The sequence below is a fragment of the Panthera leo genome, chromosome A1 (genome assembly GCF_018350215.1).
Source record: "Panthera leo isolate Ple1 chromosome A1, P.leo_Ple1_pat1.1, whole genome shotgun sequence".
Classification (NCBI taxonomy): domain Eukaryota; kingdom Metazoa; phylum Chordata; class Mammalia; order Carnivora; family Felidae; genus Panthera; species Panthera leo.
In genome coordinates, this window is record NC_056679.1 from 20303726 (window position 1) to 20447904 (window position 144179).

The window sequence follows — 144179 nt, forward strand, 5'->3', positions numbered from 1 at the left end:
GAAGCCTGCCAACACTTCGATCTCACGGTTCCACCCTCCAGAACTGGGAGAAAATAAATTCCTGTTGTTGAAGCCACTCAGTCTGTGGGTGTACAGAATGGGAAAAATACTTGAAATATATGTGTATCCCATAACCAAGCATATAGTAGAGAACTCCTCTATATTAACGATGAAAGATAATCCCGGTTTTTATATGAGCAAACTCTTGAACAGACTTTTCAAGAAAAAAGATACAAGAACGGACACAAGCTGCATGAAAATGTGCTTAACATCGTTAGCCGTCAGCAACATGCAAATTAAGACCACAACGAGGTAGCATTTCACACCCACCAGAAGACCAAATGATGGTGAGACTGTGGAGCAACTGGAGTGTCACATTGCTGATGAGAATGTAAAATGGTGCAAACACTCCGGAAAATTGCTAGCAAACGGTCTGTTTTTTGTTTTTTTGTAACATTAAATACGCATCTACCTTGTGATCCAGGAATTCTGCTTGTAGGCACTTATCTAAGAAAAATGGAAATGTGTGTCTACAAACAGATCTGTATAAGAGTGTTCCTAATGGCCCCAAACTGGAAATAACCCAAATGTTCGTGAAGTTAGAAGCCTGGATAAAGAAACTGCGGTATGTTTTTACGATAGAACAGTTGCAGTAATAGAAGAATGAATGACTGAAACATACAACAACATGGATGAATCTCAGAAACATTCAACTGGATAAATGAAGGCAGGCACAGAACAATATACTCTACGATTCCATTTGTGCATAGTCCTAGAACAGGCAAATAATTCTTTGTAAAAGAAATGAGGAAGCCGTTACCCCTGCAGAGAGGGAGGGAACTTAACTGGAAAGGGCAACAAGGGGACGTCGCGAAGTAATGAAAGTAGTCTGTATGTTATTCTGGATGGTGGATTATAGGGTATATGCTCCTGTCAAAACTCACGGAGCTAAATGCTGAAGATCTGTCTTTCCGTTTTAGGTATATTATACCTTAATTTAAAAATAAAAGCGAGAGTATTCGACGGTCCCTTTTCAGTGAGATTCTCTTTGTACAGATCAGAGTGGGGATCCACACAGGACCAGTCTTAGCAGGTGTGGTGGGAGACAAGATGCCGCGGTACTGTTTGTTCGGTGACACTGTGAACACGGCTTCTAGGATGGAGAGTCACGGGCTTCCCAATAAAGTGCACCTCAGCCCCACGGCCTACAGGTAGCCATTCATTTATTCATTCCTTCCTTTGTCTTTTCCTACCTCCAGAATGCTCACGGTGCCTGGCAGCCGTGGGATCGGGGGTAGTGAAGGAAACCCGTGGTTCTTCTCCCGTGCCACGCTGGCTTATAGAAGACATTGTACCAGACAACAAATACTGTCGAGCCTCTTCCATAAGATAGTTTTGCTCCCAAGGAGCATATGGTCTAACGCGGGGATTGGCAAAGCATAGTCATAGGCCAAATCCAGTCTGCTGCTTGTTTTTTGTAAATAAAGTTTTATTGGAACACAGCCATGCTTGTTGATTTACACATTGTCTATGGCTGCTCTCATGGGACAACAGCAGAGTCGAGGAGCTGTGGCAGAGGCCGTATGGCCTGCAAAGCTGAAAATATTTACTCTCTGGTCTTTTGCAAAAAAAAGTGTGCTGACCCTTGGTCTCGCAGAAAAAGAAAGAAGTGTTCACTAATAATTATTTTGAAAGTGTGATAAGTACAATGGTAAAGATAAGCATAAAATAATACTTATGGTTTCTTGAGACCTTACAGGAGGTGAACCAAATTCTGTTCTGAGTTATTTTATATATGTATATGTTCATTTACTCTCACAACGGCTCTATGAAAATGTACTATTATTCTTATCTACAGAGGAGAAAAAAAAAAAATCAGGCACAAAAAAGTTAATGACTCGCTTCGGGTCCCAAGTTGGCTAGGAAGGAAAAGAGCCCAGATCAAATGTGGGGCGAGGCTCTGAGTCCCTGCTTTATCCACTGTACTCTTGTGCTTGAGGTAATTCAAGCGTGTGTGTCTTGGGAGACTAAGCGGGGTGCCTCATCCAGGAAAGAAATCCTTTGTGGAGGAAGAGATTCCTGAGCTGAATCCTGAACAAGGAGTTCCGAGTAGGATTTAGCCAAAGCTGAGGCTTTGGGGGAGAAAACCCAGCAGTACCAGCACAGATGTAGAGGAGGAGCTAAGAACTACAATTTAGCTCGCTAGAGTAGACAATATGGAGCCGAAAGTAGTGTGAGCTGTGTGTGCCCTGTCGAAGAGCAAGGGTGTGCCCTGTAGGTGGAGAAGAGCCCCCGGGGAGTGTGAGATTGGAGACAATGGGGGGCCCAGGGTTTTATTTGATGCTGATACTCAAGACCATGCAAGGACAGGGGTGCCTGGGTGGCTTAGTTGGTTAAGCATCGGGCTTTGGCTTAGGTCATGATCTCATGGTTTGTGAGTTCGAGCCCCGCATCAGGTTCTACGCTGATGGTGTGGGGCCTGTTCGGGATTCTCTCTCTCTCTCCCTCTCCCTCTCCGCCCCTCTCCCACTTACTCTCTCTCTCTCTCTCTCTCAAAATAAATAAACTTAAAAAAAAAAAAGGCTGTGCAAGGACAGATTTGAGGATCAGGAAACAAGACAGAGAGGACCTGTTAGGAGCTGGGTTTGAACCAGATCATTGGTGGTGGGAATTTGGGGGAAAGTAAAATCAGCTGAACCTGGTAACTGCTAGAAATGGAGAATGAGAAAGAGGGAGAAGCCTTGAATGTCTCCCAGGCCTCCATCCTGGGTGACAGTGACCTGAATCTCACCACTGGAGACAGGACAGGTAAGAGGGCTTCCAGTCTACAGGGGCAGACGATGAGTTCAGGTTCGGAAGTGTTGAATTCAAAGGAACCGCAGAGCATCCTAGGTACAGGTGCCATTACATGGATGGATGAAATATGGAGTTGAGGTGTTGGCTGGGGCTCCCAACTTGGCGAAAGCAGCATATGGTCGGTAATTCAGCCAGGGGATTGATGAGATCACCTGGGAAAGGTGCAGTGGGAAAAGAGCAGCGCAAAGAACCAACATTTAAGTGGCAGGTGGATGAAGAGGGGCCCGTGTGAGAGGCAAAAGAAATAAGAAAGGAACGGCAGAGTTCAGGGTGAGAGGCACCCTTGGAGATATTTTTAGGGAGGAGGAACTGAACAAAAATGTCAAAATAGTGACAGGGACTGAAACACGTGCACCAGAGGTTTTGGGGACACGATCAGAAGTAGTTGTGGTAGAATGGTGGGGATAGACACTGGGATATGGGTTGAAGGATAAATGGGAGAGAGTGTATAGGATTAAAGGAGGCGATGATAACGTGGGAAGGTTTTCGCTTCTGTTTGGGAAGGAAGGGACCTTAGCAGGCTAGCAGGCTGAGGGAGGATGCAGACGGTGGGAGCCGGAGAGAAAGTGAGAAGTGGCTGGTTGGGCCAGGCCTTGAGCAAGCGGGAAGGGACATCGATCGGGTGCCCCTGCACAAGACACGGCATCCTCTGAGACACCTCATCCTCAAAGACTGGGGCAAAGGGGGCGTGTAGCCGGTGGGGTGAGAGGCTGGGGGGGGGGTCTTACCTATAAATGGTTAAAACTTTATACAAGAATCAGATCACCAGGTAGGAAGCACAGTCAGTGACTTGAGGGTGAGGAAAGCAGGTGCCAAGTGGGGGGACTTGAGGAGAACAGCGAAGGTCTGAAATCTCCACAAAACTGGGAAAGGACAAGGGAAGGTCAGTGAGTGCTAAGACCTGGCTGAGGCAGCTGACCACGAATTAGAAAATCTCTGGTCTGCACCGTTCTGTGGTTTCTCTCCATTAGCTGGCGACAGCCAGTAAATAAATAAGCAAGAAAACGTTCCGTAGCTATCCCATAGCTCTGTCTCTTTTCACGGCCCCCTCCCTACACCCTTCTCTTCTGTTCCTTGGCAGCCAGAAGTCAGGGAGCAAGCTTGGGTGGTTAGGATGAGCAAGCTGGGGTAACGGGGTGCCTGGGGAAGATGGAAAGAAGAGCGCTGATCTCCAAGGAGCCTCCTGCTTCACAACCACGTGGGGCTGGAGCACACTTCCGCGTCACCCTCTCCATTGTCGCCAAAGCTTAAGTTATACATCCGTGATCGTTGATACCTGGTGCGATTTGTTCTCTCTGTGCAGAGCTCTGGAGAATGAGGGGTTTGAAATAGTTGAGAGGGGCGAAATCGAAGTGAAAGGGAAAGGGAAAATGACCACCTACTTTCTGATCCGGAACCTGCATGCCTCGGAGGACGAGATCATGGGCAGACCTCACAGCCGGCTTGATCGCAAGGGTGAGCAGAAAAGAGAAGCCGCATCTCAGTGTCGGATATTTTTTCCACTAACAACTTCAGATGTGTTTAGTGGGGCCCTTGGGCATGCGGGGTCGGCGTGGGTCATCCCTTTGCACGACTTTCTTTGGGTCGAGGCTCCCAAGGATCAGAGCAACCAGGATGAACACTTGCATCCGGGGTAGTCTGATGCCCCTGGAGCTGGGCTGATGGGCCCAGCCTAAAGGGTCCCTCATGCATTCATTTTCAAGGTTCTTGCCTGTCCCACAAGGGGGCTTTCACATCTGTCTACCCTGCAGCTGGGGGACGCCTTTAGAAGCTGTTTCTCAGCCTCAGAGGAGACTCCAGGACTGGCTTTCCTCACACCCTGAAACCATCCACCTTTCTCATTTTCTGCTGGCTTCTAAAACTGGGAAGAAGGACAAAATCTGTGACTCACACGGCTCCAGGAATGACGGGAGAGTGAGTTTAGGTTAAAACAACCCAGTGCTAAGCCAGCCCAGGGATCACCATTTGGCTCACGGTGCTGCAGCAGATGGAATCCAATGAGGAGGTTTCTATCGGCTGCCAGGCAGGCCCCTCCGCCCCACGCGGTCAGGGCCCCTTAACATCTGCCCTGGTTAACGCTGGGAGGTGCTGACCCGACGGGGAAACCCAGGAGCAGGAGGAAAACCTCCCTGAACCTCTGAAGCAAAGTGGAGGAGGAAGTGGATTCCTTCTGACAGGAGCTAATCTCTAGCTGCTCCGGGGGCTTGCCAAGGAAAATCTCGAAACCCAGGGGTTTCTGGTTGCTAACACGTGCGGGGAGGTCTCTTTGGGACACACGGGTTAACGTTACTATTTTTTAAAGTGGGGCTATCCCGACAAAGAGATGGGTATTTGAAGAGCTTGAAATATTGTTTTCATAGCACGTTCACCTCGCATTGGTCTCCCTGTGAGCGGGGACGGGTTGGGGCCACATTTGACTGATGCAGACACTGAGACAGAGAGATGTAAGTTAAAAACTAGGAATAACTTTGGCTGGTATAGACCAGAGGGCACCCTTAACAGAGTTTTTGGCCTGAATTTCTAGGCTCAAGGTGCCTCGCCCATGACATCACCTTCTCCCTCCCACCAGCATGCCCTCCCCACAGGGAGGATTGCCAGAAAGGGAGAAGGAAGGTTTTTCCCCCTTTTTTTTTTTGCTTTGTTGTCAGAACTAGACAAAGTAAATGGGGAGAGGCGTTGTGCCACCTGATTGTGCGAGAGGAGAGACAGAGCTGGAGGCTTTACACCAGGACGAAACACAATCCAGCCCAGATGCACCCAGCTGAAACTCGATACCGCCTTCTCCCTTGTTGCCCCTGCAGGGGTTCTCAGATGGGAAAGTTTGAGAAGCAGGATTCTAGAACATGGCGTGGGTCAGTAGACTCTAAACCGCTTTCAGTTCTGAGCTGGAAAAACAATACTAACCAACAGTAGAATATGAGTAAGGTGCCTCAGTTAAAGATTTCACTGTGGAGCCTGAGAAAGAGAAAGGGTGTGAAAGAGAGGGAGGGCTAGCCCCTTCTGGACCCTAAACAGCATCTCTGTGCAATTTGGGGAAAAGCACACTTTGGGGGGGGTAGATATCTCCCCAGGTATGGTTGATGGCAAAGGAAAGTCACCTGTTCCTCTGGGCTGACTTCAGCCCCACTCCTGACCTCCTTGGCCAGGTATCTCCATGCAGAGAAATGGCAGAAAGATCTCAGCCTTTTTTCTTTCCATGCTTCTCTCCATTTCCCCCTCCCCATCAGCCTAGGATCTCCTGCCAGGAGCGGAGGTTCGAGCCCTGGGGAAGGGAGTGCCTGCCCCTCCCATCCCCACTGCAGCGCAGTGCTGGAGACGGCCCCCAAACATGATCCTATTAGCCTGCAGGGGCCAAGGGACTTTGCCCCACACAGCAAGACCCAGCCTCTCAAAGCCAGTGATGGAGGAGGGGGATACGGAAACACTAATATGCACGCTAATGTTCTTCCCGAATTGGCCTCTTTCCTCAGATTATCTCCCATAGGACACACACACTGGTGTTTTGGGTGATTTGGGGGAGGCGCGGAAAGAAGTCCAAGGAGATGAAAGTGAGCAGAGTGGCACTGAGGCCCATGCTAAGAACTATGGGTAACTGCAGTGGGGCAGGGTGAGGGGGCCTCAGCAGTGACCTTCCGGTGCCCTTGTGGGTCTGAGCTCCTCCCCAACCTGGCAGGAGGGGACACCCGGGAGGTAACAGGAGCAAGAAAGGATGGGACCCCGGAGTGCTCTTGCTCAAACCATTCTCCTTTCTCCCTTTTGTTCTCCAAAGCAAGTGCGTTTACTGATTCATCTTCTAGCTGGTGAATGCGTTAAACATATTAAATGTCACATAATCTCCCCAGCAGTGACATTTAACAGGTGGAACCACTGTCCAGCAAGTCCTTCACATGACGGGCACCTGAGGAAATACCCACGGGGCTGCTGATGTTCAGAGGCACCAAAGAAAGGCCCCCACTTCTGCAGCTCATGAGGTTGGCTTGCCACGCTCACTTTCCCTTCCCCACCTGCTTGTTTGCAGAAGCAAGTACTCAAGGACGTCAAGACAGAGCAGCTGTTACCATCATGCAGTACAAGGACAGTAGGCAGCTGCCCCTGAAGAGTGACACAGCAGATGGTGAGTTCACTGACCACTACAGACACCCCCAGCACCGCGCGGCAGGAGAATCGGTGGGTTCAGAGGTGTGGCTCGTGGGGGGGTGGGGCAGCTCAGGTGGAGTCCCTGCCTTCATACAGCCTGCGTTTTAGTTGTGGAAGACACACAACATAGAGCAAATAAATAAGATCACTTTAGGTAGCGACCGATGTTAGGAAGAAAATGAAAAACTGGGCAATGGAGAAGAGGGCAATGGAGGCTTCTTTGGGGCAGCAGCATTTAAGCTGAAATGTGCAGGGTAAGAGCCAGCCATGCGGCTGTCATGGGGACTTTCAGACAGAGCCATGGTCTAAGCAAACATGAGCAGATCAATTCAAAGAAGAAGAAGAAGAAGAAGGCCAGTGTAGACGTCTAAAGAGGAGTAGAAGAGGAAGGGGGCAGTAGGGAATGAGAGGTAAGCAGATGCCCTGGCCAGTGTGGTCTCGAGCTTTCCTATCCACACACAGAAAGTCTGAGTGTAAGTAAGGGGCAAGGCAGGGAGCGATGGGAGCTCCATGGAAATGTTCCATGGGCGAAGGTCTCTACCACTTGAGTTCCTAAGTGACTGCTCCATAAACAGCTCGGAATAGGAAGTCTAAGAACGCTTCGTGCTCTAGGAAGGGGAACAAATTCATTGTTCAAACTTGCGCTACATGGGGATCCCTCCACAGGAGAGATGAACAGGACTTGGCAGGGGCTGGGCTTCTTGCTTAACATGAGACAGAAGTTTCTCAGCTGGGCCCCTGATTCGGTATCTCCTCCAACTGCTGCTTTCCTGGACATACACCAATACCAACAACTAAAGAAAGAGAAACTGAGGTCACTTCAGTTTGGGGGTGAAAACTGGATGGGTAGAGAACTGGCATTTGTTGGGCAACAAGTTCGTCCTGGGCATTTTGCCCTCTTTATCTCATTTGACACAAGAGTCCTGTGACTGTTCCCGTAACAGAGGTAAGAAAGTTGAAGTTCATAAAGGTGATGTAATTTCGATGAGGTCCCACAGCTAGTAATTGGAAGAAATAGGACTTGATCTTTATGCTTGTTTGTCTCAGCAGCCTGTATTCACGTGAGCAATGGACCCAAACGATTTCGGTTTCCGCAGGTGGTAGGCCCGGGGGCCTCCAGGCTTCACGGTGCCCCGCCATGTTTCTCTCAGATCCTCTGGGCCCCGACCGAACAGCGTTTTGGTTGTTTCTGAGTGTGATTAGCAGGCGTATTAGTGAGGACCAGCTCACACAGTGTGGGTGAATGATAACACGTGTGGTATGAGCCAGAGGCTTGGAAATGAGGACAGAGGGCAGCTGAGCCGCCGGGCCTCACTCTGGCTGTCCAGACTCAGACCTACCAGATCAGAAATCGCTTTGCACAACTTCCCCAGGGAATCGGAGTTTGAGTTTAGCACGACACACAGGCTTCTTCCTCATCTCTGATGGTAGGCAGCGGACGGAGAATTTCCCCTTGAAGGATTCACGTCACCTGCTCCCAGGGCCTGCCTTGTCATTGTGATTTAGGTCTCAGTTCTGGTGGGTTTGGGGCTACATGTGATAATGTCACGCTTAGCACTGAGGGTGCCAGAAGGTCACTGCAGGAGCCCCCACTCTCACCTCCAGCCTCGGGGCCATTCCGGTTGGCCCCTACGTGGGCGTCATTACAGGAAAGTGCTTCTATTAGCAGCCAAAACCTGTCAGGACCCTGAAGATTAGGCTGTTGGCTCTTGTTACCTCAGAGTTCTGCCTGCCTCCCGACCTCGAGGCAGTTGGAAGGCCACTGAAGACTCAGCTCATCGATCACGTCCGCCATCAACCTCACCAGGTCGTCACCTGGTTGCCACACTTCCGATCACTTTCCAGGGGCATCCATTCCCATCTGACTTGGCTCCCAGATGTGGGAAGCAGGCGCTTCCCTGCCTCCCTCTCCCCCTCTGGGCACAGAGCTGCAGAGGCGGGGAGAAAACCACACAGACCCCTCTCTGAGGGCCAGCTGAGATGTGATGCTCACCCCTTCCCTTGGCCCTCTTTCAAAGGGGGGGCCTCCCTGAATCTCTGTGAGGCCCAGCCCAAGTGTCTGCCTGCCCTGGCAATAGGAAACACTCCAGCAGGACCCAGGCCTGCAGGCTGCACCCAGGACCTGATTTGCACTTGAATAACACTCTTTTCTTCTACTCCACTATGGTTTTGGGTGTTAGATGTGTCGGTGGAGAGACTCCCCAGTGCAATTAAACGGGAGTATTGAGCCGGAGAGAAATCAGTGTGTGTTGACTCAGATATTTAAGCAACCACCTTTCAGTATTGACTAAAAAATTGGCCTTCCAGCTGTCCCTGCTGGCAGGCTCTTCTGGCATCTCGTCAGACTGCTGTTGCTGTGTTTTTCAAATTTCGACTTGCTTCGACTTGTCTCCTAACTGATTCTCCCAGCAATTATAATAATGGGTTCCAGGCTGACCTGTATACAGCACTTAGGCATGCAGCCCAGGCTCCTCTCTGGAGGTGACCCCTTCTTATAAATCAGCCCAAGGTCTTATAAACCAGACCACTTGCTGGGTTCATGGCAGGTTAAGTCAGTTTGAAGGACTTCTTACACAACTCCTACCTGCTCCGCTGGAGGGTGGTGGCGACAGGGGTCCCTCTCTGAGTTGAGCCGTCTACCTGCTGGGGGCTCCGCCGATTCCCCCCAAGTCTGACTCAGTCTTCCTGACAGGAGGAACTTCCCCACCCTGGGCCATCCTCCTCGTGGGTGATTCTTGGAGGCAGGAGTCTGTGGTCACTTAATTGGCAGGTCCTCGCCCCTCACTTTGCAGAGTCTTGACGATACAAGTCAAGTGCCTTTCCCAGACGTGTCCAGTGAGCTGGGTCCCCGCTGGTTGGGAGCCAGGCGAAGGAGCCTGGGCCTGTATTCCTGGCCCTCAGACCTTTCAGCGGCCCATCTGAGGCCTTTCTAAGCATGGCTGTCAGATCTTCCTGACCTCCTCTCTTTGGGGCTGATGAATGGCATAGCTGGGTGTTTTTTGTTGTTGTTGTTGTTGTTGTTTGTTTTTGTTTTGCTTTGTTTTTTGCTAGAGGACTGGTCATCATATGTATTTATTTATTAATATTGAAGTATTGTTGACACACGATGTCACATTAGTTTCAGGTGTGTGACACAGTGATTCAACGAGAATGTGTACATTACGCCGTGCTCACCACGGTGTCACCACCGTCTGTCACCATGCAGTGCTGTTACAATACCATTGACTATATTCCCCGTGTTGTGTCTTATATCCCTGAGGCATAGCCGTGTTTAACCTCAGGCTTTCTAGAAGTTGCGCTGTCAACCCAACAATGTTCTGTAGAAGGAAGATCCTGGGAAGTATAAATGAACTTTTTATAAGCGGGGAGTTTCCTAATGGAAGAACACTGTCAGTGTTAGGACTGGCCTCGAGAGTCATTTGTCAGCCTTGACATCATCGGCTGGGATGTGGCATCAGGCGCTGATCGGCATGGGAAGGCATCAGACTCGGATGGCTGGGCCTCACCCCAAGAGCCTACCTCAGTGGGCTCAGAGGGGGCCTTTCAACTCTGGTTTGTTAACCATCTTCACAGGGCATTCTGACAAGCTGCCAGGCTAGGGAACCACCATCATGGTAGAATGAGCACTAGCTTGAAATCAGAACTCATGGGCCCGTGTCCACATCCTGGTGCCCAGTAACCAGCTGTATCAGTTTGGGCAAGTCTGCTTTGTTTCATCTTTCTCAGCCTGAAAGCAGAGTGCCTGCTTTATCTGGTCGTTTTGAGGGACAGGTGAGAGGCTATGTATGATCTGGAAACTGTAAAGTGCTGAAGACATGTCACATATGCCAGCTGCTTAGTCAATTAGGGACCCTATTGTTGGGAATTCACTCACGTGACAAATATGTGATGGCAGGGACAGGCAGATCAAGGATGCGGCCTCTGCTCTGATCTCTGGAGAATGCAGGGGCTTCTGGAAGCTGGAGATCTCATTCCTTCAGGTCATGACCTCTTTTGCCCGTGGACAGAAATAGGAGACAAGGGGGAGAGGAATTCTAGAATGGAAACCACCCCCATGAAACCTGGTGACCCCACTGCACCATTTTTATCACTAGAATAAAATTCTATCACTGGTGGAGTTTCCCCCCAAAGAATATCACTTCTAGAATTCATGGCTCCTTTTTCTGTTCACACTTATGAACGGCATGGTGTGATCACTGACCGTCCCCCAGATCAGGTGGATTCGTTGGAAAATGAACTCAGATGGAACCAAGTAGGAGGAGATAAATTGTTCTGCACACATGGAGACCATTCAGGGTAAAAGCCAGGATGGGTGCAGGGTGAGACGTACAGGTGGGAGGGGATGCCTAACTGCAGGCTCCATGTGGGGAGCACTCCAATGGGGTGAAGTCATGGGGACAACTGAGAAGATTCAACTGAGAGTCAGACTTCAGGCTCAGGCCAAAGCCCCCACCCCAGTCATGGAAACTCAGTACTGAAACCAAGATATGGTTTCCCACATCTTATTCTATCTAGGAGGTTAAATACAGATGCAGAATGCAGACAAGGAATTATTTCAATCGCAAATGTAAGAATTCCTTCTTATAACCCCGTGTCATATCCTTTATGACTCATGGAGTCCTGTCTGTAATGATCAGCCACGGACCCAAATTCCACGTATATATCCCAAGGCAACAATATTTCCCAGAACTCGCCTTTGCTGCCACTACTGAACTGCAGCATCCCCTACGTTCACATTTGACAATGATACACAGCGATGGTTGTTCCCCAAGCCAGGGAAGGTTCTTTCTACAACCATTCTTTTTTACTTAATTCATGTTTAATAGATATCGAAGTGGGTTTTGGTGTTGCTTTTAATTCTTTCCTGGGTTGTGTTGGTTTGTTCAACTGAAGATTATTTGCTTATTCATTTATATTATAGAAGTAATATTTAATTATTACCATTACGTTAAAACCAGAAAGTGCAGATAAACCAAAAGAAGAAAGCAAAAGCACCTGTAATTCCACCACCCAGAGAGGCTACTACTAATGTTTGGTGCCCGTCTTCCACACTTGTGCGTGTTAGGGTACTCGTGCGTGTGTGTGCATGGATGCTTCTCCGCACAGAATGGGGACTGTCACACATACATTGCTCTGTAACTTGGGAGGTGATGGATTTCTTTCCTTTGAATATTTAAACACAGTTCAAAACAGAAGAGGGATATTTGGAAAAGACATAACGAGCTTGACATGTTATGGTATAGTTGTTTCCCATGCGACTTGTGCTGTGGTACACCAAAAGCCAATTTACATCACATCAAGTGGAAACTCCAATTATTGTGTACTTCTGCACATTCGGAATACATCTGTGAGGTAGCTGATATTCTGTGAGTCCTCAAGTTGCCTTTGAAGTTTCCAAGAAAGTCTAACCTAGTTCAACTTAGTTTTGATGTCTAGAATATTTCAGGTACCTAGATATCAGTCATCCATGGGAGACGCACATTGTAATACTCAATCAGGACACAACCACAGCACTACCTTTCCCAATGATGCGCAATAATGAACTTAACTTGTAGCAAAATGACAGTACCAGTAGGCAGTCCTCAGGGATTGTGAGCAATAGTATTGTAAGAGCGAAAGATGATGAATGAGAATTCATCCCAAATAAACAAGGAAAGTCTTTCACCATCTGGAGTGTGGAATGGGATTGGGGTAAAATGTCAAATACATATGTGTAGAAATTCCAGGAAAGTCTTACAATTCCATGCCAATCAAGGCTTGTTTGAATTGTCAGGTGGCATTGACTCAAATGAAGCTGTGTTTGGCCCGGTAGCTTTCAATATGCTGTCTCAGTTCTCCCAACACAATGCTACTTGGTCATTTTTCTCCCCTTGTCCATCAGGGACTTTTTCTCCAGGGGCAGAAAAGGGAAAGAGGAAGATGAGTGAGTTTAATAAGAGCGCAAGGGAAACATGGGTAGGAATGGAGGAGAAAGAGGACCACAGTTGCACACAAGAGAGAAAGTAAAAAAAAAAAAAAAAAAAAAAACAAAACAAACAAAAACCGACCCAGTTAGAAGAGAGAAAAATGTGCCGTGGGAGCAAGAGAAATGAAACTGTGAGGAAAGGTAGGCTGAAAACTTTCTAAGAAGAGAAATTAGAAGGAAGAAAAAACATGAGAAAGGGTCAAAGAATGGGGAGACTAAAGGGTCTGTGAAATATTATTTCCTGGTGTTGAGTTTACTTCCAAAATTCTTTGTGAGAGGTAAGCCAGAAAATAGATTATTCACCTTGGCTACCAAGAAACGATGGTGCTGCCAGGATGCAGGGGCACATCATAAATAGAGCCTCCCTGTGGATAGGTAAACAAAAAGGTTTCCTTTGCTGGATTCTCCTATTTTAGCAACTCCAGCCCCGTATTGTTCGGTTTGTGTCTTCGTCAGGGTGACCCCCACGTTTGGTACCAATTCCGAAGGCACAAAACAAATTTCTGCACTCACAATGTTATCTTGTGGAGATTTTCTCTTACAGGTCTCATAACATTTCCTATGAGTTGAGTGGGAGGCAGATGTGTTGTGTAGTGATCCTTTTACAGCTGGAGAAACTGAGGCACGGGGAGACATTAGCTGGGGAGTTCAGTTGCCCCTTTTAGTGCTGATGGTTAGAGACAGACCTGGCTGCCGTCATGTCCTCTCAATAGTAATCAACTACTTTCCTCTCTGTTTGCCATAATACCACAGCAAAACTGATCTCAAACTTTTCTTTTTCATTTTTTAAAGTTTTTAAATGGATATTTATTTTTGACAGAGAGAGAGAGAGAGAGAGAGAGAGAGAAAGAGCACGAATGGGGGAGGAGCAGAGAGAGAGGGAGACACAGAATCTGAAACAGGCTCCAGGCTCTGAGCAGTCAGCACAGAGCCCGACGCGGGGCTCGAACTCACGGACCGTGAGATCGTGACCTGAGCCGAAGTCGGCCGCTCAACCAACTGAGCCACCCAGGCGCCCCTAAATGTTTATTTATTTTTGAGAGAAAGAGACAGCGCGAGTGGGGGAGGGGCAGAGAGAGAGGGAGACACAGAATCTGAAACAGGCTCCAGGCTCTGAGCAGTCAGCACAGAGCCTGACGCGGGGCTCGAACTCACGAACCGTGAGATCATGACCTGAGCTGAAGTCAGACGCTTAACCGACTGAGCCACCCAGGCGCCCCTCAAACTTTTCAAACACATTATGCTTATAATTAATCTTGCATATTCCGTTTTTGAGAAATTTGCTTTCTTTTAAAAATTATAATAGTGCTGGGGTATTTTTGACCCAGCGTCAGGCTCTGTGTTAACAGCTCAGAGCCTGGAGCCTGCTTCGGATTCTGTGTCTCCCTCTCTCTCTGCCCTTCCCCTGCTCACACTCCGTCTCTCCCTCTCTCTCAAAAATAAACATTATTTTTTAAAAAAAAAATATAATAGTGCTTATATTTCAAAGAAAAGCTCTACTGCCATAAATTCTGTGATTCAAAGTGAAAGGGATAATAAAAACTTGTATAGAATTAGCAAAACACAAAAACAAAACAAAAAAAAACCCCATATCTGAATAATTAACAGTTTCCAAAGAGCATAAAATATTGCTGAGGGTGATTCAGTATTTTGCAAGGCAGGGTGGGAGGGGAAGGGCGTACTATGGAGCTCAATGAACGTATAGCTAATGACATCTCCACTTAAGTAACTCCTGTTTGGCCATACCCTATAAAAATGTCACATCTGAGGGTGTTACAAACCTTGATTCCTTGTCAGATTAGCCCCACCTTAGGCATGAGCCGAATACTCCAATATGAGCCATCACCAGGAGTTGCCCCAGTGACATGGTTCTAGAATCATGGAACTCCCACCTTGTTTGCTCCAGGGTCCTTTCCCAAGTTCTCACCTCATCCGGGGCTAGAGACAGGGGAGAAACTGGGGACAGACCCAGTAAGTCCAAATTTTTTTTGGACTAATGTTCTTTAATGAACTAATGTTCTTTAATGACCAGTACATTAGCAAATTGTTTGTGCTGAAAACTACCCATCGCTTTTAAGATCTTAAAGCAAGGTTAATCACTGAACCGGGTTCAGGAAGAGGTCTGAAATGCTAACAGTCCCTAATGGGAAAAGAAGTCATTCATTAATTTGGGAGCAGAAGGCTGAAGATAGAAACCCATCCTGCATTTCCTAATTTCTAGAACACTAGAGCTGCAAATCTAATATGTGAACCTCTCTGAACTCGGCTGTCTCTGGAGCAATGATTAGTGTAAAAAAAAAAAAAAAAAAAAAGAAGAAGAAGAAAGGGAAAGAAAGAGAGAAGCAGGAATGATATATGACTTTAAAATCTTAGATGCTAACTTTTCCAAATGAAACCACAGGGAAAGCAGGAAGAGATCGAGACAAGGCTTTCCATCTGCCTTCTTGCTTCCATTCCTTCTCTGAGTCCTGCTCCCCACCCTCCCTCCTTGCGTGCCTCATTCCCCGAGGTAGTTCTTTTCCAGTGCCTTCTCTCCCTGGGCTCTTTTCCATACTTAGAGTAAGAACTGGCATTTTGAGTTCACACTCTGCGTTATCATTGTGTTAATCACCTTATATCAATCATCTGAGTTAGTTAATACCACAATCTTGGGAGATAGGTGTAACCATTATTTCCCCGCTCTTCGGATGAGGACAAACGAGGCCCAGGGAGGTTAACAATGAACTGTGGCCATACCGGGTGTGACCCTCGGCCTGTGTCCTGCTGATGCTCAGACCTCATAGACAGTCCCAAGGCCAGCAAGTCTGGAGGTGCGATTATGTGAGCTACGCACAAGTAAAGATTCGGTATGTGACCAACAAGATGACACAATGTGGGACGAAAGAAATACAACAGCAACAAGGCCGCGGTCTGCCTGGGCTTCCTCAGCCTCGGCTACAAAGGTGTTCTCCGGCTGGGGAGGTGGGAAAGGGAGCCCAGAGCCTGGCTCAGACAGAAGCCCCCTGACCACTGAGGCCAGTCTGAAGCTTGACTGATTTGCTCACCTCATTGTCTTGTTTCAGCTTCTGATGAAATGACACCTGAAGGGAGTTCAGAGGCAGGACAGGACTCCGTGGAGGCAGCTGACAGACAGCGGTCTTCAGATCAGACAGAGACACCTCACTTTCCTAATGACGTTCTGCCGTCTGGTTTCTGTGCTCTGTTGTAACAGAGGGGAAACGAACGCCTGGGCTTAATTTTTCCCCAACTTAGTTTTATGGAGACAAAGGAAAGTAACTTCTTTTCATTTCTCAGTTCAGAACGTCTTAAGCTGCGTCTCTTCCTCATTGTCCCTTTGAGAATAGAAGTCTAGAAACGAAACCCAATCCTGACAGGTTTGGAAAGTGTCTTTTACATTCTCAGTTTGAAGCCAACCCCCCCCCCCTCCCCCGGCAACTTTGAGGCTGCGTCTTGTTTGCTCCCACAGATGAGAAGTTCGGCTGAGGGGCCCCTTTCTGTTTTCTTCTAACAGGGGTGAATGGCTTCCATGTTCTCATTGCTAGGGTTCCACTGAATCTTCGCCTCTGAGCAAAAGCCCCAGTGGCCAGCTTCAGAGGACACCCTGACCTCTGAGCGCGTTGTGTGCAATGTCTTGCTTTAAATGATGGTGGGAGGGAAGGGGGAGGAAGAGGCGGAGGAAAGAGACCCAGACCCCGCAGTTTATAAATCACCCCATAACACAGCCGGGACGTGAAAGGCACTCGGCCAGGGGTTGTGAAAGGAAATAATTTTCATTCCCAGCCCTGGGAATTATGTGAAGCAATAGAACGAAAGCTGCATTCCCCAGAGACTTTCTGAAAGTAGGATGGAGGGGAAAATGTGAAAATCACAGGAAGGGCAGACTTAGGAAAGATAGGGAAGCAGAGCAGAATGAAGCCAGACACCCAGGCCCCTTGGCCAGCCACCTTCACGACACAGAAGGCCCCTCTACTACTCGTCGCTGTGGGCATGGAAACACCTTCTGCCGCAGAGAGCGCCGGAGATGTTCTCAGAGGCATGGGCCCGGGCAGGGGGGGAGGCAGAGATGTGGTCTTCGGACTATGCATCTGCGTTTGGGGATGGCCAGAAACTTAGCACGTATGTTTTACCTAGATAATAAAGAAAATCTGAGGGCATGCATGGTTCTGTGAGTCATCCTTGGTAGGACCTGACTTGTCCCAAGAGGCATTAACTGTCTCCGACGATTCCCAGGAGGGCACGGGCAGGACCCGACTCCGTCCCCCAGCCAATCCCAGGGGCAGAAGGGAAGGGGAAGGCAACAAGAGCTGAATTCCTTGCTCTATCCTTCCGGGAGGCAACCGTGTCTTGTGTCTAGAAACGGGCAGGTGCAGGGCTACAGCAAGCCAGGATTCGAATGAGCACAAAGTGCTCAGTCAAAAGATGTGCGTTCTTGGGGCGCCTGGGTGGCTCAGTCGGTTGGGCGTCCGACTTCGGCTCAGGTCACGATCTCACAGTCTGTGAGTTCGAGCTTCACATCGGGCTCTGGGCTGATGGCTCAGAGCCTGGAGCATGCTTCCGGTTCTGTGTCTCCCTCTCTCTCTGCCCCTCCCCCGTTCATGCTCTGTCTCTCTCTGTCTCAAAAATAAATAAACGTTAAAAAAAAAATTAAAAAAAAAAAAAAAAAGATGTGCGTTCTTGTCCTGACTCTACCGCTTGACCTCTTGGTACCTCAATCTCTCCAGCTATAAAATAGGGTTAGTGACAGCTGCCCCACCTACCTCACAGGGTTTTTGTTTTGTTTTCTGGTGAGTATTTGGGGAAATACAAGAGCACAAATATGCCCGTGATGCTCCCAATAATAGTAGCTACTGACGTTTGTTGACCACCAAACACACGCTAGGCACTGGCCGCACATGTACGTTACACGTTACTTCCGTTCCTGGCAACAATCCTATAATAAGTCAGGTCTTGCTCTCCCCACTCAACCGACGAGGAACCAGCTCACACAGATTCAGCAGCCGGAGATCACACTGACGGTGCTGGCAAATAGCCCAGGCCAGACACACCCTGCTCAACGTTCTTAGGTCAAATAAAGGCAGGACAGCCTGGAGGTATGGACCCTGGAGCCAGGGGAGGGGGGGTGGGGCAGGTCTGAATCCTGCTTCAGGAGTCAACGTTCCCGGCTGTGTGAGTTTGGGAAAGTTGCTTAACATCTCCGTGCCTCAGTGTCCCTTGTGTAAAACGGGGATAATTAGAGGACCTGCCTCATAGGAATGTCACGAACTACACGCAAAGCATTCAGAAGAGGTAGCCACGCTTTGCAAGCCCTCTTCAGAGGCGAGGAATTTTTACGTTCTTGAAACGCGCCTCTGAAACGAGCAAAAGTGATCCGGCTCACAATTCTTGTTACTTTCCGCACACACTTTCCTTCGAAGTCCTTTAGCTCAGCTTTGAGCCACAAGAACCCAGCCCAAGACTATGAACACGGTTAGGTGGCAGCATGGCTGGAGACAGGAGAGCAAACAGCTGTTTGGGAGAGTGGCGGCTTTTTGTTTTGGTTTTGGAGGGCGCAGAGCGGGAGCCTGCAGCCAGGGCTCCCCGCCCGCAGCTCGCTTTGCTTCCTTGGCCCCAGCAGAATGTGCCCCTTGAACGCTCAGTTATACCTAAGACCGCCAGAGACTGGGAAGCAGGTGCCCTCGCCTTGCGTGAAAATGGAGAGGATTTTGTTCAGTGTTTATTATGATTGAAATAATTATTTCCAGCTGTAAATGAATGACTACATCGTGCATTTGGTATCCCTCAGGAGCCTGCTGTTTACTCGGGAGTAAACACTGGTGGAGACGAACTTCGGCGCCCAGAGAAACCCGGCCGGGCTGCCAACATGCTCTGTGAGCCCCTGGCACTCTCAAGGGAGCGTTCTTTCTTGGATGCCCTCCTCGCCGCTGGAGCCCTCAGGGGCCCCCTTGCCAAACTGGGGCGTGTGCCTGTCCACTAAGAGGGCAGGTCGGCTTGGGGGATGCCTGTACCTCTGCACACCTCTGCAAGTGCTATGCTCTCCCGACAACATCTGGTGGTCCGCCTGATGCCCATCCGCTGAACATCTGGCTGTCACTCCAGAAACAGACTTTTGTTTATGAGCCGCGAATGCTTTGCTCAGCAGGGAAGGCGCAACGAGTCCACACGGAGCCCCCTCCAGGCCTTAGGACCTTGGTGGGGAGAGGGACCCTCCCACACCTACCACCTGTTAGGTTCATTTCATCCTGTCACCCTGTCTGGCACCAGCCCCTCGGCTCCCTGCACCGCAGGCCACAGTCCTGGGCACGGCCGACTTAGATCCAAGCAGATGGCTTCTAGCTAGCCAAGGGCTATTACGGACTCGCTGGCCTCCAGCCCATGGACAGAGGTGGACGTTTTCATTAGTAAGAACTTGAAAACACCATCTACCGTCCTTCCCCACGGGAGCCCAGAGCTTAATCCTGTGGCTTCTACAGCCAGCCCGACCTCCCAACCCTTACACACCAGCCTCTGGAAGTGGGGTTCATGGGCGCGGGTGGAGGGGCCGACAATATGCCGGGATGCCCCTCCTGCCACCCTTTTGCCCGTCCACCTGGCTTTCTCCAGGGCCATCTGAGCCTGGTTTTCGAACGCCGGGGCCTGGCAGGGGCTGGGGTCTCACCCCTCCTCTAGGTACCAGCGCTCATTCTTTACAACAGCCCGAACTCCCCCACCTTTTCTTTCTCACCCTGTCTTCTTTTCCAGCTTTCCCTCAGCCCGAGAAAGAAGGCGAATCACGCGCCTGGCTGAGGAATGAGATCATTTCTCTCCCCTCTTAGCAGGCTTGCCGTCTGCTAGTCGGGGTTACTGGAAGAAAGCGGGAAAGCTCGATTTCCACAGAGAGCCATCTGGCTGCACCAGACCCACGCTGATGCTAATCCGTTGGTTTCTTTTTCTTTAGTCTTTTTTTTTATTTTGTTATTATTATTTTTTCATTTTTTTGTTCCCGCGAACACTTCGTCTGCAGCTGTAAACTGAGACCTGGTCCCTCCGAAGGCGAGCCCGCGTTTGGTGCGCATGTTTGTTACAGCATTATGCACTCCCCGCCCCCTTGTAGGTGTCAGGGCATCATTGTTATCACTGGTGGGTCTATGTACTTGTAACGTCAGGGCCGTACTTTCAAATGGAAATCAGGCAATTATGCTCCACATGGAGACATCTGACAGATGCAGAAGTTTTACACCACTGGCTGTGTCACGGGGACAAAGGCGACCAGCGCTCCCAGGAGATGGTGAAATAAATAGAATATGTTGCAGGGGGGCAGAAAAATCGAGGAATAATGAGCCGTGTGATGCGAGTTCATAGCTCCTGTGGCTGTTTAACTTCAAAAGGTGATAATGATATGTCAACGAACTGCTTAACTCATCCCTGTGAAGGCAGCATTAGAAAACCGACCACAATGTGCATTCAAACACGGGCAGACGCCCTTCTCTGCATGTTTCTCAGTTTCCCAATGCACGGCTTCAGAGTGTTTCCCCTTGTTTTGCCTCCCTCTCGCGGGGGGCTCCAGTCGGCCTAAAGACAAGAGGGGCTGGTTGTAGCCTGAGGTCTACGTGACCAGTAGCTTCCTGTCGACATGCAGCGTTAGACATGGAGTGCTCATGCTGGCTGGGAACCGTGGTGGCAATAGTCTCGCGGCCACCAGGGGTTGCGTCCGTGTTAGGCACCAAGCCCCAGCCGGGTGCCCCGGTCCTGTGAGTGTGAGGTGAGTACCGTTACCACCCGACGTTACAGCTGGGGAAAGAGGCATAGAGCTGAGTGCGAGAACGGGGCTTCGGCTCTGGCCCCCGACTCCCACCCCAACTCTGGTTTTGGCTCAGGCCCCTCGCAGCCTCTCTGATGCTTCCACAGACGTAGGGGGAAAGGTGCATGCTCGCGCCTGCTCCCTCGACAAAGCCCCCGAGGTCAGACACATATAGTTGGAGTTAACTAAATAGGAGAGACCTACATGAAAGTTAAAACTGAATTTTTTCCCCATAGAATATCCAGCAGTTTAAACGAATGGTTAGTTGGAGCCTGAAGCATGCCGTAAGATTCATCGCTCGATGTGTCTAAAACTGAGTTCAAAGTCATTTATATTACCAAGAAGTAAAGTGTCCCCCAATCCTGCTCATTGCTCTCTCCTGTCGGGGAAGAAACAACTCAGAGCAGGCTTTGGCCCATCGCTTTGGACTTGAGCAGTCCCTGAAGATCCCCCGTTACTCGGCTGCCTTGGATTAACAGGAAATTAACATGAAAGCGGATGCCAAATGACACTGAGAAAAAAGGGAAGACGTTTTATCTTCCAGAAACCGTATTTTTAAACTAAGCATATGATGAAAGAAATAAAACAGCTTTACATAGGAATCGCTGACGCGTTCTCAGATCAGCAAACGCCACTTTGAAAGTGCCTGAAGCACCGTGACAGGGAGAAAACATTAATCCAACAAAACCAGAGGCGGCGGGCGGGAGGCAAAAGGTTTACTAATTTGCTAGTGATCAGTAAACACCAGTCACACGCACGTCGCCCTCTGATCGTGACTTGTTCTACCCTGTCCGAGGGTGGAAGAACATTTAAGGAGACTGACAACTCTTTGCACTGTTAGCTTTGTCGTAGGCTAGGAAATAAATTACATTTCTGCTTATGGAAAATTAGTCTTCCTTTTTTCATTTCTGCTGAACACATTTGTTTGAAGATATTAGATTAGAATGGTAAGCTTGCATTGCAGAAGTGAAAAAATACCATTAAAGTATTCTGTTACATAAAGACCTCAATTAAAAAGGATTGAAAACACCAGTGACAAGCACAAGAGACTGAAGTTACAAATCACTCGCGAATGGGCCACTCAGGAGCTCAGCAAAGCAGCAGGAACCTCATCCCTTGGGTGGGGCCTGCCGTCCTGAGGAACCCATGAGCCCAGCAAGGACTTGTGTCATAGAGACCAAGCACTAAGGACCGAAGGGAGGAAAAATAGGAGCAAAGAAAATGGGAATACTAATTAAAAATCAGGAACTACGGGGCGCCTGGGTGGCGCAGTCGGTTAAGCGTCCGACTTCAGCCAGGTCACGATCTCATGGCCCGTGAGTTCCAGCCCCGCGTCAGGCTCTGGGCTGATGGCTCGGAGCCTGGAGCCTGTTTCCGATTCTGTGTCTCCCTCTCTCTCTGCCCCTCCCCCGTTCATGCTCTGTCTCTCTCTGTCCCAAAAATAAATAAAAAACGTTGAAAAAAAATTTAAAAAAAAAATCAGGAACTAAAAAATCTAAAAAATCGGGGCACCTGGGTGGCTCAGTCGGTTAAGCGTCCGACTTTGGCTCAGGTCAGGATCTCACGGCTCGTGGGTTCCAGCCCCACGTCGGGCTCTGTGCGGACAGCTTGGAGCCTGGAGCCTGCTTCAGATGCTGTGTCTCTCTCTCTCAACCCCTCCTGGGCTCTCGCTCTGTCTCTCTGTCTCTGTCTCTCGAAAATAAATAAACATTAAAATTTTTTAAATTAAAAATCAAGAAAAGCTGGGGCACTGGGGTAGCTGTTGGTTAAGCATCTGACTCTTAATATTGGCTCAGGTCATGATCTCATGGTTCATGAGACCGAGTTCCATGTCAGGCTCTGCACTGGTAGCACAGAGCTTGCTTGGGATTCTCTCTCTCCCTCTCCCTCTGCCCACCCCCCCCAAAATAAATGAATAAACATTAATTTTCTTTTAAATCAAAAAGAGCTAAAACAGAGGTTAAGAGCCTCAAAATATATGCCACAGCTAACCAGCTGGACACTGGCTAGTGTCCATGATTAGTTAGCCTATAATATCTTTCCACAAAGAACTTTAACATCTTCATTATATGTTCTTTACCTATCAAAAGTATTTTTTAATGTTTATTTTTGAGAGAGAGAGAAAGCTTGAACAGGGGAGGGGTAGAGAGAGAGGGAGACACAGAATCCGAAGCAGGCTCCAGGCTCTGAGCTGTTAGCACAGAGCCCAATGCGAGGCTCGAACTCACAAGCCATGAGATCATAATCTGAGGCAAAGTTGGACGCTGAATCGACTGAGCCACCCAGGCACCCCCATATCAAAAGTATTTTTAATTAAACCTTTGACAAAAAATAAATCAGTTCACAGAGAAATCTCTAAAAATTTTTCAGGTTCAACCATTTACCATTTTGAAAGTTTTTTTTTAAAAAACCACCTCTGACTAAAAAAGTTGTTTTATGTTTTGGTTTTGCTTTTTTCTTGTCTCTAACACATTTGTTTGTAAATATTATGGTCATCTTGTGATTGTGAGTTTTTTCAAAGTGAGTATGATTGGCAAAATCAAAATTGATTTTGACCCATCTCTTCCAAAAAATTGTGTGTGTGTGTGTGTGTGTGTGTGTGTGTGTGTGTGTGTGTGTGTTTGAATATGAACCTGGCTCTCAGGTCATCTAGGTATCGTAACTCTGTATGTGACTGTGTGCATATCACCACAGTACTTAGCATCTTAAGAAAAGTAAAGCAGATTGCTGTATAATGAGGGTACAGTGGGAATGCAACAGTGCAGGAAAGCTTTCCATTAATCATTCTAGTAAAAACATATCAACTTTCTTTATACGTGATTATGGACAATGTGAACTTTGAAAAACCGTGCCGTTTATTGGAAGAAGAAATAAAATGAGACAGCAAGCAGACCATATAAAAAAACACATGTGGGATTTTTCAGATTACACCCTTCACACCCTTGAGAAAATCTTTTCAAAGGGAGCCACAGTCACTCACAGAAGTGAGTCACAGTTCTCAGATGGATCGAATTGAAGGAACAGTTGAAAGCCACTGATTTAGATCAACATGTTAATAGCAGTCATCTTTAGAAGCTAGAATTATGGCTGACTTTCTTTTTCTTCATCATGAGTTTCTGAGTTTTCCAAGGAATAATGTAAAGGGCTTATAGCACGTTGCTTAAATGAATGGGCACTGGAGCCAAGCCTCCCAGGTTTGGAGTCTGGTTTTGTGGCTCATTGGCTTATGCAAATCACTTTCCACCTTTGGGCTCTCCATGTCATCTGTAGCATGGCAACCATCACAGTCCCTATGTCAGAAAGTTGTTAGGATGGCTAGTGGGATAACGCTTGCAAAGCACATAGCGTCTTGGGCACGGAACTGTGCAATAAATGTTAACCATTTAAGAAAAATCCTTTAACGGCCCATGTCTGTACGGTTTCTTACAGAAATAGAAAAAGCAGAAACCCCAAGTCTCACTGATGAAGCCAAATATAATTTCCATTTGCCACATTGCCTGATCCCTGGTGTAAGTGAGCATTCCTCCGGTTCCTGTTCTTCCACACTCCCCTGTGTTTTTCATTCATACGCCCACTGCAGCCTGACCCTAGCTGATTTGTTTATATGTGCTGGAAGTAGTCACCGTGGTTGATTTTAAGCTACCAGTGGTTTCGCAAACGGCTTGGGAAACTCCTGAATGTTTAAGAATTCGCTCTCATGAACCAGCATGCCACTGGCGAACTTCTCTTTTGACGATTCCTACATTTGAAAATTGCATGTTATGTATGCATGGATGGATTTATTTTCAAAGTCGATTTATTTATTTATTTATTTATTTAGAAAGAGCACAAGTGGGGAAGGGACAGAAAGAGAGGGAGAGAGAGAATCCCAAGCAGGCTCTGTGTTGTCAGCACTGGGGCCTACGCAGGGTTTGATCTCACCAACCGTGAGATCAGGATCTGAGCCCAAATCAAGAGTCAGACGCTTACCCAAATGAGCCACCTAGGCACCTCTAACATTGCATTTTAAATGGCAGGTTGGGATTGACAGGGAAGAAAAAATAACTCCCCTCTCCATACCTCCGGGCCAGCACAAATATGGCACTGAATTTGGGGACAATATTACTAGTAGGGGCCATTAGCCATAACTAAACATGTGGCCAAATGGACTATTTTCTGGGTTGATCTTTATTATTGCAATGGTGAGATGAAGATTTCTTGGAAACCAATGGGATTGTCAAAGCAGAGTCCATTCCACGGGTCCCCAGATAGCTCTGGCACCCTGAGGAAAGGAGCAAGGTGGAGCATCTTCGGATTTCTTTAAGTATTTTTTTTCCAGTTTATTTCAAAAGTCAAGATAAGTAATACCATAAAATAATAATAATAATACCATAAAGTGGCATACTTTTTCCGATGTCTTTTTCCGATCTCTGAACCTATCCACCCACTGCTGTCATTATAGATCAGCATTTGAAATTAACTTCTCACTAATATTTTCTTTATGAAACTACAGGCACACGCACATAGGTGTTTTCATTCCCCACACCTACCTACCTTCCCCAAGAGATATTATCTACATGGTTCTACACTTACTTTTTTCACTTCACACTAGAACCTGACATTTTTTCACGTCAGTATCTAGAGAACATCCTCATTCTTCTTCTTGCAACTGTGTAGGTTTTCATGAGGTGACACACTGAAGACAGCGCCACATTCTTCGCTCCTCTTCCCACCGAGAGGTAGATTCTATTTCCTTCCCCTCGAAGACGTGCCGGTCGTAGTGATTTGCTCCGTTAACAGAACACAGTGCGAGTGAGGCCGTGCATGTAGGTCAGGAGCGAAGAGGTTGGCTGCTTCCCCCTCCTGCCTCTTGGGACACTCCCCTGGGGGGGAAAGACGCTTGGGGAGAAATCTGACTACCCTGCGGCCATCATGCTGTGTGGCAGCCAAGCCGGCCATGTGGAGAGACCGTGTGCAGAGAGATCTCAGCCAGTCCCAGCTATTTTAGCCATGTTGGCCTGTGCACCGGACATGGCAATGAAGACCGTGGAGGCTTCAGATGATTTCAGCCCAGCCAACATCTGACTGCAACCCCACGAGAATTCCGAAGTGAGACCCGCCCAGCTGAGTCCGGTCAACCCACAGAACACTGAGAGATGATAATGTGTTTTTGTTCTAACTATTGTATTTTGGGGTCATTTGGCTATAGCAACTGATAACCGGAACACATTGTGCAGATACACATAATTTATTTAGTTAGCCCCTTATAAACACACATTAGGGTTGTTTCCAATCTTCTGTTGTGTCAACCTATGAGGTCATGAATAATCTTACCTATATATGTTTTGCACAGTCACAGGTTTATAAATTCTCAGAACCGGATAGTGAGTCAAAGGACAGATGCATTTGCAATTTGGTGAATTTCCATTCATTTAACGTGCCAATTCCTTGTGCATTTTTCTATTGGCTTGTTCTTTTACTTCTCAGTTTCTAGAAACTTGGGTCTTTGTGAAATGAGATACAAATAGTTTTTCCCATTTATTTTGTATTTGGACTTTGCTTATATTGATTTTTGCCAGGAAGAATTCTATTTTTAAGTCTCCCGTATTTCTTTCATTTCTTTGATCTTTTATCACTTAAGCTTTGATCCATTTAGAATTCATCCTGATGCACACATCTAACTTTGTTTTTTCTAAATTGCTACTTGTCTTAAAATCATGTATGAAATAGATCCATATTTTTGCTACTGATTTGAAATTTTACCTTTAGCATATACTAAGTTTTAGTACGCATTAAGTCTACCCGTAGTATGTTTATTCTGATTCTTTATCATCTATTCATTTCCTACTGCACTCTTAATTTTTGTAACATAGAACTATAGTTTAATACGTGAGACAGCTAGTGTATGTCTTGTTCTTTTTTTATTAAAAACATTTTTTTTAATGTTTATTATTTTTGAGAGAGACAGAGCGCAAACAGGAGAGGGGCAGAGAGAGAGGGAGACACAGAATCCGAAGCAGGCTCCAGGCTCTGAGCTGTCGGCACAGAGCCCGACACAGGGCTCGAACCCATGAGATCTCAGAAGATCGTGACCTGAGCCGAAGTCAGACAGACGTTCAACCGACTGAGCCACCCAGGCGCCCCGTGTCTTGTTATTCTTATTTCAAAGGATTGTCCTGAATGTTCTTCTTAACTTATTTTCTTACGTGAGCTTTCGAGTCAACTTGTTAAGTTACACACATAATCTGGCAGTATATGGGTTGGAATTACAACACAGGGAGATTTCATTGAGGGAGATTTGCCATCTTGAAGATAGTCACTCCTTTTATCCAAGCATATGGTATGCCTGCATTTGTTTAAAACTGCTTTTGTGTCTTTCGGGATCAGTTTAAAGTTTTTGTTTCATAAAGATGTGGAACATTTCTTAGGCTTATTCTTGGTTATTTTAGCTTTTTTGTTGTTATGCTAAGTGTAAAAAGGCCTTCCATTACGTCTCCTAATCGGCTGCATAAATGAAGGAAAGCTTTTGAAAGTTATATATTGATTTTATATTAAGCCACCTTACTCAAGTTTTATCTTCAGAATCTTTTTCACATAATCCTCTTGGGACATCCAAAAATACAAATATATGATTTGCAAATAATGATAATTTTATATCTTTTCAATTTTTCTGTGTCTAATTTCTCTTTCCTGTTTGTAACATTTTTAGCTTATTCTTGACATTAGTAGGGATGATATTGGTATTTCCACTTTATTTATTTTTTAGAGAGAGAGAGAAAGCATGAGTGTGAAGGGGGCAGAGGGGGAAAGAGAGAGAGAGAGAGAGAGAGAGAGAGAATTCCCAAGCAGGCTCTATGTTCAGCATGGACCCCAAAGTGGGGCTCAATCCTAAGACCCTGGGATCATAACCTGGGCTGAAATCAAGAAATGCTCAACTGACTGAGCCCCGGTATTTCTCCTTTAAACATATGTTGACTTTCAAGTTGGCTTATCCTAGCAGGTGCACATCTATTCTTATTTCACTGAATTTTTTAGATCAAGAATGGAAATTTAATTTTACTACATATCTTCAAAGCACCTAAAGAGATAAATACATAGTTCTTTTCTTTGATCATTTATATGGTGAATTCATATAAGTAGATTTCCTGAAATTGAACCATCTTTGCATGGAATAAATGCCACTTTTTCATGCTATACTATTCTCTTAAGGAGTTGCTTGAGTCTACTTGGTAGAACTTTGCTTTGTGTTTTTGCATCGGTATTTTAAAATTATTTCATTTAAAAAAATTACAGTTATTATCAGGTTTTTAAATTCAATATTATGCTCACTTTTGTGTCCTTCTTAATACGTCTTTTCTACACCCATATCCATTTCATTTTGTTTGCTTTTCTCATTTTGACCCTCTAAGCTCCTTGCTATGTTTTATTATTATCCATTTTCTCTCCCAATTCATCCTTCTTTCTTTGATGGTTCATTTTTTCTTCCATTTCTACCCTGGATGTCGCCAGCTCACTCTCGGTCTCTTGTCTTGCTGTCACTGCTAACGGAGGGCTGTGCCTCTGCGTTGTGCCCCAACTTTGTAGAGGTGACTTCATCACTAAATATTTCACATCTGTAGTACAATACTTTATACTATTTTCATCTGCTCTTTGGCAACATTTTATCTGCCATTTGCTTTTCCTGATCTTGTTTTATGTCTTGAGTCTCTGGAATAATTTGGGTGGGTCCTTTTTGATGTCTCACTTTTGGAGCCAGTGAGTTTTTCTTGTACCAAATATTTGCAGGGTCCCATCCAAGCCTAGTAGGAATTTTTTTTTTTTTTTATGAATTAAGAGTTTGTGCATGAGTTTAAAATTTTTTTTTTAATGTTTATTTATTCTTGAGACAGAGACAGAGAGTGAAAAGGGGAGGGGCAGAGAGAGGGAGATACAGCATTGGAAACAGTTTCCAGGCTCTGAGCTGTCAGCACAGAGCCCAACACGGGGCTCGAACCTACGAACTGTGAGATCATGACCTGAGCCGAAGTCGGACACTTAACCGACGGAGCCACCCAAGTGCCCCTGTGCATGAGTTTTAGATCTAGTCTCCCCATTCAAGAAAGACAGGCAGCAGTAGGGTTTTCAAAAAGCTCCTCTCTTTCCTGCTGCTGGCAGATAGGGCTTTCCCTGCAAGTGTGTGTGTGTGTGTGTGTGTGTGTGTGTGTGTGTGTTAACCCCATCATTTCTACTTATCACAACCAAATTGGGTCCAGAAAGTTCTTGCCACCCTTATTTGTACATTGTTCCCTCTGTAGGAAAACACGAGCCCCAGATTCTGTTCCTCACCTCATTGTGCCCTTTTAACAAACGTATTTTACTGATTCATCCTGGTATTTGAAGCCACGTGCTCTTCTCTCCCCTTCCCTGCTCTCCAGTATTTGCAGGCCTTCCCTCTATTTTGCTGTTCTTAGTCTTAACTCCCTCCTCCTTTTGCTGAAAATGGGTATTTTATTTTCATTTCTTATTTTACTTTTGCGTTCCACAACTTCAGAGAAGGGAGAGAGACAGATAGACCTTTCATCTTTACACTCCTATAAGAAAAGTTCATGGACATTCATATTTCAGATTCAATGCCAACAGTCTGAAGGATTAAAGCAGCTAATTTCGAAAATCTTTTAAGGAAAAACAATACGGGATTCACTTTCCAGAGCATGTGATGTTTTGAAGTCTCAAGATGGGTTTAAAGTATTCAGGACATTTCCTTAGCTTATCATTTGGGCAAGTTATCTCTCTGGACCTCATTTCTCTAATGAAGGGAAAGGATCTCTAAAGCCTTAAGACAGAGTGGACAACCCAAGGCTTAACTCCGAGAAATTAATGACTAGCGGTGAAACTTGGGCATGAGGAAACTTGGATGGGGGAGAAGTTTGGGGCGCTGAAGTGGAGGAGAATTAAGTTGTACAGGGAAGTTAACATCTGCCTGGCTCTGTGCTAGGAACCTAACATACATTAGTGTTCACGGGGGCAGGTATTATTATCGGCTCCATTTTAGAGTCATGGAAAATGAGGTTCTAAGAGGTTGGATAACTTATTCAAGATGACAGAACCAAGACAGAAATCCTGACCTTCTTGGTTTTGGAGCTCAGTGCTCTTTCTAGAGCAATTCTCTTTGGTGTGCAGGCCTGTCCTGCCTGAAATGCATGGGCCGTGGTAACATTCCCAGTCACTAAGGCCTTCTGCTTCCCTGCCTTCCGTCCCGTCTCCATGGTAATTATTTAAAAGACCAGATGTTTTAATACACATCATATTGATATAATCATGGATGCAACCAAGCTAATTGGACCCACTCTGCTATTAATCCCCCAATGGCCACATCTAGGCTGTGTTAAGGTAACTACATTATGCCTGTTCAGGCTAATGCTCTGGAAACTATATTCTAAACAACACGGTATTCATTTACTAAAACTTTAATTAATTTTAAGCCAAATCAGCCATTTTTAAACGAGACAAACTACATATATTAGAAGACCCAAGGCACCTTTCACGGAGCTCATCTCTTAAAACAAGACAAAGCAAACAAAAAACCCATCGGTACTTTGGTTCACATTTAAAAACTATTACATACCTCATTTTGACCGTTTTTGATTGTTCACTAATGAAATCAATGCAAATAACCTTCATGTTTATTACAAGAATAAAAAGGCGAAAAATTCATTTCCTCAAAATACATTTGCTTAGAAATTCTTTTTACCTTATGAACTTCCTTGGCCTTATAAACCTGTCAGCAGAGGAAACTGGGAGCCAGTTTCCTGCAGCCATAACCTCCACTACCCTTTTTACAAGTCTTTATTCTTTGGAAATATAAACACTTGTGTTGAAAAACATTGCCTGGGAAGATAAATGAGCAGTAAAATGATGAGTGCCCATTTAGTGATTACTTACCTCTGGGCTTAACAACGGAGAGCTGACTTGAGGGGCTTTGAAAGCAGACTCCTCCTCCGCACCTGGGTAGATGGGGTCTCCTGGGGCCCTGCCTGGGCCTGCCCGACTCCAGGGCCCCTGGACAGGTCTCCTCACAGACCTGTTAGCCTTTGTGGTGTCTCCTTGGAGCACGGGTTCGAACCACCACTCAACTTGGAATTATTGCTGCCACCTTTAGGCCATGGCACCAGGCAGAGAAAAGTGAAATCAGATCCCAAAGAGGTTCTCCAAACCCTTAGGTGCTGAGACTGTTTCCTCCTGAGTTCTCATCTGCTTCTCAATCTTCAGGAAGGGCTGGGGCGCATGCAGTCTCTGTGCACGCACGGACAGTTCACTCTCCCTGGGGCCTCGTCTCAGGCCGCACCTGCCTAGATCCCAATCATCCCAGCTCAGGTGCACCTTCGCCATGGAACCTTCCAGTCTGTATCCCACAGTCCGTATCTCTTTTTGTGGCTCTTCTGTTCTGTTTGAGAACCTACGTTTCCATCCATTTCCAAGCCAAACTCCTCTGCCTGGCTTTCAAGAGCTGGATAACCTGACCTCACCCAATTTACTACACGTTGCTCCCGGATTCCCTGAGCAGCCATGCTGGGTCCTGCAAGGAGAGCTCACAGCTTTGCCAATCAACAGCTGCTGCGCCTCGTAGTCTGCGGTCTTCCCTAGAGAAAAGTTTAAAAATAGCAAATGCATGGGTTTACATTTACTGGAGGAGAGAGCTTCCCCAAGACAGTATGTAACATACGCATCCTTATTACTGATATTGAGCTCTTGCCAAATACTCACAACCAATATTAAAATTAATTGGCCTCAGCTTATACGTAAAGTGAGGTAGTATGATGGGCATGGCACTAAGTGGTGGTGTAGACCGCTCACTGTTGAACACAACGTTCTCACGAAGGATGTTCAGCCCTACAGGGATGTTCTTAGGAGTGACCCACTCTGAAATCGTCCTGATTTTTATGGTTTTGAGTTCTTCCAACTGCGTGTCCTAACTGTTGCCCTCTTCTTGCCCTGCTGAGATTACGAGGTGTGATTTCTTCTTCTTATCAGTGTGCCTGCCTATTGGTTGTGAGCGAAGACACCAGAAAACAGAAGTTTTAAGAAGTCTTTCAAAAATAAGGATAAATTGGCCTTGACTGGAAGCCTGGGCCTTGTGAAATATGATTGTCAAAAAAACATGGCCTGGGGCAGTGCGGGTGTCAGGAGGGGCTGCACATTGAAATCCTGGTGCCCAGACTACACTTCAGACCAATTCTATCAGAATTCCTAGAGCAGAGGCCCCAGCGTCATTGTGTTTTAAAACTTCCAGATGATTCCCAATGCGCAGTCGAAGTTGGGACGCACTCACTGCTCCCCACGCTGTGTGTCACTCTATGTGATAGCCAATGGGTGGTGGGGCAGCAGGGAGACAGGAAAGCCAGGGAAGACGCATCTGGGCCAGAGTGAAGGTTCTAGCCCATTGCTCCCCGTGCCTCCCCCGACTTTAGACACAGAAAATTCATTGTCTTGAGAAAACATTCTGACTGGCTTTGACTGTATTAAATTTCCGGAATCATTTCTTCTTCCGCTTTTTTGGGAGGTTTGTGCATTCTTTATTTGGGTCATGGGGATATAGTTAATAAATTACAATATTTCTTAGTTCTTTTGAGAATTTCCACAGGATAGATTAAGCCCCAGCCCTCTGAAGTCATGTTCACTTTCATTTAAAAAATAGATAATAAAGCACTTAATAAATGTCAAATACTGTGCAAGTTTCTGGGGACACAATGGTGCTGGGAGAGTCCTCAAGACCACTCCCGTGTTTGAAGATCTGCTATAAGAACTCACGGGAGTTGGCAAATAGCCGTATTCCCAGCTAAGATTCATTACAGCGGCATATGAAGGGAATACAGCCAGATCATAAGGGACAAAGACACAGGTGGTCGGGAGAAATCCTGTGCAGGCTTCTCATGCTCCTCTCTCTCTGTCTCTCTCTCTCTCTCTCTCTCTCTCTCTCTCTCCAGTGAGGGGGTCACACAGTGTGGCTGAATCTTTGTACCCATTCGTGATTATTTCTTCTGTGGCTCACGGTGGGCACAGCTGAGGCAAAGGGAATGCAGCATTTGAAGGCCTTTGATATTATTTTCCCACTCGGCCTCCCGAAGTTGTCCTTTTTTATATTCTTCCCAGCAGTGTTCACTTCCAGCACCCTCTCTGGCTCTACGCGGGACTGTTTTTTAAAAGTCCTTGACAATTTGACGAAGAAGGAGCATCTCCTTGTATTTGTGCATCGGTGACTCCTGTACTGAGCAGGGAACACGTGAGACACGCTCAGCTCTGTGGGGACTAGAGACACGGGCCACATGGTCTCTACCCTCAAGACTGCCGACAATCCAGGTGGGCAACAGCCTTAAACCTGGGGGCAGCGGGCGTGTGGAGGAATGGGCTTTTTTTTTTTTTTTTGAAAGTGCTGGGGTTTTAGTGCCATTGATCTACTTTAGTTTTAGTTTTCCTGTGAACTATTTCTGAAGAAGGAACCAATAAGACAACATAGTAACATACAATATATACGGCATTGATGAGTATATGACATGAAAACCACGTAGATGAAACAATGAAAGAGACTGCATGAAAAGTGAGTGTGGGGTTGCCAGCTGGAAAAGGCTAGAAACTCGATATTGGAAATTGAACAGCTAAGAAAAGGAGCTGGTTCACGGCCAATGAAAACAGTCACCTAGAGGAGCCTGAGCAGTGGTGAGGGTGGGGATTGTTTTCACCTTCTCTTGTCTTTTAAACTTTTTGGGAATGTCTCATGAATTGCTGCGTAAAGATTAAAAAGGTGACGAATGTTTAGAATTTTAGGTGTGTTGAATTTAAAGTGATGGTAGTTCTTCACAGTTCCAAGGTCAATGAAATATGAGGTCGGGACACAGGTAAGAGAGTGGGGCTTCCGGTGACAAGTTAGGTGTCACCCGTGTTCATGACTTTGGCCACCAAGGAGTGGGTTATATTTGAGGTAGTGTGTGTGTGTGTGTGTGTGTGTGTGTGTATTTGTATGTGTACATATGTGTGTGTGTATATTTGTGTGTGTATGTATTTGTATGTGTACGTGTGTGTGTGTGTGTGTGTGTGTGTGTGTGTAGCGAGAGACAGAGAGGGCGAGGGAGAGGAGAAGAGGAGAAAAGAAAGCAGAGGAGCAAGGACACAATTGATAAGTGGATCCAGTGGAAGACTCAGAACTGTTCCAACAAGACTTTCTCAAGCTGGGGAAGCCTTGTCCATGTGGGAGCCTGGTGCCCACCCAAGGTTTCCCAGCAGTGTCTTTCTGGAGGAGAAAGAGAGAAGGGACAGCTGTCACATCCGCTGGCTCTCCTGCCCTGGTACGAGGTCCTGAGAGGCTAACCGAGTTGCTCCCGGATACATAGCACACTTTGCAATAAAACTCCAGGGCTGGCAGTTGCTCTGGGCCAAAATATACACTGGCCTCCAAGGACAGTGCTTGAGATTATGCAAGGAGAGGACGGCAAAGGCCAGGTTTTAATTCTACAACCGTATGTTGAACTAGGTGTCAGGCTCTTGGTTCTTACCCAAATGGCCTGGATTCCAAACAGGTGATTTCTGCCAAGTGCTCCCTCTTGGAAGCCCGTAGTACACCCTCGTTCCACAGCTGACTCTCTAGAGTTGGGTTTCTGAAGAGGACGGTTCACGTACCAACTACAGAGCACAGGAGTATTAAAAGTCCTTCAAGGGTAATGCAAATTTCTCTGTGTGGAAGGAGATGTGTAAAAAAATTACGAAGTACTTTCCAGAACCAGGCTCTACTTACCTGCTGGAGTTAGAGAATCAGAAACAAAGCTATTTCAAGAAGAAGAGGTTCGGGGTCCTGTCTGAATGCAGGAAGATCACCGAGTGGCTTCTACTCTGCTCCCCTTGTGTGTCCGGTGGACGAGCCCGCTCAAATCCCTGGATGTCTTTGCACAAATCCCTCCACTGCCCCCTACAACATACTCACTGTGCATCGATTTCCCCATGAAATTTTCTGGCAGGTACTTGCCACTTTCCCCCACGTCTTAGGTCCTCACTTTTAAAAATAGTCATAACACGCATACTAGGCTTGTTTTAAAAATGTCAATGTTTATAACTCCAGCAGGTCGTAAGATACCCATGTTCAGCTACCACGTTGAATTAGAAGAAGCTGACAAATTAATAAAGAGTAAAGAAAAGTCAGGCTTTCCCTCCCCTCCCCTCCCCTTCTTTCTTTTTTAAGTAAGGGTAGAAACTTGGTTCAACAGAGCTTTTAGTGCGTGGAAATCAAGTACTTATGGTCGGCACACACATCCCTAAAACACATTCACCCGGCCCCAGGGAGGCATTACTTCTAGGCCAGCATGGTCAGGTTTTCGAAAGGACCCCAATCTCACAAAGAGCCTTCTCCTCCCAGTGCTTTGAAATCAGAAGCACGAGGCTGTGGAAGAGAAGACAGGCTGTGGGCAGAGGGGCGGAGCTCCTCAGACCCCAGGCGGATTCACACCCAGAGGCTGCTCTCAAGTTCCAGGGACGGAATTGCCTCCAGGGTGGCATGCCATTAACCAATGGACAGGCGGTAGCAGTCAAAGAAGAAATGAATCATCAGTGGGTAGTTCTTTAAAATATACCTTTTGGCATTTGGAGAATTTCCAGGAGGCGCAGAAGAAACAGTCTTAGCCCTTTGAGAGTATCTGAAGTTCTAGAAGAAGCAGCCAAGCTTTGAGTGGAACGGCTGTCACTTGTCCCTTCTCTGTCTTTGTGCTGCCACCTAGAGAGAAAAGGAAAACATATGTTGTATTCCGCCGAGGAGAAGCAGTCACCTGACACCCCCAGCACTATCTGCACCTTCTAGAACAGAAAAGCAAGGCGGGCTGTTCTAGTTCTGAGAAACAGCAGCGGTTAAACTTCTGCTTCTGAGGGAAGACCTCAGGTAAGGGCCAGGGCTCCCATCGTGGCCAGCCTCCATCCCCAAGCTCCTTCTGGAGCTAGTATTAGTCTCCTCCAGGAGCAGGGGTGGGGAGGAAGCATATTTTCTTTCCACTGTTCAAATGGAGTGAAAGACGAGATCTTCAGTTCACCCGAATTTATGGAATGGACACCATCATTTTAGCAAAAAAAAATATAAGAAACCTATGTAAACAAGGTTCTACGATGAATGATTCTTAAATCCTTTCTACTCTTTGCCTTTTCCTTTCTTTTTTGTTAAACGCAGATCCTTTTATGAGACAGTGGGAGGCCTTATGTGGACTCCAGTGTATAAAAAATAGGTACCTACAGACTTGTTGGCGGAAGTTGTCGTCCCTAAAGAAGACTTGACTCTGAACATGTGTAATTACGATCTGCTGTTTTCCGTGTCCAAGTTCAAACATCATTTATTCTGGAGCTGTGTTCTCAAAGATTTTTTTTAAGTTAATGGAAATCAGATTTCCGTGCCATAATGGGGGATGACCTTCCCTAAGCACCTGCCTCCCCAGGACTATCACCCTCCCTTCCCCTTCTGCCATAGCCCTGGCACCACACGACATGCCCACCTCTCTGCTCACAGACAAGAAACTTCTTGAAGGCAGGTGTTTTTTGTTGGCCACGTTGACAACAGCATTTCCAGCGCCCAGGACATTTGGCGTGTAGCAGGTGCTCGGTAGATGTTTTTAAAGGAATAAATGGATCTGCGCTTGTCCCTTGGCTTTTTTCTCTTTTCAAAGAGCAAATACCATGACTAACTTTAACTTTACACATCTTCTGATTCAAACACACGTGTAAGGTAACACCTCTTTTAACATGTGTGAAGAAGTCGATTCCTCTATAAATCACATATGGTGTTTTTCCTCCCTCTCACACGGGCTTGACTAACGTGAGGCCATCAAAATAACATTTATTAACCAAAGTACAGTAAAGGCTAAAATGCTGAGGCTGAATTGAAGATCTGACGTGCAGAGGCACCAGCTAAGTAGAGGCTTTCCTTAAATTCTGGCTCACCACTGCTGAGGATGCACAGACATGCAGAACCCGTTTTGAATACGGCAAGAAGATGAAGCCCAGGAAATCTGAGTGTCCCTTCCTTAAGATAAAACTCACGATTAAAACAGACTAGCGAAGGAGAAACGGCCATAAAGCTACACACACAATGGTATGAATAAGGTACCTTTGAGGTAGGCTGAAAGGAAAGAGGCCTGGGCCGGAGGGTAAAAGGGCAGCGGTGGGCTCAGCCACTTTCAGTCTGTGCCACCCACCGTGACCGACATGGAACAGGGACACCCTCCCTTTCTGGTCTACGTCAGAGGGTTGTTGTAAGGATCAGTGCAGCTACTGATAAGTGGTGGCTGCGGAAACCATAAAGGGCTATTCAAACACAAGGCAGGAAACCGCTCTGTCAGTCTAATGAGCCTGAGCAGTGTATAAACACCAGTGTATGAAAGGTGTATAAGCCTGATCGCTTCTTCCCATCATTCAGACGAGTCAAAGCCTGTGGCCATCCTCTAAGGACACTAAGAAAATACCAGTACACCTCCCTTCCTGGACCAGGAGCTCTTTGTCTTCTACAGAGAGGTTTGACTCTTCAATGCAGCTGACTCTGGAGCTCTCCAAAGCTTGCATTAGTCCTGGAGAGAGGGCTTGTGGGAGGACGTATGTGATACACGGCATCTAGCAAGTTCCATCACCTTTAATAACGGAGGAAGTCCGTCCTAACCATGTGAGGAGACTATCTTTCAAATCTAGTGATGGCTTGACTTCCTAGAGTGTGACGGAAGTCCGTTCCTCTGGAGAGAGGGAGTTTGGTCTGGGAGTCAGGGTCCTGAGGTGAGCTTCTGGCTCAGCTCTTTATCAGCCGAGTGACCTCAGGCACATAAGGTGACCTTCGCTTTTCCAACTGTAAAATGGGGGAAATAATACCAATTGTGCCCTACGGTTTCTGGAAGGATCAATCACATAAATCCACGTGAAAAGTGCTTAACATCTGCTGAGCACTTGGTGAGCCTTTGTTATTACTTCCCCCAAACGGTGTTCTTCACGGTTTTTTTTCGCTGCAAGGTAATGTAATCTAAGGAAAATGAAGAAAAGAGACAAGTCTATACCAGGCACACCGCACGAGCCAGAACGAGCATGTTGGCAGGTTTCCTTCAGACTTTCTTCCAGTCAAACAGGTAAGATAATCCACTTAAAGAACTCAGAGGAGTGCCTGATGCATGCTAAGTACTGGATGGATACTAACTCTGAAGCGTTTTTCTCCTGGGTATAAAGGAGCTGAGGCTCCCCACACAGCAGCAACTGCAGGGAAGGACATAAAAGGACTCACTGATTGAGACTCATTTCGCAGGGAAGACACGGCTGTGGGCCAGCAAAGCTAGTGATTTGCTCCCGGGCCCACAGAGTTAAGGCAGGTTCCAGGGACAGTATAATCCAGCTACTGTAAATTAACCGGTCTTTTTAGACCAATTATTCTTACTTTTTAAAACTTTTTAGTTCAGCTGGAAACACGGTGGTTGTCGGTCACTTTTCACTTTATTACATTTTTACAGATTCAGATATCTGTTTCCTGTTAGCGTCATAAGTTCGCATATAACAAAAGCAACACTGTACCTTGGGTAAGTAAATGGATGCTTTTTAGTTTCTCACTTCCAAATTGCCTTCGTGTCTTGCTAAGTCTCCTCACGAGAGAAACATGATCCTGGGCATGGGCACAGCACACGAGCAACACACCCGAACTAACACAACACAATCCACTTGACATCCACGTTAAAGCGGATGGAGGAGAATCTCCTCGGGAACGCAGGACCAGAGAAGTATAAGCCTCGAAAGACGAGAGAGCCTGAGAGCCGGGGTACAGGGAACATTTAAACGGAAGATAAACCAGACGTAAAAAAGAAAAGAACGCTGGTAATCTGAGCCCCGCTTCAGAATTATGTATGGTTTGGTGAAAACGGGGGCTCTTGTGTAAGTACCTAAGTGGTTTTATAGTTTGCAGAAGTTTTTGAAGCTTACCTGAACTCAGCACATGAATCAAAAAAGATAAATAACGTTAAGTAACAGAAGCAAAGGACCAAGAGATTTAAGTAAGCTCTTTCGGTTAGACGTCACTATCCTGGCTCCTATGTCACCCTGCCCCTACGACTGTAGCTGTCGTGGGGATTCAAGGAGTTATTATATGTAAAGTGCTCAGAACAGCAGAAATACGTAAATGCTATACAGCGTGCGTGGTTATTAGAATCATCAGGTCTTAGTATTATGACATGATCACATGAAAAACAGGATATTAGCATAGTTTCAACAACCTGAGGGGCATTTTTACAAAATAACTGACCAGTATTCTCAGAATTGTCCAAGTCATTGAAAGACAAAGGAAGATCGAGAGACTCGCATGTTAGAAAAATCAGAGGAGACAGGGCAACTAAATGCAATGCGTGATGGCGGATTGGATTCTGGGGTAGAGGGGCGCCTAGGGAGCCGTGGAGTGTCAGTCGGTTAAGCGTCTGACTCTTGGTTTTGGCTCAGGTCGTGGTCTTGCAGCTCATGAGTTCAAGCCCTGCGTCAGGCTCTATGCTGAAAGCACAGAGCCTGCTGGGGATTCTCTTTCTCCCTCTCTCTCTGCCCCTCCCCTGCTCACTCTGTCTCTCTCTCAAAATTAATAAACTTAAAAATTTTTTTCAACAGATTCTGGAATAGAAAAACGTTAATGTAAAAATAGGTGAAACTCAAATAAGGTGGTAAATCAGTTAATACTACTGCATTATTGTAAATTTCCTGGGGTTGATCATTATACTATGTTTACATAAGGTGTTGACATTAGAGGAAACTGGGTGACAAGTATATGTAAACTCTATTGTTTTTGCAACTTTTCTATATATTTAAAATCATTCCAAAATTAAAAAGTAAAGAAAAGAAGAAAGAGAAAGAGACCCTGAAGTGACAGAGATGATGCAACCCGTAGACAGGGACATTTAAGCAACTACTGTAACTATAATGAAGGATTTGAGAAGAGAAATGGAAAGACATAAAAAAGAACCAAATGGAGAATCCAGAACTGAAAATTACCATATTTGAAATAAAAATTTACTAGCTGAGGTTAATGGAAGATGGCACAGAATAAGATAAAGTAAACTTGAAAACACAGTGGGAGAACTGTCTAAAATGGAACATAAAACAAAATCCAGAAACTCAGTGAGAGGACTGGTGGGCTAACATACGTGTAGATAGAAGTCCTAGAAGCTGAGGGGGTGAGAAGAAAAAAAAAAAAAAGCAGAAAAATATTTAAAGAAACACCGACCAGAAATTTTCCAAATTTGATAAAAAATTACAAATTCAAAGATTCAAGAAGCTCGATAGGCCCACAAACAAGTTATCACAAAGAAACCCACATCAACACATCATAATCAACTTGCTGAAAACTAACAATAAAGAAAAATCTTAAAAGAGGCCAGGGAGGAAAGGGAACACACTTTATATAAGCTAGAGGAAATACAAAAATTATCACAGATGTCTCGTCAGAAATCACACAAGCCACGAGACAACGATTCTTTGAAGGGATCAAAGAAGTTAAAAAGTTTTTAGTTGGATCAACCAAAAACAAAACAAAACAAAACAAAACAAAAACAGAAACAAAAAAAGACACGACCAATCAGGCATGAAAAGAGAAAATCACTACAGATCCACAGATATAAAAGAGATAATAAAAATATGAGAAACAACTTATGTCAATAAACTTGACAATACAGATGAAACACATATTTCTTTGAAAGACAGGAATTACTTAAACTGGTGCACACACACAGAAGAAAATTAGGATAGCTCTCTATCTATTACAGAAATTGAATTAGTAATTAAAAATTTCCCCAGAAAGAAAATTCCAGGCCCAAATGGCTTCATTTGGTGAATTCTGTCCAACATAAAAGGAAGCAACAATTACTAATCTCATATAAACTCTTTCAGAAAATAGGTGATGAGAGGATATTTCTCAATTTATTTTCTTAGGTCAGTTTTACTCTGACACTAAAACTAGACAGAATTATTACAAGTAAGGAAAACCACAGACCAACATCCTTCATGAACAGAGATACAAAAATCCTTGACAAAATACTAGGAAGTAAAACACAATACTGTATGTGAAAAGAATAATACACAATAAACCAAGTAGGGTTTTTCCCAGGAATTTAACGATATTTTAATTTTCCAAAATCAATCATTATACTTCACATATAAGAGATACTCCTCTATTAAAGGAAAACTACATGATCATCTCAATAAATTAGGAAAAAAATATGTGGCAAAATTCAATACCCATTCCTGATCAAAACTCTTGGTGAACTGGGGGTAGGAGAGAAATCCACAAAAACCATGCATATCGACTGATAGAAGCAATGAGCACATTTTGTGCCTAGATTTTGGTTTCTAAATACCATTCTCCATGATAAGGAACCCTGGATTTTTAGGAAAAAGGCCGATTCACGGCTTGGGCAGAAGGAGTACCAGAGCCTGGAATACACTGTCACAGAAGAAGAAAGGAAGTATTAAAGAATAATAGAAACACACCAAGAAGATACAGAGGCCAGCTAGAAGGGGCTCCCACTGGCCCTTCTGGGACAATATGAACAACAAAATAATTTAATATAACAGTGGGCAAAGTAAAAAATCTACAAGTCCATACTGATATAAATTCATAGATGAAAAATAAGTAGAGAAGGGAAAGCTATTCCTTATTTTAAAAATGCCAGCTAAATAAAAAAAATAAATATAGAAGAAATGAAGGAGTTAGAAACATCACCAGTCAATTCTAAACCTTGTGGGCGAATGTTTGATGAGGAATAGTATAGTTAAAAATCCCAGAGTATTTATCTGTAAATTATCTATTAATTATAAAGAAAAAAACAGTAACTCTACAGTGGATAAACCTGTATCAAAGGTTACCACCACCTTAATCTAGGTGAACATCATTGGTATTGGGTCACACTGTGACTCCTGATATGGTGCAATGAGAACGACACATCATCACCTCCGTGGGTGCCCATTAGGTATCATTCAAATCTAATCAAGAGGAAACATTAGGCAAACATTCTACCTAAAGTACAGAACATTCTACCAAGTAATGGCCTGTATTCAATAATGTCAAGATCAAGTAAGACAAAGAAAAGGTGGGAAGTTCTTCCAGATTAAAGACTGTAACAACAATGAAAAAGAAGTCTCAGTGCTAGGTGGTTTTATCAAACGTTTTCTTTAATATGTTTCAATACTAGAATATTCCTATGCAAAATTATTCCTTCCAGAACATTGGTCAATATGGAAAGGTGGCATAATTCTAACGCTAAACATAACAGCAATATTACTTTTGAATACAGATGCAAAAATTCTAAGTAAAAGCCCAGAAAAACAAACTGACATGGCTAAACCACATAGAAAGCATACACTATGGTATTCTTTATCTAATGTCAGGTGGAATTTATGGTAGGAACTCAAGTACAGTTCAATAGTGATAAAAACTCTCTTGTCATCTCAAGAGATGCCAGAAAGATATGATAACAGCCAACACCAATTACTAATTAAAACTTTAAGGAAACTAAGTATGAAAGGAAATTTCAAAAATAGACATTCCTTATATTAACTACAGCTAGTGTCAGAATTAATGGAAACGTACATTAATCAAATCACAAATTAGAATGACTACCATTATTATACTTTAACTGTTCTAGGTATTAACCCATGTAAAAGGACATAAAAGATATAAGAGATATAATAATTAGAGTTACACACAATTTTTTGAAGATATGTATCTTATGCATCAAAACCCCAATATGAATATAATAAAAATATTTAAATTAATAGTTTAGTAAATTGGTCATTTAAAAGATAAATATGTAAAAATGTAAAACTTTGCCACAAAATAGCCAGTTAGAAGATCTAACTAAAGGAAAAAAAAAAAGATTTCATTAATAGCAACAAAAATACCTTAGAGATATGCCTTAAGAGAAATATCTAGAACCTATATGGAGATGGAGAACCAAATGTTAGTGAAAGGTATGATTAGGATTTTAGGAAATATGCAAAACTACTACATGCCTGAATAACAACAATGAATTTTATAAACACATCTGTTTGTCTCCAAATATTACTGATTTAACAACATCTCAATAGAAATCTCATTGGAGCTTATTCTTAGAACCTGACAAAATAATCCAACAGATCCAATGGAAAAATAAACAGGTGAGAAAACAATTAAATTAGAACTTTATCTCACAGCACATTTAAACACAAATTCTGTAGATGATTTAAGTAATTAAATATAAAACAAAAAATTAATTATTGAAAAATTAGAGGAAAATAAGTGGTTAACCTTCCTGCAAAGGGAAACATCCTTCTAAGTATAACATCAATATAAAGGAAAAGTTGATACACACACACACACACACACACACACACGCACGTCTACTTAAAAACCAAAACCATCTGCATGACAAAAAAGTCACACACAAAATTAAAGACAATTTACAGGCCAAGAAAAAAATTAACAATGAATATAGTGGACAAACAAGAATGCCTTTAAGTTATAGAATATCTTTAGGGTCCATAAGAAAAATACTGACACTCCAACAATTTTTTTTAATTTTTTTTTTTTAACGTTTATTTATTTTTGAGACAGGGAGAGACAGAGCATGAACAGGGGAGGGTCAGAGAGAGGGAGACACAGAATCCGAAACAGGCTCCAGGCTCTGAGCCGTCAGCACAGAGCCCGACGCGGGGCTCGAACTCACGGACCGCGAGATCATGACCTGAGCCGAAGTCGGCCGCTTAACCGACGGAGCCACCCAGGCGCCCCTAAAATGACCATCATTTAAAAAGCATATTTATGAAAAATACTTTGGCAGCCTGGGAAAATGCTCACGAAATGATGTTGTCAAGAAAAAAGATTATAAAATTACTACTATGATTCCTTAAAAAATTATTCTTATAGAAACACATGCCATATTATCTCCAGCCAGTGTCAAGGTGGGAGATTCGAATTTTAATTTTCTACTTTTCTCTATTTTCTGCAAAGAACAGGTACTCATAAAACAGACAGTGTTAAACAAAAGATTTACCAAAAACTAAAGGCTTTTAGCAAACTAGTAGTTTCTGACAGCTGTTATCTGAATTCTCTTGCTACCCTGAAAACCAGATTGCTACAGCTACCATGTGGGAAAGTTGTGCAAAATTATAGGCATACACTCAAATATGGTCACATGTTCGTTTATTGAGGAAACTGTGAGGCTAGCTACAGATCAGCTCTGTTCACTTGATGACTTTTCATGATGTCAGACAAGACTCTGAAGGCCACAGGCCATGAAGTTACCCAATTACTTTCCCATATTTTGTTCAGAAACACAAAAATCAAATGCCAAGAAATGTTCGACTCTGAAAATTGCCCTCATTTTAAAAAAGCTTTTTTTTTTTTTATTTTTTCAAAAGGTGGTAATTACGGGTCAGGAGGTAGAGTGGCATGGAGGAAGGACAAAAACGGAACGTGGAAAAGGCGAATATTTTTTGCCAGATTTCATTTTGAAAGTTTCAAGTCTTTTCAAGTTTTTTTTTTATTTTTTGCAGCGAAAAAGGAATCAATACTTTTCATTCCACTCTTGTCAACTTTAGCCAAAGCCTTCTGAGCTGCGGTCATTTTGTTATTTTTCTGTGAAGGAAAATAAGAGAACAATTGTTACAAATGTAACGTTTATGAATCATACATGCAAATCAAACAAGACCACGCATGTCTCAAGGTTCATTAAGAGAAGTATTTGCTGGTAACGTGCTTCATAAGGGAATGATTATTTTTTTTTTTTAAAGTTCTGATTTCTATTCAGAATTCAGACCTAAGACACAAAATACGTTAAAAGAAGCAGGACGCAAAACGGCTGCCTTCTAAGGAGGGGAATGTTGCAACCAATGGTTTACTTTAGGGGAATAATTCTGGAGGGTGTTTTAAGTGCAATAACACCAACAAAGGAACTGACATAGGCTGCGGTTGTCAGAGGAGGAATTACAGCCTGGTATTACAGCACGATGAATAATTCACAACAATTTACCGTTGGAGTTTATTCATAGGCTCTCCGGGAAACCAAGGCCAACACTGTAATATTCAAAAGATAACCTGTACTGCAGAGCATCCCGGACCAGCAGGACCACTGCCCTGGGATTCCTCCAACTAAGAACTTTTCAAAAAGCTGACTTCAAGTGACTCTGCCTTTTAAATTTCTATCTCTTTATGGTCACTGTTTGTTTTGTTTTGGTTTGTTGCCACATCCTGGAACGAGCACTAGCAGGAGGTAAATAGTAGCCGAGTTTCCTTCGGTGCATCATAACTTCTCAGCAGAAGCATACGCGATGGGAAGCAGCGAAGGAAAAAAATTCCTGTGTCTCCCTGTGAACTGTGAGATAGTCATTGACAGAGAAACTTTTAAGGGCACGGCGTCTGATCCCTGAAACCTTGCTTTTCACATTCTGTACTTATATTTTAGAAGGCTTATTTCCTCACGGGATGGTGAAAAGTGGCAGTCTCTTCGAGACAAGTTATCCCCTGTCTTTAACAGACAGCAGGGTCCAGCCCCTCATTTCCCTGGGGCGGTGCCCAAATAGATACAACAGAAAGCAGCAGTTGCAAGGGTGGGGCAGAAGCAGTTCTCACAGAGAATGCCAAAGCCTGCCCTGCTTACAGAAGCCATTGAGGTGACCAGCTATCTTGCCAGATCTCAACCTGGATTTTCCCCTGACGTCACATGCCCAGATGAATTACGTATAGATCAAAGAAAAAAATTATAAAAAAAACATTAAGTGCTAAGGTGGGGGGGGGGTTAAATGTTAAAGTCCAATTGGAAGTTAATTTATCTTGGATTGGGCAAGGTCTTTTTAAGCATAAAAATAATGAGAAAATCACAAGAAGAAACAATTCCTATTATTTAATCCTCAGAAAAACTTAAAGCTGTTAAAAAAATCAAATGAAAAGGATAAACACAGATTAGAAAATTATTTGTACCCTATTTAATATTAGTAATTATGGTCCTCGTCATAAGTTCCGGGAAGCTTCCAGGCAGTAGAGTTGACAAAAAATGACCTGTGGAGGCCCCCTCTCTTTGTGCCCCCCTACTCTTAATATAGAGCAAAGGGTAGGCACACTCTTGCTAAGCATATTGCCTTCGTGCCTCACAAGTCTTCTTGACTTGACATATCCATTGCCATTCACAATTTTGAATTACTGAGTCGCAGAAATGCAAGTTAACAATTCTTCATGGTTAAAACTGTAAAATCACAATCAAGCATGTAATTGTTCCTACGTGTCCTCATGCAGGATCACCTACGGGATCCAAGAATATGCCACTACAGCTGGACACACATACCTTTTCAGTCTTCCAATCTTTCCTGTTAAACTTAGTGTAATCTTCTTTTGCTTCTACAGGCTCATCAGATAACTTTACTTTCTGCAATGTTAGAGCAGTAAAGTGGTATAAAATGTCACCTCGACACATCACTCCATTTTTAAGAAAACAACAGGGCCAATCTGGACCCACATCAAGGCCAAATGGAACAACAGACCCGGCAAAGGGCTTTACTTTGCATTTTGCCAATTGTCTGGGGAATGAAGCCACATGTCCCTTCTGAAAAGCAGCCTTGGTGATGGGGGGGGATATGATCAGGTGAGCCCACGACCCAGCCCCTTGGGCAGTCTAGTGGTACTGATCACATATTTTGTATGTACCAGGACCAGGAGGCATCTAGGTGACTGCTGACTTTCAGGACAGTCTAATGGGGTGAAGGCAGGCACAGGGGTCAAAGACAAGAATTTCCTTTAAGGGGGCCAGGTGTCCAGCCAGAACCCCCACTGCATTCACCATCTGGGCTGGTGTAACGTCCACTGAGGAAGAAGGCACACCATGATTCTGTTGTTACCATTTTTGTATAGCTTCATGTTCTTACCTCCTTTCAACTGAACTATCTCAGTTTGTCCACACAAGGACAACCTTGCAAAGCATGATGCCAGCAGAAGGAAGCACAGAGAGACTAAACAAATGATCAAGGCCACCTAGCAGAGGACAAGGGCTAGGATCCCCATTTCTTAACAAGTGCTCTTTCCATGAGGCCCGGTGCAACCAAGCCCACCTCTACCTCATATTTTCACCATCCACATGAGCCTCGTGCACCAAGGAATGGGAGAATCTTGTCAAGAGCTAGACTGTGGCCTTAATGGTCCCATTATAGAAGGAATCGTGACACATTTACTATGTAAAAGGCACACAACAGGGCAGGGAAGTCTTGATGATTAACACAGAGAACTAACTGCACAGTGACCACAACCTGGTCTTCTATAGATCTTTGGGTTCTTTGTGGAGACACTGGGTTGACAAGATCTAACGTGACTCTTCCCTGGGAAATGCAGATTTGTTCCCGGCTTCCCTCTTCATATCCCAGCTTTTGCTAAACAAAGAACTGCAGGGCTAGGGCTAAAAGATACCCTGGCACATGAATGAAACCCAAGGGGATAAAACAACAGGTCTTGAAATACTTCATTCTAAACAAGGGCGGGGAGGGGGGGGCGCGCTCCTGGGAATCTATAACATTATGTGACACTCAAAAAAAAAAAAAAAAAACAGGGGCATCCTGGAAATCTATAAGGCAAAACCTTCTCTTGGGCACACCACAATCTAAGAAGGGAACCTTCAAAAGAAAAAGACTAGCTTATCACGAATGAACTACCTACCAGCAAAGTATGTATACAAGGAACTTAAGAATACATGTTTCTACTTAAATTAAGATCAGGGGTATTTAGGTGATGCATATTTTTACTAGAAAAGTCTCTTCAGCCAGGAGAGTGGAACTCGCAGGTAATAACGATGAAGGCTCTGATGCAAACTGCAAAAAGCTTAACGTTATAAGGTGGTTTGCTTTCCTTCTCTGTGGCAAAATGTTCTACAGATGTCATTATAAACCCTTGGGCGTATTTACTTTTCACGGAAAAGGAAGTCAAATGAAAAATGTTCAAGGTAAAGGTTAAGATGAAAAGTGCTTCTTTACAAATATAAAATGTTTCATAAGATGACTGACTTGTCCAGGTGTTTTAATGGCTCACTGCTAAGCAAGACACCAGTTATCAGTGCTTACAATAACAGAAATTGATTGTGGAAGGCTCTGCCTGGAATTTTCTTGAGTGTTATTCACAGCTCACGTTGAATATGCTTGAAAGAGTCATAGTTGTTACACTCACTTGAATTTTTGTTATTTAAAAAACCAAATCACTATAGGTTTGGAGGGATGTTTCAGAAGAAATAGAAAAAGGCTCAGAAAGACAGTAACAAAGGGTATGACTAAGCGGGTACAGTTCTGGAAAGAGAGGGGGGCAAACAGAAGAGTACCACAGGGATTCATGCTAGCTAGGATGGTCTGATTCTTACAAATGAGCTGCAAGAAGGAGCTCAGGAGCGTCTCCAACCTACTGACTGCATTCGGCTCTGCCAGCTGCCAGCGATAAATTCAAAGCATGGAAAGGGGCGACGGGTGGAAGCAGGGCTTCAATACAGGCAACCATGTGATAGTAAGAAAATAATGTGAAACATATTAAGGATGACAGGCTTCGTGCCATCATTACAAACAGATACAAAGATACCTAGTAGCCACTGGAACGTATTTCCTGAAAACGGTCAACTCTATTACTGTAAAAATCAATCAAATCCTGGACGCAGACAAGAAAGCTAGCAGAAGACATTACCCTAAGCCTGTTTAAGCCGTGGTACATCATCCAGTGCAGTTCGCACTTTGCACGCCGGAGCCCCAGGAAGACACAATAGACCGGGAGACCTCAAAAAGCAACTAAACAATCCAGGAGATGAGGGTGAGATTTAGGGGAAACAGGACTGGGAGATCTAAATCAGGGCTTGGCAAACCGCCCGCAGGCCAAGCCCTGCCGGCCGCCTGTTTTTATAAATGAAGTTTGGCTGGAACACGGCCGCCTGCCTTCGTTTATGAATCGTCTGTGGCTGTCTCTGTGCTACCACAGCAGGGCTGAGCCGTTGTGACAGAAACCAGCTGCTTCGCGAAGCCTCAAGTATTCACTCTCTGGCCTTTGCAGAGTAAGTCTGCTGACCTCCGATCTAAATCATAAATGATGAATGACATCACAAATGATTTACATTTTGGAAATTAAAATAGGAAAACAGAAAACCGGGTTAAAAGCAAACGTATGAAATGCATTACCCCGGATGCTATCAGAGGCCAAAAGCTTCAAGAACAGGCTTCGATCTGTTCACGAATGATCTCTAAGTTACTATGGAAGACGGATATTTGGGAGAAAGAAAGATGCTTAGGTTTTGGAAGGAGAAATATGAGAGAGAAACGGATATGCCCATCTCCTTACTTACAGCAAGACAATCATGTCTCTGTCCCCTAGAGCTACTTACTGTCAGAGATTAACTACCAGACTGGAAGAAGTGTGGGTCTGACCTAGAATGACCTTAGCAACTGACCTCTGCCCAGTGCTATTCCTCCAGAGAAAAGGATGCCCCTCCTCGGACGATCTGCTGAAAATGGCCCATAGCTACTACTGATGCACTTTAACAGGACATGATACAAAACAAACAAACAAAAACAAACAAACAAAAACGACCCCGAGTATGTTGGCCATCGTGAAGGCCGGGAAGACAGAAAGTGCTTTAACATCCATGACGTGTCCACTGTACATTCTCAGGGCATCCATTATTCTGTTGGCAGGAGAATGGCCTCACTGACAAGCTGATGCATGTGTTTATTTCCCTGTCTCTGAGCAGCGCTCGCTTGTCTGAGATCAGGCCTGGACTGAGGGACGTCACAGTGTGCCATCAGGTGTGGTTCATGGCTGCCTTCTCTACTCTCTGTATCTGGGAGACAAAAACAAGCTGCGGCCCACGGAGCAGGGGAGCGGTGGGTGGCGGTCGGAGAACAGCTGGAAGAGGAAGGGTTTTGTGCAACACAAAAGTTGCGTTGATCATTTCAAGCGGAGGAAAAAAAAAAGTTTGGCTATCTTTGTTCAAAGGATTCTCTGTGTTATAAAAATCATGCTCTGCTCACCTTTGTGCCAGTAATAATTAGATCTGGCAAAGTGAGTTTAAGTTATACATGGAGTCTTCCTGATGATTAATAAAGTTAATTGCAGGATCTGGCTGACTCAAGAAGAGTTCGTCACGTATCTATAAGACTTTTACGTAGGTATCTGGCTAAAACCAACTCTTATCTGGTTTTCACAGCACTTTATCATTCAGGTAAACTCTACAAAAATAAAAAATACCGATGGACAGCTCATTACAGTCTTTAATCCATACGACATCAGTCCGTGCAAGGTGGATTTAGAAAGCTTTAAAATGGGCGTGCCTGGGTGGCTTAGTCGGTTAAGCGTCCGACTCTTATCTCGGCTCAGGTCACCATCTCACAGTTTGTGAGTTTGAGCCCCATGTCGGGCTCTGCACTGATGGCTCAGAGCCTGCTTAGGATTCTCTCTCTCCCTCTCTCTCTCTGCCCCTCCCTGCTTGTGCTCTCTCCCTCTCAAAATAAATAAACTTAAAAAAAAAAAAAAGCTTTCAAATGTACTAGAACAAATTAACTTATGTGGCAAAAATGAAATATTTTTCCAAGTGCCCCAAAGATAGCTTAGTCACAGCTCCTTACCTTTGATGGAGGGTTTGGCAATGAAGCTGAAGGTTCTGGAAGCCTAAGGAGTGAAAAATAAGAATCATAGTCATTGTTTTTCATAGACAAGCAAACAGAGAGTCTGGGCCAGCTTAGGACTTACAAGTCCCACTTTTAGGGAATAGCTTCACCTCCATGTATCTGACAGTACAACTGCCTCAGTGAAAGGAATGAAATTTCTCTAAATGAAGAAATCTTCATTTTCCTTGTGGTGAAACTGTCTGAACTAAAAAAACAAAATTAGAACTCATTGTTGAAATGGAATTGCTTTACTTTAGCCTCTAGAAATTTGCATTCTGGCATTGTAGGATTTTTTTCCTTCAAAAACGACGAATGCAGCACATATATGAAATTGAAAATTATTTTAATTGTTGACAAAAAGTCACACAAACTTTACTTTTCTTCAATTAAAGAGAAGTTGAATTGACCTATCTTTCTCCCCAAATCTTCAAACACTTCAGAGTAAAGAAAAGAATCTAAAAAATAATGGGAGTACAGAGACATAGGTCTCTAATGAGACAAACAGGCACTGAGAAACACAGGGAAATATTAAACAGAAAGATAGGGTTATTGATTGAAAGCAGGCTTTGCAAGCACTTTAACTACACTAGAAACCAGTTCCCACTGTTGTTTTTTTTTTTTTAAGTTTATTTTTGAGAGAGATGGCGACAGCATGAGTTGGGGAGGGGCAGAGAGCGAGGCAGAGAGAGAGAGAATCCCAAGCAGACTCTGTGCCACAGCACAGAGCCCGATGCATGAGATCATGACCAGAGCTGAAACCAAGAGTTGGGTGGATGCCTAACCGACTGAGCCACCCAGGTGCCCCACTGATTGTTTTTTAAAGTAGGACCTAAGTCATTTGCTAAAAACAGCAACTATGCATCTGTTAAGAAGTCGCTTTATGTTTATGCATCAGAGGAGAAAGCTACTAGAAGAATCAGGGAGAGCTATTATCACACCCATAAAATCTTAACAATAGTTGCTAAAATCTAGAAAATAAACACATTCTTTTCAGCCTAAGGTGAAGTCTTTATAGTATATTAAATATCTTTATGAAGGACATAACACAAATCAGGTCCTTCTTAAACCCGTTTTCTGCCCTCTGACACAGATTGTGTTTCATTCTTTCCGCTTCAAGTGCTGGACAAAATGAAGGTATTTGGTGAGTATCCAATGACGGTAAATATGGTATAAAGCCCTTACATGTAGCTTTCAAGAATATTCCACATGCCATCTCTTCTTTCCTTCTAACCTTTATTTCTCTTAAAATCATCACAAAGAACCAAATTAGTTAAGTGTAACTGGGGATCAATTTTAATACTGTTTACCCTCTAAAATCATACCAATCCAAAAATCCAGTCCTAACATTCACAAGTTTCCGCAATCAGTATCCACCAAATCAATTTGTTCCAATCCACCAGTGTCCACTAAAAATTACCTTCAAACCACACGGTCCAGGAGGTAAGTCGAGAATACTCTCTTATCAAAAATAGTGATGTGATGGGGCACCTGGGTGGCTTGGTCGGTTAAGTGTCCAACTTCGGCTCAGGTCACGATCTCGCGGTCCGTGAGTTCAAGCCCCGCATCAGGCTCTGGGATGATGGCTCAGAGCCTGGAGCCTGCTTCTGATTCTGTGTCTCCCTCTCTCTCTGCCCCTCCCCCGTTCATGCTCTGTCTCTCTCTGTCTCAAAAATAAAAACGTTAAAAAAAAAAAAAAATAGTGATGTGATGTGATGAGCCATAAAGGACCTATTGCTGGGAGACCAGGAAGCGCCGAGGTACTTCCTAATTACGACTGAAGAGGAATGATACTTACTTTAAATATTTACACAGGTCGTCACTGAGTTCTCTAGGGATGTAATCAGATACCAGACCATGGGCATAACAAATATAATCCTCTGAAAGAAACAGAATGGAGAGTGAAAGAAAAAAAATTAGTAACAATTATGATAGTTTTACAACCAAATTGACCAGAGTTAAAATTCTGGCTCTAGCTGGCCTTAGAGACTCATTTAAGCTCACAGCCTCAGTTTCGTCATTTGTTCTTTTTTTATTTAAAAAACAAAAATTTTTTTTTCTTAACGTTTATATATTTTTGAGACAGAAAGAGACAGAGCACGAGCGGGGAAGGGTCAGAGAGAGAGACATGCAGAATCCGAAGCAGGCTCCAGGCTCCGAGCTGTCAGCACAGAGCCTGGCACAGGGCTCGAACTCACAGACCGCGAGATCATGACCTGAGCCGAAGTCGGACACTCAACCGACTGAGCCACCCAGGCGCCCCTGTTTTTATATATTTTAATAGTTGCTATGGTATGTGGTATGTGAATGCTGTGACTTCAAGGTAGAAAAATTAGGCATAACAAAGAGGGGCCGATCTTTTTCATCATCTTTTTCTTTTTATTACTTTTTAAATGTTTATTTTACTTTTGAAAGAGAGACAGAGATAGAGCACAAGTGGGGAGGAACAGAGAGAGAGAGAGAGAGGGAGACACAGAATTCGAAACAGGCTCCAGGTTCCGAGCTGTCAGCACAGAGCCCGACGCGGGGCTCGAACTCACGGACCGCGAGATTGTGACCCGAGCCGAAGTCGGACGCCCAACCGACTGAGCCACCCAGGTGCCCCGTCAGTTTCGTCATTTGTAAACTGGGGATGCTAACATCCAGCTGTTAGGGTAGTGAGGGACTTCATGGATGAGGTGTGACAGGATGATAGCAAAGATATGAGGAGATCAAGTAACACAGCAGTTGCCCAATGAGAGTTGAAACAAATTCAGGGTTGTTGTCTTAGTTGGGGCCTTTGAAAGCAAATAAAGCTCCAAGTCAGGGGTAATACGACGACATATTCACGTCTTTTAAAGAGTAATCTTTTCTAGGTCTGCTTCAATATTGGGTAAATCTAATTAATGAACAGTAACAAATATGTTCATGTAAGAGATGTAAGACATGACGTGTCTCTCTCTGTCAAGCACTTGCTTTGTAAGAGTCCTGAACATTATACGTACTCTCAAACTTAGAAAAATGCCTTCAAAAATGTAAAAAACTAACCTCGGTAGAATGTATAATCGTGAATTCTAAAGCACCTGGACAGTCAGTACTAAAATGAAGCTATGGTATCAATGAAATACATGAGACAAAATCTTTTTTAAAACCCTGTTTTTCAGTTCGGTGTTTTAGGTAGAATACTAGAGGATAATGAAACACGATATATGGGATCAATGTATGGGGATATAAACTACCAAAAGCACTATCTCAGGTTTGTTGCTGTGATAGTCATTTGCTTCTTCTTTTCTTCCTCTTCTGCCTTAAAACTAAGATAATAATTTGCCTAAGTATTAAAGTGCTGCCTAGACCACAGGATCTCAAAGAGTCTTCAGTAAGGGACCCTCACCCCCAAGACAGAACTGAAAGTTATCATGCGACGCTTCTTTAAATGTGCTCTTGGTTCTAGGTTAGTAATTATCCAATAAGTCATGAAGAGACAAAGGGAACTAAGAGAGCCAACACATGATTGGTTTGCCTCTTCTGGTAGCATACTGAACTAAAGATATAAAAAAAGGAAATGGTGTGAAACACTGTAAAGCTTACTTTATGGCTAGGACCCCAAGTGGTGAGATAGCCACACCCAGACTCTTATCTTTAGAGATTGGTTCAAACACTGGATTCAGAGACAGAAGTCTACTAGCTATGACGGGTGACCCTGGATAAGTCATCTCCTTCTCTGATACCATGAGTCTTCACTTTTAAAATGAGGTCTATCTAAATAATGTCTAACATCCCTTCTCCTACTTAAAAAAAAAATCTGGGGTCCATCCATCCATTTGACTCAATCCCTTCTCTTTTGTTAAAGCCAGTCAAAACCAGTGATAGCTGGTAAACTCAGTAAACTCAGCTCAGCAGAGCTGTCCACCGTTTCCTGAATGCCTGGAGCCTGCTAACATCTACATGTGTAAGGTGTCTTAAGGTAGATTTCTGCAAATCAAGGACTGCCTGAATCACCTTCAATCACAAACAGATCCCTGGTCCTAGTTTTAATTTTTTTAATGATGAAATTCTGATGCTTTGGAGTGGTATGCCTGTCTAGAACAGGGGAACATTGAATTGGAGTTTAAACTCAGAATAAGTTTTCTTCTTTTTTAATGTTTATTTATTTATTTTGAGAGAGAGTGAGTGCAGGGGAGGGGCAAAACCAAGCAGGTTTTGCGTTGTCAGCACGGAGCCTGACGCGGGGCTCCGTCTCATGAACCGTGAGATCATGACCTGAGCTGAAATCAAGAATGGGACGCTTAACCGACTGAGCCACCCGGGCGCCCCCAGAATAATTTCTGTCCCACGGTTGAGAATGTTAATTGTATTATACAGCTGTTTTTATTCAACTATACATACAAAAATAAGGGGACACTACACTGGAAAAAGCAAAAGAATGTACCTTAGGAATCTAAAAGAAAAAAATTGCCAAGGGCATCAATTTCCATCGAAAATCAAAATATTAAGATCCATGGTAGGACATACACTTCTGGAGACCAAGATGCAAACAGAAGCAGCCCGTTGGAAGCCTAGGGACACACAGCAGTATGACAGAAAGGGGAAGCGTGTGGGCCCCAGAGTCAGGCAGGCTGGGCTTCACCACTTACTGGCTGTGTGGCTTTGGGTGCAGCCTCCAGACTCTCATTGTAAAGTGAGACTTAAGGGGAGTGTTAGCTGGGATACTGTGTGTATACTGGCAAATTAGCCAAGGGCTTGGCACACAACATGATCTCAACGAATGACGGCCAGAGTTGTTAGGGTGGCCATTACTGTTTTTGCAAAATAAGTACTTGTCGAAGGAATTATTTAAGCATCGATTAGTGACAGCAGCGATCTATGGTAGAAATACCACTTGGTTCTGAAACGAAAGGCACACTGCCACAAGATCTATGAGAACACATGGACACGAATGCGAAGCTTCTGGGACATTAAGATTTTAAAATCATGAGGCAGGCATTTGTAAATCAGCAACTTACTCCAGGCAAAAGTAATTTCTGATAAAGTGATTTACCGGGGTGCCTGGGTGGCTCAGTTGGTTGAGCGTCAGACTCTTGATTTTGGTTCAGATCATGATCCCATAATTCTTGAGATCGAGCCCTGCATCAGGCTCCACGCTGAGTGTGGAGCCTGCTTAAGATTCTTTCTCTCTCTCCTTCTGCCCCCTCCCCCACTCATGCTCATTTTCTCTCTCTCTCAAATTAAAAACAAATAAATAAATACATAATATTAAAAAAACTGATTTCCTTACCTTCCTTGTCACTGGAAGCCTGGTCACCAGAGAAAAATGCAGTTGCCTGTACCCGGGCACTGACATTTACATTATTGGTTTTTAAGGCTGCCACAATCTGATTAACCTATAAAGTAACCAAAAGGGAAACATCAGGGTATTTCCAAGGAACTTTAGAGATCCACAACCTTCCAGATGATCCTCGATCCATTTAAGATCCAGGAAGAAGTAACTGAGGACCTAGAAATGTCTTGACCAGATACCAGAAGATGAGAGAGAGATGCACATTCAGACAGGAGTTGAGCAATAGCGGCAGCATTTGGGGATGATGTCAAAACATGTACCTCTAAATGCCTACGCAGTATGAGAGCACTGCCTCCGGAGTCAGGCTACTTGGCTGTGCTCTGTGACCATGGACTACTTACTTAACCTCTCTGTGCCTCTATCTAATGGGGACAAAAATAGTACCTAATGCACAGTATTGTGGTGAGGCTTAAAAGAGTTCATATATGTAGAGCCTTTAGAAAAGAGCCTGGCACAAAGTTTATATGCAATAATTTTTTTTCTAAATGGAATAAATCATATAAATATCCCACTTCCTAGGAATTTAAGAAAAGAAACACAATTGATAAATATACATGTGAACTTGCGATTCACGTCATCATCACTTGCTAACAACAAAACCTAAATGCCGAGACCCTGCTCAGCACTCACCCTTATTTTTCACCTACTACTAATGCAAATGAAAACTGAACCATGGGGGCACTTGTAAAATCTTTCCACTATTTTGTATAGTAGGAGCCTGATTAATTCCGCAAGGTTCGCTTCCATGTTTCCGGGTTCCCCGTGTGCCCAGTAACATGGTACGACAAGTGTGTTTTCCACATACAAGACAGAAGAGAATCTTCAGAATCCGTACTATACTGAACTTGAAAAACTCTGTCATCAGTAGACCTAGACTGGTGAGATTCTTAATCAGTATGAAAGTCCACAATATTCTTAGACCAGTGGCTTTCAAAGGAGTTTGTTTCTACTACACCTACAGTAAGCAATACCCAGCAACCCAGTACTTCAACACATATATATGCTTCATAGAACCACACTTAATACTTGCCCTTACTCTGTGCTACATTTTAATACATCCTATCCTACCCTATCCCATCCCATCCCACCCCAATCCCATCCCATTCAAGAGAAATACTGGTTGTGACCCACAGAATCTATTTGAAAACCATTGCCCCAGACCTGAGATTAGTTCTGGGATGTTAGGATCACTAAGTTCCCTCCAGCATCCGGATGCTGAAGGTGAAACACACTTCCCCTAGGCCTGAATCCTGTCTGCCTCAGCCCCCTGCCTCGCTGTGTGAGCAAAAGCAACCTCTGAGACAGGGACCGAAAGCAGTAAGTGCGTGTCACTCCTGGTATTATCTGGCTTGTAAGACTCAAATATCCATCACCAGATGGTGGGAACTTCTTTCATTCAGGGGTGAGGATCATGGGAAATGGGGATGCAGGTCAAAGGAAAACATGGAGCTAAACCCAGAGATACATGAGTTAGGGAGGATGAAGAGTATTTGGGTATCTCTATACAGTTTCTGTATTTTAGCTGGATAAACAACATGGCCCTTTAGATTCACACTTACCTCCTTCTGTAAATATTTTTTAAAAGGAGCATTAAAACTTTTTCTGCCGTAAGGTACTGGAGGCGTACTCTACCTTTTTTTCCAGCCACTTTATCGTCTTCTCCTTGCTGTACTTGTAATATTTCTTTTTGTCTATTTCTGGATTAAAGAGAAAAACAAAACAAAAGTGTGGATTAAGCAAAAAAAAAAAAAAAAAATAGACTCATAAGGTTATATCGTATACAAGATATGTATGTAACATCCACAATCATTTAAAAATGTTTTGTAACAGTTTATATTCTTAAAAAAGTCAATCTCTAAGCCTGAGAACATACTTGAGAAGTTAAAAAATCATCCCAAGCCAGAACTTGGGTGACTCAGGTTTCATCCAACCGTTAAATGAATGGGAATTTAAGAAAATCATCAAATTATACTAATAGTTCTCATCCCAGAGAGAAATTTCTTTCTTGTCTTTTTATTGCACCTATAGGAGATGATAGATGTTAACTATATGTATTGTGGGGATCATTTCATAATATATGTAAGTCAAGCCATTATGCTGTACATCTTAAACTTATAAGGTGATGTGTGTCAACTATTTCTCAAATCTGTAGAAAATCTGCAATTTTTAAAACTCAGCAAATGAACATGCCAAGCAACCTTCATTTGTCGACATAAGTTTAAGCTTACCTCAGTGTTTTCAATGAAAGACTTCTTTTCTTCCTTTTTTAAAAAATATTTTTTAATGTTTATTTATTTTTTTAATGTTCATTTATCTTTGAGAGACAGAGAGAGACAGAGACAGAGTGTCAGAGGGGTAGGAACAGAGACAGGGGTAGACACAGAATCTGAAGCAGGCTCCAGGCTCTGAGCTGTCAGCACAGAGCCCAACACAGGGCTTGAACTCACAAACCGTGAGATGACAATCTGAGCCAAAGTCAGATGCTTAATCAACTGAGCCACCCAGGTGCCCCGAAAGACTTCTTTTCTAAAATAAAAATGGAAATCCCAAGAAAGAAAACAAAAACTAAAAGGAGATGCATATGAAGTGTGTTGCAAACATTCAGGAAAAAAAAAAAAATCTCGTTAACTACTTAGTACTGTCCTGGTGGGATTAGTGAGAAGGAAGAAAAGATATGCCTATCTTTGAACACATCACCAGTCTAACCATAGCTATTCAGGGGAATTTAGATTTATGATAGGCTTGACTTGGCCCGTAATGGGGGATAAAAGGTTCCCCTCTTGTAAGTTATACTGTCCCCCCCTTACAATCCACCCAGCTTTGCATACTGTGACCTGAGCTGTTAGTTCCTTGGTAACATTTCATTCATGGAGTTTCTTGCTTTCTGTTCAGTCAGCAGAGGCGGGGCTTGCACTCCCAGCCTCCTGCCCAGTGCAGGAGTTATCTTGGGGACGCTTCAATATCCTAAAGCCAGATGCAGACTTGCGCCATGAATTGTTGCTAGCCATGCAGAATGACAATTTCTCTTTCTTCCATAATCATCGTGGGAAGTGGAAATGCTTAGGGAGGGATCGTTTCCTGCAGTCTGTTAAATTGCTTGCATTCCGTGGGACGGCTTAGGTGGGAGAGGGGCTGGCCTCAGCACCTGTAGTCTTCCTCCCCATTGCAGCCTTCGGTTGTTCACGTTGTGGGCAACAGGAGGCATGATGGAGCACGGGCTGGGCCTTTGCATCCATCCCCTCGGCGTGTGTCACTGGCGTAATGAAAAGGAGACCGCCGCAAGTGGCACTGACAGGAGTCCGAGAATTCCAAGGTGCAAAGTCTGTCATGCTGGAGCCAGGACCACCAGGGCCAACAGTCTGCTGTGGAACCAGGCGAGGCTGGACTCAACTTCCCTGGAGACAGTGTCCTACCCATGTGCAAGAGTAAGGGGCATTCTGAGAGCATACAGCAATCACTTAATAAATGTATGCTGCTGCATGGGTTAAAACTTCTAAAGAAGCTCTGGTCATTGCCCAAGACAAATCTCCAGAGAAGCTCAGCGTGCAGGTCTCGCCTAAGAAATCCCACCTTGACTCGGCTGCTCACTTCTCTCTGGCTTCCACCTCCGCATTTCCTGCAAGAACATTCCACAATCTGCCACAGTTTCCTTCCTCTCTCCCACTCCCTGAGCCCCTTGTAGGCCCTTCATTAATACTCTACCAGAAGAAGCAGAGACCACAGGCTCTGAGCCATACTGCCTGGGTTCCGACCCACCCAGTGCACAGTGGCACCTATTATGTGACATGATCCACACAAAGCCAATAGCACAGCACCCGGCATGTAACAAATACTTAATACTACTTTAAAAAAAGATTAAATGACAGCTTGTTAATGATAACAGCATCAGAAACAAATATACAGTCAAGCCTTTGTAAGTTCTTTATATACATTTCTCATTGAATGTTCAGAATGGATCTCAGGTCAAAACCATTGTTTGTCCCTACCTTCCTAGACTGGGTTAGAGTGCAGTTAACTAGATTGTCCAAAGTCACTGAGCTAGTAAGCAGAGGCACCAGATTCCTACTCCAGATGACTTCAGAGCTGTGGATCTGATACTCGTTTTATTGAGATCAATTAGGTCTTCACCTTTCTCAGTATTTCTGACCTTGTTCTTTGTGGGAAAAACTCCTCCATGGTTCTAGGTTCTACAAAAATTTTCCTCTTGGTTCTTCTGTCTTTGATCACTTTTCCTCTGATTCTTTCCTGGCTCTGCTTCCCCCTGCTCCAAGGCTAACTATACCTTTCTCTGCAGGGGGGTCGGAGTTCATTTTGTTTCAGACTAAACAAACCCAATCAGGAAGTCCAAAGGCTTGAGCTGAGGCTCTGTATCTAAAGACAGACAGTTCAGCTTTCTCCCAAACCATCCTCCTGGTCAACCAGGCTTGAATCTCAAAGCCATTACTCCTGCCTTGCTTCCCACATTCTATCACTGGATTCCAGCATTACCTTGTGGGAGCTGTGGGGTAGGATAAACAAAACAAAACAAAACACAAAACACACTGTATCAGAAATGAGGAGGCTTAGCTTCTTGTGCTGGATCAGTAACTACTTTAGTTTTTTAAAAATCACCTTTATTTAGGAATGATGTGCATATGGTTGATACACCTGTTTTAAGTGTACAAGTTGAGGAGTTTGGCCAAATGCATACATATGGTCACGTAACTGTCACCCCAAAATGTTCTCTTGAGCCCTTCCGTAGTCAATTCTTTCACACCTACCCAGACTTCAGGTAACCACTGATCTGCCGTCATTAGAGCTGAGTTTTTGCTTGATTCTAGAATTTCATGGAAATGGAATCATACAGTAAGTATATTTTTGTGATCATCTTCTTTTGTTCCACATAATTTCTGTGAGATTCACCCACTGTGTTGCAGCTAGGAATAGTTCCTTCCTTTGTATTATGGAGTAGTATCCTGTGTATGGATAGCCTACATTTTGTTTACGCACTCACCTACCGAAGGGCATTCGATTTTTTCCAGTTTGGGGCTATTTTGAAAAAGTTGCTATAAAAACAAAAAAGCTGCTCTGAACATCCTTGCACAAGTCTTTTTTACATGGAGATATGTTTTTGTAAGGCTTGGGTAAATCTCTAGGATTAGAATTACTGAGTCATAAGAAATTGTTAAGTAGTTATTTTATGCTTCCATCAACCAGGGAGGTGAGTTCCAGTTGTTCCTCAATTTATAGTTTTTCTTTTTATTTCACACCACTCTGGTGAATGCTAATGACATTTCCTTGTGGTTTTAGTTTACATTTCCCTGGTGACTAATGATATTGAACATCTTTTCATGTGCCTATGGGCTATTTATAAATCTTCTTTTGCCAAGTGTCTGTTCAAACTTTTTGCTGAATTTTTACTAGGCTGTATATGTATATTATTACTGCGTTAAGAGTTTATATATTTGAGATACATATCTTTTATCAGATGTGCCATGTAAACATTTTCTTTCAACTATGACTTCTCTTTTCTTTTTTCTTAATGGTATCTTTCAGAAAACAGGAGATATTAATTTTGATGAAATGTAATTTATGGTTACATTTACAATTTTTTTTTATGGTTAGTGGGTTTGTGTCCTAAGAAATCCTCGCCTATCCCCAAGGTCACAAAGTTTCCTCTTAGAAGTTCAATAATTTTGATTTTTGCATTTAAGTTAGTGATCCATATTGAGTTAATTTTTCTGTATGACTGTGAGATGAGGGTTAACATTGTTTTTTGTATGAATATCCAGTTTTTCCAGATCATTTGTTGAAAACACTGTCTTTTCTCCCATTATCTGGACACCACTGAAAAAATTCAATTGACTATATAAGTGTGGGTCCACTTCTACATTCTCTATTCTGTTCCATTATCTATATATTTACTCTTAAACCAATACCACACTTTGGTTATTTTTTTTTTTTATTTTTTTTTAAATTTTTTTTAACGTTTATTTATTTTTGAGACAGAGACAGAGCATGAACGGGGGAGGGTCAGAGAGAGAGGGAGACACAGAATCTGAAACAGGCTCCAGGCTCTGAGCATTCAGCACAGAGCCCGACGCGGGGCTCGAACTCACAGACCGCGAGATCATGACCTGAGCCGAAGTCGGACGCTTAACCAACTGAGCCACCCAGGCGCCCCACACTCTTTGGTTATTATAACTTTAGAGTAAGTCTTGACATCAGATTGTGTAGGTTCTACAACTTTGTTCTTCTTTTTTTCAAAATTGTTCTGGATATTGCAGGTATTTGCAAATTCATATAAATTCTAGAATCAGCTCATCAATTTCTACTCCCCGTCAAAAAAAGCCTCATAGGCATTACATTAAATGTATAGATCAATTTGGAGAGAATGAACACTTTAACGATATTGAGTCTTCAAATTCATGAAGATGGTATATCTCTCTATTTAATTCTTTAATTTCTCAGCAATATTTTATAATATCTAGTGTACTGGTCTTACACATACTGTGTTATATTTATTTCTAAAACTGCATGATCTTTGATAATATTATGAATGGTATGTTTTTAGTCCATTGTATTATTTCTTCTTAAAGTATGGCAGAACTTGCCAATGAAGCTAGTTGGGCCTGGAGGAGTTTTTCTAGGAAGGTTTTAATTATAAATTTGTTTCTAATTAAACATTCCCAGGACAAGATGGTCACTAAAAAACATCCAGCTCGGATATCCCAGAATGCTACAAAAGGATCAAGTGCTAAACTACTGCTTAATTTTGAAATTATCAAATTTTGATAAGCAAGGGAGTTCAAAATATCCACGAAGGCTCACAATTATGAATTACCCACACTTATGAAAAATACCATAACATGTCTGCTCATGTCTTAAATTTAATATTTGCAAGAGTTGGTGAATTAGATAATACGTGCACATGCGGGAAAGGTTTCTTTCCCTAATGTGTCTGGTGCCGATAAAACTGGTCTCAAACATCTGGAAAGATTGGGTTTACAAAATAAAGATGGAATAAAAGTGAGTCCACAATTAAATAACATGCTCAGCAATTGGGTAATCGGCTCACAATCTTGAATTTCCCTGATGCATTGTTGAACAAACTGCCTAGAGCACATTCTCACATCTACTTTCTCAATGTTTTCCATAACGGAGAAACTCATATGGTCTCTTTTTTTTTCCTGCCTCTTGGGGATAGAAACTTGGCAACTGTACTTGGGGTATTTTAATCAGGTAAGTTTTCCTGGCTCTTCCTGTTAATCACATCGGACAGCCCAGCGCAGCTCTGGCTTGCAATATGAAACAGTGTTACACTCAAGATGAAGTTCATAAGCCTTTATTAGGCCTTTCCTCTGTCATCCCTCCACTGAATGTGAGCTTCTTTGGCAAAAAATATACTGGGCCCCAGAGCTAGCAAACAGAGACACATCATTTCCTTCACTAACAAAGCAGGCGATGTTAACTAAGGTCACCACCATCATCATTTGGGATGCAAACGACCATGGCTGGGTTTACTCGGTAGGGACACAGGGACGGCAGGGATGACGCGAGCAGGGGGAGGTTCTCATAAACCTAGCAGGCTTAACCAGGTCTTTAATGCCATAGACTTTTGAGACAGCATCTGGAGTCTAATATCAAAACATCTGGCTGGGGAATGTGAGTGTTTCAGGTTTTGCTCTGTCTGCACAGTGCCTGGGGAAAGAAGGACATTAAAGATAATCAGCTCTCTTCTTTATCTTTGCTCCTTCTCATGGATATCACCTGACCACTCCCTAGCAGTCCTCTTTTGTTACTTATTTTGAAAATCCTAGCAGTAAAACACAGAACAGAACCAAATACTAACTTATAAATGGACAGTAAGCCAAATTCAAACAAGCAACCAGTAGCCAAGGCAATGACTAAAAAAGAGGGGAATGGGTACCTGAGAACGGAAGAAAGTTCATTGTTGGGATGAGAAACTTAGACGTCTTTTCCTTAAGTTATTGAAGTTCTCTGTCTTCTTTCCTATCTCTTTTTGCCTTTTAAGACGGGGTATACAAGATTTTTCGGATGTTTCTATTTTTATAGGAGACACCAACTGACAATTCTAATGGAGTGTTCTGGAAGTGTTTTGCAGTTGCAAGAAGGAAAGGAAAGAGTTGCTGTCAGACACGGGTTCAAGTCCCGATTCTACCACTTCTACCTCTGTGACTCTAGTCCAGTAACTTCAACTCTTTGAGCCTCTGTTCCTCATTTGTAAAAATGCAGGTTGTAATAATAGTGAAAGGAAATTACGGTAAGGATACCATAACATATGTAAAGCAGTAGGCACAGAAATGATACATAATAATTTCTCATTATAGGGTAGATAGATATTTTTTTATTGTTATCTGATTATCCCCATTCTACTTAAACCATTTGAATATAATTTAGCAATGGACCTTCAAAAACACATGGTATCAGTGTATATAGTACTTAAACATCAGCAAAGAATTTAAAATTTCTAATTTAGCAGCCTTAACAGTATGAACACTTATTGAGCACTTACTATATATCCAGTACTCTCTTGGCACTCAGTTACTTGTAGGACATGGCACATCTCTTTAAGGTAGATACCAGACACTATTAACTGCAATATTTAAATAATCACATTCTGGTCATTCCTGGTCATTCAGTAATCTCAATGCTATAAAGCTAAGAGCAAAAAGCTTTATTTTGTGATTTAGAACAACTTTGCAAAGTAGTAAATACAATGTATGAGGGATACTCTCAACCCTTCAAACTCTTCATCTTACAAACCAAAGATGATGAAAAATTTGAATGATTTCTTCAAAACTATATAGTAAATACACTTCTAATTTTTCTTGCAAGCCATCAGATCCTGAGATCAGATTACCAGACTGTTCTTAAAAAATTCTTTCCTCAAAAATATCTGAAGCAACTGTATCAAAATATTAACATTTGTTGATTATTGGGGTTGGGTACAAATAATATTTGCAGTTTTTTTTCTTGAGTTTTTCCTGTATCTTTGATTTTTTTAATTAAAATAATTATTTTACCTGCCCATGTACTTTCATTTTCAAAGCAGATATAGTATCAGCCTATACATAAACCAGGTTTCTAAACATTCCAGGCCTCAAATTTTTCTTTCTGTCTCAGTGATATTAAGGCAAAACATAAAGTAATTCAGATTACATTTCATATACTAAAAGATGTATGAAATTCTCTAAAAGCCTTGACAGTTTCTTCATAATCAAATTCTTCCCCTAAAGAACTGCATTCTGTAAATCTTAAAATAATGGAAGGCTTAAAAGCAACACCAAAAATTTTAAGAACAAATACAAAAAAAGGAAATAGTAGGATCTCTTATTTTTCACCCTCAAAAAGGCCTCTTCATCAAAATACACATAAGCAATCTCACATTACTTATTTCACCCCTAATCCAGAACACAAATACGTGAAATATTTTCTTTACATCAGTTCTGAATACAAGGACAGCATACTGAGTCAGACATCTTTTTCCAGGAAGATCCAAAGGGAAATGCATCGTATTTTGAAGTTTATTTAGAGCTGGTCAAACAAGAGAAGTGTAGGGCATGTACTTTCTATTGCAGTAGAACTTCCAATGATCAGGTGATGTCGAGGAGAGAAAGAGATGACAACAGGAGTTCAGATAATGATTCAGTAAATGGTCACAAGTTCAGCACACAAGAAGGAAGGAATGAGAGAGAGAAGATCTTGCTTTGAAATGTAGGCTGTAAGCTAACAAATGCCAGTGTGTTAACGTTGCTTCTGAATTTGGGTTTCTGGGTTTGGGTTTAAGGTAATTGTTCTTTATTCAGCTAGTGTAAGAATCTGGGATAATGAATTAATTGCATTTTCAATTTCCGGTAACTTGGCAAAATTAAAATGACTTGTAATTATTCGCCACTACTTAAGCTTTCAGAAATGGCTATTTGTCATCCACAAAACGATGGACATCTTCTCCGAGCTCAGCATCAGGGAATGTCTTTAATGGGCCTGTTTTAATAAAACCTTGGTGCCACACACCATATCCAGAATGGAACCCTGGGCCTGGCCAAATGTGAATTTAGCAGAACCTAAAATGTGAAATGCAGTCAGTAAGGTTCTCCCCTCTCCCACAGTAAGCTTACACTTCTTGGAACCACGGCTACTTTGGTCTCAGATCCGTCATAGTTGCCAAACCGACCGTGACCCAGAACAACCACAGCTCATCAGCCTGTTGTTTTGGTTCCCACGCTATATTCCCATGTTAACCCTGAAGCTACCTGGATGACTTTTTTGAGACACTGACACTAAGGTTGTAGTGTTTCTAACTTATCAACTTATCGACTCACTTCCCCCTCTCAGAATTCAAATGAAGAGTATCTGCTACTCATCTCTTCTTTACCCCCAGCCTGCTCCTCTCACCTGTGTCTCCAGGACGCCAACCTCACTGCGGGTCAGGGCACAACTCTACAGTCATCCTTGACTCCTCCTTCTCCTTGACTACCACCCAACACTAGATGAGGCCGGTTTTCCCTTTCGCGCTGCTTTCCACAGGTGCTAAGCTCAGGCCACCACCATTCCTGCCGAGACCGCTGCGGCAGCCTCCATGGACCTGGGCTTGGCTTCTCTAGCACGTTTTCCACATTATAGCTCTGCCCTGCTCCAACTCTGCCGACACTCCACTACCACGAGGTAGAGTCAGACACATACAAGACCCTTCACCATGTGAGCCCTTGCCCTACATCCTACCCCATTCCTTCCTTACCAACCTAAATGCATCCCAGGCATCCTATACGCTGGCTACCCTGAACCCCTTGGAGCTTCCTAAACATGACACTTTCCCATAAATTGATGCCCCTGTCATGCTGCTACTCTTTGAGCTCCACTTAGAGCTCTAAGAGCACTTCAGGGATCCATTTAGAGGTCATTTCCCCCAGGAGAGCAACACAATACCCAACTTTCTGCACTCCCTACCTGCCAGGGTATGAATCTGTCCTGTGCATCCCCAGAAAACCGAGAGTTCACTCCTGTGACTCCTTGCTGTCATTGCCCTACTTGCATTTGTCCCCAGCAGACTCAAAGCTTAGTGAGGGAAAGGACGATGTCTTATTTATAACTAGCTTAGAGTCTAACCCTAGTGCTCAACATATGCTTCTTAGTTGGCCCTCAATAAACACGTCTTGATTCGGTGAAGGTATAGATTTTATGTAATTTTACAAGTGAGAAATCCAAGGCAGAAAGTAGGCAAGAAACTTAACTAAAGTCACAGACTAGTTAAAAGAAGAACTGAGACCAAAGCCCAAGCTTCACGATTCCTGGCCCTGTAGGAGATAGGCCACTGTATTCCACTGGTTGGAATTTCACAGGCTGAACAATCCAGTAGAATAGAGGACCAGTACTGACAAGGGGAAGCAAGTCTGAGTGTCGGCCTCTCCTATGACCAAACTAGAACAAGTATTACATTCGGTGGGACGGACGCCCAGCCTTTCCAGCAGCCAAAGCCTCATTTCAAAGGCCATGTACTATACCTTTCTCTTCTGTCACATGTTGAAGTAACTTCTCAAGTTCAGGAAGTTTCAGCAACAAGATGCAGTTTGGGAACATGTCATCCACCACGACTTGGTCCAGGGGCTGGAACTTGCCCTGAAAAAAGACTTTATTCGGTCAGAATGTAGGCACTCCAGTCAGCAAACTCACACATAAAAAAGAGGAAAAGATGCATCGTCTTGTAACTGAACCTTTAAACTAAGTTCAAAGCCACTGGTTCCACCTACGGAACCCCTACACTGGGACTGGTGCCAGAACTGACTCTCAGCTCCCCTCAGCAAGCTCTTGAAAGCACCGGGGTTCCAAGCAGCATACAAGCCACATCAAAGGCATAGCCACTGGATAAAAGAGGGGAACAAAATTCTGAAAAAAATGCGAGAAGCCACGGAAGCTTGCGAAGATGGCAGATATTACCTGGGGCCATTCCGACCCATTCAACATGAAGAAGAACCAGCCGAGTGAACAGAGCAGGAGTCCTGACCACCACTCGGGAATAAGCCCAGATTGTGCCCGGAGCAAACTGCTTCGCTCCCTATCCTTACTCCAGGTTGAAGAAAGAAATCCCACAGCAAGAAGAAAATTATCAAAATGAACCCACTCCTGCCAGAGCTGTCTGAAGTACTTCCAAATGCAGACCGTAATAAAAGAAAAGATAGCCGGATGGATGAGTACAGTGAAGGTGCATGCATATCAAATCAGGCTCATCTATATACATGTATAAGGCCTGGTAGCCAATGGGCCAGAAGGCAGAACATAGGAATTCAGAACATTCTTCTTCTCAGTCAGGTTTATTTTTACTGAACTGTACAGGGGCATGGAGGGGTGAAGTCTGTCTAAATGATTAGTTCCCTGACTTAACGATACCAGACTTTATAAAAAATGTATTCTTTTGCCCATGTCCCACTTTTAGCTCGCTATGCTTTTCTGTTTTAGTGACAACTCCATTTGAAGACAGAAAAACTGATCGTTTTTCTTTCTGCAAATGCAGCTTTCTTTGGTTTTGAGATGAAATCTCATTCATTCAGCAGCACATGTGAAAGCTTGTCATACTTTCTCTTAGGTCAACAAGTGGCAAGAAGTGCCTCAATTTAAATGCTTTTTCCTTCAGATAGTAAGAATAATCCAGGGATTTTCCAAGTCTTACTTTCCCTTACTTAATTTTACTTTCATTCTGTGCCTTCTGAACCAGCCACAGCACACTCAGGACTTCCAAACGGCCAGGGTGAGGGTCAATTCTGCACCCCCCGCCCGTGGTCTTAAGGGGACATAGGGAAATATCACCACTACATAGGAGGGAGACACTTTAAATGTGCATCATTATAGGTACTAAGGCTGGTTAGTGGCTTTCTCTTAGACTTCTACCTTAATCTATATCCCATGATCAACCAATACCTTAAATATTTAGCAATTTAAAAAAATATTCTAATTATATACAATGGACTGCCACACAGTTATGATATAATAATTTCATAATTAACTAATGTTTTATTCTCATTTTCTTTACCATACATGCCCCAAGGGAAATGTAATAGCAACTTGCTTTGAATATAAAGTTAACAACAGTTGGGACAGCTAGAAAAAAGAATTTTCCTGACGTTAAATCTCAGGATTAAAAAAGACTAGGTCTGGGGTGCCTGGGTGGCTCAGTCGGTTAAGCGTCTGACTCTTGATTTTGGCTCAAGTCTTGATCTCATAGTCCATGTGCTGACAGCACAGAGCCTACTTAGAATTATCTTTCTGCCCCCACTCCCCAAAAGAAAGAAATAAACTTAAAAAAAAAAAAAGACTAGGTCAACATTTTAATTTTATTTCTTTTAAGTTTATTTATTTATTTTGAAAGAAAGAGAGAGAGTACAAGCAGGGGAGGTGCAGAGAGAGGGAGACAGAGAATCCCAAACAGGCTCTGTACTGTCAGCACGGAGCCCCATGCAGGGCTTGAACTCATGAACTGCAATATCACGACCTGAGCTGAGATCAAGAGTTGGACGCTCAACCAACTGAGCCACCCAGGCGCCATGGTCAACATTTTAAAAGTGCATACCGATATTTTTTAACTAAACAGGAAAAGACCATGTCTAAAATGCAGGGAAGGAAATACCTAAATGTCTCATGAGTTATTTTATAGGGCATTTCAAGTATTTCAGAAGAGGAAGTAAGATGGCTTACAATGAAAGCCAACCACCACTTTGAGCAGGATTTCTGCTTCATTCTGTGCCATTCTGAACCAGCCACAGCACACTCAGGACTCACAGATGGCCAAGGTGAGAGTTAATTCACCCCAGTCATGGTCTTAGGGAAACATCACTACAACATGGTGGGGAGGCACTTTAAATGTGCATCATTACAGGTACTGGTTCACAGCCTTCTCTCTGTTAATGTATCTTAGAAAACAAATGGGAGCCAATGGAAGTTTTCAGCTTCCTCCCTGAATACTACTAGGGCCTTCGTGGTGGTGACCAGAACCATTTCTGTTTGTTAGAGATATAAGACTTACTTGCCTCACTGCTTACATGCCTTAAATAGACTGGCTCCATGATAATGAGCACCATGAATAAAGTAAGGAATACAACTTCACTAATCCACACTAAAGGACAGAGGATGTAGGAAAGGAGGAGAACAAAAGAAGTTAAGCTGCATCAGGAGAAAGCAGGACTTGAAAAGTTTGAAATCAGTTTTATTACTTTCAGTTTTTACGGCAAATTAAACTGACACACCTACGATATGGAAGTTTTGGAAATTTGGTCTAAGGACTAAATAAGATGAGCTATAAACATTTAAACTGTAAGTAAACACCAGGGTACGAAAATCCAGATTCTTCTAAGCAGTTTAAATAACAACTTACTCCTTAAAGTTGTTAATTCACAGATTTTCAAACTGTGGTTGATAGATCCCTGGGAGTCTCCAGCATCCTTTCAGGGGGTCCGCAAACTCAAAACAATCTTCACAATAATGCTAAGAAGATGCTATCTGCATTTTCACTGTGTTGACACTTGCACTGAAGATTCAAGTGCAAAGGTGGGTAAAACTGCAGGCTCCTTAGCACCAGTCACGGCCATGCCAACAAACTGTCCTAGGAGTCCCTGTTCTCCTCATGGCCATGCAGGGCAGTTAAAAATTTTTTTTTAAAAAGTCAGTTTCACTTTAAGGATATCCTTGATCAAGGAGTAAAAGCAACTACTTTTAGTTAAACCTTGAACCTGAGTACAAATCTTTTAAATACTCTGTGTGTTAGGGGCACCTGGGTGGCTCAGCTGGTTGAGTGTCCCACTCTTGATCTGGGCTCAGGTCATGGTCTCGCTGTTCGCGAGTTCAAGCCCCATGGCGGGCTTTGCACTGACAGTGCAGAGCCTGCTGGGGATTCCCTCTCCCTCTCCCTCTCTTTCTCTCTCTGCCCCCACTCAGAATAAATAAATAAACTTAAATACTCTGTGTGTTAAGACAGATGCTAAAGTCCTTCTGCCACTACCCAGGCACAGTGATCACCTCAAGGAAAAGTGCTTGCGTCACTGAGTCACGAGCAAAAATAATCATTTTTTGTAGGATACCATTTTTAACTGGAAAAAAAAGGAAACGTTACAGACAATGGCTATTTAGACTTAGGAATCTGATAGAACATAAAAGAAGTGAACCTGTCACTTCAAGGAAAAGACTGACAGTGCTTATAATCAATGATACAACTTTAAATTCTAAGCAAAAATTAGAACTGTAGAAAAGTTATATCTGCCACTATGACAGCTTCCTAATAAATAATAATAATAGTTTTCTGATGAGACCAGTGGTAATATTAACAAATGTGAGAGAGAGAGGGAGAATCTATGTGCGTGTAATGAGATGTGTCAACATTTGTAAGATCTGCATAATTCAGTGAAACAATATTTTCTAAGTGATCAATGCATGACATTACAAAGTCACACATGGGAAAAAAAAATCCATTCTCAGTGCAAGACAGGCCAATCGATTTTCATGTGAACAGAGCATGAGAAGTTCATTAACAGGGTTTCAGATTCCACATTGCAACTAACTTCTCAGAAACCTCTACTCCTTGTTGATTTTTGGAGTAGTATCAAAGGGTAGTTAATGATAAAATTTTCACTGTCAGGCGGAGTCAAACAAGTAAGGTAGCATGGAGGGCTAGGCGATTCTCAGAAGACACAGGAAAACTAGTCTGAGATTAGTGCTGCTTCTCAGATCTGAGTCAGTGATCGAGTCCATACCAGCACATGTGATACAGGTGTTCTATACCAACCTGAATTAAATTGAATCGAATGTGAATTGTGGGGAATCTACATTTGGATCTTTAAAAGGAGAGAGAGAAGATCAAGCCAAAACAGTGCATTCTGTTCCCTCACTGTTAATATCCCAAACTGGGAACTCACCTCTTTATCAGCCTTTCTGAGGTAGTGGAGAAGCAGAAATAGAGGGTCTATAGGTGTGGCAAAGTGGAGAAGACCTCCTATAGATTAAAAAGAGAACAAAGGGAATTAAATGTCTTGGAAAGACAACTTAGTTATTTCGTCTTAATCCCAGTGTGGAAACCATTTACTGAAAAATATACCTGGGTGGCTCAGTCAGTTAAGCTACCGACTTTGGCTCAGGTCATGATTTCATGGCTCACGAGTTCGAGCCCCACGTTGGGCTCTCTGCTGCCAGCACAGAACCTGCTTCAGATCCTCTGTCCCCTTCTCTCTCTGCCCCTCCCCTGCTCGTGCCTTCTCTCAAAACTAAATAAACATCTAAAAAAAAAGAAGAGGGGCGTCTGGGTGGCTCAGTCGGTTGAGCGACTGACTTCGGCTCAGGTCAGGGTCTCACAGTTTGTGAGTTCGAGCCCCGTGTCAGGCTCTGTGCTGACAGCTCAGATTCTGTGTCTTCTGCTTCAGATTCTGTGTCTCCCTCTCTCTCTGCCCTCCCCCACTCATGCTCTGTCTCTGTCTCAGAAAGAAATAAACATTAAAAATTTTTTTTAAAAAAGAAGAAAAATATATGTGAAACTCCAAATTCAGAAGTTTTTCCTCCACAAGCCCAAGATTCTACACGACTCTTTCAAAAGGCAGAATGCGGTCCATGAGATTCTACTCCAAAAAGCTTCAAATCCGTACGTGGAGAGGACAGCCAAGACAATGAAACTGATCTCTAAATTCCTTTTGTCTTTAGACATCTTTTTGTTGTTGTTGTTTACTGAAGTATAATTCACATACAATGTTATCAGTTTCAGGTGTACAACATAATTCAACAATTCTATACATTAGTGCTCATACGTTATACTCAGTGCTCACCATCTGTCCCCAAATGACGTTACTGCACTCTTACTGATTATATTTCCTATGCTATACTTTCCATCTCTGTGACTTCTTTATTTTACAACTGGAAGTGTGTGCCTCTTAGTCCCCTTTATCAATTTCACCCATCTTCCCAGCCCATCTTCCCTCTGGTGACCACCAGTTTTCATTCTGTATTTAAGAGCCTGTTATTTTGGTCTCTTTTATTTGTCGGTTGGTTCTGTTTCTTAAATTCCATTCATGAGTGAAATCATATGATATTTATTTTTCTCTGACTTATTTCATTTAACATTGTGCCCTCTAGGTCCATCCATGTTGTTGCAAATGGCCAGATCCCATTCTTTTTTATGGCTGATTAATATCCATTGTATATAGGGGCATCTGGATGGCTCAGCTGGTTGAGCGTCTGACTCTCGATTTTGGCTCAGGTCATGATCTCATGTTCGTGAGCTCGAGCCCCACATTGGACTCTGTGCTGACAGCATGAAGCCTGGTTGGGATTCTCTCTCTCTCTCTCTCTCTCTCTCTCTCTCTCTCTCTCTTTCTGCCTCTCCCTTGCTTGTGCTCTCTCTCCCCAAACAAATCAAGTTAAAAAAATATTCCATTGTATATAAATATTTTTCCTCAGGCAAAGGGAACAAAAGCAAAAATAAACTATTGGGGGGTTCCTGGGTGGCTGAGTTGGTTAATCGTCCGACTTCAGCTCAGGTCATGATCTCAGAGTCCATGAGTTCAAGACCCATGTCATCATCTGTGCTGACAGCTCAGAGCCTGGAGCCTGCTTCGGATTTTGTGCCTCCCTCGCTCTCTGCCCCTCCCCTGCTCATGCTCTGTCTCTCTCTGTCTCAAAAATAAATAAAAACATTAAAAAAAAAAAAAACTACTGGGACTATACCAAAATAAAAAGATTTGTACAGTGAAGGAAACCATCAACCAAACAAAAAGGAAATCTCTGAATGGAAAAATACATTTGCAAATGATATATCCCATTGAGGGTTAATATCCAAAATACATAAAGAACTTACACAACTCAACACCAGAAAAACAATTTGATTTAAAAATGGGCAAAGACCTGAACAGACATTTTTCCAGAGAAGACATCCAGATGGTCAACAGACACATGAAAAGATGCTCAACATCACTCATCATCAGGGAAATGCAAATCAAAACCACAATGAGATATCACCTTACACCTGTCAGAACGGCTAGAATCAAAAATATGAGAAATAACAAGTGTTGACAAGGATGCAGAGAAAAAGGAGCCATTGTGCACTACTGACAGGAATGCAAATTGGTGCAGCCATTGTGGAAAACATTATGGAGATGCTTCAAAAAAGTAAAAATAGAAGTACCATATAACCCAGTAATTCCACTACTAGGTGTTTACTCAAAGAAAATGAAAACACTAATTTGAAAAGATATGTGCACTCTGATGTTTACTGCAGCATCATTTACAACAGCCAAGGTATGGAAACAACCTAAGTGTCCACTGAAGGATGAATGAATAAAGAAGATAGGGTGTGTGTGTGTGTGTGTGTGGAATATTTAGAAATCATTTTTTAGCAGAGGTCCTCCTACCACCCCTAAAAAGGCAAGAATTGGGGGAAATATGGACAGAACGTGAACCAGTAAAACATTACGAAACCTGTAGAAGTCTATCTATAAAGCTGCAGGAAAATGTAATTTCCTATGCTTTTGAGGATGAGGTTATGGGCAAGCAATAGTATTCTCTCCATACATAGCTCCTTCTATGGTCTGTGGGTTCACAGCTCGGAACTTCCAATGATCGAAGGCTCAGAAGGTACCAGACCCTATCCTATCCACATCCTACCCTATCCTCCTACTCCTGAAGAAAAGGCAAGAGGAAAGGAATCTAACAAGACTGAGCATAAGAAACAGGAAACTCTGTGGTAAGAGTCTAACTCTACCATCCAGGCTGAAGGGAAAAAAGGCGAATCAAACAAACTAGCCTACCTACTCCCCACTTTTCTTTCCTCTGTCACAGCCCCCTCCAAGCATCCAAGACTCCTTCTCCCATGGGAGTAAGCCAGAAGAGGTATTTCATCAAATGGAACAATAAACAATTCCTTTATCTCCAATCCTTATTTTGGTTTCAGAAACACATGTGCTTACTTTTATTCCCTAGCAGAACAACGTATCTATACAGCCAAGAAATTCTAACCCTAAATTATATATGTGAATCCATTTCATAGCAAGTAAAAGAAAAATTAAGAAAGTAATTTCGTATTTTATTAGTTGATTATTTTATTAAAAGTAGAAGAGAAACTTATGAAAACAAACTGTAAGCTCATTTTATAGGAGGCATCCATGATAGTCAGAAATTAGGAACAGGTTTCTAATATCCTGGTGGCTATTCTTAAAAACAGCTCTTTCTTCAAGGCTAAGTTTAAAAGAAGACAATGATGAAAAAAGCAGACATCTTTGCTGTGAACCTAAAACCACTCAAATAAATAAGATCTATTAAAAAAAAAAGCAGGTACCAGCTCAGAGGGAGAGATGATCAATCACTGCCTCCCAATGTATCCCAATTTCATCTGGATATTACTGTGTCTATCGAGCTAAACCCAACTGCAAGTGTATTACGTTAGAAGTTAGAACTCTCATATATTGCCAAATGAATAAGCATAGCAGTGACAATAAAAGGGAATATATACTTTCCACCTGCCAGACTATACACAGACTGCCATTGCATTTTGGCAACTGAAAGCCATTTCAGATATTCTCATGCACACAAGCATGTGAAATTTATCACCAGCAATAAACCCTTGTTCTGGAATGTCTGAGAAGAAGAAAGACAAAGTGGCTTTTCTACCTTGGCACTAAGTGGAGACATACACAGTCAACAGAAAGCAGAGGGCTTAGAAAGAAACAGAAAGCACTCTCTGGAAACAATGAGAAAATAGGCAGAGAGAATACAGAATGCCTCAACTATCTTTGACTCCCCCGCAACTGCCAGAACCATCAGAACAACATGCGGTTTACTTTTTCCTTCTGAGTCAATACTACCCCCAAATTAGAACATTAAAAGAAACAGAACTTTCTTCTTCGGTGTTGAGTATATGTGTGTGTTGGGGGTATGTTGGGGTGGGGGCAGCAGTGATTTATGTGACAAAGCATTAAAAAATCTGTTACATTCTATCTTATTTTAGAAGCAATATCAGTATCCATTTGCAAAGAAATAAGATGTTAAAACTTGAAAATCTTCAAAAGTGTCTAACAGAAGAGGAAAGAGTTCCCAGTCTGCGCAATGTGCAGTGAAAATGAAAGATTTGTACTTTCCGTGGTAGGAAGATCCTCTAATTTCTGACTAAGGACATGTCAATGTTTTAGGAGACAAAGCAGAGGCATTCGTTTAAATTTTCCTACTATCTAAGACATGTAGGTATTGATTTAAACTTGCTCAAATTATCTTTCCTTTCCCCTTGATTAAGCCCTGCTCTGGTGCCAAGGAAGGCTAAGGCATGGACCAGACTCCAAACTGGGCAGACAGGCCTGTACCAACCCCCACACCCCCACCATGCATGAAGGTTGGAAAAGTTAGAGTATGTGTTTAGTTAATGGAAACGTATACGCTAGTCACTTACCTGATTGAACTGACTGATTTATAAACCAAGAATGGTGTTTTTCCTTGAAAACTTTTATTTCAAACAGCTGCTGTAGACACATATTGAACAAGTAAATGGTTCCTTCCCCTGTTAAGACAAATCTGTTTTTTATTTGTAAGTTTTCACACACACACACAAAATCAAAAGACTGTCCAATAGTTCTGAGGAATGTTCTTAATATGAACATAAACATACATAGATATATTCTACACAAACTGACTCCAAGGAAAGCTTATAGCTATTATATACAGATGCTTGTTTTCCAGCTCTATAATCCTCACTGAACTTAAACCAATAAATACAAAAGTACAAGCCATTCATCTTAACTGCTACAAAGCCTCTCACTGAATCCTCCGTTAGATCATGAGGGGAAGCCCATTATTAAACTACCCAAACCTAATGGTTCAGCCAGATGAACTGAGCTGGCATGTGGGTCCTTGTCAACAGTGCAGCGTGTGGCTCCGCACACAGAGGGCCCAAGAAAGGGACGGATCTTACACACCCCAGGGCCAGCTCGAAGTGAGAAAAGGCGAGGGCCCTTCAATGCATGAAATCTTTTTCTAACCACAGCACTGTCAAGGACCCTGAGTTTGAACCGTGGGTACCACATGCTTGGCGTGTGCCGTTGGGGAAGTTATGGAAACCTTTCTGTGCCTCTGTTTCCATTCCTGTAAAACGGAAGCAACACTGAAGCTACCTCACAGGTTTTTGTAAGGGGTAGAAAGACAGAATATATGTAAAGTTCCTAAAACAGTACTCGGCACATAGTAAACGCTCAGCAAATGTTAGCCTTTATTTTTCCACAGCCAACGTAGAAGATGCAAACATTTGTTCTTCTGTTGTTTACAGACAATTTAGACAAAATGGAAATTTTACAAGAAGCTTAGCTTTTTTTTTTATACCTTTATTTTCGTTTGATTCTGTACAACCTTTACCACTACCTAAGACTTCTCTTGAACAAAATTGCCCACCTCAGCTTAGTCTCACATCCAGGGAGGAGTGCCACATAACGTAGCTGACTGATTTCATTTTCAATTCAAATTCAATTTCATCTTGAGGAAAGAAAACTGGAGGAAGCCAGGAAATTCTGCCTCACTTGTGGCTTCTATTTGTATGTCTTTCCATCAACAATAATAACAAGGCACTACCCATTGGCTTTCCCTTGCTTTCACTATTCAATATTGTACCCGCCAGCACAATGCTCTAATTTGCTAAGTATTAGGTGTCTACTCAAAGCCTTATAAAATAACTTTATAACATAAACCTTGTAAAATAAATGAATGAAAAAACAATCCCACATAAAGACAAATATCAATATTACAGTATATTTACGGTACACTTTAACATTTTTGCCTAAAAATTAGAAAACAAAATGCACTGAATATAAAGTTAAACTGAAACGGGTTGCAATAAAATAGGTATCTCCGTATGCAATGCTTTTAATATAAAAAATTCGCCCCTTGACTGGGAACGAATATACTGCCTTTTGGTCAGAACAAAATAAGGAAAGTACCGCTAAAAATGAAACCACTCACAATCTTGGCATGTCAAGTAAAAACTTTTTTTTTTTTCACTCTGGTTGTTTATTTTACTTTACAACATAAAATGAATATAAGTGGAGGCTAATGTTGGATAACTACTCTAAGAAGAGTTGGCTTAAGAAAGCTAAAGAAAATTAGTCCGTTTTCCGAGAGAAACCAAACATGCCACTTTTTTGTCCTGCGTGCATTTCTGACGAGTGAATGGTCTACAGATTTAAATTACAACAACAACAAAAATGTTTAGGTCAAGCTTGTTTTGATCATCCAGTAATGCCAGCTTACCTTTCAAAGCTATTAAGGAAGGACAAACATACACGGTAATAAGTATGTACACTTTGGGGCAGCAGTGTTTAAAAAACATTAAAGTTACAGTTCTCGGAGGCGGTGAGGAAGAGAGAGGAGGAAAGCTTACCTGAACACGGGTTCACCAGTTTGACAAACATAAGCCCACTTTTCATCTTCTTTGAAGCATCTTTGAAATATTCTGAAAAGAAACAATGAGTCTGTAAGATTAAAGGGCATTTGCTTTGTTGCTCACCTTATTTAGTTTACTTGGTTTTTCTTCCCTCTGTTTATATGGTTTTCTTTGTAAAACCTTTAACTTCATTAGAGTTGGACCTTCTGGGTCATACTTAGAGAGGCTTCTCTTCCTCAAGCTTATGTGAATCACCTGTATTTTCTCCAAACACCTTAACATTGTATCTTCAATCTATCTGAAATATATCTGGGTGTAAGATATGGAGAGGAGATCCAGTTTTTTTTTTTTTTTTCAGTGAATTGTCCAGTTGTCCCAACACTATCTTCTGAAGGACTCATTACTGAAACAAGTCCTTTATGCTGAATGTTTAAAATACATTTATAAGTCTGTCTATGGAAATTCTATTTTGGTCCACTAATCTGTGTCTGCTTTAGCATTATTACTTCAATATTTCAATTATTATGGCTTTAAAATGCACTTTATTACCTGTTGAAGTAAGTTCTCGCGGTATGTTTCCTCTACAATATTTTCCTGTCCAAGTTTTAATTGTGTAGATCGAAACACAAAAGATCATGACAATTTTATTTATAACATTTCTTCCAGACGTTTTAAATGCACGTTCATAGAAGTCATTTGGAGAATCTCTCTCCAAAAGGAACAAAGGGGCTCTACTAATCGAGCAGAGCAACAACCTACCAAAGAGCAAATGGGAGAGCTTTGGGGTAAGGACTGGCACTTCGGTGTGTTTTCTTTCTGTGGCCCACATTCCCTTCACCCCATTTCGGATCTTCATAAACTTAAATACAGCAAGCATGATTAGAAATCGGCTTACTCATACATGGTTAAAATACAACTTTCTTCTTAAAATAATAGTAACACTAAATATATAAAGGTTTAAAAACCCTAATTTTGAGATTTCTACTTGCAACTAAATGGAGTAACAGGAAGCTGATTTATCCTCCCACCTGAAACAACCAAAACAGTAACAACCATGACAACAACAATAAAATACATGAAACAACTGTTTTCAAGACACTGGGCATTGAACCCTGCAGGACAGTGACCCCGGAGAGATGGGAGACAACTGAGGTGCGTCCTGTGAATGCCCCAGCTTATTGCTTTGAGAGAGCTTCCGGTCCACAGAGCAGAATGGAAGGCCCCCGGTGAAGCCTGGCAGACTCCCTTTTAGAGGTGGAGCGGAGAGTTCTAGAGACACCACGGCTACAGTTCACAGGGCAGTTTATGGGAAAGGAGAGTGCTACAAAGAAAGAAAACGCCATAGATGTGCAAAGGTACTGCTTGAGTACTCAACGGAATACTGATCAGTGCATGCATATGATGACACTACCTGAGGGCCAGGAGACGAGCCACCCGCATTGGATTAGAGGGAACAGGACCTCACGCTCACTCAGGGCTCCAAATTCCAGATGGACTGGAAAACCTCACAATTCAGAGTACTCAAAAGGGCCTTGCCTCAACAGTGGGGAGTAGATAGCCCTAGACCAAATGCTGCTCTGGTCCCAGCAAACTAACTTTAAAAGCAAGACCTAAAAGGATCAAACTGTTTCTAAGTACCTCCTCTGTGCTCCAGAATGAAGATCAAGATTATTTATAAAAATACAAAAGTATTCATCAGCCACAAAGGTAAAATTCACAATGTCTGGCATCTAATCGAATGTTACTGGGCATTCAAAGAAGCGGGAAAATATGGCCTGTAATGAGAAAAATAAAGAAATCAATATTGAGAGAAGGGTACTGATATTAGACACAGATGTTAGAATGAACAGGCAAGGGCATAAGAACAGTATTCCTCATGCACAAAAAATTAAATACAGAGACATAGTTTTTTTTTTTTTAAAGACCCAAATTAAAATGAAAAATACACTATATGGGATTAACGGCGGGAGAAAAGATTAATGAACTGAAGACATAGCAATAGAAACTATGTAAAATGAAAACACAGAGAAAAAAGAATGAAAAATAAATAGAGTATCAGTGAACTGTGGGACAACTTCAAGCATCCTAATAACATACATGTCACTGGAGTTCTGAAAGGGGATGTGGGGAACAGAAAAAATATTTGAAGAAATTATGGCTAAATATTTTCAAATCTGATGAAAACAATAAACCCACACATCCATGAGGTTCAATAAACCCAAAGGACAGAAAGAGGAATAAACTATACATCATAATCAATAGCTCAAAGCCAGTAATAAAGAGACAAATCTTAAAAACAGACAGAAGAAAAGAGGACACATTTATGTACAGAGGAACAAAACTAAAAATGGCAGCAAATTTCTTGTTGGAAATAATGCAAGCCAGAAGACAACAGAAACATCTTTAGAGCACTGAAAGAAAACATGATGATCCTCGAGAGAAATACCCTTGAAAAATGAGGGTGATTAAAATAGACTTTTTCGGACAGCAAGAGCTGAAAGCAATAACCACCAACAGACCCATACTACCAAGGAATGCTAAAAGAAGTCCCGGAAAAAGGGAATACGATACCAGATGAAAATATGAATCTAAACAAAGAAATGAAGAGTGCCGTTAATGGTGACTACAGGGGCAAATCAATAAGAATTGTTTTATTACTTGAATGTCTTTAGATCACTGACTAAACAAAAATAACAAGTTAGTGTGGGGCTTACCACCTACATATAAATGAAATACATGACGGCAATAGCACGAAGGCCAGGATGGGGGAAATGAAAGCATACTGTTGTGAGTTTCTTATGCCGTCTCAGTCTTAAAAAAGCAGAAAGAGAGTAAAAGTAGTTACAAAGGGCAGATGAGATACAGAGAAAACAGAGGCTGACAGACGCAAACCTAACCCTATTAATCGTCACATGTGACATAAACCTCTGCGCACCCCAATTCAAAGGCAGAAGTTTTCAGATTGGTTAAAAACGTTAGGTAATACCATATGCTGCCTGTAAGAGACATACTTGAAAGCACTAGCAGATTACAATGAAGGAAGAAGATACATCACCCTTATCATGCTACTTATAAAAACAAAGATGAAATAGCTCTGCTAATAACAGACACAGAATATTACCAGGAACGAAGAAGGTCATCTCACTGACTGACTGGTTTCACTTAGCATTATACCCTTTAGCTCCATCCACGTTGCTGAAAATGGTGATTTCATTCTTTTGTTATGGCTGAGTAATATTCCGTCATATATTTATCATCTCTTCTTTATCCACTCATCAGTCGACGGACACTAGGGTTGCTGCCGTATCTTGGCTACTGTAAATAATGCTGCAATAACCATACAGGGGCACGTATCTTTTCAAATTAGTGTTTTCATTTCTTTGAGTAAATTTCCAGTAGTGAAATTACTGGATCATACGGTGATTCTATTTTTAATTTTTTTGAGGAAACTCCATACCGTTTTCCATATGATTTCACTCATATTTAGAATTTTAAAAAACGAAAAAAGATAAAAAGAGACAAACAAAAAAACAGACTCTGAACTACAGATAACTGACGGCTACCAGAGGGGAGGTGGGTTGGGGGATAGGTGAAATAGGTGATGGGGACAAAGAATACAAGTACTATGATGAGCACTGCGTAATGTATAGAATTGTAGAATCACTGTATTGTACCCCGGAAACTAACGTATGTATGTGCCAATAAAACTCTACTGGAATTTAAAAAAATAATTTTTTTAAAGCCGGTCATGTCATTTCACAATGAGAAAAAGACCAAGAGGAAATCATCTTAAATGTTTACGCTCACAAATACAGAGCCGCAGGATGTGCCAACCCTCAGAGAACCCTCTGCCCCATCTTCAACCCTTGGCAACCACTAAATCTGTTCTCCGTCTCTACAGTTTTGTGTTTTGGGAGAATGTGATACAAATGGAACCATACCGATTTAATTTTAAGAATCTTTTAAGACTTTCCTTTCTGCAACTTGTAAAAATGTAAAGGATAAAGTTTAGCACTGTTAAAAACGTTTCCACAAAACGAAAACAGGTTTTGGTTTCTCTCCTTGCCCCTGCCGTTTCTCACTTGTCCAGCCTTGCTTATCTCCATTGTGTCTCCAGGCACAGAAAAGGCGACCTCTCTCTTTCGGCAATACACCCTTTATTTTATATCAATACCACAGTAAATCTTTCACCGTTAACTCGGTGAATCATTATTGATTTTTTCTGTTTCCTTTTTTTTTTTAATAGAAAGTGCCAGTTGTGGTGATTCTTGCCAGGTCTCCTTCAGCCTTCCCATTCCTGCAGAGCTTAAAATAATTAAAATTTACAAACACCAAAGGGCCGAAAAATATATTTTTAACAACTAGACAAGGGAAGCACTGTTTCCATTTTTCTCAGGAAGAGCGCTAAGTCCGAGGATTAGGTATGGCCTAAAATGTCAAACTGTAAGAACTTTGGATTTATAAGCACAAATAAATACTGACAATGTGTTCTGCTGCAAATGCCAGGGTTCTCTGGAATATACTTTGAGAGGTATTAGTGTAGATAATGCTGAAATGTCTATTTGGTAGGGAAGAAAAGTCATCTTTTCTCAGTCGTGCCAATAAAATGAACTGCTGTTGGACTCAATCTTTCAACACAGAATTCCAAGTGAGATGCTATACTCAGGTTGTTTTTCCTCTTCAACGACACAATGGATTTTAAAACTAATCTCTCCTCCCTACTTCAGTCATTCATTTATTAACTATTGATTAGCAAAGCCGACCCAGCCTCTACTCATGAGACGCTTTTGGACTTTCCATGGAAGAGCAAGATATTGGGTGAAATTATCACACAAATGTGGACTCCAAATATAACAGCTGCTAAGATGAAAAAAAACATGGAACTTGAGACCTTAAGACAGAGGATAACAACAGAGACGAGGAGGTCTAAGGCCTCCGGTGCCTAGCAATGGTTAAGTACTTTGCTTTGATGGCTAAGAAGTCAAAGGAATTATGCATTCACTTCACCAGCTAAATCTTCCCTTGTCTCCTGGGCCCAACCCAAGCCACAGAAGGGTTTTGTTTGATGTGTGCCTTTAAAAAAAATCTGAATTTAGGTGCCAATATTCGGAAATCAGGTGATTTTACATAAAGTGCAGACTGCAAATTAAGTATATTTTCCCTAAACGTGAAAAAAAAAATTACTAGGCAAAGATTTTGCCTTGTGCAATCAAAGAAACCTGGCAACAACAAGCTAACTTTGTGAAACCCCAACTACCACTCTCTAGTTCCCGTATTCCCCTAGGGCAGCTCGTACATCCATCCCATGGTCAGACCATTGACAGATGCCACATATGTCCTCACTGAACTGCATTCTTGTCTGCTAGATTCTGTGTACCCACAGCAGGACCTAACAAGTATCAAGTGCTGAATAAATAACCATTTAGTAATAGACACCACCCTCTTACCGAATCTTTTTTATTTTATTGCCAATCTTTATTTTATTTTATAACCAGTTTTCTGTTACCAGCCCAGGTATTAACCTAGGCACTGAGGATACAGCTGTGAATAAAACAAGGCCCCGGTTCTCAGAGCAAGACTGCATTCATTACACCCCTTTATCTCCGACTACTTCTTCTCCACCCATTTTCATCAATCCCCATGCTCTACCCTTAACCTCTCAATCATCCAGTGCTACAGGACAGGGGATAGGGCCCACATGTACCAGAACCTGGAGGCCCTGGGTCCAGAACAGAAATAACATGCATTCCACAAATGTGAGTCACTTAGAAAATTTTAAATCGGTAAAATAAAAATTAAAAATAGGTAAAATGAGTGTCAATGATATATTTTACTTAACCCAATATACCTAAAGTATTTTCATAACATCAGATTCTGTGTCTCCCTCTCTCTCTGACCCTTCCCCATTCATGCTCTGTCTCTCTCTGTCTCAAAAGTAAATAAATGTTAAAAAAAAATTGAAAAAAAAAACATTAAAAAAAAACACTTTCGTGTGAAATGTGTTAGCATGTTACCTGTTTTTTATAGATGTGCTCTATCAGACTAAGAAAGTTCCCTATTCCTAATTTTTTAACTTTTTTTTTTTTAATCATGAAAAGTACTGTATTTTTTCAAATGCTGTTTCTGTGGCTATTGAGATGGTTATGTGGTTTGGGGCTTTTATTTTATTAAAATGGTATATTGATTGATTTCAGTATGTTGAACTAACCGTGCATTCCTAGGATAAATCCCACTTGGTCATGGTTTATAATCCTTTTCTACATACTCCTGGATTTAGTTTGCTAGTTGTTGAGCACTTTTGCATCTATGTTTGCTAGGGATATTGATCTATACTTTTCCTATGCCTTTGTCTGGTTTTGGTATGAAAGTAATACTGGCCTTACAGAATGAGTTGGGAAATGTTCTTTTTCCTTTTGAAAAGTTTAAAAAGGATTAATATTAATACGTTAAATGTTTTTTTAATTTTTTTTAACGTTTATTTATTTTTGAGACAGAGAGAGAGACAGAGCATGAACAGGGGAGGGTCAGAGAGAGAGGGAGACACAGAATCCGAAACAGGCTCCAGGCTCTGAGCTGTCAGCACAGAGCCCGACGCGGGGCTCGAACTCACAGACCGTGAGATCATGACCTGAGCCGAAGTCGGACGCTTAACCGACTGAGCCACCCACGCGCCCCAATATGTTAAATGTTTCGTGGACTTTATCAGTTAAGCTATGTAGGATTGGGCTTTTTTTTTTTTTTCCTATGGGAAACTTAATTTACTAACTTCTTTACTTGCTATAGGTCCATTTAGATTGTCTATTTCTTCCTGAGTTGGCTTTGGTAATTTATGCCACTCTAGGAATTTGTGCATTTTATCTAAGTTATCTATTTTATGGGAATACAGTTGTTCATAGCGTTCCCCAGGGTCCTTTTTAATTTCTGTAAGATCATTAGTGATGTCCCCTCTTGCATTCCTGATTTTAGTAATTTGAATCTTCTCTCTCTTTCTCTCCCCTCCGCTCTCTTTTTGTGGTCATTCTAACTAAAGATTAGGCAATTTCATTGATCTCTTCAAAAGGACCAACTTTGGCTTCATTGATTTTTCTCTATGTTGTTTTTCTATTCTCTCCTTTGTTTATTTCTGCTCTGATCTTCATTTCTTTCCTTCTATTTGCTTTGGGTTTGGTTTGTTCTCCTTTTTCTAGTTTCTTGAACTGGAAGTTTAGATTATTTGAGATCTTTCTCCTTTTTAGATATAGCCATATACAACTACATATTTTGCTCTAAACACTCATATGTCTGCATCTCTTCTGTTTTTGATATATAATGTATCATTTTCATTCGATTCATTTGATCCATTGGTTATTTTAAGAGTGTGTTGTTTAATTTCCACGTATTTGTGAATTTCCAAAATTTGTTTCTGTTATTGCTTTCTATTTTCACTTCAGTGTTTTTGGAGAGCATATTCTGTATAATATCAATCCTTTTAAATTTACTGAGGTTTGTTTTATGGCCTGTGATATGGTCATTTCTGGAGAATGTTTCATGTTCACTTAAGGAGAATGTGTATTCCACAATTATTGAGTGTTCTATGGATGTCTCTTTAGTCGTTTTACAGTGTTGGTCAAGTCTTCTATTCCCTTGATGATCTTCCTCTTAGTTGTATTAGCCATATTGGAAATGGATTATTTAGATCTCCCACTAATATTATTCAATTGTGTATATATACCTTCAATTTGATCAGTTTTTGGTTTGTCTATTTTGGGGCTCTGTTGTTAGGTGTATATATGTTATATAATAGACTAACATTATTATCATTATAAAGTATCTACTCTTGTGTCTAGCAACAATTTCTGTCTTAAAGTCTATTTCATATGATTAGTAGAGCCATTCAACTCTCCTTTGGTTACTGTTTGCATTATACCTTTTCCCATCTGTTTATTTTCAACCTATGTGTGTCTTTTAATTTAAAGTGTGCACCTGGTAGATAACATATAGTTGCATCATGCCTCCCCATTGTGCCAATCTCTGCCTTTTAATAGGAATGTTTAATGCATTTACCTTTAATGTAATTACAGATAAGGTAGGATTTATATCTGCCATTTAACTTTATTTTCTATATGTCATATGGTTTTGATCCTGTATTCCTCTATTATTGCCTTCTTTTGTGTTTAATAGATATCTTCTAGGGCATTATTTTAATTCCCTTGTCATTTCTTTTACCATACTTTTGGGGGAGCAATTTTCTCAGTTGTTGTCTTGAGAGTTATAATTAGCAACCTAACTTACAACAATGTAGCTCAAATTAATATTAACTTGAAAATTTCAATAGTATCTAGAAATTTTCCCACAATATATTCCTTTTCCCCTCCTTCCTTTGTGCTATTACTATGTGCCATATATCTATGTGTGTGTGTACATATATACATATACACACAAATTATCTTTATCTATGATAAGCCCATCAACCATTTTATATTTTTTGCTTATGAAGTTATATTTTAAATCAGATAGAAAAGAGTTACAAACAAAAGTACATTTTTACTGTCTTTTGTAGTTATCTATATTTATCTTTACCAGTGCTCTGCATTCTTTGTGTGGATTCAAGTTACCATCTAGTCTCTTTTCCTTTCAGTTGGAAGGACTAACTTCATGATTTTTGAGGGTCAAGTTTACTAGTGATGAATTCTCTCAGTTCTTCTGTATCTGAGAATCCTTCAGTTATGAAGGGTAGTTTTGCCAGATACAGAATTCTTGGTTGAGTATCTTTTTCTCTCAGCATCTTGAATATGCCATCCAACTAACTTCTGGGCTCTTTGATTTCTAATGAGAAGTCAGCTATTCATCTTACTGAGGATCTCTGTACTTGATAAATCACTTGCTCTTGATGCGTTCAAGATTCTTTCTTCATCATTTGACAGTTTGACTATGCTGTGTGTAGGCATGGATCTCTTTCTGTTTATCCTACTTAGAGTTTGTTGAGATTCTTAGATATGTAATGTTTTTCATCTATTTGGGTCTGGCCATTCTTCAAATATTCTTTTTACCTCTTTCTCTCTTCTCTTGCTGGGACTCCCACTATACATATGTCAGCTATGCTTGGTGGTATGCTATAGGTCTCTGAGACTATGTTCAGTTTTCTTAATATTTTTATCTCTCTGTTCCTTAGGCTAGATAATCTTAATTAGCTTATCTTCAAGTTTCGCTAATTCTTTCCTCTGTCAGCTCAAATCTGCTATTGAACCTGCTCATGAATTTTTCATTTCAGTTATTATACTTTTCAACTCTGGAATTTATATATTCTTTTATAATTTCTATCTCTTTTTATTGATATACTTTATTTTGTGAGACTTCATTATCATACTTTAATTTTTTAGATATAATTGGTTGTAGTTCTTTGAATGTATTTATAAGAGCTGATTAAAATCTTCACAGAATAAGTCCAACAACTGGGCCCCCTCAGGGACAGTTTCTATTGACTACTTTTTTCTTCTCCTGTGTACAAACCTACTTTCCTATTTCTTCAGGTGTCCCACACCCTTAAAAAAAAAAAACAAAAAGCTAGACATTTTAGATAATATAATGATTGATGTGACAATTCTGAAAATCAGAACCCCCTGCACCAAGTCCCTAGGATTTATTGTTGTTGCTGCTTTTTGTCATCATTGTAGTTGTTGCTGTTTTTTTAGTGACCTTCCTGGACTAATCCTATAAAGTCTGTTACGCTTGTAACCACTGATGTCTCAGTTAGTTTAGTGGTTAGCTAATGAGTAGTCAGAGATTCCCTTAAATGTTTTGAACAAATAAACCTTCCAACATTTGCTAAGGAGTTCTGCATGTGTTTTGGGACATGCCCTCAACACTCAACCAATTTAAACTTCTACCTTACCTTTTATTTACTGCTTACCTAAATGTGAGAGATTAGGGCCCTCTCAGGTCTCTCCTGGGCATGCATACCGTCCTGAATATGTGCTCGGCCTTTTAATTTCCTAGGAATATGTCAGAGCTTTTCAAAGTCCCTTATGGATATCTTCTCCCCGTACCTTTCTTTTAAGTTTTTGGCCAGGTTCTTATTTGCCCAACTGCGATTGCTCCCTCAGGAGCTGATATATTAACAATTGCCACTGATTATTTTTGACAAAGGCCCTGGGGACAGGGTATTTCCTGCAGAGCAAGTTCTGAGCTCCAATCTAGCTTTTCTAGGGAACTGCAAGACAGGTCAAATAGGGACAATGCTCTGGGAATGGAACATTTGGAGAAGCTCCAACAAGGCCTGTCCCGTCCAGGGGTTGCAATGCTGCTGGTTTTTACAAGCACCATGTTTGCAAGACTGTTGGTTTTCAAGGTTCCTGTAGACCTGGAGAGAGGGAGATGTGAGCAGTTCAAGTTACAATGCCACAAACCCTGCTTAATGAGATTCAGCAGTTTTTCTTGAATAAACACTTCTCAGATTGTTGGAAGACTTTGGCTAATTTCAAGAGTTTTGAAAAAGTTGATTTTGGCCATCTTTGCCAATGTTTTCATTGCTTTTATGGAGGGGTGGATTTACCCCCACCGAATCTTGAAGGCTTAGCATGAGTAAAGAACTCATATTGCTATAAGACTTCTGATAAATTCTTTAGTCTATACCTGGCCTTAGGCACACAAAGTTACTTGCGACTATAAATTAAAGGCTCTATAAAAGTCACAGTGTTTTTATTTTCATTTAAATCTGGAAAATTCTGGGTCATCCTATGGACTATTTCCTTACCCACAAGCTTAAAAGTTCTATCTTTTTTCTAACTTTTACCTGCATCTAGCACAGCTGAAGGATAGCAAAATTAATTAAGGAAGGAAAAAAAATCTGCGTTTAGAAAGAATAAGAAGTGTATGAGAGTGGGAGTTGGAAAAGGGTTGTCCTCTATTAACCTAGTTGTAACTAAGGCCTATTTCTTTGATAATGTCAGCACAAAAAAAGAGTACAAGATCCAGAGACAAAGAGGTCCGCATAACCCACTCTCAGTTCCTTTTCTTGCTCAGCAGTATGAACTTCGGCACAGTATGAACTGTGTGCCTCAGTTGTTTCATTTATAAAATAATTTTATAGGTTTTTTTAAAGAAAAAAAAATTTTTAATGTTTTATTTATTTTTGAAACAGAGAGAGACAGAGCATGAGCAGGGGAGGGGCAGAGAGAGAGGGAGACACAGAATCCGAAGCAGGCTCCAGGCTCCAAGCTGTCAGCACAGAGCCTGACGCGGGGCTCGAACTCACAAACCGCGAGATCATGACCTGAGCCGAAGTCGGACGCTTAACTGACTGAGTCACCCAGGCGCCCCCAAATTTTATAAGTTTTTCTTAAACTTAAGTATATGTCAAAGTGCCTAGAACATGTAATAAACAATTAAAAATCAGTTCCCTTTCTCTCAGTGACATGGAAACATTAAGAATATGCAGGGAATAATAAGATCAAAATATAAAGGTTAAAAATTCTAAACACAGAATTACCTAAGGGCTTAATGATTAGCTTTTTAAGAAGAGACTAAGTTAGGACCAGGATATCCTTTTCTAAAAGCCAAAACACAATATTCATTTTAGGGGCGAAAATGAAGATAATCCAACATACAGTAAAGTACCCAGCAGTTTTTGGCACATGGAATGTGCTCAATAAACGTTACATGAATGTGTTGTTTGACTTTAGAAAAAGCTCAGTAAGAAACAGTAAAACAAGTTTTGATAACCAACAAGTTGAACTTCATTTATCTAGAAAATTGACTCATATGAAACACCTAAAGCTACGCTGAATAAAATAAGATTCAAATTACATTTTTTAAAGAGTAAGCTTCCCACCCTTCTTTTTCTGACTGTTTTCTCTTATGTAAGAGATGACTTAAGCCATGCTGGCCAAAAGTGTTTTCAGAAAAATAAAAAAATTCAGACATAGGTACTTGGTATTTTGGGCCATTTTGGACTCAGTGATATCTCAAACTTGCTAATTGCCAATTGTCTCAAGCCCTGCTAGCTTTTGTCTAACCAATTCCACGGCAGTTTTCTTATGGCCTTTGTGTTTTCTACAAAGACCCAATTTTATGTCCCACTGGTCACCATTAACTCTAGCAGCAAATTCTCCATCTGTTTACCATCCCGATCTAAACACCTCAACAGAAAGGAAAGTCTCATTGCTACCTTCCTGACATTTGAACTTTAAAGAAAACATACCAGTGATCAAGAGACAACTGTGTCCGATGAATGTAAAACAGCAAATAATAGCTAATACGTATTGGGCATCCACCACACCAGGCAACGTCCTTGACACAAGTTACATGATGTCATCCTTCTACTATTTCTATGAGGTAGGTGCTATTTTGATTCCCACTCTTTTGGGTGGAAAACTTGCCCAAAGTTAAGAAACCTGTTCAAGGTCACAGAGCTATGTAGCTGGACAGAGAGCCAAGATTTAAGAGACACTTGAGAGAAACTCTTCATCTCAAATCCCATCCGCATTAACTCAGAAAACACAAACTGCAGCTCTGAGGCGCAGTGACTATCTTCCACGCCTGTTCTCTTACAACGAAGACGTCGCAGACCCATTTGTCTTCTCTTGTTGTGTCCTGTTCAGCTTTGAGGACCAGAGGGTCGTCTAATCAGCTGCCCCCACTCCAATCCAGCCGGCTTCCCACACTGCCAGGGGTGCGGCAGAAGGAAAAGAGGGGCGGGGGTGCTGGGGAAAGCGAGAGAGACAAAAAGGGCTGGATCAAAAAATATACGAACAAACGATGAGAGAAATCTGTCGTGGGAAACAAGAAACATCAGGCGATAAAAACAGATAAAGAAGTTTGACCAAAGGTAAGAAAAGGAAACTGCTCTTCCCATTAGAGAATACAACATCCTCTACACAGTTACATACACCCCCAAGTCTTCACAGAAAACTTGCCTGTGCACAGCGTGTATCACTGCACAGACTTAACCATTATGTAATATTGAAAAGTTGGTCAGGAAGTCTTGTAGAAGCCAAAATGCAACATTATTTTTCATCTTCAGACTACATGGTATGGGCTGTGCCGTTGATATGAAGTTACTTACCAACCAGTTTTTAAACTTGGCAGCTCTTTCTTATCCCTCTCTTGGTTAAGACAAGTTGCTTCGTATCATTTAAAGTTCAAAGACATGAGACAGGAGAAAGAGCCACCTTTTTGCCAAGTGTTCTTATGACTTGGAAGCAACGGACATTTGTCCGTGACCCTGTCTGATTTTTGGCACACAGCAGATAAGCTCTGAGAAACACACACCCGCTGTTACATGGAGAAGAAAGGACAGACATCAAAGCACCATTTACTCTATTTTTAGATACTATATCAAGGCTATTCAGTTTTCTTAAGAAGATCTAATAGGGAAAAAAAAAAAAAAAGATGCGAGCATCACTCTCATGCTCATGCAATACCTTGTCCTAAATAGGTTCTGGTTCATTTTTTTGCAGTCATCAGCCATTAGAACATATTCACCCCCCCTTGGTTCTTTTTGGTTTGATCGCCAGGGACAGCTCCTTGGGAACACTTGGCTAGGACACTTGCAATGCACGCAAGACAAATCAGCATAATTTTTAAGTTACTTGCCACTTCCAGGAATGTTAATTTAAGCAATGACTATATGTCTTCCCTTCCCAAGATGTTAACCACTGCCATCAAAGAGATCTGGGTCACTTTCCTGGCTTTGGGGCACTCTGTTTCCTTCAACGCCACAGGAGGCAAACCAAGAAAGCTAGACAGAGGTACACCCCAGAAAAATAATTCTCAAGTAATGGGTTCCTCTAAGAATGTCTTTTTAATTTTAAAGCTTTGAAGAAAAAAGAAAAAACCAAAAACCGGCCTTCACCAAGGCCATAGAAGATAAGCTTTCCATTTTCTCAAGGCTGCCCCTATCAATAGCCATGTTTCTAGGACGGACCTGTGCGCTGAAGAAGAAACTGATGAAGAACTTCAGGATGGCGGGCAATTCAGAGTCACGAAGACCAACGACACGTACAGATGGAGCTAAGCTTTTGAAATATCTGCGAAGCAGAAATATTCTAGAGAGGCAGAAAGGACAGACCCGACTGGGATGTCTACTGATAACCAGGGCTGGCACCAGGACAGGCGGTGTGCCTGGTCCCTCGTCATCAAACTGACAACAGAGGGAACCCCAGCCCTTTCTGATCCTCCCGCCTCTCCCATCCTGGTGGGATGCCACCATTCGGCCAGCAGAGTGGCCTCTGGCCTACAGCAGGGGTCCTAGACACCCAGGGAGGGCCTGGAGTGTCTGCCATTTAATTCCTGTGGGGTGTTGGGACAGATTGTCTGACTTCTCCAAGTCTTGTAAAATGGTGATGATAAAGCTTGCCTTGACTAATTCCCAAGGCCATCGTGAGGGTCAAATACAACAGCAGACATCAAAGTGTACTGCAAAGGTATAAGACCTAGAAGACACAGGACCTAGAAGATGGGCTTCCTAGAAATTACACACACCTTGGGTAAACGAAGAAGAGCGCAAGTTACAGCCCAAATCTACTTCTTCATACGATAAACCTCTGCCCCACCTATACGCCATCTAGCCAAAGAGACCCCCAAGAACTGGGAAACTGAGAATGCTCGGCTGAGACCACCCCGTCACACGCAGTGCAGGCTTCGGGCCAGAGCTCAGGCACACCGGGGGGTGAGGGCAGCAGCTAGCTCTTGCGCTGCCCAGCCTCGCCATTCCTTCTTCTGGAAAAGTGCTCCCTACCCTCCAGAACCCCTCTGTCCTCCCCGTCTCCCACCTGGTGCTGTAGTGGAGGCTGCCCCTCCAAGGCTACAGCTAACGGGGGGTGAGGCTGGGGTTGCATGTGATCACAGTGGGGCCAGTCAAAAGGCTGTAAGAGAAGAAGAGAAAAGGGGCAGCTTCTCCCAGTAGACACTGGGGGATTTGAGGCGTGGGTGCAGCGTGCAGCCTATTATCTACTAAGTGGAGGAAGTTGGTTTGAGCAGAGGAAGTAAACTCTCAGGGGGACAGAAGCCCTGGACCTCTAAGCGCTGCAACACCCGAGTCCCAATGCTTGTATACTCTCTACCCCGCCTCTACCCCCAACACACAGCCGGCCCTTCCCAGGGATCAATGAACTGGCTAGCCAGGTTTTGCAACACAGTTAGGATGAAGGTCTCAACGTTAAATGCATAGTAATTTCCATACCAAGCCAGATTCATGGTCTACTCAAACTGGCATCCTATTTATGGTAAGCACACCAAGGGACGTTTGCAGGAGGCCAAGGTTGTCCTAAAAACTTCAACCTCAAATGGCTTTCAAAGAATCCCAGCTTGCCATTGTGGCCATCATGGTTCTGTGAATTTACGTTCACCTGTCCTGCATCTATTTGTATTTTCAGTCTTTACCCACTGTTAAAGATAATCCATTCAAAATATGCAGTCTATGCTGTGAAGTAATACTTTTTTTTTTTAACTGTTTTTTGAGAGAGAGAGAGAGAGAGAGAGAGAATGAGCAGGGGAGGGGCAGAGAGAGAGAGAGAGGGAGGGAGAGAATTTCAAGCAGGCTCCACGTTGACAGCACAGAGCCTGATGCAGGGACAAACTATGAGATCATGACCTGAGGCCAAATCAAGAGTCGGAGGCTTAACTGAGCCACCTAGGTGCCCTGAAGCAAAACCTATTTGGTATATCTGTTACAATAGAAATAAATTCAGGGGCACCTGGGTGGCTCAGTTGGTTAAGTGTCCGACCTCAGCTCCAGTCATGATCTTGCAGTTCGTGAGTTGGAGCCCCGCACCGGGCTCTGTGTTGACAGCTTGGAACTTAGAGCCTGCTTCTGATTCTGTGTCTCCCTCTCTCTCTCTCTCTGCTCCCCCACCACTCATGCTCTGTCTCTCTCTCAAAAATAAACATTAAAAATTTTTTCTTAAAAAAGAAATAAATTCATAGTATAAGTAGAAAGAATAAACAGTGAAATAAAGCTAAAAATAAAAAAATGAGAAAAAAAAATGAAAAACACGGAGTTCACACTAGGATACATACAATATAAAAAGACTGGAAAGAAATATTTCCAAAATTGTTATTTCTCAGTGGCAAGATGATAGATAAATTATTTCCTTCTTTATATTTTTCTGCATCGCTAAAGTTTCCATACTGGGAACTGGGTAAAGTTTCCATACAGCACTGGGTCTGTATTACTGTTCTAATAATATTCTACTATTAAAATATACAGTATAGTATAGCATAGTATAGTACAGTATAGTCTAATCTATACTATTCTATACTGATAAAGCAGAGCCTCACCAAATGTCTTAGACTCTTGCAGAGAAATTAGCTCCGCCTAGAGACCTCGGCCAGCTTGGATCCTCGGCGTTTCAGAGGCGGATGATAAAACAGGCATCAGAACATGCAGATCTGACCACTCCAGCAGGCAGCCCATTCCACTTTAGCAACAGTCATACCTGGAAAGGCAAGGTATACCTAGAAAGGCAGATATTTAAAAGGCACGGATAAAGGACCTCTGAACAAAAAGGCTGGGAGTCCTCAGTGGCACGCCTCTGCTTTCAGAGGCACTGGGCAGGGGAGGGCTCTGGAGCCTCAGGCCAAGGTGCCCAGCACTGAGGAGCTGGTGGTGGTGATGCAGGCGGAACGCACGTGGATTCTCTCCAGCTGCTGGCATGTACTGGGGGTTCGATACATCTTTACATAAAAAGGATAGTGGACAGAATAATCACAAGATGCGTAGGTGGCCGAGAAGGGACCCCGAGCTCGCACACTCACAGGGGAGAGGCTCGGAGGGAAGGTTGCCTGGAGGAGCCAGGGGCTGAGGTTAAGAGACAGGCAGGCATTTGGCAGGCAGAGAACGTGAAGACGAGCAGGCAGGAGAGTCCAGGCAGACCCAAAGTCACGGGCATTCAAACAGAGATATGTTGTATAACCCCAATAACCCTGAGTATTTTAGTGAGGAGTGTGAGTGCAGAGTGAAATAAAGGCAGAAATAGAAAAATGAGAAAAATTGAAGAATACTGGAATTCATTTGTGGTCTATACAAATGGCTTAGCTTTGTGGAAACTAACTTTGAACCAGGCCTTGAAGAAAGGGGTAGGATTTGGATGGAAGTGTAAAAGGAGGACAAAGGGCAGTGTAGCAAAGACTGCAGGAAAAAATGGCACGTGAGACATGCATCCTTCAGTGAATGTTTACCGAATGCCTACTCTGTCCCAGGTCTGGGACTAAGATCTTGGGGTGCAAAGGGGAGCTTAGGAGAAAGAGCTGTTCTCCCCACTTAGAGATGAGGAAATTGAGGCTTTACAAAGAAGATGCAATTTGTCCAAGGACACAGAGCCAATAAATAGCATAAATCTAGTTTTAGGTATGTTTTATTACAACACTTTAGAAAATACTGATAAGTTGTTTGTGTCTTAACATCATGGTAAAAGCTTAGAGGATATGGGAAAAACCCATGTGCCCCCCTTTTCTGCTATTCAAATAAAAAATTATGTTTTCTTTAGGTAAATACACAGTAGTGGAAGTACTAGATCATATGGTATTTCTTTTTTATTTTTTTAATGTTTATTTATTTTTTGAGAGAGACAGAGTGCAGTGGGGGAGGGGAAGAGAGAAAGGGAGACCCAGAATCCAAAGCAGGCTCCAGGCTCTGAGCTGTCAGCACAGAGCTCAATGCAGGGCTCAAACACAGGCATCATGACCTGAGCCAAGGTTGGAGGCTTAGCCGACTGGGCCACCCAGGTGCCCCTCATATGGCAATTCTACTTTTAATTTTTTGAGGGACCTCCATACTGTTCTCCACAGTGGCTGTACCAGTTTGCATTCCCACTAACAGTGCATGAGGGTTCCTTTTTCTGTACATCCTCACCAATACTTGTTATTTCTTGTCTTTTTGATTTTAGTCATTCTGACAGTTGTGAGGTGACATCTCATTGTGGTTTTGATTTGCATTTCCCTGATGATGAGTGATGGCGAGCATCTTTTCATGTGTCTATTGGCCATCTGGATGTCTTCTTTGGGAAAATGCCTATTCAGGTCTCCTGCCCATTTTTTAATCAAATTATTTGTTTTCCTGATGTTGTGTTGTATAAGTTCTCTCTATATTTTGGATATTAACCCCTTATTGAATATATTATTTGCAAATATATTTTTCCATTCAGTGAGTAGCCTTTTCATTCGGTTGACGGTTTCCTTCACTGTGCAGAAGCTCTTTATTTTGATGTAGTCAAAACTTTTTAAAAAAGCTTTTTATTTTGACATGCTTTTGTTTCCCTTGCCTTAGGTGACCTATCTAGAAAAAGGTTGCTATGGCCATCCCTATATTTATTATAGCATTATTTGCGGCAGCCAAGATATGGAATCAACCCAAGTGTCCATCAATAGATGAATGGAGAAAGAAGATGTGATTATGTGTGTGTGTGTGTGTGTGTGTGTGTGTAAAATGTGTGTGTATACATACATACACAATGGAATATTACTTGGCCATAAAAACGATACAATCTTGCTATTTGCAACAACATGGATGGACCTAGAGGGTATTATACTAAGTGAAATAGACAAAGAAAGACAAATACCGTATGATCTCACTTACATGTGGAATATAAACAAAGCAAAGCAAAGTAAACAGCAGAAAAGACCCATAAATACAGAGAACAAACTGACGGTTGCCAGAGGAGAAGAGGTGGGGTGAAGGGGGGTGTGAGATCCAGGTTTCAGTTACAGAATGAGCAAGTCATGGGAATAAAAGGTAGGGTATGGGGAGGACAGCCAATGGTATCATAGTACTGCAGGGTGTGTGACACAGCAGCTACACTCGTGGTGGGCACAGCACACATAACACACAGAGTGGCTGAAAGACTATGTTGCACACCTAAAACTAACATAACATGAGGTGACAACCATACTCAAATAAAAATTGTGAACATTTCTTACTTTCCTTTTATGAAAACTCTTTTCTGCCCTGGAGGATAAATGTGTGAGAGTTAAAAGTTCTTATAAATATCCCAAATCTTTCGGAACAATTACTAGCGGGACAGTATCAGGCTCAGCTTGACTGCACAACTGACAACCGACTAAGTCCACCCGCTTCAGAGTGTGCTCAGATAGGGCAGATCCAGTGGCCGTCTGAGAAAAGGTCGGTGGAACCGCCACCAAAAAAAGCCTCGTAAAGACAAAACCAGCCTCAGGATTTGTGTGGAAAATGTTAAACATGCTCCATGCTGGGGAACTCAGAGACTCCTGTGCTGCTGACGGCCTGCAGAAGACTATTCAGTAAAAGACAAATCTCCCAAGAAGCGGAGCTTAATTATTCAGAGATTGTCTAAAACCAGTGCTGGAATTGTGCCCCATCTCCTACCAAGTACAGTACAGGTTCCTGCCCTGTGAATAAGCTCTTCTGAAAATAAGGAAGCTTTCAGCCCACAAGCTAGATTTCCAAACACAAACATGCATACATGTAAACAGTGTTGACAAAAAACCAAAAAATCTGGGGTGCCTGGGGTGGCTCAGTTGGTTAAGCGGCCGACTTCGGCTCAGGTCGTGATCTCACGGTCCGTGAGTTCGAGCCCCGCGTCGGGCTCTGTGCTGATGGCTCAGAGCCTGGAGCCTGCTTCAGATTCTGTGTCTCCCTCTCTCTCTGACCCACCCCCGTTCATGCTCTGTCTATCTCTGTCTCAAAAATAAATAAACGTTAAAAAAAAAAAATCTGCTTACAGTTTTCTTCTGACATTAACCATGTGCCTTTAGGTAAAGGAGGAAAAAAGTTTTATTTATTTATGCATTTTAGGGTCACTGAAAAAAAAGTCATTTGGGTCTATAGCAATTCTTCCTTTACCACATACTTCACACTATTATTATTATTTTTTTTCAAATAAGAGGTGTTTCTTGTGGGCTTATTAAAAAGTTACAAGACTCGAATCAGAAATAACATTAATATAAATTGTCTCTACCATTAATTACAAAAACTACTTTTGCCTTTTAAAGTTGATTTTTTTTTAATCCTTTAATTAGAACATGGTTCTAAAGCCTGCATTCTCACAATGCTTTCAAATCTATTTCTGTATTCTATTTGGAGAGACAAAGAGGATCGTATTGTTTGTGATCATCATGCTGCCTCTCATAAAAGGCTCATTAATGTATTTGGAATGTCTAAGGTAGGCAGGCAGGCCGGCCGGCCTGTGATTCTTACCTCCCCCCCAAAAGCAACCCATCCTCTACCGTGCAAAAGCTGGCACTATTCATGCTGTGGGGAAAGAAGTAACAAATACAATTCTTCTTAAAATGCTTTTGAACGTGTGTTTTCTGGAGATAAAGGTGAATAATTTTATTGCAAAACTTGTCTACAGCTGAAAATGTGATGTGGCATCTACCTTGATCTGGGGGCTTTTTAATCAGGGGGCTGAATGAGGGATGCTTTCAGCCTAAGCTAACCCAAATCAATTTACTGGTCCTGAGATCATTTCTGTCCTTCCTTTCTTCCCTCACACAACATTAGGGTTTTCCAATGTTTTGACATCTCCTTGGAGATGGTCCAGCTACAGGGTGCAGCCACACAAACAATCCACACAGACTTCTATACTTGGTGAATCGGTTCCCAGCCCACCTTTCACGTTAGGGTCTATCCCAACCTAGTAGAGTTGACAAGTGTACAAAACTTAGACTAGAGAAAAATATTAAGAATATGGCTTAAACATTTATTTTTAGGGCAGCAAAGAGAGATAGAAACTTATACCAAATTCTAAAAGATAGAGATGTTAATGGTCTCTTACAGTAACTAAAACTGTGAATAGGCTAGAACCCACAGGCCTTTTTGGAGAAACACTGAAGGCCATCCCAAACTACAAGAAATGCTTGTCTTGCTTGCATGGGAGGCAGTTCTGTCCCTGGCAGCCTATGAAAGTCAAGGAAGGCCCTAAGCCTTACTACCTCACAAGTATCCTTTCCAAGTTTCAGTTTTTGTTTCTCTGGGAATTTTGACTTCTCCAGAGGAATTAAAAAGCAAGAGGCCTAAATAGTCCTTTTTAATATATCCTTCAATGTATAACACAATGTTATTGTAGACAACTTGATAAACAACATGAACTAAATGGCAAGAAAAAAGTGTCATCCCAAGGACCAGTGGCTTTGCATTTGCCTCATGGGTAAATCTCTAAAGTTCTATTCATCTGTTGGTTAATGAGCTTGTGTTCCAATAACAGAGTAAGTTCCTCCGATCCCAGAAATGTCCTAAAACTGAGTACAAACGGCTTCCACCAAATATTCTTGAAAAATCTTCTATAATCTTTGTTTTCTTAATTAAGGGCCCAATTTGACTGGCGCTATGGTGCTCACTCCAAGGAGGATATAGTCTCCTTGTCTCAAATGCATAGCTTACCATAGCTGATTTCTCATCTGCTAGAAAAAACCCACAAATATGTGTCTGTGAGGATGGGCCTCATACCCTGGACTTACACGCACACCCCTGAGGACACAAATTCCGGCCCACGAAAAGAGAGCTAAACCTGGGGCTGGCCATTCCTACTCCTCTCTACCCACTCCCAAGGGCTGTCTCAGTGCGGGGGTTCGAAGTGGTGTCCACAGACCGACAGCATCAGCGTCACCTGGGAACTTGTTTGAAATGCACATTCTCAGGCCTCTCCGGAGAGCCACCGAATCAAAAACCCTGGCGTTGGGGCCCAGTTCCCCAGGTGACCTATGCCCTCAAGTTTGAGTAGCATTGTTGCACTGCAGGAACTGTGAAACCACCAATGTTTGTACGCTCAAAGCCTGCAGGTGGCACTAAAGGCCGGCCGGACAGGCAGGAACAGGAAGCTCAAGTAGTGGTAAAGAACAAGCCAGCCAGACAACGCAGCTCCTGAGCAGCTGGCTCAGCCCTCTCCAATGAGTTCATAGGCCACAGGACATCTCAGCTTTGAACGGGAAGCAGACTGAACTTCTCACAGTCCAGCAGTAAACACATTAAACCTAAAATTTTCAGGGATATGGGGTGCCTGGGCGGCTCAGTCGGTTGAGCATCCGACTTCGGTGCAGGTCATGATCTCACGGTCTGTGGGTTCGAGCCCCGCGTCGGACTCTGTGCTGCCAGCTCAGAGCCTGGAGTCTGCTTTGGATTCTGTGTTTACCTCTCTCTCTCTGTGCTCCTCCCTGCTCATACTTTGTCTCTGTCTCTCTCTCAAAAAGAAGTAAAACATTACATTTTTTTTTAATTTTCAGGGATGCAATAGTTAATGAAGGTTTTTGTGGTTTTTTTTTTTTGAATGTTTATTTATTTTTGAGACAGAGAGAGACAGAGCATGAACGGGGGAGGGTCAGAGAGAGAGGGGACACAGAATCTGAAGCAGGCTCCAGGCTTTGAGCTGTCAGCACAGAGCCGGATGCGGGGCTCGAACCCACAGACCGTGAGATCATGACCTGAGCCGAAGTCAGAAGCTCAACCGACTGAGCCACCCAGGTGCCCCAGGTTTTTGTGTTTAATACGATGAGGATATATGCATTTTCAAGAATAAAAATGTCAATACCAATTAAACAGAACAAAATAAGAAACTCAAATTATCAGCAGCCGTTGTGTGTATCCAAATAATAATAATGCACTTGATTGTGAAAGAATTGGAGTTCCTACCCTTAAAATCTCACTGAATTGATGCGACAAAAACAAGAAGAAGATTTTTCTAATGTAAAACATGTATACGAGTAGGCCTTTGCTAGATTCTATCAAAACCCTGAAATTTGCTTTAATGGTTGTAGCATATATACATCTCCGGGCACCTGGGTGGCTCAGTTGTTTAAGTGTCGGACTCTTGATTTTGGCTCAGGTCCAGATCTCAGGGTCGCAAGATGGAGCCCCATGTTGAGCTTGGGATTCTCTCTCTCTCCCTCTCTCTCTGCCTTTCTCCCTCCCTCTCTCTCTCTCAAATACAAAACTTTTAAAAAACTGCCTATACAAATCTCTGGTGAAGATGTGAAGCAATGGGAACTCTCACACACGGCTGGTGGTAGTGTAAATCGGTATAACCACTTGGGAAAACCGTTAGCAGCATCTACTAAGGCTGAACATACAGATCCCCAAAACCAGTAATTCCACTCCTGGGTACACACGCCAGGGAAATGAGTGCCTCTTTCTACCAAAAGCCTCATAAAAGAATGTTCTTAGAAGTGTAATTCACGGGGTGCCTGGGTGGCTCAGTCAGTTAAGCATCTGGCTCTCGGGTTTCGGCTCAGGTCATGACCTCAAGGTTGGTGAGTTTGAGCCCCGTGTTGGGCTCTGTGCCGACAGTGCAGAGCCTGCTTGGAATTCTCTCTCTCTCTCTCCCTCTCTGTCTGCCCCTCCCCCTCTCTCTTGCTTGCTCCCAAAATAAATAAACTTAAAAAAAAAAAAAGTGCAATTCACAATAGTTACCAAGTGGAAACAATCCAAATGTCCACCCACAGCAGAGGAAATAAACAGTATGGATATTCATACAATAAAATACACACAACAACGAAAACACAAATCCACCAATAAACCAAACCACTGCTACACATAATATGGATGAATCTCAAGAAATACTGCTGAGTGAAAGAAGCCAGACCTACAGGAGTACACACTTACCCAAACAGGCAAAACAAATCTCTAGTGACAAAGGTCAGCACTGACCCGTGGCTATCTAGCAGCAAGCATGAGCTTGCTGAAAAAGTTCTACATCTTGACTTGGGGGATGATTACAGGGGTGTACACGTACATGTACACAATGAAAATACATGAGTGTATTTGCTGAATTGCACACTTAAATTTGTATACTGTATTGTGTGTAATAACTATAAAGGGAGAAAAAGTGAAACATACACACAAAAATATTCTTGACACACTGTCAGGTAAGAATTTTCAATATTCATCATGAAAGTCTAGATTGCTACATACCTATAACATCATCAGACCATGATTTGTTGTAAAAACACTGCATTTGCTGAGCTAAACCTAAAAATTAAACACAGTGAACCAAGGATTCTCCTTATTTCCAATGTTATGCCATCATATCAAAGTATCAATCTACAAGAGGGCCAAACTTGACGGGCCTGCATTCCCTAGTCCCAAACGCCTTTGATTCTGACACTTCCTGGAGCCCATCGCGTGCGGTATCTCACTATCTATTTCTCCAATCCTCTGCAGACCCCGGATGGCCCCTCACCACCTAGGGGGAGGCTGAAAAAGGGCCTGGCTCCATCACTTATGTCATTAACTACCCACCTGACTTTCTTTGAAGACTTGTCCTAACCCCTACCATCATCTGGGCCTTGTTAGAAAGGTGCACAGCGTCTGAGGCCTTTCCGGGCTCACTGGATCCTATCCGGCAGGAACCCAGAGCTGGGCCAGCTGCCGAGTGGGGAGAGAGAGGGGGACAGCAAACTGCCCCCCGAAACAGGCACTTCCGGGCCCCACAGCGTGCCGCGAGACCCTGAGCCCGCGTCATTCTCCACAGGCCTGGGCCGCTCCTTGCAGCCCACCGCAGCCGGAGAAATAACGCTCGGCCCGTTTCTGCGCTTTCGGCGTTGGGTTGCAAACCCCGCAGCCAGCTGTAAGGAGTGACCAAGAGCGGGTGCGACGCGTCGGGGAGAGAACCTGGTCCCACACCGGGGGCCCGGGGACGCGCAGCGCCCGTGCCCGCGGCGCCCGGGCTCCGCGCGGGAGTGGGACCCGCTGGGGTGCGCGCGCAGGGCCGCGAGCGCCGAGAGCCGACGTGGGGCGCGCCCCGCCGCCCCAGGTGGAAGTCCGGCCGCGCGCCGCCGCCGCCGCCGGACCGCGCGGGCGGAGGGCCGGGCGAGGCGCGCCGCCGCTCGGGGCGGGCGTATTTACCTGGAAGCAGGAACACGTGCTGCCGGGCGCGAGCCCGGTCCCCGCCGTCCATGCCGTCCCTGCCGCCCGCCTTCTTCGCGGGGCGCGAGCAGGCCTCACCCGCGGAGCGCGGGACCTGCCCGGAGCGGGCGGAAGATGGCGGGGGAAGGGTGTATCCCCGCTAGCGCGGCGCGCAGAGGGGCCGGCGGAGCCCAGGAGGCGGCCCGCGGGACGAATTAACTTTCGTTTCCGCAGCCAGCCGGCCGCGCCTGTGAATGGTTTTAAATTTAGCGCCAGGCCGAGGCGACCCGAGTGGTGGCGCGTCGCCCGCCGGCAGGGGAAGGGTCGCGGCCTCTCCCCTCCGCTGCGCGGCCAGTGGTAGGTCCTCACCGAGGGCGCGGAGTGACGCGGCGCGCGGGGCGGCCACCCTGGGACGCGGCGGCGGGCGGGGGAGCCTCGGCCCGCGAAGTGGCGGCGCGGCCGGCGGCGGAAGGAGTCCCAGGTGGGAGAGCGAGCGAGGCCGGGCCCCCCCCTGGGAGCGGGGGGGCCCCGGGACGGATGAGGCCGCCGCACCCGGAGGGTTGGGGAACACGAACACCAAGCGTGGAGGAAAAAGCCTGCAGCAGATCCGTGTTAAGGACGACTGCCATCAGATTCTAATCCTGATGTCATTCTTGTTAGTCTATCTTGTTTGTCGGTTGCATTCTGCGTTGGAATTAAGGTCACAGTATTTTGTGCTTTGTGGATTCATAATGCATTGTAAGTAGTCTTCGAATTGGGCTTAGCTCTCACCACTAAAAAGAGGTGCTCAAAATACGAATTTGTTATTTGGGGAGAATCTTTGTAACGAGTTAAAAATTTAAGACATTTTAAAAGGGATATTTAAGGGGCACCCGGGTGGCTCAGTCCTTAAGCGTGGGACTCAGTTTCCGCTCGGGTCATGATCTTAGGGTTCGTAAGTTAACCCTGCATGCACTGGCAGTGTGGAGGCTGCTTGGGATTCTCTCTCCCTCTCTCTGCACAACCCCCCCCCCCCCATACTCTCTCTCTAAACAGATAAATAAAGTAAAAAGTTTGTGTTTTTTTTTTTTAATCAAAGGGATGTTTAAAAATTAAGTTCATGAAATTTGGTGATTTAAACTTTGAAAAATAAAATTTTAATTGAAAAAGTGGTACCTGGTACAGGGTTTCTTAAAAGAAAATAATAAATACTTCTCTTATACTTTAAAGAAAAATAGGTCTCCCTCCTACCCCAGATCCCCAATCTCCATCCCCAGGGGGGGCAACTGCTGTTAACAGTTTCTTGTCTGTTCTTCCAAAAATTTTCCATGCACGTACAAGTGCGTGTCTTTTTGCACGAATGGAAGAATAATATTTTACATAGCTTAATGCACTTCCCTTTTCTTGAAGATAGTTAACTTTGGCAGAACTCCATCTATCTCAGCCTTCTGAAAGGAGTTTCAATTTCAGTCCAATTTCCCATGGGGAGTGGTGGTGGCAAATGCGGCTGAAATTGGAGGACACACCCTTCTGCCTCAGGAGGGACATCCAGATGCCAACGCTGGGACAGGCAGCAGATTAGTATTGCTCTGATCTCTTCCCTCCCCCAAGATTATACTAGGGGAAAAGCGTGTGTAGGCTAAATTCCCAGGCACACCATAATCGCTATTAACAGCTACAAGAGAAACGGTACCCACAGTTCCCTTGCTCTGACATACAGAATTGTTTTCATTCTCTGATCCTTTCCGGCCATTGGCTGTATGAATATGTATTTATTAGGAGGTAGTTTGCACAGAGTAAAGACAATTTTGTCTGCATTTCTCCCTTAACATTGTATAAACATGTTTCCCATGGCATCCAGAGTATTGTTAATGGAGGCATTATTTCATACTGCTAATGTACCGAGGTTACTTAGCCATTCCCTAGTGTGCAATATTTAGGTTATTTCAAACTGTTATTATAAATGATGATACAATGCATACTATACATGGACTTTGCGACAGTTCGAAGCAATGGACTAGATGTTCATATGATGAACTACATGTACACACAGCAACATGGATGCTTCATATTAAGAGAAAAACAAAAGATGCAGGGCTAATAGAATACCAAGTAGATAAGTCAAAAACCCACATAAGGGGCACCTGGGTGGCTCAGTGGGTTAAGCGTTCGACTTCGGCTCAGGTCATGATCTCGCCGTTGGTGAGTTTGAGCCCCGCGTGGGGCTCTGTGATGACAGCTTGGAGCCTAGAACCTGCTTCAGATTCTGTGTCTCCAGTCTCTCTCCCCGCCCCTCCCCCGCTCATGCTTTCTTGCTCTCTGGCTCTCTCAAAAATAAACATTAAAAAATAAAACCCACTTAAAACATTCTATCTTTTAAAAGGATACATGCAGTTTTAAGACCATGGATGGAACACATAAGGAATGGCATCTTCAAAATGGAGGGTAATGGGATAAGGGACAGGTAAAGAATGAGGGGGCAAGAAAAGTCAAATCAGAGAGGAGCCAGGGCACACATGGGCGACTGTCACTATGTTTTATGAATGAGAGTATAATTTACTTTCTGGCGTTTCCGTCCAGGGATAAAAACATTTTTTAAAAATCTGTTCCAACAAACATTTCTAAACGATTTCCTTTATCCACTTAAAATGTTTAATTTGAGTACCTTCTTAGAAGGGGTACCAGTGGTGATACAGGAAACTGACTCCAGAGTCCTATTGTCCTCAGGATAAAGTCCAAGATACTAAGCTTTGAACAGAGGGACCTTGAGATCTTGTCCTCACTTGCCCCTCCAACCACACTTCCCACTGCCTCCCTCCCTGTCCACAGTCTAGCCACAAGGAACTGCCCTTGTCACATCGAGCACTTGACACTGTGTTCCCACTGCAGGGACACCCTGCTCTCCACTAGCCGCATTCCTTCACTTTCTCTCTCTTCACCACCGCTTGGTCAACTTTTACTCACCCACCAGGTCTTATTTAGGCAATTCCTTCTCTACAGCACTCGTCTTGCTGCCTGCCCCCCAACACCCTCCCCAAGAATGAGTGAGATGCCTCCAGTCTTCCCAGTTACATCACTAGGTAGTGGAGCCCAAGCCTCCACCAGTTCCTTGACGAAGGATAGCATCTAGTTATTCACCACTTAATCCTCAAAAAATAGCAATGGCTTTCTTTTAGTACTAACTGTGACAGCACCGTACTAAACATTTAACTCAGATGATCTCTTTCCATCCTCCTGCAGCCTTAAGGGGAAGTATTAGTGGGATCCCCACATTGTACAGAGGAAGAATGTAAATTTAGAGAGATAACTAATTGCTCAGCATGCCCAACCAGCAAGTGACCGAGCAGGAATACCAACCCATAGATGGCTCTTCACCCTTCCTCCCTCCTGCCCTGGTGTCCAATGTCTAGGACAAAGCTTATGGGCACACCGTGTGCTTAGCATATATCTTTTGAATAAATATGTATGTAGATAAATAGGCAGTTATGGTAATAGTGTGGCTTCTGGTATTTCTAAGTTTTACAAACAAGAACACATGGATTTTCCAATATACCATAAAATATTCCAGAAATTAATTTTTATACTAGTCATGCTAACATGAAAAAAGTCAAGCAGGTCATTCTCCAAAGAATAAGAAAGAAACAGCAGGTAGAGAATTCAATAGAGAATCACAGAAGCTCTTCTAAATGCCAAAAGCAAGAGATGTTCATTTTCTAGTTAAAAAAAAAGGAACTGGGAGGAAGACGTTCAGAATCAAATGACCTCTAGCAATGCTTAGTGGTGACCAGAGCAGAAAATCCTTGACCTAAGGCGTAGAGAACAATTTCTTTCTCCCCTTAGAGATTATTAAAAACTTATGAGATGCTTCTTTCAAAACAAAATGCAAATGAAAATTCACATCTATCATCACTTTTACCATAAGAAAAGACTGTTGCCTTGTTTTTGTCTTGTTGCCAAGTGTTCATCTAGTGACAACAGAGAAAACAACATTGAGCCTAGGCTGGGGAGGAGAAAAGGATCAGCTCTCAAAAGAGCCAATTGTTTACAAAGGGGACCAATGAGTAGTAGTAGTGAACCATCCTTTCTGGGGAGAATGTTTCCTTTATGTTCACTCTCTTATCCAACCCAGCCTAAAATTGGATTATACTTGTTGCAGACGGGCAGTGTGGCACGTGTAAACTAGTGAGATCTGCCAGTTCTAGAAGAAAAATGACTGAAGCTATTAGGAAAGGAAGAAGAGCCACCCTTGACATTGAGAAGCTGGCCCGGGGCTCACAGCTGGACCGTGTGACTCTGCCAGGAGACAAAAACAATTTCCCAGAATACCAGCCTCACACAAGCCTGCCCTGAAACCAGAAGAAAATGAGACAAAGCCAGACCACTTCATGGTTTTGGCCAAGCACAGCCAAAAACAGGTCATTGTGCCACCCACAAAATGCCACACACCTCCCCTCTCTTAGACCAAATGAGTGACTGCTACTTCTTTACCATGTACAGCTTTATCATCATTCCAGTTTTCCCTTCCTATAGATGAGATTCATTAAGACCCTCAATCACACAATTGCCCCACTTTCCAACAGCACCCAATCTGGAGGCCATGTCTGCTTCCTTAGGCTCTCCCCCGGGTCCCACGACTGAAGCTTCCTTCTAACACTGTCTTACTAAGACCCATGATTTCCCATGGCGTGTATTCACCCTCCCTGCAACAAGTGACAAGTTGAACTTGTTCAACTACAGGTGTGCTTCTGGTAGTCTTTGGCTGAAGCTTATTGGCACTATGCTTACACATTCCAGTCCAGGTGTGCATATGGAGTTATAAACATCATATATATTTACATAAAATCAAGGTAGCAAGAAATCTCAGGCAACTCAAACTCCAAAATATACTTTTGTGCCTGAACTATCTGTAAAGATAGGCTACCATGATCACATGAATCAGATAATTAGATAATTACATAGTTTGCTGCATGACAGATGAAGCAATTATCATACACTTCAGAAAATTTTAATAACTTGATGTCTTCATTACTCATTTAATTTACTTTCATATAATACTAATATTTCAGCAGTACAATGCTTTTGAGATGTGTGTTTTTAAGCCATGAATTACCTAGCAAGTCAATAAATTGAGAATGTTTCAAATATCGGCTACTTTTCATTTAAATATTTATGTTCAAAAGCAGGATACAAACTTGTACAGAAAGTATGGTCACAACTAAGAAGAATAACAGAAATAAAAGACTGGTGACTAAAATCTAACCAGAGTTGTTCTTTCATTCTTTCTTTCTTTGGTGTATTTTCTAAATTGTGCAGTTAATATTTTAATTTGATAATATTTTTTTAATTTTTATTTTGTTTTTAGAGAGAGGGGTGGGGAGACGGGCAGTGGGAGAGAGAGAGAATCCCGAGCAGGCTTTACACTAGTGTAGAGCCCAACACGGAGCTGGATCTCAGAGCCAAGAGATCATGACCTGAGCTGATAGCAAGAGTCGGGCGCTCAACCTACTGAGCCACACAGGGAGCAAATAACATAGATACAAACAATTATAAGAGAATACCATGAAAAATTATATGCCAACAAACTGGGCAATCTGGAAGAAATGGACATATTCTTAGAAACTTACACACTACCAAAACTGAAACAGGAAGAGATAGGAAATTTGAACAGATCCATAACCAGCAAGGAAATTGAATCAGGTATCAAAAATCTACAAACAAACAGGACTCTTCGGCCAGATGGCTTCCCAGGGGAGTTCTTCCAGACATTTAAAGAAGAATTAATACCTGTTCTTCTCAAACTGTTACAAAAAGTAGAATGCAAAGAAAGTTTTCAAACTCATTCCATGAAGCCAGCATGACCGTGATTCCAAAACCAGACAAAGACCCCACTAAAAAGGAGAACTACAGGCCAACATCCCTGATGAAGCTGCAGGAAAAAATTCTCAACAAGATACTAGCAAATCCGATTCAACAGTACATTAAAAGAATTATTCACCATGATCAAGTTGGATTTATTCCTGGGCTGCAGGGCTGGTTCAATATTCCCGAATCGATCAATGTGATACACCACATTATAAAAGGAAGGATAAGAACCATCTGATCCTCTCAATAGATGCAGAAAAAGCACTTGACAAAATACAGCATCCTTTCTTGATAAAAACACTCAAGAAAGTAGGGATAGAAGGAACATATCTCAACATCACAAAGGCCATGTCCTCAACAGGGAAAAACTGAGAGCTTTCCCCCTCTGATCAGGAACACGACAAAGATGTCCACTCTTACCACTATTATTCAACATAGTACTGGAAGTCCTAGTCTCAGCAATCAAACAACCAAAAGAAATAGAAGGCATACAAATCAGCAAAGAAGAAGTCAAACGTTCACTCTTCACAGATGCTGTGAATGTGTCCATGGAAAACCGGAAGACTCCCATCAAAAAACTGCTAGAACTGATTGATATGTGAATTCAGTGAAGTTGCAGGATGTAAAATCAATGTACAGATATTGGTTGCATCTGCTTCTTCAATACACCAGCACTGAAGTAGCAGAAAGAGAAATCAAGGAATTGATCGCATTTACAATTGCACCAAAAGCCATAAGATACCTAGGAATAAACCTAACCAAAGAGGTAAAAGATCTGTATGCTGAAAACTATAGAAAGCTTATGAAAAAAACTGAAGAAGACACAAAGAAAATGGGGAAACATCCCATGTTTATGGAGTGGAAGAACAAATATTGTTAAAATGTCTATACTATCCAAAGCCATCTACACATTCAATGCAATCCCTATCAATATGACACCAGCATTCTTCACAAAGCTACGACAAACAACTCTAAAATTTGGAGGGAACCAGAAAAGACCCAAAGTAATATTGAAAAAAAAAAAGCCAAAGCTGGAGGCATCACAATTCCAGACATCAATCTGTATTACAAAGCTGTAATCATGAAGACAGTACAATACTGGCACAAAAACAGTCACATAGGTCAATGGAACAGAATAGAGAGCCCAGAAATGGACCCGCAAATGTGTGGCCAACTTAATCTTTGACAAAGCAAGAAAGTTTATCCAATGGGAAAAGTCTCTTCAGCAAATGGTGCTGAAGAAAGAAACTGGGCCACTGTCTTATACCATACATAAAAATAAATTCAAAATGGATGAAAGACCTAAATGTGAGATAGGAAACCATCAAAATCCTAGAGGAGAAAATAGGCAGCAACCTCTTTGGCCTCGGCTGCAGCAACTTATTACTAGAAATATCTCCAGAGGCAAGGGGAAAAAAAGCAAAAAAGAACTATTGGGACCTCATCAAGATAAAAAGCTTCTGTACAGCAAAGGAAACAATCAACATAACTAAAAGCAACCGATGGAATGGGAGAAGATATTTGCAAATGATGTATCACATAAAGGATTAGCATCCAAAATCTATAAAGAATTTATCAAACTCAACATCCCCCCAAAAGTAAATAATCCAGTGAAGAAATGGGCAGAAGACATGAATTGACACTTTTCCAAAGAAGACATCCAGATGGCTAACAGACGCATGAAAAGCTGCTCAACATCACTCATCATCAGGAAAATACAAATCAAAACCACAATGAGATACAACCACACACCTGTCAAAATGGCTAAAATTAATAACTCGGGAAACAACAGATGTTGGTGAGAATGAGGAGAAAGGGGAACACTTTTGAAATGTTGGTGGGAATGCAAACTGATGCAGCCACTCTGGAATGTGATTCCAGAACCTCCAGTATGGAGGTTCCCCCCCAAATTTAAAATAGATCTACACTATGACCCAGCAATTGCACTACTAGGTATTTATCCAAAGGATACAAAAATGCGGGTCTGAAGGTACACATGCACCCCAATGTTTGTAGCAGTGCTATCAACAATAGCCAAAATATGGAAAGAGCCCAAATGTCCATTGACTGATGAATGGATAAAGAAGTGGTATACACACACACACACACACACACACACACACACACACTGGGATAGTACTTGGCGATGAAAAAGAATGAAATCTTGCCATTTGCAACAACGTGGATGGAACTAGAGCGTATTATGCTAAACAAAGTAAGTCAGTCATAGAAGGACAAATATCATATGATTTCACACATGTGGAGTTTAAGAAACAAAACAGCTGAACATAAGGGAAGGGAAGGAAAAATAAGATAAAAACAGAGATGGAGGCAAAGCTTAAGGAACTCTTAAATACATTGGGATGAGCACCGGGTGTTGTATGGAAACCAATTTGTCAATAAATCATATTTAATATATAAAAAAAAGAAACTCTTAAATACAGAGAGCAAACTGAGGGTTGCCAGAGGGGAGGTAGGTGGGGGACAGGCTAAATGGGTGATGGGCATTAAGGAGGGCACTTGTTGGCATGAGCATTGGGTGTCATATGCAAGTGATGAATCACTGGGTTCTACTCATGAAACCAATACTACACTGTATGTTAACTAACTTGAAATTAAATAAATAATGTACTCTAAAAATATATTATTAATTTCTAGTTTCATTTTACTCTGTGCTTCCTCTATCTGTTTTTTTTTTTTTTTTGTAGTTGTTGTTATTTTTAATGGTTATTTATTTTTGAGGAGGGAAAGACAGAGCATGAGCTGGGGAGGGGGGGGGGGCAGAGAGAGAGGGAGACACAGAATGTGAAGCAGGTTCCAGGCTCTGAGCTGTCAGCACAGAGCCCGCCGCGGGGCTCGAGCTCAGCAACCACGAGATCACGACCTGAGCTGAAGTTGAACACTCAACCAACTGAGCCACCCAGGGCCACCCCCCTCCAATCTGTTTAAAGAATAACATTCTTACTCCCTTTTGGTCTCGATTACCTTTACCAATGGTCTCACAATTAAGAGGGTTGAGGATACACGTTCACTGATTACATCAAAGCAGTACATTTCTGCTGCCCTCTGCCTACAAGTAAAATATTCTTCAAATAGTAATGAGATATTTTAGGAACTCATCCTGTCCGACCATCTGAAAACAGGAACTGCAACTGACAAATATGACTAATGCATCACCAAAGATGAACAATTTTCCTGGTAGTGTGACGTCCACCCGACATTTTGCTCAACAGCAAAAATTAGTAATATTGATTAAAGAGGAACTTCTGCATCTTCTACAGGATATTTAATTTCACATTAAGCTTTCTAATGTTTATTTACTTCCGAGAGAGAGAGAGAGCAGGGGAGGGGCAGAGAGAGAGAGGGAGACACAGAATCCGAAGGAGGCTCCAGGCTCTGAGCTGTCAGCACCCAGCCTGACAAGGGGCTCGAACTCACAAGACCATGAGATCATGACCTGAGCTGAAGTTGGGTGCTTAACCAACTGAGCCACCCAGGCATCCCTCACATTAAGCTTTGTAATTACATTGACCATGTAACTTTTCTTAGGTTTTAGAGTCTTCTTCAGAGTCCATGAAATATCCTTAATCCTTTAAGAACTTAATAAAAAGACTGTCTTTTAAAAGAGCTTATAACTTCTCTATTTTTAGCATAACCATGAAGAAAATTTACGAAAAAAAATCATCTAGGTCTCAAGACAGAACAAATGAATGTTGTTAGTTCATAAATATCCCTAATTCTTTAAGAACTTAGTTAAATTAATAAAATGATTATCTTTTAAAAGTGCTTATATATTTTTTCTATGTTTTAGTGTAAATATGAAACACACTAAAAAAAAAACCTATCAAGACCTCTAGACAAAACAAATGAATTCCATGTATTTCTTTTTTTATTAAAAAAAATTTTTTAATGTTTATTAATTTTTGAGAGAGAGAGAGAGAGACAGAGTGCAGAGTGTGAGTGGGGCAGGAGCCAAGGGAGAGGGAGACACAGAATCCCAAACAGCTCCAGGCTCTGAGCTGTCAGCACAGAGCCCGATGCCGGGCTCAAACTCATGAGCCGTGAGATCATGACCTGAGCTGAAGTTGATGCGTAACCAACTGAGCCACCCAGGGGCCCCTAATCTCATGTATTTCTTATCAAGATCATGCCAAGAGGTGAAGAATTTGTAACCAAGTAAGTACCCCTTGTTCTGGAGTTGGGAAAAAAAAAAAACAGAGACATTTTAAAAGTTTAACATTGATTTAAGATGTGAAAGAATTGCCCTACACTGAAAGGCTGCAATATTTATTCCACAGCTTTGGCAATATTGACTGAACCGTGACAAGCCTATAATGAAACAGATTCTGTCATCTTTCTTGTAGACAGGAACCATGCAGACATGTTTCCATTTATTTAAAATGTAGCTTAAAATAAAAACAATATTAAGAAGTATGAATAAGATTTGGTGCAATTCTTCTGGCTTTGGAGATAAACACTGAGATAGAAGAAAGCTTTCAAGTTGAGTTTATGTTCAAATTCCTCAAATATCAGTACGGATTGGGAGGAAGGGGGGATAGATTTGGGGACAAAAGGAAAAATAATATAGCTTTAAGTTTCTCACAACAGTGTGGTAAATAAATAAGCACAAATTAAGAAAATGATTAAAATAAGTGATGTGTAGGCATCCCTTTTGTGAAGTGTTTGGTTATATTTTGTTTTGGAAGGGTTTTTTTTTAATGCTTATTTATTTATTTTGAGAAAGAGAGAGAGAGAGAGAGAGAGAGAATCCCAAGCAGGCCCCGTGCTGTCAGCTCAGAGCCTGACATGGGGCTCGATCCTACAAACCATGAGATCATGCATGACCTGAGCCAAAACCAAGAGATGGTCACTTAACCTACTGAGCCACCCTGGCGCACTTGTTTTGGAGTTTTTCGCTATTTATATGATATCAATCTATTTGAAGTCTCCTTTTGTTATTTCTAACATCAAATATGTCTTCTGTGAGCCATTTTATAAATGGCATCCATACTGCAATCATGTACAAACCCAAAATGATATTTCTATCATTTCTTCCAGAAATTATTTATTTCACAATCTTCCAGCTTTTTATTTTTTATTTACTTATTTATTTAAAAAAATTTTTTAATCTTTATTTATTTTTGAGAGAGAGGCAGAGTGTGAGGAGGGAAGGAGCAGAGAAAGAAGGACACATGGAATCCGAAGCAGGCTCCAGGCCCTGAGCTGTCAGCACAGAGCCCGACGCGGGGCTCAAACTCACGGATCGCGAGATCATGACCTGAGCCGAAGTCGGACGCTCAACCGACCGAGCTACCCAGGTGCCCCAACCATCTTCCAGCTTTTTAAAAATGGAAACTACTTCATATGTGATGCTCATAACACTAACCAGATCAAGGTAACTTGTTTTGGAATAAGTACAAAAAGGCATTGGTGATTCCCTTAGATGCCAGGAGTAGTCCCTGCTTCTATGTTGGAAAGTTTGAGGTGAAAGATAAATGAAATGTACCCTCCTAGAACATAACCCTCCTACCTGGGTGGCAGAGCCAACTCTTTATTCCCTGAACTGGGGACCTTTATTCCCTGAACTGGGTGGCTTTATTCCCTGAACTGGGTGGCTTCGGAACCAAAATTTCAGGGCCCATCACCTTGATCCGGTTACTTTTCTCCTTAAGTTTTAAGTTGTAAACCACGTGACACTGTAATTTATTTTCTGACCTCCTTTACTATTTCATTTTCCATGTTGGATAAATAAGCACGTTCAGCAGAGGCACATGTTTTGATGATTTTACCTAGATTAGCTGTATTAAATCTATAAATTATCACCAGAGGCTCATTTCTTATGCTATACTCCTCTGGGATGGATTCTAAGAAGTTAGTAGAGGCTCTTGGTCTAATGGCTTATAGAACCAGATGTGGACTGAGCCTTATAAGGAGCAAATGTAAGTTAGAATGCCTGCTTTTTAAGAAGGGTTAGAAGTTTCTGATAAAATGCAGAAAATAACCTATGAATGCAAAATCCATCTGATAATTTTGAATTTGATGCTTGGTCTCTCTTGATGTGGGCCCAATCTAAATTAATTCTACAATATTTATTGACACCTGCAATGTGCCAGACCCTGTTCTGGTTGTCAGTAAATACAAGGGACAAGGATACCTGACTTCCTGAAGTTTACACCTAGTAGAGGGAGAAAGGCAAACAATACACATAATAAATAAATTCTATAGTACGACTGAGGGTGGCTGGTACTATGGAGGAATGAAATCAGCAGGGAAAGGGGGGTTACGAGGAAAGAGTATGAGGAGGGTTGCAGTCTTGAATAAAGAAGTCACAGCAGGCCTCATTAAAAAAGGCAACATCTGGGGGCGCCTGGGTGGCTCAGTTGCTTAAGTGTCCAACTTCAGCTCAGGTCATGATCTCACGGACTGTGGGTTCGAGCTCCGCCTTGGGCTCTATGTTGACAGCTCAGAACCTGGAGCCTGTTTCAGATTCCGTGTTTCCCTCTCCCTCTCTCGCTCTCTGCCTCTCCCTGACTTGCGCTGTGTCTCTCTCTCTCTCTCAAAAATAAATAAACATAAAAAAACTATTTTCACTGTAACCCACAGTAAGAAATACATTCTACAGTATGACCCAGCAGTCACAGGACAGACACACAACTGAAACTTTTCCCAAACCAATACTTACTTGCATCATGTTCAATGGACTCTAATTCTAGTCTATTAGGTTTCTGTTCTTTATTCAACGCTGATAGCACTGACTAAATCAATTTCACACCCTAGTAATAGGTTGTGATCTGCCGTTAAAAAAGCATGGCTATCAGTAATGTGCTCATTTTAGCTACATCCTAACACATGGATGACGTCATCGACATCATCAACTCTGAGCATGCCAGACACCACACACGACCTAATGACTTCGACCGGGAAATACCATTAGCTCATTAATCAAAATCCAATGTATATATACGATATTCTGCTTTCATGACAGCTGTCATTATATAAAAATACTGCGTGGGCTGGATCACTACCAGGAGATGTAAAACATATGAAATTTGGGCACATCATTTTTGACAGGCAGCCAATATTCATGGTAGTTGGCTAAAGAGATTTGACTTCAAGTAAATGTTTAGTGTTTCCATAAAAGCATAGATGTAACCCTGATTAGTAAATTTGCTAATAGATTCCTGTTCATTATCTCCAGACCAGTCTTTAGATGTATTTGTTTTTAGATAATATAAATTTTATTTATTTATTTATTTATTTATTTATTTATTTTTTTTTTTTAGATAATACAAATTTTAGAACTGTATCTCAAAATGTTTTGATGGATTCTCAACATGTTTGAGAGCAGCTTCTTTTTATGAGCACTGGTACTTTTCTGAACTGTTAGATTGCTCTTTCAAAACTCAAAATTTGTTTTAAATCGGCGCTATAGTTTTAAATATTTTTTTCCGCTGCAAAAAAAGTTCTTACATTTGCCGTTGGATAGGTTCCAGTTTACTTGTTTGTGACTTAGTTATTTTACAATTGGAAGTTTGTACCCCTTCACCCCCTTCACCTATTTCACACATCCTCTCACCCATTTGCCCTCTGGCAACCATCAGTTTGTTCTGTGTAGTTGAGTCTGTTTTTTGTTTGTTTGTTCATTCGCTTTATTAGATTCCACATATAAGTGAAATCATATGATATTTATCTTTCTCTGTGTGACTGATTTCACCAAGCATAATACTATCTAGGTCCATCCATGTTGTCACAAATGGCAAGATTTCATTCTTTTTGATGGCTGAGTAATATTCCATTACACACACATATACATATATACACACATATATATGTGTGTGTGTATATATATATATATATATATATATATATACCACATCTTCTTTATCTATTCATCATCATATCTTGGCTATTGTAAATGATGCTGTAGAGGTGAATGTATCCTTTCAAATCAGAGTTTCTGTTTTCTTTGGGTAAGTATCCAGCAGTGAATTACTGGATCGTATGGCATTTTTCTTTTTAATTTTTTGAGGGAACTCCATATTGTTTTCCATAGTAAACACCGATTTACGTTCCCACCAACAGGGCACAAGGGGTCCCTTTTCTCCACAACCTTGTCAATACTTGTTATTTCTTGTCTTCTTGATACTAACCATTCTGACTGGTGTGAGAGGATTTATCTCATTATGGTTTAGATTCACATTTTCCTGATGATGAGGGATATAGAGCATCTTCTCATGGGTCTGGGGCCACCTGTATGTCTTCTTTGGAGCAACGTCTATTCAGGTTCTCTAACCAGTTTTAAATGGATTATTTATTTTATTTATTTAATTGTTTGGCGTTGAGTTGTATAGGTTCTTTACATATTTTGGATGTTAACCCCTTATTGGATACATCATTTGCAAATATCTTCTCTTAATCAATAGGTTGCCTTTTTATTGGTTTCCCTTGCTATGCAAAAAAAAAAAAAAAAAATTAAAAGAAAAAACTTTATTTTGCTGTAGTCCCAACAGTTTGTTCGTACTTTTGTTTCTGTTGCCTGAGGAGACATACACATAAATATGTTGCTGAGGCCAATGTACAAGAGATTACTGCTTATGTTTTCTTTTGGAAGTTTTATGGTTTCACGTCTCACATTTAGGCTTTTAGGTTCAAGTTTTACAGTAAACTGGAATCGTCCTCTGAACCACTGAGCACTCTAACTGTGCTTTCTGTTAAGATAGCCACTAACCACCTGTGACTTTTGAGCACTTGAAATGTGGATTGTACGACTGAGAAACTGAAATTTTAATTTCGTTTATTCTTAATCTAAATCTAAGTAGCCATGCTGGGCTAATGGCTGCCATATTGGATAGAGCAGCTTTACAAAGAAAAGCTGAACAAGTCATTTCCCTACTTAAACCACACCAGTGGCTTCCAATGATGATTCAAATAAAATTTGAAGTCCTCAGTTTGATATTCAGGGCCAAGAGGAGCTGAGCTGCCCACTACTTTCCTCCTGTAATGCCAGGGTTCCTTGGTCTTCTTTCTGTTCCTGCCACATGCCATGCTCCTTTCACCCTCAAGGACCTGACACAGGTTGCTCCTTCTGACAGGAAAGTTCTCTCCACCCCCACCCAACACGCCTCTCACGTCCTCCATTTCTTTGGCCAGAGCCTATTCATTTCTTAGGTCTCTTTCTATTATTGGTTCACTTACCCATTCGTTCAGCAAATATTTTTTAGAGTTCCAACTGCGAGCCAAGCATCATGCTAGCAAGTGACAGCAAAGACAACAGAACACGATAAAACAGGCCCTTTGTCTTTGTGGAGCTTATAGTCTAGTTAGGATGATGGACTTTTTAGAATAAATAATCTAAATAATAGTAAATTGTGATAAGCTTCTTAAATCTGGGCTCTGAACCAAACCAGATAATCATGGCAGGTAGGGAGAGGATTCTCAGAGGATATGACATTTTCAATGAAGTTCTGAAGGAAAAGAAGCCACATTACATGAGGACTAAGAAGAAGGGCACTGGAGAGCACTTATTACAGTGGTAGTGAAAGCTTGGCCCGGTGATTACATATTTATTTAATGTCTGTAAGCACCATAAGGCAGGGGCTCTGTCTATCTTGTCTTATTTTCCCATAGCAAGACCTGGCATATAATTAATGCTCAGTAAATGCTTGTTAATGGATGGGGAAGTAAATTTTTTAAAGTCTAAAAAAACCCAAAATAGTTGCTTGAGAATAATTACAAAAAGAAAAAATCATTAGTGATTATTAATTGTGATTCACTTTGGATTAAACAGACAATTTTATCCAAAGATTTTGAGCCTTTAAAGCACAAAGTACAAAATGATTTCTCAAGAATGAAGAATTTGTTGATAGCACACAAATTTTTAGAATGCCTGTTTTTCCCCAAGATTTTACTGTATTTTATTATTATTTTTTTTAAATATAATTTGCTGTTGGGGTGCCTGGGTGGCTCAGGTGGTTAAACGTCTGACTTCAGCTCCGGTCATGATCTCGTGGTTCGTGAGTTCGAGCCCCCCGTCGGGCTCTGTGCTGACAGCTCAGAGCCTGGAGCCTGCTTTGAATTCTGTGTCTCCCTTTCTCTCTGCTCCAACCTCGCTCATGCTCTCTCTCTCTCTCTCTCCTTCAAAAATAAATAACAAACATTTAAAAAAAATTAAAAAAAAAACAAAACTGAGACCAGATATAAAACACTATACCACATCCTTAATTTGTAAAGAAGACAGGCTGGTAAATACCATTTAAAGAAATCAGTTATATGATGTGGACATGCTTTTCAGCAAAGAAAGTCCTGGTCCCTGTTTCCACTTAGGGTTGGGATAAAGGCAACAGACTTGAGTTGCAGCCAAAGAGATTTAGATTAGACATTAGAAATAACTACATATCTCTGCAAGACATTCAAGATTGCCTGGGGATTTGGAGAACAAGAGCTTTGCTGAAATAGCCGAGATCCTAGCCTACTTGGAACTAGAAAGGATTATCAATGTCATAGGTGTCCTTTGAAATTTGAGATTTGGTCTGTAAACTCTCCAGGTATGAAGATCTCAACAGATCTCATAATCTACAGCAAGGCAGGAAGAACACCGAGGAAGAGAACAAGAAACTTGGTCCTCAGCCCTTATAAGAGCCTGTACTAATTAATGACAAGCTGTCATACGCCAACGGACTAGTGGTGACCAGGGCTCTGGGGGACCCGTGATGCAGGGTAAGGTGTGGCTTCATCTGTACTCCAGGTTATTTCTACTCACCCATCAATAAGCATTCGTAGAGGAGCGTTAGAAATCCATAATGTGCAAAGTGCTCTGCAGAATGAATATAGGAAGAATAATATTACTGCTTATCCTTAAAAGTGTACACTCAACTTAGAAAGGACTCATATGTTTGAAATAATTAGAAAAACAACACACTGACTGATAATCAATGGCAAGTACTTCTGAACGCAAGGAAAGATTATGGGCTAGGCTCACTGTCACTGAGGAGGGGTTTATGATGAGTCCCTTTTAAATGTTTACTTATTCAGAGAGAGAGAGAGCGCAGTTGAGAGATGGTCAGAGAGAGAGGGAGACACAGAATCCGAAGCAGGCTCCAGGCTCTGAACTGTCAGCACAGAGCCCGACATGGGGCTCGAACCCACGAATTGAGAGATCATGACCGGAGCCAAAGTTGGAAGTTTAACCCGGGGACTGGGCCACCCAGGTGCCCCTCTGCTTCTTTTTTATGTTAAAACTTGGGATTTTTGTTATTGTTAAATGACTACTCTTAATTACTTTAGAACACACTGAAGGAAAGAAGCCTAGGTATGATTGAATAACCTTCTTATCATTCAGTTTAGGCTGAGCTTTAACCTGGAGCTTAAAACTCTTTTCCTGACAGTTAGTATTTCTTGAAATTTTCATTGCATCCGAGGACAATTTCTTGGAAAGTAGCAGTAACAGTTTTAACATGGCAGAGCCATGAAAAATTCAGACTTCCTAAAATATAGGATCTCAACAGTTTTACTTCAGATCCCCAAAAAATGCTTGTAGAATGCTCATCTGCTAGGGGCGCCTGGGTGGCTCAGTCGGTTAAGCGTCCGACTTCGGCTCAGGTCATGATCTCGTGGTCCGTGAGTTCAAGCCCCGCGTTGGGCTCTGTGCTGACTGCTCAGAGCCTGGAGCCTGTTTCAGATTCTGTGTCTCCCTCTCTCTCTGACCCTCCCCCATTCATACTCTGTCTCTCTCTGTCTCAAAAATAAATAAACGTTAAAAAAAATTAAAAATTTGAAAGAACGCTCATCTGCTACTGGAAAAGGGCACGAGAGTTATGCTCGAAGGTTCAGGATTGCAGAGCAGCAGGCTGAGCACTGAGTGGAGAGCAGGAAATGTGGGCTCTGTCCTACCCCTGTGCCTCGTCAGTGTTTCCGGACTCAAGTCAGGTCAAGTCACTTCTCCAGTCTAGGTTTTATCTAAAACTAAGGGGAATTAAGTCTGATAAACAAAAACAAAACAAAACATTTTTCAGTTCAAACTTTATATGAAAATACATTAAATATATTTATTTATGTACCTGGGGTTCTAGCTTGAGTTTAACCTGGCATATTCTAGGGTATCACTGGACATACCTGACAGGTGGGCAGAAGAGGTCTGGTTGCATGAGGAAGTCTCTTGGGAAAAGAACTCAGTCCTAGAGAGTCACGCACACACACGGTTCACAATCAGTTCTCCAACACTGGAGAATGGAGACAATATGAAGCGCGTTGTCTGCTATTTAGAGCCTCTTTGGCCCAGCCCTCATGGACTCGTGGTTGAATTCTAGGAAAACTTCTGAGATATTGGTGTACAAATTGCTCAGAAGACCACTTAAATCAGTGGAGCAGTTTTTTCTTTTCTTTTTTAAGTTTATTTATTTATTTTGAGAGAGTGCGCACAAGTAAGGGAGGGGCAGATAAAGAAGGAGAGAGAGAGGATCCAAGCAGGCTCTGCACTGTTGGTGCAGAGCCCAACACGGGGCTTGAACTCACAAACCATGAGATCATGACCTGAGCTGAAACTGAGTCAGATACTTAACCAACTGAGCCACCCCGGTGCCCCAAGTATTTTCGACTGTGAGGAATCAAAATACCTGACTCCACCTGGCATAAATAACCAGAATACTTATTTCTATACCCAGATCCTGAAGGTAGAGAAGCCTTAGTCTTCTCCTAAGACTGGTTCTGTTTGTAGTCCCAGTTTGGCTGCCAGTGGCAACGGAGCTACTTGCTTTCCTGGTCTATCTGAGGCATGAAATACCTCATGCCTATCTCATCTCAGATTATGTGCCCAACACAGTGCCTGGGAGACGGCCATTGATGTGAACTTGAACTAATCAGGTTCTATTGTTGATGATCCAGGTGGCGGTCAAAGCCCCCAGCAATGTGTGGAAGAGGGTAGGTTTCTGAAAAGCACTTTTGTACTGTAAGGTACCAATGAATATTCTGCAGGCAATGAACATCTCCCAAGACTCTTACCTAGCATCTGGAGAGGGGGGGAGAAGAGAGCATCTCCAAGTGGTTGAAAACACTTACCTTGAGGGCACCAGAACACAGCGGGTGTTGCCTGCCAAGGAGGTTGTCTGTGATAGTTTTCCAAGAGTTGAAAGGACACGGTTTCCTCAAACCAATAGGCTGTCCAAATGTAGCTTTGCTAATTCTGACAGTTCATGGTCTTTAATATGAAGTTTCTCATTTGCTGCTACTGATTTGGGCAGAAATCACATGTTTCATGCAGCTGGAAGGAAGTTGCCTAAGAGAAGTTATCCAATGTGTGTGAGGAATGGAGGCTATTAAATATATAGATGGTGAACCTGCTGGCTGGGATTTGGAATAAGTGAAAATTCAAGAAATGAATTTGGACAGACCCCTGGGGATTTAGCTAAAGCAGAGAAGGGAAGATATCTTTTTTAATGGTTTTTCTTTGATTCATGGTCTAATTATGCTTTAAATCATGAATTCAGCCTATTTCTTGGTAGGTGGGGTTGACGAACCGCAGAAATTCTAGCTCAGCTTTACCTCTGCTCATGGCATCATTTTAACGTTAAGGCCAATTGATACATGCCTCTTTTCTTCAGCAATAAGACCTCATTCAATGCATCTACTTTGCATGTAAACAGGGAGCTTGGTTGCGGCCTAACTGAATTTCTATGCACATAAGTGTGGTTTCCTGATAAAGAAAATGAAATCCTGTCTCCACGTTATTATGAGTCTAACATGCATGCTGGCTTTTTTTTTTTTTTTTAACTGTATATCTGACTCACACTGAAAAATCCTATTTCTTCTCCAAAGGAAAAAAAAAAAAGTTAAATTTATGTTACATGCCTGTAAGGCATTTTAAAGTTAATCGGGCCCTTTGGGTCTAATTTAATTTGTGTAAGATTGCTGTTGATGATTAGAATAGCTATTTAAGATTTTTGTTAACAGTCTGTTATGTGGACTTAATGGAAACACTCCAAAAGCAGTCTGTTCACTTTCCCCTGTCAAATTCAGGTTACAGAGCCTTCACAGATGTTGTAAGTAGACATCGATATGAAAAGGGAATAGAGCACAAATTAAAATCATAAGTGTACTCAAACAGCCAACGTTGAGCTTTGGTTAAAAACATCTGTCACATAAAAGCAAACATTCAGAGCTATTGCGTCTTGTAACAATTGTCTTTATTTTTCATATCTTTGGCATTTTCATCATTTCGTGTTACTGCTCCCTTCGGAATTTTTCTTACGAATGATTGCTTTTTTAACATCACTGAGTTCTCTACACAAACAGCATTTTATAAGGCTTTGGTACCAACATTATAAAGTGAAAGAATCCCAAGCATAGCTGAGATTGTCATGGTCCCGTAGAATTGGAAAGCTGACTACTGCAGGGCACTAGGAGGGAGGGAATGTATTTAACTCATTCAGGCAGGCCCATATTAACTCACGCGAGTTCTTTGATTTCTTCTACACGGCTATCTTTCATCATTTAAAATTTTAGTGACCATCCTTACGACATAAAACGACCATGGGAAACGCTTCGGTCCAGTTCTGCCTTCTCTGTAATCAAGGAGACTTCAGGATGCTCTAGTCTCCATCTCCCGTTGTTATAATCAGATAATTCTTTTTCCAGATTTAAAATTTGGTTTCTCTGATTACTTTGTTCCAAAGCTTTTAAATTTGTGTTCCTCTATTCTGTTTTAATTTACTGTTATCCAGGCTTTGCATTTCAAACCACACTCTGTAGTTCATCTTCCCTTTCTTGCTTTTCTCCTCCATCACCTCAATTTCTTTTCTGCTCTTTGACTCATGTTTCTTTTACAGAGGGAAAGATTTCTCAGAAAAAATGAGATTTCCCAGAGAAAATGAGCTGCAGCCAAGTGCCCACACAGCAGAGCAGGAGCAAGGAGACAACGGGCACCATCCCAGAGCTATGTTGCACTGCCCAGGGACCGCCCCCCCCTTGTTTCCTGTGTGGCAGTGAGGACGAGACTGTGCACGGCACCACAGATGCCCACAACTGTAGGCAAATATTTTGACAATAATGAGATCACTCATTGAGTGGGAAGTGGTTGGACCAAAAGGCTGGCCTTTATTTATTCTTGATTTTACCCTTAAGGGTGATAGGTTATGATACTGTAATTTCTACATTAAAATCAGTCAGGTGACTGAAGATTTAAACTTATGTGGAAAGCATTATCTTGATAGGCATTTGGCTGGAGGTTTGCCAAAAAGTACTCTTCTCTTACAATGCCTTTAAAAAGTGTATTAATTCATAAAAGGGGAACATACGATTTAGATTAACCCTATTCCCTAATTTGAGGGAAAAATCTCTATTTTATCTTGCTTTAGGTAATGGATAACTGGCATTAAGAAAAGGGACTGAAAAACCTAGTAGAAAAGGTTGTGGATCATGCCCCAACCTACTCTCCTCCTGATCACCCCAGGCTGGTCGCCATGCCCTCCTTCTTTAGGCTGTCATTTGCACCCTCCAGGAGATTATATCCTCTCTCACTTCCTGTTCACTCTAAACAAAATCTCTTATATGCTAACATATTCAATGCCATGAATTGTAAGGCTAAAATACGAAGAGCCAGCAATCACATTTCCCCCCATAACTAATTGTGTAATTGTACAGTTTGGTCAAACCTTTATATTTCCCCCCCACCTATATTTTTAAAGATTTTTTTAAACTGCTCTTTTGTTTCTACACCCCTGACAGTAATGATAAAAATACCTTGCCTCCCCTATTCCTATATGTCTATCATAGTTGTAATACTCTTGATTAAAAGAGGGCATCAGTGGAATTCAAGGAGAAAGATCAGGCAGCCTTCCCACATGTACTTGTAATATGGAGATATATATATATACACATATACATATACATATATATGAATGACAGTCGGGGAGAGGGGCAGAGGGAGAGAGAGAGGATCCTAAGCCCCAATGCAGGTCTTGATCCCATAACCCTGGGATCATGACCTGAGCTGAAATTAAGTCGAATGCTCAACCAACTGAGCCACCCAGGCACCCCAGTGCAGGCTACCTTTAAAGGCTCAGGCCACCCTTCTGCACCCTTTACCAGCTGTGACTCCATCTTAGGAACTGTGTTCTTTTCTCCGTTGCAGACCATCTTCATGCAGAACCTTCCTGGCCTGTGTGTTGATAAATGCCAACAGTTGGCTATGGTAGAGCATGGGGCTATAATTTGTAGCATTTGCCAATTCCTGTGGCAGAAACGCTCCCAGAACTGCCACTTTCAAGCTACCAACTTGACATCACTAAGTGAAAAATTGGGAAGTGATATGCATAATGGGCTCTTGGGAACGGATACGAGCCAACTCAGAGATTATTAAACTACTGTTAAAAACAACACATCCAAAATGGAGTTGCTTATGCTAAGCACCCCCCATCACCAAACTGAGACTTAGTTACAGAAATGGAATCTTCTCCCAGAAATGGAATCTTGAACCAATCAGGAATCACCTGGCCAGTACTAGTTAGGTAGACTGCCTGATGGAACAATGCTCTCCCCCAAAGGAAAATAATCTTGCAATCACCAACATCCTTTTTGCCTAGTGTCATTTCCTTGATCCTGCTACACTGGCTGTAAAAGTCTTTCATTTTGTATGGCTCCTCAGAGTTCCTTTCTACATTGCCTCACTGGCTACCTCCTGATTCGAATTAATTTTGGTTCATGCTCTTAAAAATTTTGATATGTCTCAGTTTACCTTTTAACGCTACTCAACAAACATTTACTTACTGTGAGTCCGCTGTTTTTGTCATGTACTGTGGGAGGAGAAGGTGTATAAAATAATGTCCCCGACAAGGGAGAAAGAGACTTAAAGCAATGGCCAGAGAAAGACAGTATGCAATAGTGATCCCACAAACTCCACTAAAGAGACTTAGAAAAGCTCAAAAGAAGGGCACCTTAGTGGGGAAAGTGTGCTTGAAGGGCACTGAGGACTTCACTATGTGGAGGAAAGAGGAGAAGCCATTCCAGGCCAGGGAAGGCCTGAAGGCTGCAATAGTCATGATATATTCTCAGAAAAGATAAAACAGATTTCAAGTCACCAATACTGCCCTGCTGACTACAAATAGAAAACTTTTTGTACTATTACAGAATATTTGTTTCCCATTTACACACAATGCTTCTCTGGATCCTCATTATAACCTTGGGAGACATGTAGAATAGAATAGGTATTATTATTATTATCCTCATTTTATTTTTTATTTATTAAAGTTGTTTAAAATATATTTATTTTTAAGGCGGGGGAATGGGAGAGAGAGAGGGAGACATAGAACTCAAGCAGGCTCTAGGCTCTGCTCTGTCAGCACAGAGCCCAACGCAGGGCTTGAACTCACGAACTGTGAGATCATGACCTGAGCTGAAGTCAGATGCAAGGTACTTTTCCTCTACTTGGTAGTGTTGACCATGGTTGATTCCCTCTCTGAAAATTTCCATTGGCCAAAGGGAGATACCTGGCCCAAAGTCACACCTCCTGCCTGGGAGCATCTGAATGGGGGAGGAGAGCCAATGGAAAGACCTGGTCTCTTGCCTCAATGCAGGGGAACTCTGAAGGGAGAGGCAGCTCCAGACCACCTCATGGAATTAAGACAGACTCTTTTGCAGCTGAGCTGCGATTCAACTTGCCCCTCTGCCGGTTCAGCGCCTCTCGTTCCCTTACAGGTGTCGATCCTGCGGTCACTCCCCAGTAAATTTCCTGCGGTAGTGCTAAGTTGTTTCCTAAGTGAGTGTAGCAATTTACTCTAGAACCAGTGATTTTCAGGAGCTCTTCTTCTCCCACATCTCCACCAACATTCTGTGTTGTCAGGTTAAAATGTATTCTCTGTCAAGCCAATGAGTGTCTTGGGCATTGCAATGTTGTTTTAGTTTTAATTGCTCTGAGTACTGGTGAGACTAGCCATCTTTTCACCTGGTTACTGATTACTCATGTTTCTTCTTCTATAAATTGCCTACTCACATCCTCTGTCCAGATTTTCTATTGGGCTGTTGGGCTTTTTTTTTTATTGATTGGTTGGAATTCTTTACATACTAATAATTTCTGTGTACTATGCAAATATCCTAGTGTGCATCTTGCTTTTGTACTTCTGTTTTGTTTGTCTTGTTTTTGTTTTTGTTTTTGTTTTATTTGCTCTTTTACTTTTGTATGGTACTGGGTGGAGGATTTTTTTAAAGTTTAAGATATTCAAGTATATTCTATTTTTCATGGTTTATGGTCTTGAATTTTACATAATAATTACGTCTCTATTCTAATGCCATAAAGATATTATTTTTCTATTCTCGTCCAAACTTTTACAATATTGCTTTTCTGACGTTTAGGTTTTTCATCTGTCTGAGTAGACAATTTCCTCAAGACTACTAACTTGTAATGCTGTTTCAAATGTCTATATCGAAGTTCTTAAGTTTCTAGACTTCTTTGTCTTTGGCGTTCTGAAGTTCCACTGTAACACGTCTAGCTGTGGTCTTATTATTTTCATTCAAGAGCGAGGGCAAAATAGACTTTCAGAGAAACAAAGCCTGGTACATTTACTAGATCCTTGCTAAAAGAACTACTGTGAAAGATACACCCCTGGCAGAAGAAAATTGAAACCAGATGAGAGAATTAAGATACAAGAAAAGCTGTGCATCTTTGCTTTGTTTGGCAAAGATGTAACTAAAACAAAACAAGCACCGACCATCAAGCAATGATCATAATACACGTCGGCTCTTCCAACCATTACTTAACAGCCAATCTCTTCTTAACGATATCATAGAAGGTAAGAAAGGGCAAAGCAGAGAGAAGAACAGAAAGACTCAATAGAAGGTGAAGATCCTGAGAAATCTGTGCTGGTTGAGATCAAACTTGGTGCTTTCCTCTTTTTTCCATGATGTGAGTTAGTAAGAAAAAAAAATAACAGATTTATGCTTTTTCTAAAGAATGGGTACTTTGCAGATATTTTCAGTGTGGAATAGTATAAGCATCTTTCAAATGTTATTTTCAGCCTTAAGAAGCAAGGAGATAACCAAAAGGCGGACGCAACGCAAGTATCCATCGATGATTAAACAGGTAAACAAAATCCGTTAAATAGGTACAATGGAATATTGTTCAGCTTTCGCGGGAAATTTGAACACGTGCCACAGCACGGATGAACCAGGAGGCTTCACTGTGCTGGGTGAAATCAGTCAGTCATCAGAAGACAAACACTGTATGACCTCCCATCTATATGTGGTGCCTAGAACAGTCAAATCCATGGAGATAGAATATAAGCGGTGGTTGCTAGGGGAGTTATTGCTTGATGAATACAGGGTTTCAGTTTTGTAAAAGACGAGAAAAGTTCTGGAAATGGATGGTGATGATGGTGGCACAACAATGTGAATGTAACTGTTGCCACTGAACCGCACGCTTAAAAATAGGGAAGGTGATAAATTTTGTTATGTGTGTTTTAAGACAGTTTTAAAAATAATTAAAGAAATGAGTAACATTATTTTTTGGATCTGTTTTATAACGTGTCCAGGGATGACAGCCCGTCTGAGAGAGAAGTTAAGTGCTTTGTCAAGGTTCTAAGACATTAAGTCCAATCCGGTGGGGTCATACCCTACCCACCTCCCACAGTGTACTTCCAATCTGCCCTTCCTCCCTAGGGTCTGTTTGTCGAATCACTCTAGAACCTATTCCCCCTCTGTATTAGCACTCCAAGTCTCGGGTCAGGCCCTATCATTTCTCACTTTGATTAACACAATAAAATCCTAACCAATACTCCCTGCAGTCATTTTCATACTTCAGGTTAAGTGATCTTCCAAAAGGAGGAATCTGTTTAAAGAAGCGTGGGGAAGACAGTGGTTAATAAAGTGAAATGAGACAGAACGGTCAAGGAGAGAATGCAGCCCGAGAAACTGTTAATGGCTTGGTGTCCTTCAGGACAGAATAGTTTAAGGTACGGAGACAAAAGCCAAATGGCGGGGAGTTAAGGAAAAGTGAAGAAAGAGACATGAACTTGCCCGCCTGTCTGAAATTATCTACTCCCTTTGTCTGCCTGGCAAATACTGACTCTTGTAAGACCAAATAAATGACATCTTTGTCACAAAGTCTTCCTTAATATCTTCAGGAAAAGTCGAGAGATTCCATTTCTCCATATCAGAGTACCTTGTTCATGCTTTTACTACGGAACTTACCAGATCCCTCTAAGTCTTAGTTTTTCAACACTTTCTGTCACTAGACTGTGTGCCCTTGGGAGCAGATACTGTTTTCTATTTATCTTTGAATCCCCAGATCCTAGCATGATGTGAACAACACCAGTGCCGGCCGGACGAAGGAATGGTGTTGAAAACATCTCTAACTTTGAAGGGACCTTAATCTAATTAATTCTTCCCCACCCAGAGGAAAGCTACTACATCAGAGTCTATTGAAAATCTATTTCCCTGACTACCTTCAGGCACAGCGTCATTATGTACCGATATGATTCTCACTCATAAATTCCATCATGTACGTCTGCATATATATCTGCATGATAGAGTCATATTTTACGCATAACACACAGCCACGGATTTCTGCCTGTAGCCAGCTATGGATCAATACAAATTACGCATGACCCCGATTCAGTTGGTAAGCTAAAACTGTGTGAGTAAACATGGTTTCATGTCTTGTGATACGTTTGGTGAATAGTACCATCTTCTGGCTTAAGCTCTTAGTATTATACCCGAATCATGAAATATATTTTTCCACTTTTCGTCGTCTAAGAAGTTTAAGTAAAAGAACTGAATGTAGTAACATAATTCGGGATGTCACTATTTTTAGGTGAGTTCTTCATTCACCGCTCTGTCATAGACATGAAGCTCTTCAAATTGCAGATGAAGATTCACTTTAACGTATACTCATAACTCCTGTTAAATTATACTGCATTGCTTATTAAGTGAGCATTACTGTCCACATTAAGTCTGTCACCAATGAAATAATGGCACACAAAGAAGAGTGTAATCCCCTCATTAGCCTGAGACCCCAGGGCATGCCTGCATATGCACAGAGGCCCTGAATACTCGGCTTTCCTTGTGGAGCTCTGACTTTGCTGAAAGATGCCTAGAAACTGATGGAGTCAGGCGGCTCCCTGCTGGCTACACATTTGTACAGAACTCAGAAGCATTGTTTATTTCAGCAGAGATCTGGAATAAATTATCCTTAATAATTTGGCTCCTGAAATGGCTGTTTCCAATGTTAGAGCATGGTGAACTTGTACATTGTGGGAGTTCTCCCATCTAAATCATGATCCTTTTATTTTTCTACAAGTACACTAAAATGTAAGCTCCATGGGACTTTTATCCTGTACCTTCAGGCCCTGAGATGGCCCCCAGCACACAGTAGGCACACAACAAGCATTTGTTGGATAAAGAATTATGTGAATAAAGTCCATCACTAATATGGGAGATGCTACAGGGCATTTTTGAAGACAAAGGGAAGTTTAAGCTCCTTTACATTAGTATGGATGTTGAACTTTGAGGCTTTAAAGCATTGTTTAGCCACTTTTGAAAGGAATGTGTGTGTGTGTGTGTGTGTGTGTGTGTGTGTGTGTGTGTGTATTTCAGGTAACCTTGTGACAGGTATACAACCTACCCCCTCAGGACAATGCACATCTAGTGAGGGGACAAGACTTAATTTCTGTATAAGATGCAGAAAGTTACAAGTCTGTCACTCATCTCTTTTTTTTTACAAATTATCTTATTTTTAGAGACAGAGAGTGAGTGGGGGAGAGGGGAAGAGGGAGAGAAAGAGAGACAGAGAATCTTAAGCAGGCTCCACGCTCAGCCCAGAGCCACACATGGGACTTGATCCCATGACCCCGGGATCATGACTTGAGCTGAAATCAAGAGTCAGACACTCAACTGATGGAACCACTCAGGAACCCCTCAAGTCTGTCACTCTTACCCTAACAAGAACAGGCCAGAAATGCTAAAAAATCATAGTTGGATTTGTTGCTGTTTTTGTTTACTTGTTTTATACCCATCAGAGAATTCGTGAGGCAAAAATAACTAAACTAACTAAATGTTAGAAAGAATCAGGTACTTTCTAGAAGAGGAGTCCCACACTGCTTTCACCCCTAGGGCAGTCTGGACAGGATATAGCAAAGGAAGGGAGAGACCAGCCTATCTGTAAACACACTTGCAATGATCGTATGTGGGGAGGCATGATACCTGTGCTGAGTACATGGGCTGAGTACACTGAAAGTTCATGCCAGGGCAGGGGTGCCAAAAAATATCCCCCAGAGGTACATCAAGGCTTCCCCAGTACAGGAAAGCAGCCTGCTGGAGGTGGAAGCCTACCGGGAGCGGGAAGAGAGATTCTCTTAGGTACATGAATTTCATTGATTGTTAGGCATTGGCTTGCAAAGCTTGGGTGTAGCCAGCAAAGCTGAGAGGAGTTCTCTCCTCAGAGCACGGGCTCTCACCCGGGGCCAGGAAGCAGCCTGCAGAAACTGAGGCAAAGCAGGAGAACTGACAGGAATGCCCCCTACTGGAGGCACAGCAGGCCCTTACTCAACACATTGCAGCTGCCTACTGAAAGCTGGGGGAGGGCAAAAGACTGGAAATAGATATCCCAAACTTCTATGATGAAGAGGCAGAGTGGGGGTGGGGGGGGGCAAAGAAAATGCTACAACAACCTCCAAAATTTGGTGGCTGTGTTATAAAGCACAAACAGGTTTCCATAGTTTGGCCTGTGAAGAGCTTGAGCTGGCCTGTGAAGCTTGAGGAAATTTCCAGAGTCTTGCAGGCTCTAGGGTTTCAAGACATACCAAAAGGAAAGTCCTGATCCCACTCTTAAAGCTCATGAAACCAGTCATAAACTGAATCCAAAAACTTGCAACAAAGCTTGGAACCCGCCCAACTAAAGATCAGGTTGACCAGCCCCTCAAACACAGAGAGCAGGATCCATGCTGCACAGTAGGAGTAAATATTATTTACCTCCATCCTTGTTGCTCTATTAGACCCCATGGCCAGTATAAAACAATAATATCATGAGCTACTGACAGTAATAGGACAATGTGACCCAAAGTCAAGATACAAATAATGTTATTAGAAGCAGATCCACAGATGGCCCAAATGTTAACAACAGAGGAAATCGGATATGGGGTATATGGGAACTATGTTATCTTTGCACTTTTTTTGTCATCTAAAACTATTCCTTTAAGAAAGTTTGTTTTAAAACACCTGTGGGAAAATAGCAAATCATCCAATATACATGTAATTAACAATTACGAAGCAGCAGAAAGAGGAATCAAGGCACCGATCCCATCTACAGTTGCACCAAAACCCATCAGATACCCAGGAATAAACCTAACCAAGGGGATAGAAGATCTGTACTCTGGAAAGTATAAAACACCTATGAAATAAATCAAAGATGAGACAAAGAAATGGAAAAACGTCCCACACTCCTGGATTGGAAGAATGAGTATTGTTAAAATGTCCATACTACCCAAAGCAAAACACCAAAGACTCTACCCAAAAGCTGCTAAAACTGATGAATGAGTTCAGTAAGGTCACAAGACACAAAGTCAATGTGCAGGAATCCGTTGTATTTTTATACACTAATATTGAAGCAGCAAAGGAGAAATTGAGAAAGCAATCCCATTTACAGTTGCATCAAATGTAATAAGATGCCTAGGAATAAACCTAATCAAAGAGGAGAAAGATCTGTCCTCTGAAAACTATAAAACACTGATGAAAGAAATGGAACATGACACCACGAAATGGAAAGACCTTCTATGCCCATGGACTGGGAGAAAAATATTGTTAGAATGTCCATACTACCCAAAGCAATCTGCACATTTAATGTAATTCCCATCAATACACAACCAGTGTTTTTCACAGACCTAGAACAAACAATCCAAAAATCTGTATGGAACCACAAAAGACCCCGAATAGCCAAAGCAATCTTGAAAAAGGAAAGCAAAGCTGGAAGCATCACAATTACGGACTTCTAGGTATATTACAAAGCTGTAGTAATCAAGAAAGCATGGTACTGGCATAAAAACAGACACATGAATCAATGGAACAGAATATGAAACCCAGAAATGGACCTACAACCATATAGTCAACTAATATTCGACAAAGCAGGAACGGATATCCAGTGGAAAAAAGACAGCCTCTCCCACAAATAGTGTTGGGAAAACTGAACAGCAACATGCAAAAAATGAAACTAGACTATTTTTTTTATATCATACACATAAATAAATTTCAAATGGGTTAAAGACCTAAATGTGAGGCAGGAAACCATCAAAATCCTAGAGGAGAACACAGGCAGTAACTCCTTTGACATTGGTTATGGCAACATATTACTAGATAGGTCTCCTGAGACAAGGAAAAGAAAAGCAAAAATAAACTCTTGGGACTTCATCAAGATAAAAAACTTCTGCACTAAATGATAAAGCAGAGCTCTCATATTAGTCAAAAACTAGAAACAACCCCAGTATTTCGGCAGGTGAATACATAAACAGAATGTAGTATATCTATGCATTGAGATACTACTCAACAATAGAAAACAACTACTTCTATTTACAACCACATAGATGACTCTCAAAACCATAATGATGAGCAAAATAAGCTAAATGCAAAGGGCTAAATACTGTACAATTTCGTTTCTATAAAGTTCTAGAAAAAAATTGATCCATGGTAACAAAAAATTGATTAGTGGAGGGAACATTGGATTGCCAAGGGGCATGAAAAAATTTGTGGGGGGGGGGTGATAGGAATGTTTTATGTTTTAATTATGGTGCCAGTTGAACAGGGATGCACATCTGTCAAATTTATGAAACTGTACAATTTAAATAGATGTAGTTTAGAGTGCTCCTGGGTGACTCAGTTGGTTAAACGTCCGACTCTTGGTTTTGGTTCAAGTTGTGATCTCATGGTTCCTGGGATCGAGCCTGGCTTCAGGCTGTGTGCTCACAGCACAGAGCAGAGCCTGTTTGGGATTCTCTCCTCACCGTCTCTCTGCTCTTCCCCTTCATGCTGTCTCTCTCTGTTAATAAATTAACTAAAAAGAGTTGCAGTTTATTATATGTAACTTATACCTCAATGAAGCCATTTTTTAATATGGATATACAACTTCAGACATATGCAAGAGCACAGAAAATGGTTTGGACCATCACCTCTGTACAGGGAGGTAGGCTGGAAATTTGAACTTTTTACTCTGTATAGGTCCAGATTTTTAAAATGTACTATAAAAGGTACGGTTTCATAACAAAGATTCAGGGAGTACAGAAACTTATAAGAAAAATTACAGATTACCCATAATCTCATCACTCAGAAAGAGCTTTCTTAACATTTTGGTTCAATTTAAAATAGTATCATGTGTGTATATTCCTTGGGAGCACGATTGCACGGATGCACATAAAATTGAGATCATTCTGTATGTGATTTTTTGCATCCTGCTTTCTTATTGAATACTGTATCATAAGCATTTCCAAATGTCTTTAGCTGTTGTTTGAAAACATGATTTTTATGGAAGTGTGCTGTTCCACTGTATGGAAGCATCAGAACTTATTTAACCAGTTCCTTATTGTTGGACATGTGGATTACTTCCCATTTTTTATTATAAACAATGCCTCAATAACTATAGTTAATCTTTTCAGGCATCCCTATTTAATACCTCGACACAGATTCTTGGGGGTGGATGTTTTTGTGTCTAAAGCCGTGAAGACACTCCTCACTTTGTATGGTTCTTATATGATTGAGTTTCAGTGTCACACAACAGTGTGCAAAAGAGAGGGCCACCTGCCTTCAGATGGCTACAGACACAAATGCCAGATTGCTTTTCCAAAGTGGTACCATAGGATGCAACCTATGGTTCATCCCAGCCAAACCTGAATAATGTCACTTTTAAAAATCGTTGATAATTTGAGAGGCAAAAAAAATAGTATCTAATTGGTAATTTAGTTTTCTTTTATTGTTAGAAGACCTTAACATCTGTCCTAGGTTTATTAATCGTTTGTATTTCTCCTTTCCTGAACTGCTTTAAATTTTGAAGCAAAATGCTCTGCAAAGGCTGAGTGGACTTTTTAAGTAAACTTTCTATCTCTGTAATAATCCCTCTACTGTGCAGCAAATTTTCAAATCTTTATAATCACTGCAATATAATATTAAAAACATCTTGGATGGTATCAGCCAAGTTGGAAGCAGTAAATAAATAATCCTAGTAGACACCTGCCAGCATAAAAATAGGTGAAAAAGGAATATAAATCTCACTGTCTTCCTTCACGTAAATCTCAAAACTTTCAAACCCATAACGTTTGCTTGGACCCAGAATTCTAAATCAAATCATTTCGCAGATACACAATTTCCATTTCCTAGGAAAATAAGCTACGTCCTGTTTCATACCATAGTTGTTGCAAAATACAAATGTTACATGTTAGTAGTGTATTTATAATGTGTAGCTTTCCACTGTGGATGTGATAGAGATCTGTTTGAAATTATGAAATTGCCATTAAGGAAGGGAATATGTCTGGTGTGAGGCACATCTGTCTGGAAAACAGGACAGACAATGTCAAAACAAAATGGTCTTCCGATGCAAAGCTCACACAGGGCTGGGCAGATAGGAGGGACTCAATTAACTATGTAAGAGAGTAAATCCTGACTAAATAAATACTATCCCTGCCTCCTTAGGATTTTTTTTTCGTTTTTAGTGAAATACAGTTGACATATAATACACAGAACTCAGGTACTCAGTCCAATAATTTTGTTGTTAATTTGAGTATAGTTAACACACAATGTTACATTAGTTTCAGGTGTACAATTTAGTGATTTGACAAGTTTCTACATTATGCTATCAGTCTAACAATTGTTAATAATTACTTACTCCTGTGTCATCATCACCCAAAACAAAATATAGAATACTCCCATCACCCCAGAAGTTTCTTACTGGCCCTTTCCAATTCATTACCCATCCCCCTAACCCAGAGGCAACCATTTTCTGATTTTTATCATCATAGTTAGTTTTTCCTGTTCACGGACTTTCACATAAATTGAATCAACAGTATGCATTCTTTTGTGCCGAAATTATTTTACTTACTATGCCACTTTATTATTAAAATTTTTAAAGTTGATTTATTTATTTTTGAGACAGAGAGAAAGAGCGTGGAAGGGGCAGAAAGAGAAGGAGAGAGAATCCCAAGGAGGCTTCCACCCACGGCATAGAGCCGACGCAGGGCTCGAACGCACAAACCGCGAGATCGTGACTTGAGCGGAAGGAAGTCAGATGCTTAACTAAGCCACCCAGGCACCCCTCAATATGCCATTTTGAAGACTCATCCATGTGGCCGTATCATTCTTTGCCACTTAGTATACAGTGTATTCATGGTATGGATATACCACAATTTGTCTTCCCATTCTCCCACTGGTGAATGTTAGGTTATTTTTCAATTTGTGGCTATTACGAATAAGACTGCTTTGAATATTGATGCACAAATATATTTTTTAAACATTTTTTTTAGTGTTTATTTTTGAGAGAGACAGTGTGAGCAGGGGAGGGTCAGAGACAGAGGGAGACACAGGATCTGAAGCAGGCTCCAGGCTCCGAGCTGTCACCACAGAGCCTGACCTGGGACTGGAACCCATGAGCCACGAGATCATGACCTGCGCTGAAGTCGGATGCTTAACCGACTGAGTCACCCAGGCATTCCTGCACAAGTCTTTTTGTGGACAGAGTTTTAATTTTTTTAGGTAAATTCCTATGAGTGGAATTGCTGGGTTATGGGGAAAATGTGTATTTAACTTTTTAAGAAACCTCCAAACATTCTCCAGATTGGTTGTACCATTTTATACTCTGGCCAGCAATGCCGGAGAGTTCTAATTGTTCCACATTCTTGCCAACGCTTATTGTCAGTATTTGGTTTGGTTGGTTTCGGTTTCGTTTTGTTTTGTTTTTAGGCACTCTGGTGGGCATTCATTGTGTTTCTTTGTTTTTGATGGACATATAAAGTTTATTGAATTTTGAAGGTTTTCTAAACCATGCAGTCACTGTGTAAAATAAGATATAGAACACTTATTTCTATTACCCCAGAAATTTGCCTCGTGCCCCTTTTAGTTAGCTCTCTCCTTTAACAGGCAACCATTTTCTGATTTTTATTATCATAGATCCATTTTGCTGTTCTAGTAATTAAAATAGATGAAATCACATAGCGTGCTAGTTACCTATTTCTGCATAAAACTTGGCCACAAACTGAGCAGCTTAAAACGGCAGACATTTATCACCTCACAGTTTCTGTAGGTAAGAAATCTGTCACCGCATGGCTCAATTCTCTGCTCAGGGGCTCACAAGGCCAAAATCCAGGTGTTGGCTGAGGGGAGTTCTCGTCTGGGGCTCAGGGTCATCTTCCCAGCGCTGGTTGTTGGCAGAATCCAATTCCTTCGCACAGTTTCCTCGCGGATTCGTCCACCTTGAAACCAGTCGGAGTTCCTCTCAAGCTTTGAACCTCTCCGACTTTCCCTTCAGCCTCTGCTTTTAAGGGCTCATATGCTTAATTAGGCCTCCCAGGATAATCCTGAATTGTCTGCCTATTTCAAAGTCAACTGATGAGTTTCCTCAATTGCATCTGTAAAGTCCCTTTGCCAAGTTATGTAACATATTCACAAGCTTATAACCATATGACCAAGGTCATGGGGACAAAATTCCGTCACCTGTGGTGAGTCCTCTTTTTTGGTTCATTTGCTGCAATCAGATTACTACCTGTAAGATTTAGGCATATTTTGCGATCGTAAATAGTTTTAAACTGTTTTTTTTTTTCTTGAGAAGTATTTTGTTCCACGAATATACCATAGTTTGTTTATCTACTCTCCTGTGATTGACATGTGTGTTTTTTCAATTTTTGGCTATTGTGAATAAGAATGCCGTGAATATAATTTTATAAGTCCTTTAGTTAACATATGTTTGCATTTCTCCGGGTAAGTACCTAGGAATGTAACTGCTGAGTCATAGGGGACATGTATGTTTAATTTTATAAGAAGCTGCCAAACAGTTCTCCAAGTTGCTCGTACAATTTTTTTTACACTCCCACTAGCAATGTATGAGAGTTTCAACTGTGCCATATGCTCTCTACATTTGTTATTGCCAGTCTGTCTTTCTTTTTTTTTTGAAGCCATTCTAGTGAGTGTGAAATTGTAGCACGTTGTGGTTTTAATTTGTCTTTTCCAGATGACTAACGATGTTCAGCTACTTTTCTTGTGCCTGTTGGCTATTAATGGCTTCTTTTGTGAAATGTCTGTTCAAATTTTGTGCCTATTTTAAAAATAGGATTTTCTCAATTATTAACATGTATGTATCAGAATACAAGTCCTTTGTCATATATTAATTTTAAATATTTTCTCCAGTCTGCGATTCGCCTATTTACTTTCTCAACAATAGCTCTTAAATAGCAGAAAAGTTAATTTTCATGAAGTCCGTTTTATCAATAGTTTTGCAACTATGGTTAGTGTTTTTGGAGCCCTCTCTAAGAACATTTCTTTTTCTAGAAGCTGTATAAGTACATATTGTTTACATTTAAGGCCGTGGTGCATCTTAAATTAATTTTCTTCTTTATAGTGACATGGGGGTTGAAGTTTGTTTTTAAAATATAGATATCCAATTTTTTCTAGCACTTTATTTTAGTAAAAAGACTTTCCTTTCCCCCCATGGATAGATGTTTTGTCAAAAAAATTATCTGAAATGTCTGTATAGAAGTTCTATAGTTTCATTCTTCTTTTTTCAGAATTAATTCTCACTATTATAAATCCTTTGCAAGTATTCCAACACCATTTGTTAAAATGATTTTCCCCCACATAATTACGTTAGCAATTTTGTCAAAAAATCAATTGATGATATGTGTGGGTCCATTTCTGGACTCTATTCTGTTTCATTGATCTCTTTGCCTAGCTTATTCTAATACCACATTGTCTTGATTACTGTAGCTTACAAAAAGTTGTGAAATCAACCTTATTCTTCTTCAAAGATACTATGGCTATTTTAGGCCTTTGCATTTCCATATAAATTTTAGTGTCAGTTTGTAAATTTATACAAATAAATACTAAAATTTTGAATGAGATTGTGTTGAATCTGTATATCCATTTACAATGAGTTGACATCTTAATAATATTTAATGTTTCCGATCAGTGAGCATGGCATATCTCTCCATTTATTTGGATCTTCTTTAATTTCCCTGATCAATGTTTTATCATTTTCAGCACACAAGTGTTGTACATGTTTTGTTAAATGTATCCCTAGTTATTTCTTCCTTTTTGATGTATTATAAATGACACTTCTTTTAAAGCTTCAATTTCTAATGATTTGTTGTTAATGTATAGAAATACAATTGAGTTTTGAATATTGACCTCTGTCCTGTAAATAAGCTATATTCATGTTAGTTCTAGTGATTTTTTAATAGGTTCCCATTGGATTTTCTACATAGATGATCATGTTGAATGCAAACAGAAAAATAGTTTTACTTTTTCTTTTCCAAACTAGATGCATAATTTATTTTTCTTGCCTTATTACACTGGCTAGAATCTCTTAGAACAATATTGAATAGAAGTGGTAACAGTGAATAATATCCTTTCCTCATCTCAAATCTTAGTGAGAAAACTTTCAGTCTTTTACCATTCTTATGGTGTAGCAGTAAGTTTTTCAAGGATGTACTTTTTCAGATTAAGGAAATTCCTTTCCACTCTTAGTTTGCTGCAAGTTTTATCAGGAATGGATGTGAGATTCTGTCAAATACCTTTACTGTATCTGTTGATACAATCATATAGTTTTCCTTTTTTAGAATGGTAACATGGTGTGTCCATAAGAAATATTCCACAGAGGGGAATTGCTGGATCAAAATATGTGCATTTAAAATTTTGGTTGACAACTTAATAATACCTCCAAACCATCCTCTAAAATGGCTGACTTAATTTACATTGTACCTACAGGCTCAGAGACTGCTCATTCCGTTTTCTACATCCTCACTAATCCAGGATATTATCAATTGAGGGTTCATTTTAGAATCAGAAAAATCAAGAAATGTAAGTCACAATCAACTAAGGCATCAAAAAATTTGCATTCTGACCACTTATAATTTGTACTGCATTAATGGTAAGGAAGCAGATTTATAGAACATAAATTCCAAGAGGTATGGATTTTGTCTGGTTTTGTTCACTGCTATATCCAGAACAATGCCTTATACATAACAGACATTCAGTAATAGTTGTTGAGTGAATGAATGAAAGAATGAAAAAATGAACAAAATATAAATCAGAACCAGCAGGGATATTTGGAAATCACACATGTAAAGGCTGCAAATTGGAAAGACGAAGACCAAAGAGTTAACTCGCTGCTCAAGATCTCACATATGATGAGTTACAGAGACATAGCTAGACCTCGGGCCTTGTGAGAACCCAGGGTACTAGCAAGTTAGAGGTGATATTGATGAGGATAAAGAAAACATCCTGCCCCACTCTGCCACATACACTTGTCTTTCCTTTGTGAGGGCTATTACTTTTATCTGACTGATACTTCTTTAAGCCATATAATGCTCAACATCCTCTCTTACGCAAAATATTTAGCCATGAAACCACAACACAGACTAAAGTTTTAGGTTGGAGCTAAAATTTCATAACTGAAAGTCCTCAGACTCCTGTAGGACCAAAATGCAACGATGGCATCCCTGAGATGGAAATCTGCGCTATATTCTTGTGAAGCTTTCAAAGTTACTGAGGGTGCTAAAAATCTCCACAGCTCTCATCTTCACTGGCACCTAAAGTGCAGAGTGAGTGCCCTTCTTTCTTGTCCCCATTAACCAGGAGCATCTTCACTGGACAGTCAATGAAGGAAGAAGCAAACTGCTATTGCAGTAAACTACTGAATTTTTGAAATTTACTTGTTTTAGCTTTTAATTAATATAATGTAAGATAGGGGTTTTTGAGAGTATATAGAAGAGACAATTAGCCATCCTTAGAAGGTGAGAGAGGGTGTCCTGGAAGCAGTGATACTTAAGTTAAGCATCGATGAAATAGAAGTTAGACTAGGAAGAGAATGGCTCCCTGCTCCTGACAAAAAGAACGGCATACGAAAAAGCTCCAATGGCCAGAGAAAGTATACTGAATCCGAAGAGCTGAGTGTGAATGTGACACTAAGTGGGCAAAGTGTAATGTGAGAAAGAGGAAGAAAGAGACATGATGCTGGAAACTGACACATGCTGGAACATGGTCAAGTTCATGAAGACCATATAAGCTGTATTACTGTGTTCATACTTTATCTTCAGGGTAACGAGAAGCTGGTGAACATTTGTTTTTCTAAATGTTGGATTGTATTTTAGAGAAACTATTCTGAGTGCCATATGGAAGATGAGTTAGCTGGTAGTAACAACAGAAGCTGAGAAAACAGGACAAAGTTGTAGCCACCCAGATGTCAGATGATGATGATGGGTAAGAGTAGGGTGTAGGTGGTGGGTGGAGAGAAGTGGGTTGGTTGCAGAGATATTTCAGAGGCAGATGGACAAATCACAAGGCTTGAGTTTATGGAGAAGGTGAAGGACAGGGAAGAGTAAAGAATGACATCTAGTTTTTTGTCTGGGACACTGGAAGAGGAGCTGGAAACACAGCAGGAAGAGTAGCTACAAAGAGTGAAGAAAATTAGGTCAGTCCTGAATAAGTTGAGTTTGAAGTGATCATGATATATCCAGGGAGAGATGTCTCATGGCAAGTTGATATTCATCCACAGAACTCTAGAGAGAGCTAAGTGAGTCTTATTTTGGGATGTCATTATCATAAAGGTAGTCGGTAATGCCTGAAGTAAAGAAATGGCTCAAAAAGAATGTGTAGAGTTCATTCATTCATCAAACTGGTCACTCACTGTCAGCATTTAGGAAAAAGCACTGAAGAAGCAAGATCTGTTTCTCACTGAAGTTACAATCCAGAGGGGGAACCTCTGGGGACAGAAAATAAACATGTAAACACATCAATAAATAAGATTTTCACTTAGTCCTAGTGCTAAAAATATGACAGTGAATGACTCTGTGTTTCAGATCAGGTGTTTAGGGAAGGAATTCTCTGAGGAGGTGTTGTATTATTGGAGCCATGAGATAAGAGGGCCAAGGACTGAAGCCAGAGGAAGACTGGCTTTCAAAGGCCAAAGAGACAGAATCCCACAAGGACGACTGGGAAGGCCCAACCTGAGATCTGGGAGAGCATCCATACACAAAGGTAGCAGAAGCCACGAGAAGAGAGCTTTCCAAGAATGGAAAGGTTAAGAGACTGACAAGTGACCACTGAACTGACAACAGGAGGCTGACGGGACCTGGGGAAGGGCCTGTTTCTGGAGCAGAGGAAGTTTGGCAGGCAAATCCCTGCAGCGTGGGAACAGAGTTAGAAGTGAGGACGTGAGCACACAGAGAATAGGCAGGTCTTTCAAGAGGTGAAGGAAGAAAAGAAACTGGACTGAGGGAAGATGGAATTTTTAAGATGTGAAAAATAACAAGCATATCTGATGGAAAGAAGCCACTATAAAGAGTGCAATTGGAAATTTATGAGGGGAAAAAACAATAAAAAAGAATTCAGAGATTGCTTTGTGTACTAAGTGTTTTACCTATTTTTTTCTTATTTAATTCATACAAAACTAATATTACTCTTAGTTTACAGATGAGGAACTTGAATCACAGAGAGTAAATAAATTCCTCAATTTATGCAGCTAGTGATAGATGTTTTGGGCCTAACTCCATATCGGCCTGACTCCAGACTTTGTTCATGTTTTGGAAGAATTATTTTCATAGTATGGAGTTTCCTCAAAAAATTAAAAATAGAAGTACCAAGGTATCCATATCGGTAAGAAAGGAGTAAAAGTTTCACAATTTGCAGATGATACGATGCTATATAGGGAGAACCCTAAAGACTCTGCCAAAAAACTACTAGAATTGATGAATGAATTCAGTAAAGTCAAAGGATACAAAAGCAATATGAAGAAATCTGTTACATTATATATACTAACAATGAATCAGCAGAAGGAGAAATTAAGAAAACAGTCCCAGGCACCTGGCTGGCTCAGCAGGTTAAGCATCTGAATCTTGATTTCGGCTCAGGTCATGATCTCATGATTTGTGAGTTCGAGCCCTGTGTCAGGCTCTGTGCTGACAGTGTGGAGCCTGCTTGGGATTCTCTCCTCTCTCCTCTCTCTCTCTCTCTCTCTCTCTCTCTGCCCCTCCCCCACCTTGCACTTTCTAAACAAACAAATAAATAAACAAATGAGAAACATTAAAAAAAAAAGAAAAGAAAATCCCATTTACAATACACCGAAAATAATAAGATGCTTAGGAATAAACCTAACCAAAGAGGAGAAAGGCCTGTACTCTGAAAACTATAAAACACTGATGAAAGAAATTGAAGATGACACCAAGAAATGACACATAAAGAACATTCCTTGCTCAGAGACTGAAAGAACACATATTGTTAAAAAGTCCATACTACCCAGAGCGTCTACACATTTAATGCAATCCCTGTCAAAATACCAACAGCATTTTTCAACAGAACTAGAACAAATGATCCTAGAATTTATATGGAGTCACAAAAGGCCCGAATAGCCAAAGCAATTGTGAAAAAGAAAAGCAAAGATGGAGGTATCAGGATTACAGATTTCAAGTTATATTACAAAGTCTTAGTAATCAAAACAGTATGATACTGACACAAAAATAGAAACATAGATCAATAGAAGAGAATAGAAAACCCATAAATAAACCCACAATTATATGGTCAGTTAATCTTCAACAAAGTAGGAAAGAATATTCAATGGGAAAAAACAGTCTCTTCAACAAATGGTGTTTGGAAAACTGAACAGCTACGTGCAAAATAATGAAACTGGAACACTTTCTTACACCAACACAAAAGAAAAACAAAAAAGAAACTCAAAATGGATTAAGAACCCAAATATGAGACCTGAAACTATAAAAATCCCAGAAGAGAGCACAGGCAGTAACTTATCTGGCATTGGCCATAGCAACATTTTTCTAGATCAATCACCTAAGGCAAAATAAACTGTTGGGACTATATCAAAATAAAAAGCTTCTGCACAGGAAAGGAAATGATCAACAAGACTAAACAGTAACCTACAGAATGGGGGAAGATATTTGCAAATGACATATCCAATAAAGGGTTAGCATCCAAAATATATAAAGGACTTATACAACCCAACACCAAAAGACCTCAAATAATCCAATTTAAAAATGCACAGAAGAAATGTATAGACATTTCTCTAAAGAAGACATCCAGATGGCTAACAGGCACATGAAAAGGTGCTCAACATCACTCATCATCAGGGAAATGAGAGGAAAAAAAAAAAACTACCTTGAGATATCACCTCACACCAGTCAGAATGGCTAAAATCAAAAACACAAGAAAGAGCAAGTATTGTCAAGGATGTGGAGAAAAATGAACCCTCTTGTACTGTTGGTGGGAATGCAAACTGATGCAATCATTATGGAAAACAGTATGGAGGTTTCTCAAAAA

At 41.9% G+C, this 144179-nt stretch overlaps 2 protein-coding genes across 9 annotated transcripts in view; one reads left to right on the top strand and one right to left on the bottom strand.

Moving 5' to 3' along the window:
* The window catches only part of LOC122228940 (guanylate cyclase soluble subunit beta-2-like), a 62075-nt gene extending 55627 nt beyond the window's left edge, over nt 1–6448 (top strand). The window contains exons 14-17 of the mRNA XM_042954267.1: nt 1057–1211; nt 4160–4489; nt 4608–4770; nt 6341–6448. Of these exons, the coding sequence (XP_042810201.1) occupies nt 1057–1211; nt 4160–4489; nt 4608–4770; nt 6341–6448 (756 nt within the window). The remainder of the gene's footprint in view (nt 1–1056; nt 1212–4159; nt 4490–4607; nt 4771–6340) is intronic.
* A 37428-nt stretch (nt 6449–43876) lies between these two features.
* RNASEH2B (ribonuclease H2 subunit B) lies at nt 43877–103452 on the bottom strand. 8 transcript variants are annotated; one of them, XM_042910282.1, is made up of 11 exons: nt 102849–103452; nt 78056–78127; nt 76082–76189; nt 71577–71653; nt 67182–67296; nt 57310–57374; nt 55615–55720; nt 52159–52240; nt 50322–50364; nt 46031–46111; nt 43877–44328 (listed from the first exon to the last, which is right to left on the bottom strand). In XM_042910282.1, the coding sequence occupies exons 1-11, from the start codon at nt 102898–102900 to the stop codon at nt 44221–44223; spliced, it is 909 nt and encodes a 302-aa protein (XP_042766216.1). In that variant the 5' UTR covers nt 102901–103452; the 3' UTR covers nt 43877–44220. The 8 variants fall into 8 exon arrangements, with proteins under 8 accessions (XP_042766216.1, XP_042765839.1, XP_042766375.1 ...); XM_042909905.1 differs by lacking the exon at nt 102849–103452 and adding an exon at nt 102243–102622; XM_042910441.1 differs by lacking the exon at nt 102849–103452 and adding an exon at nt 94316–94464.
* Nucleotides 103453–144179: the final 40727 nt, after the last annotated feature.

Bases quoted from the DNA above. Each gene is read 5' to 3' on its own strand.
- RNASEH2B (XM_042909905.1), bottom strand. From the start codon at position 102,465: ATGACGCGGGCTCAGGGTCTCGCGGCACGCTGTGGGGCCCGGAAGTGC. The intron at 57,375-67,181 runs GTATAGTACATG...TCTTTAATCCAG, and splicing joins ACATGTGACAGAAGAGAAAG to AAATAGACAAAAAGAAATAT. The intron at 50,365-52,158 runs GTAAGTATCATT...TTCACTCCTTAG, and splicing joins GACCTGTGTAAATATTTAAA to GCTTCCAGAACCTTCAGCTT.